Source organism: Gossypium hirsutum, chromosome D01, assembly GCF_007990345.1.
Source record: "Gossypium hirsutum isolate 1008001.06 chromosome D01, Gossypium_hirsutum_v2.1, whole genome shotgun sequence".
NCBI lineage: Eukaryota > Viridiplantae > Streptophyta > Magnoliopsida > Malvales > Malvaceae > Gossypium > Gossypium hirsutum.
In genome coordinates this window covers 6,672,667-6,816,517 of record NC_053437.1, presented here as the reverse complement: position 1 = coordinate 6,816,517, position 143,851 = coordinate 6,672,667, and the positions used below count along the sequence as shown (strand labels likewise).

The following is a 143,851-nucleotide window of genomic DNA, read 5'->3' as shown; positions in this document are numbered from 1 at the left end:
AAATTGACACCACCAAAATCTGGTTTTGGTGATGTCAATCTCTTTGCCACTATCAAAAGTTTTTTAAATTTCTCAAGAAATACATGTAAATACATGTATCTTTAGGGTATTTTTATAGAAATGACGCCAAATAGATTGACACCACTCAAAAAATTAATTTTTTAATTTTAATAGTCCATGATTGGTTGACGTGACAAGTGAGTGACGCTAATCTTTTTGGTACCACCCATTTTGACTATTCATTTTAGGTCATTTATTTACATAATAAAAAAAGTGAGTCATTTTTGTAAATAATAAAAAATTTGGGTTATTTTTATAAAAAAACCATTTTAACTGTATTAGCAACTAGTTCTGAAATTTTAAATTTGAAAAGTAAATGGATTAATTTCCTAAAACTAAAGTATTATGATTAAATTGAAAATATATAAATAATATAGAGGCTTGGAGCATATTTTAACCTTTAAAATTGTACCTTATAATTTAGTCCAAAAAATTAATTCATCTATAATTTGGTTCAAAAAATTAATTCATCCAACGCTCAACCTTCCGAGACCATGCTAATCCATTGATAATGGTTGGGTTTGTTTATAATTAAAGTAGTGTAAGGCTTAACATCTTTGTAAGTAATAATGAGAATATTTATAGTGAAATTCTAGTTGAAGAGTTGCTTATCAATTTCGCCATTGATGAATAAACCTTTTTTTTTTCTTTTTTCTTGAACAATATTCTAATTATATCTGGTTTTTTTTTTTCTTTTACATAATACCTATAACTACCAATAGCTCCTCTCCAATCCATAATTAGGAGGATAATGTGCTTCAACGCACTCGAATTCACATCCTCCTGCATTAACAACAATACACATACTAATCGAGTTAAGACTCAATCGACCAAATCGATTTGTTATTGAAACTTAAGAAACCTGAGCTTTTAAAATTCAAGTCGTAATATGCGTAAATTATATGTAATTTCTCTTTTAATTTATTTTAATTTAAGTATTAAATCTCCGATTCTCAAACGCCCACTTTAATTCAGGGGTGCATTTAGGGGGCTGGCAGGGCCCAGACTCCCTAAAATGGGAAATTTTATATTTAAGTTCTTTAAAATTTTTAAAAGTTTAAATTAATAAAGGTAAAATTATACTTTGGTCCCTCTAAAATGATAAAAAATTAATTCAATAAAAAAATATAAGCTATTCAAGTAGTGAAATTACGTTTTTACTATCGTAAAAATTACAATTTAATTTTGATCCCTAAAAGAAATTTTTGGATTCGTCTTTACTTTAATTATCGGTAAAATTGTATATACAATTACTAGCTTTATAGGCTTATAGTAATCTGAAACAAAATGGATGATTTAATTTGATGGATCAATTACATGATTTGTGAAGATATATAAAGCCTGAGATGGTTTAGACAATGGCACATGATGGTTTGCTCCTTTTACAGACATGAAAGTCAATGAATCTCCGAACTTGTACAGCCACCCTCCTTCCTGCAGTTTCATTATTAATCATCGTTACTTTTATATTATATTTATTAGAAAAATAATAATTAAATTTGACAAATAAACTAATAATTAAACCAATTAATGACCTTGTTTTCATGATTCCAAGCTTCATTTTTGGTCAAATTAAAGTTCATATCGTTGGCTAACTTTTTAACATGTCTTAAGGTTCCAATCATAGGCACTGCTCCATCATCTTCTCCGCTGTAAAAAAGTAGGCCACAAAATTTCACCACTGTAAATCAATTTCTACTAAATTAAACATAGTTCATGTCGAAACCAAAACCCAACCTGAATATGGTAATAGGAACGGATTGTTCGAGAATTTGCTTCAATATGGGAAGCATGTCAATATGTTTGTCAGCTAAGCTGTAATTGAGGCCACTTTTCCTAGTAAATTATCAACCATTGTAACAAAAATTTCAGTATAGCCCTTATAGAAACCTTTTATACAATTTCACACACATATATATAGATGTATGAATGTTACTTACTCGAAGCATCCCGTATACTGATAGCTCAAGTTGGTTCGATTTCCATGGAAAGCTTTTTGAACTTCTGGAAGGGTGAAATAGAAATCTGCCCTTAAAGGAATGCACATATCTACTTCATTGATAATCTTAGTAACCTGTGGCACCAAATAAGGCAAACTTAATTAACACGTAATCAAGATTCTTCATGTAATTATTTCTAAGATTTAGCATTCTGTACCTCTTTTCCAGAGTATAGATCTTCAAATTTTCCATCACATGGTGTTCGAAAAAGATCAAATTGCCTTTGCTTAGCTTCTACAACTGAACTTACGTTAAAAGCAATCATTTCGGCCTTATTCATGGCCTGTTGGAATGCTTCGGACCATTGTGTGGGATTATCGTAATAGTTGTCTTCATCGTTTCCATTGAAATGTTTCAAGATCTGTTTATACAATTTTTTAGGAATCATCCCTTTGGATGCATACAATTCATATTCTGCAAGAATGTCTAGCTTATACCGAAGAAGGGGATCGCCCAACTGTCATTAAACATTCAAAAAAGTTAATCTAAAGTTGCTAGATTGTCGACTGAACTACAAATGGAAAGAAGTAACAATCAATTGTGTTGTACTTACTACCACTCCTTTAACATTAAACCTCAAACTCTTTGATTCAGTGTTGCATTGAAGTAAAGTGTTAGCCAAATTAGGTACGAAGTGTCCTGAGAAAATAATAAATGTCATAAATAAAAATATACTTTAGGTAGAGATTGGTCCAAATTTGTTTCAAACATGTACATGCAACGAACCTGCATAGCTTGTTCCACCAAGATATAAGTCTCTAAACTTGAAAATCGGATACTTTTGGAACCACTTCAGTATGAATACAACCAAGTCATCATCTGTAAGAAATTAATAATAAAGAAAAATTTTAAGAATTGCAACATTTTTTTTAATATAAGAAATAAGAAAATAGAGTTTCGAGTTTCAACGTGTAATCTTACTTGTGCTAACATCTCCAGCTTGATAATCACTGTTTGTGTTTGAATATGACCATCCGGATCCAATTGGTGAATCGATAAACAGCATATTTGACACTAAAATTTGTTTACCAAAATTTTAAATAAAGTCAACAAAAATGGATGAAAATTATATATATTATATTATGCATGTCTGTTTTACGATTCATGTTCAGGGTTCGTGGCTGCTCCTCCAATAATGTTGTATGTTCTCCCTTTGAAAATATAATGTGCCTTACCATTACACTCAATTATTTATTGGCAAAATTATATATTATTATTACAGGCAATTTGTAAGGAAAAAAAAGTAACCTTTGGTCCATGCATATGGATTTCTCTTGAGGCCACGAGCATTGTTTGTAGTAGTGAAAGGACCAATACCAACAAAGCTATCTCCAACTGAACTACAACCTGGTCCTGAGAATATCATCAATTTTAAGAGAAAGAAGAATGCGAGAGGGATTTAATTGGGTTAAGATTCGGATTTCAGTATCTACAATCACTTTGATAAAGAAAAATTTGAAAAGCAAGCTGACCTCCTGTTAACCAAATGGTGAGGGGTAGACTCAACGGATCATTCTCGGCTTCAACGAAATAATAGAAAAGACTTCTACCAGCATTTGGATCAACATCGATATACCCAGAAAATTGCCTGAAATTTACATTAGGTTGTCCCGGCAATGTTCCTATTTGATCAGACAGATGGTATCCTATAATACCACCGAATATGAAAGTATAAATGATATTAAAGAATGCCCCGACTCCCATTGACATTATGATAGAAGTCTTAGAATACTACAAGAAAGTTGGATTATTTTGATGGATTTTTTTTACGATTATGCACTGAGTTCATATAGTGGAATTTTAGTGTGTTTTTTTTTGTTTTAATTGAACAAAATATTGTTGGGACAATGCTTATAGACAAGTAAGATTAAAGTTATGATAGCTTATTTAAGTGTCAATTAATTACTTTCGTTACATTGGCAAGACAATACTCTCCCCCAGTCACAAATTTCAATTCCTATCCATCTTCAACGAATCAAACCATTGTGTGTTAGAACAACAATTCATTTGTTCTAAATTAATTTGTTTAAGATAACCACTGGTTATGATGGTGTTTTTGCTCTCGAACTTTTTTTTAAGAATTATGTGACATAAATAATGATGTGGCATTCTTGTCACGTGTCACTTGGTGATTGGACCATGTCATCATTGACTATAATTGACTGACAAATGCTGAAAAAAATAGTTTAGCTACCTGTTATATATATATAAAAAAAAGTTTAGGAAATTGATTGTATTTTTAAAATGCATTCTTTTATAAAAACTGATTGTATTTTTTAATTATATACAATTTTTATATCAAATTTTTAATATTTTAAATGTGACTAGAAATGGCATACTTTATTCAATTTTTAATAATTCTTAATAAGTTGTCTACAATCTTTTACAAATCTTATAACTTCTTTATAATATTTATTATTTTTACAATTTTTTTAAAAAATTCTAACATATTTATATTTTTTTATTTTTTAGTTTTTATAATTTTTATATTTTAGAAATTTTTTTATTTTTTCGAATGATGATGTCATTCTAATATTAGTACATGACATGTGGTAGTTTATGATTAATTGAATATTTCAACTTTTCTTTTCTTTCTTTACAGAGTACTGAACCAAAAACGTTTGATAAAATTAAGGACAGAATTAGAAAAGTTTGGTAATATTAAAAACTGAAGTAGACAAAAAAAAAGCTTTAAAGATGAAATTGAGAAAAACAATATACATTAATTACGAAAGTGTGTATTAAGCCTAATTTTAATATACAGCGGGAGTCTTCACAATCATGATGTTTTGGCATTAAATCTTTAAAAATATAAAACAAAATTAATAGTTAGAATACGATAAATAAAGAGTTCATGCCACATATGCAAATGGACCTAAATTATTAAAACCTTAGTGACGTTCCAAATATGCAATCGAAATTTTATAATTGTTTTAGTTCAAAAAAAAATTATTAATTTTTAAATAAAAAAATTCAAAGCTTATTATAGTAAAATCTTGTGTATTGACTTGATGATTAAGACTGTTCATCGCTCTAAATGTGATCTAGATTCGAGTCACGCCAGTCATTATTTATAATTCACAAAAAAAAATCATTATAACGATGTCGTAATTATTTTTGAGAAGGAAGCGAGGTACTAATGTTTCATGTAATTTTTCCACAAGACAAGCAATAAGTAGACCTTCCAAGAAAGCGCAGATAAGAAAAGTTCAACCTTGAGACAAGAAGATGAACAGAAAATTGATGCTCAAATTAAACATAAAATTTTCCTTAGAGATCATGTCGAAGATAAGAAAAGGAAATTCGACTCAAGGGGAAATATTCAACTTAGGGAAGCTACTGATTTTCATTGGAACGACATTCGGTTTGGGGGATTGTTTCTTGTTGGTGCCTTATGACTGTTTTGAATTCAGTCAAGTGATGGTTAATTTTGCAACATGTTTCTGCATTTGCTTGCTTAGTTCATTCATATGTTTATATGTTACAGAGAAGTACTTTATTGCCTCGGGTTTTGTCAAAAATGTCAAAGAGAGAATGTTGGTGCACAAGTTGCGATGCACGTGTTGGAAGTGTTTTACTACGATTATACTTCTTATTTGAACAAATAATTCGACAACAAAATGCATGATAATTCATAGAAACAAGTGTTTAGTTTTACAAGGGATATATTTTGACATTTATCATAGTCAATATATTTGAATGGTTTGGTGCGACAAGGCATCAATAAATGCTCGGTGATGATTCGTTGAAGATGCTTCAGAGAAGCATTGTGGGTAGGTCAAAAGGATTTTACAGTACGGATTAGTTGCAGCGAAACTTTTTTCTTATGTGATTTGCTGATTTGAATGTCATCTAGTTTGAGGGTGGTTTAACGAATGGCTCGTTTATAATCAACCATGGTCTGAAAATTTTAAGGTCAAGTCTCGGTTGGTTTGGATACTCTCTTATGGGATACCGGTTCAAGCTCGGTGCTCAGAAACTTTTCAAAACATTGCGAACCTATGGGTCCCTTCTCCAGCTCCTTGAAAAAACAAATCGTGAAATAGATTGTTGATGAGTGCTAAAAATAACATATTTTAACATCATTCTTAATGCGTTTTTGGATGATTATTTGATGTTAATGGTGAATTTTATACCTCTAATCCTTTAAATTCATATTTTAATGCTTAATAGAGTAGTTGGGAACAAAAAAAGTGAAAAACAAATGAAAATCGAAAAATCAGAGCAAGCTACAGGAGTTACACAGGTTAAACCATTCCACGCGGGCATATCACATGACCGTGTGACTCACACGGGCATGTGGTAGGCCGTGTCGATTTCACAGAATTTCACACCAGACAGCGGAAAATCGCAATTTTTAGGTTTTTGGGGCATTCTAAGACGCATATATATGACAAAAATAAGAAGATAATAGTGAGCCGTAACAGAATATTCAAGAAAATAACTCGAAAAATACTATTGAGGCCGATTCTGGAGTAGATTTCTATCAAGATTGAAGATTCTCAATTGATTTCTTTGTTTCTTTCGATCATACTGTGTCTTGAATGTTTGTATTTTCATGCATAAACTAATTTTCTAAATACCTAAGGAGATGAACTTTATGATGGATTCTATCGTTTGATTTTTATTTTACGCAATAAATACTTAGTTTCTTGTTCTTGATTATGTGTGCTTAATTCTTGATTTGATATTTCTATATTATAAATTCATATTTGATGTGCTTAAATTGGAGTTTGAATATACCCTATTTAAGAGTAGGTATTGCGTAATTGAGTGAAGTTGCATGTAATCTTAAAAATAAGATTAAATAAATCTACCGGATTAGAGTCAAATCTAATAGCAGAATTCATAGCACAAATTAATTCTATAATAAGGGTTTTAATTATAAAGAAATTTCAATTAATCAACCTAGAGTCAGTTGTTCTTATACTTCAAATAGATATTTGCATAATTTAGTGATTTTTACGTTCAATATACTAAGTAAAAAGTTTGTGTAATTTAGATTGGTAGTGACAGACGAAATCTAGGTGAATTATTTCCTAGGTATTGTTTCGCTTCTTGATTATTATTTGATTATTTTCTTGATTTATTCTTTGTCATGCTCGTTAGTTAATTAATTTAGTTAATTTTATTTTTTAATTAATCACTCGAATTATTTGATCAAATAATAAAAAGACGACAGTAATTACTAGTACTTTTAATCTTCGTGGAAACGATATCTTTACTCACCATAACTATACTATTATCGTATTTGTTTTAGTAAAAATTTTAGTTAATTTTGTGACACAATTGTAGTAGAAGGTTGTATTATTAAGCACTAATATAATGTAAAAGATTTCAGAATCTGTTTCAGTTTGCCTTAAGGATTCAACCTTCAATGTGCAGGTTGAAGAATTTGATCCCTTCTTGCTCGATGGTCCAGGTATGAGGTTTTTTACTAAGGAATTGAATTCTGTAGTGGAGCCTGATTGTCCCCAGAACCAGGTTTATTCTAACTCGACAAATAAACTTGAAGATGAATAGAACACCAGAGATCTCCTACTGGTAGTGGAACTTGAAGATGAAGAGACCTCCGAAGACTGGAAGGTCCGCTGGACCTTGAGAAGCATCAGAAGATGCATTTTCAAGATCCCTATTCCCTAAACTCACCCGCAACTCTTCCCATCTACATGGGGAAACCACACAACCTATGAATCAGGGAAAGGATTACAATGAGAAAAGGTGATATGTAGAATCTCAAGTTGATGATGTCGAGTCTAGTGAGAAGTACTTTGTGGGGCGATTGATGTGCGATTCAGAGGCTCATTATATTGATCTTGATGATGATGTGATTATGGTAAAAGAGAATTCAGTAGAGCAAAGGCTTCGTGTTAATAAAAGGAAGACAAGAAGAACGTCGACTAGCCAGTTTGAGAGGAGAGGAAAGAAATTGAAAAATAAATTTCCTAAGCTTACTTCGCCAGATGGTAAGTTGTTGGGGTGTATTAAGAAACACTTTGAATTATAGAAAACAACAATACAAGGCTACTAGAAAGATTGTTAACTCTTTATACCTTTACAGAACGTAAACCCTACTATTTATAATACATTTATTAACAATCGTAACTAGCATCCTTAACTACTAACTATCATAACTACCTGCATACCCTAATATGCCACCAACTTCCTCGACTTCTGCTAAGAACATCTTCTAAGCAGAATGTTTTTGAACTACCTTAAGACAGGACCTGAACTTAGTAAACAGAGAAGCTGTCAAAGGTTTAGTAAACACATCAGCGATTTGTTCGTGTGCTGGAATGTGCCCTACAACAAGTTTTCCATCTGTGACTTTCTCTCGAACAAAGAAAAGGTCCAATTCCACATGTTTAAACTTTGAATGTAGTACTGGATTTGCAGATACAGCAACAGCCCCTGAGCTATCACACCATATAGTGGGTTTCCTCAAGGATGCAACATGCAGTTCTGACAAAGGCGATTCTAGCCAAACCACTTCTGTAACCGTGTGAGCCAGCCCCCAATATTCTGCCTCCGCTGTGGACCTGGAGACAGTTGGCTACTTCTTTAACCCCCTATGCAACCGGATTACCACCAAGAAAAACACAAAAACCTGTAGTAAACCTCCGGTCATCGACATCAGACCCCCAATTTGCGTCTGAGTAGCCAACCACATCCAATGCATGAGCCTTTGTGAATCGAAGACCATAGTCAATAGTACCTTGAAGATACCGAAGAATATGCTTGACTGCTTGAAAATATTGATCAAGGGGGCGATGCATAAATTGACACACTTGTTTACGGCAAACGTAATATCTAACCTGGTTATAACCACATACTGAAGTGCTCCTACAATACTTCGACATTCAGCTTCATTCTCAATAGCACAACCACTGGACTGAGACAACTTCGAAGTGGAAACCATTGGAGTGGGAGAACTGTTCGCTCGATCCATCTTGGCTTTCTTTAGTAAGTCAAAAATATACTTGGACTGACTTAAATATAAACCATCAGTAGTAGAGGTCACCTCAACACTAAGGAAATAACCAAGAGACCCCAAATCTTTTAAAGCAAACTGAACGTCTAACGTTGCCACAAAGCTATCGATACTTTATTGATGGTTCCCAGTGATTATTATATCATCGACATACACGAGCACGTACAAAAGCACTCATTCCACCTTCTTCACAAAAAGGGAAGCATCAGACTTAGTAAGGGCAAACTGTGAGTCAAGCAAAAACTCAAGTAGCTTAGAAAACCATGCTCTTGGAGCCTGCTTGAGGCCGTATAGAGCTTTCTTTAACCTGCATACTAACACTCCACCATCACCACGGGTCTGCTAAAAACCAGGTGGTTGTGTCATATAAATCGCTTCAGCCAAATCCCCATTGAGAAAGGCGTTGTTAATATCAACTTGTCGAAGTTGCCACCCAAATGCAACAGCCAATGTCAACACAACCCGAATAGTAGTCGGCTTGACAACTGGACTGAAAGTATCTTGAAAATCAATTCCTGCCTCTTGAAGGTAGCCCTTGACAACCAGACGACCTTTGTAACGAGTGATGGCCCCATTTGATTTCTTTTTGAGTTTGAAAATCCACTTGCAACCCACAACCTTTCTGTCGGCAGGTAAAGTAACTAAATCTCATGTGTTATTTTTCAACAATGCATCATACTCCTGTTGAGCTGCGATAGTCCATTCTTTGCTAGTAAAGGCATGTTCTATTGTAACAGGTTTTACTTCTATTAGTTCTGCTGAAAAGACTCTGGGTCTAAAAATCTCGCTCTTAGATCGCGTCTGCATAGGATGAGAGTTTACAAAAGGAACCCGAGTAGGCTCACCAGGAAAACATCGAGTATGGTCAGATGAAGAGCTGGATGATGCTGTGGATTGACAGGGAACATCTGAAGAAGAATTATTTGAACCTACTTGCATGGGAGAACAACTCACACGAGGGCTGACTTGTAAACCATCACATCTTGGCATACTGTGAGAAGTTCTCTGAGCAGATAAAACCTCAGCTGAAGGTGAGTGTCTTGCTGGTCCTGGAGAGGATACTATGACAAGAACCACAGGTTGCTAATGTTGAAATGTATTGGAGTCATGTACAGTTAATGAAACTCCTGTAAAATCAGAATCAGTTTTAAAAGGAAAACATCCTTCATCAAAAACCACAAGTCTGGATACAAACACTTTCTGATTTTTGTCAAGGCACTTGTAGCCTTTATGAGCCATACTGTAGCCAAGAAATACACAGGGCTGAGACCTGAACTGTAGCTTGTGAGCATGAAACAGCCTGAGATAAGGACAGCATCGACATCCAAAAACCTTTAGATGCTGGTAACTAGGAACAGTTTGATGCAGAACTTCATGAGGTGACCTTCCCTTGAGAACTGGTGTTGGGAGTCTATTTATAAGGTACACTGCACTAACAAATGCATGAGACCAAAAAGATATGGGCATATTCGCTTGAGCAAGTAAAGTCAAGCTAGTGTTTACAACATGACGATGCTTCCTTTCCACCAACCCATTCTGTTCTGAAGTATGTGGACAAGAAATCCTGTGTTGAATCCCAAGCTGACACAACATTTTTTGAAACGGACGATACTCTCCTCCCCAATCAGTTTGGAGAGCCCGTATCTTACCACCAAATTGCACCTCAACAAGTTTTTGAAACTGAAGAAACTTGGCCAAAGCTTCAGACTTATTCCTAATCAAATACAACCAGGTGAACCGAGAGTGAGCATCAACAAAGGAAATGTAATAGAGACAGCCGTCAGAGATTACAGGGGCAGGTCCCCAGAGATCCGAAACAACAAGTTGAAAAAGAGCTGAATACACAGTGTTTGAGGGAGAAAAAAGGAAATTTATGTAACTTTCCAAGTTGACAAGCAGAGCAAACTGAGCTCAGTTTACATTTCTTTGAATCAACATTACAATTATGAAGAATTTTAGTAACTGTCCTATGACAAGGATGCCTAAGTCGCCTATGCCATAGCTCAAACACTTCATTACTAGAATAAGAGACTCCCGACTGTGCTGTATATGATGCAGTTGTGTTACCAACAGGATCAACATTCTTTGATGTGCCCGGATGCTGAGTGTCTGAAAGGTTAAACTGATATAACCCATTATGTATGTGCCCCACCAGTAATATGGCCCCTGTCTTGATGTCCTTCACAAAACAATGAAGAGGATGAAATTCAAAATACACAGAGTTGTCAGTAGCAAATTGAGCAACAGACATTAGACTCTTGCATATTTAAGGGACATGAAGTACATTCTTCAAGTGAAACACTCTGCTGGAGAGAACAAAAGAGGAGGAACCAGTATTATCTACTGGTACAGACAGACCGTTTCCCATAAACAATTTTTGTTTACCAGTATTATCGTGTTTAGGAAACTGATGAATTTTGCACGAAGAAGCATAACCAGGATCAGGAGAAGAAGAAGCTATAGGTATTGTCGTGTGAACGGACGAATGACCACCATCGTTACCGAAAACTGCATCTGTATCCATAGTCAAAGAAAAAATTATTATGGCTCTGATACCATATTAAGAAACACTTTGAATCATAGAAAACAACAATACAAGACTACTGGAAAGATTGTTAATTCTTCATGCCTTTACAGAACGTAAACCCTACTATTTATAATACATTTATTAACAACTGTAACTACCATCCTTAACTACTAACTATCATAACTACCTGCATACCCTAATAGGGTGGAAGGCTAATGGTCATGAGGACAAAATCATTGAAGAGTTGGCTCAGATTGAAGCTAGGAAATTGAGAGCTTAGATCGAAGATTGATTTTATGTATTGTGACGTTGATGGAGCTTTTCGTGATAGTGTCATTTGGAAGACTGTCGGAGTGTTCTTTTGCTCTATTTTATTGATTTGGGTGCTTCTTTTACTTGCCCTTTCTTATATTAATTATGCTCGTTCAGGTTAATTACGGCTTTGTGTTAAGGATGATTTTGCTATGATATGCTGTTTATAGGAGGGGGATTAAGTGCTTAATTTATTTTTATTGAAAATTTTGATATTTCAAGTTTCGTACGTGCATTTTTTTTTAAAAATTTATTTTGATTTAAGGTTAAAAAGGACATTATAAATAATTGTGCTAAGTGAATATACACGAATATTTCAAATTTTCATTATAAATTATTGATGTACAAAAATTTATAAAAATAAAAAATACCTTAAGGCTATTATGATATATGGCTACATATAAAACTACAAAGAACACAAAAACCAGATGGGCTTATGAATAGTAAATCGGACACACAATGACAGATTTAATCTGATTGCTCAACTACATGATTTTCGAAGATATATAAAGATTGAGATGGTTTAGACAATGGCACATGATGATTTGCTCCTTTTACAGACATGAAAGTCAACAAATCTCCGAACTTGTACAGCCGTCCTCCTTCCTGCAGTTTAACCATTAATCATCATTAGATTTAAATCATATTTGTTAGAAATAATAATAATTAAATTTGATAAATAAATAAAAAATTTTAAAAAAGGGGATAAAAACCAATTAATGACCTTGTTTTCACTATTCCAAGCTTCATCTTTGGTCAAAGTAAAGTTCATTTCGCTGGCTAACTTTTTAACATGTCGTAAGGTTCCAATCATAGGCACTGCTCCATCATCTTCTCCACTGTAAAAAAGTTAGCCACAAATTTTCACCACTGTAAGTAAATTTCTATTAAATTAAACATAGTTCATGTCGAAAGCATAGCCCAACCTGAATATGGTAATAGGAACAGAATGTTCGAGAATTTCCTTCAATATCGGAAGCATGTCAACATGTTGGTCAGCTATGCTGTAATTGAGACCACTATTCCTACATTAAAACACAAATTACCGTAAAAATTGCTTAGCATTGTGACCTTTTATACAATTTCACAAATATAGAGAGATTTATGAATGTAACTTACTGGAAGCATCCCGAGTATTTATACCCCAAGTGGGTTCGATTTCCATGAAAAGCTTGTTGAACTTCCGGCATGCCAAAATAGAAATCTACTCTATTAGGAATGCACATATCTATTCCACCAACAACCATGGTAATCTGTGACACGAATTCAATCAAAGCTTCATCGAAATTATTCATATAAGCATTTTATAACATTAAGATCCGGATTTGTACCTCTTTTCCGGCGATTAGATCTTCAATTCTTCCATCACAAGGGTTACGAACGATATCAAATCGCATTTTATTAGCTTCTCTAACTGAACTTACGTTAAAAGCAGTCATTAGGGCTTTATTCATGACATGTTCGCATGATTCAGACCATTCTGGGGAATCGTTGGAATAGTTGTCCTCATCTGTTTCATTGCATTGCTTCAAGATTTTATGGTACATTTTATGAGAAATCATCCCTTTTGATGCATACAATTCATATTGTGCAATAACGTCTAGCTTATACCGAAGAACGGGACTTCCCAACTGTTATTAAACATTGGAAACCAATAAATATAAAATCGTTAGGAAAATTAATAAAGAAAAGGATTGTGTTTTTCTTACTGCCAATCCTTTAAGGTTAAACCTTGTACTCTTTGTTTCATTGTTGAAATGCAGTAAACTGTTAGCCAAGAGAGTTACGAAGTGTCCTGAGAAAATAATAAATTTCCTAAATATGTATATGGTCTTTAATTGAGGTTGGTCCATACTTGTTTCAATTAAGTAGATTGAACGAACCTGCATAACTTATTCCACAAATATATAAATCTCTAAACTTGAAAATCGGATACTTTTCGAACCATTTCACAAAGAATGTAAGTAGGTCTTTATCTGTAAGAGAAAGAAATTTTAGAATTTAATATAGAAAATAAGAAAATTAATATCGAGTTTCAAATTTCGAATTTCAATATGATCTTACTTGTGCTAAAATCTCCAGTTTGATAATCACTGCTTGTATTTGAGTACGACCATCCAGATCCAATAGGCGTATCAATAAACAGCATATTTGACACTAAAATTTGTACACCAAAATTTTAAATAAAGTCAACAAAATGGAATAATACTATATAATTTTAAATAAGGTCAGGCAATTTTCAAAGGAAAAAAGTCAACCTTTGTTCCAGGCATATGGATTTATCTTGAGGGCGTGAGCATTGTTTGTAGTAGTGAAAGGACCAATACCAACAAAGCTATCTGCAACTGAACTGCAGCCTGGTCCTGAACACATCATCAATTTTCGATTCAATCGATTTGTAAATTTTTTTTTTGACCAAGGAAAAAGAAAATTGAAAGGAAGCTAACCTCCGGTTAACCAAATGGTGAGGGGTAGATCCAACGGGTCCTTCTCGGCTTCAACGAAATAATAGAAAAGACTTCTGCCAGCATCTGGGTCAATATCAATATACCCAGAAAATTGCCTGAATTCAATTTCAGGTTGTCCGGGCAATGTTATTTGATCATACAGATGGTATCCAAGAATACCACCAAATAAGAAAGCATAAAGGCTGTTAAAGAATGCCCCGATCCCCATTTACAATTTGATAGAAACCTTAGAATACTACAAGAGAAGTTTGATTGTTTTGATGGATTGAGTTACGATTATGCAGTGAATTTATATAGTGTAATTTAGATTTTAGCTGCTTCTTTTTTGGTTTAATTCAACAAAATATTGTTGGAACGATGCTTATAGACAGGAAAATTTAAAGTTAGGATAGCTTATTTAAGTGTTAATTAATTAATTTTGTTACAACAACAATCTATTTGTTGTAAATGACGAACAAAAAATTGTTGTGCAACTTGGTTTTTTTTTTTTTTGTAATTCACAATTTAACTTCTAAAATATACTTATTTTTTTATTTTGGTTTTTTATTTTTTTTGTCCTAATTTAATACCTAAAGTATCAATTTCCTCTATTTTTTATCGATTTTATAAAGGACGTTTAAAAAAGTTGTTAGACAATTTTAGCCAATGAAAAGTGTCACATAGCATGTTTTGGCAAATGAAAAAATTACCACGTGTCAATTTAGTTTTTTTTTAAATAAAAACAATAAATAGTTAAACAATTATAATTTGTTGGAATAGGTATATTCCTATTCTAGCTGCAAATTAACTTGTTCATCGGCGCTACTAAAGTTAATCATAGTCTATTTAGTCTAAATCTAATCCTTAATTTTCTATTTTAAAACAAATCAAGATTATCAAATTAATACAACTTGGTAGCCAGACAAGCAGATTAAATAGGTACAAGACTGATAAATAATTAGCAAAGATCGAAACAATCGAAGAGAAACTAAATTAATTAACTAAGAAACAGGATTCATCATTGTTCCAAGAAAATAGAGTTCAGTTCATAATGAGTTGAGAAAACCATACAAAAAGAGATTCAAAACAAACTTGCATCAATAAAAGTATAAAAAGAAATAATCTAGAGAGAAAATAGTTGAAGAATTTATGTCGAGTGCTCCAAATCTATTTTTCTTCTCGTCTTTGTAAGCTTAAAGTTTCCCTTGGTAGGAGAGAGGTGTACTTTAGCCTCCAAATGATTTCTTGTTCTTTTTTATTTTTTTCCTCTTAAATCTTGTCACTCTTTGTTTTATGGTTTATATTTGCGCCACTCCACCGCACACAAAAATTGCAGTGGAGTAAATTGCTTACTACCAATTTTTTTGCTCTATACTCCAAGTTTTCCAAAACAAAACAATTCATTAAGGCATCTAAAGTTTATATTTGAAGCATAGTATAAGAGTTGTTATTTATTTAAGTCTTTATGTATTGATTAGATAAATCATAACTTTTAAATTCTAAATTTGCCTTTGTTAAGTATGACTCCTATTTTCAGTCAAATTTGAAAAATAATCTTTTAGTTAAACTCTGTTTATTTATTTCAGTCAAACACTGATTAGTTTAGATTATTTTTTTATTATTTGACATATGAATTTAGCCTATAAATAGGCTCTTTTACAACCTTAGAAAATACACCCATTAGATTAGAACTCATAACACATTCAGAGAATTTTGTGTTTACGTTTTTTGGGTTCTTTGTTTTTCAGATTTTCGGGGTTTAGTTTTATCTCCATCTTTTGTACTCTTCATTCTTTTGTCATTATAGTAAAATTATCTTTGCCCGTGGTTTTTTATCCTCTTTGGAGGGGTTTTTCTACGTTAAATTTGTGTGTTCATCTTCTCAATTTCTTCCGCTATTTTTACTTGTTTGTTGCTTAATCGGGTCGATCCCTAACAAGTGGTATCAGAGCTAGTTCAATTTTCATAGATCAACCCATTCAGATATGGCAACAACAAGATTTGAAATTGAGAAGTTCGATGGTGAGACAAATTCCAATCTGTGGCAAGTTCGGATGATGGCAATTCTAGTTCAATCCGGTTTGAAAAAGGTAGTTACTGGGAAAAAGCTTGAGAATCTAAATAAAACAGAATGGGAAGAGCTTGATGAAAAGGTCTTGTCTGCAATCCAGTTGTGCCTCGCGAATACGATATTGCATGAGGTATTGATGGAGAAGACCTCATCCGTCTTGTGGAAAAGGTTAGAAAATCTTTATGCGACTAAGTCTTTGGCTAACTGTTTAGTGTTGAAACAACGTCTATTTACGCTTCGCATGAACGAATGTGAGCTTCTTAGAGATCACATCAGTCAATTCATTACTCTTTTAAATGATTTAAAGAATGTTGAGGTTCATATTGATGATGAAGATCAAGCTATACTATTATTGTGCTATTACCCCCTTCATACAAGTCTTTTAGGGAGACCCTGATCTATGGCAGAGACAAAATCTCGTTCGAAGATGTGAATGGTCATTTGATGAGTAGAGACAAACTCGACAATGAGCTTCATTTGGATAGCAAGAAACGAGACAAAATGTGTCGCTATTGTAAAAAGTTAGGTCACGTCAAAGCAGATTGTTATAAACTACGAAATAAAAGAGCTGCTGAGAGTAACGAGGAAGATGTAGCTGATGCTAATTTGATCGATGAAAGTGGTGATGATTTCTTGTTAGTGTCAACGAGCGATAACTCCAAGCTCACGTTCGAGTGGATCCTAGATTCGGGATGTTCTTTCCACATGTGTCCCAATAGAGAATGGTTCTCTACATACAGTTTGGTTGAAGGTGGAGTTGTTCGCATGGGAAACAATTCATCGAGTAAGGTAATTGGTATTGGTACTGTTAAAATTAGGATACACGATGGGACGATTAGGACACTCTCAGATGTCAGGTATGTACCTAGTTTACGAAAGAATCTCATCTCCTCAAGTATTTTAGACTTGAAAGGATGCAGGATCAACATTGAGTCAAGCGGTATTAAAGTATCTCGTGGAGCTCTCGTTTTGTTAAAAGGTAAAAGAACTAGCAGTCTTTATATTCTGGAAGGTTCTACAGTGACCGGTGAAATTGGACGTCCCTCGTCCGTTACAGAGTCGAAGTCAACTCATTTGGAGCGGAGGCAACTTGGTCATAGGAGAGAAAAATGTATGACCGTTTCGTTGAAGAGAGGTTCTCTTTTGGATACAGGTTTTGAAAAGTTGGGGCACTGTGTTCGTGAAAATCAGACCCGGGTTAGTTTTGATTTGCCAGTGCACAAGTCGAAGGCTAGAAGTCTTCCAGCTTCTAAGCATAGATTCGACTCAGTTAATTCCCTGCATAGTTCAAGATAGGCTTGTGGCGGGCTTTGGCAAAGATGGCGTTGTGGAAATATGAGTCAAGGTGGAGATTTGTTAAGTATGACTCCTATTTTCAGTCAAATTTGAAAAATAATCTTTTAGTTAAACTCTGTTTATTTATTTCAGTCAAACACTGATTAGTTTAGATTTTTTTTTTATTTGACATATGAATTTAGCCTATAAATAGGCTCTTTTACAACCTTAGAAAATACACCTATTAGATTAAAACTCATAACACATTCAGAGAATTTTGTGTTTACGTTTTTTGGGTTCTTTGTTTTTCGGGTTTTCGGGGTTTAGTTTTATCTCCATCTTTTGTACTCTTCATTCTTTTGCCATTATAGTAAAATTATCTTTGCCCGTGGTTTTTTATCCTCTTTGGAGGGGTTTTTCCACATTAAATTTGTGTGTTCATCTTCTCAATTTCTTCCGCTATTTTTACTTGTTTGTTGCTTAATCAGGACGATCCTTAACAACCTTCAATGAAAAAGGATAAAAAAAATTTTAAATTATTATTTTCAAACTATTAAAGAAAGAAAAATGCGTTATTTCCTTAAAATTCACAACCAAATAAATCAATAAAATGAGATATCCATGTTATTTGTTTTTTGAAAACATGTTTTATTCTATTATCTTAGTTGGAGGAGTAATTTCGTTAGAGTTACAATCAAAATGCGTTGATTTTTTAATATTAAATCTTGTTAAGGGAAGGTTGACTTCTTTTAGAGAAGTCTTTAAAGTGTTATTTGTTGAGAGCCAACAAACCCTTCAACTAGTCGGTATTATCCCCAATCAATATTTTGTCTCCTAATTCTGTGAAGAGCTTGGGTGCTTGAGGCGGGATTCGACAGAGGAATAACACATTATCGGATCATACCATGCACAGGGCACAGCCACCTTCCAAAGGGAACTGAGCATTCGAGCCTAGTATGGTTTGAGCACATGCCCTTAAATAACATCAATGGACAAGTATGCTACCACTTAACAGCGATCATTTCTCTCAAAAGAGTTAGTCTCTCCTTAAGAAATTTATTGTTTGACTTTTTAAATTGTTTCAGTTCCCATTTTTTTATCTTTATAATTTCTTTTAGAACTTTTAAGATTTCTTGGATTTTTTAAAGATTTTTTAGAATTTGTCATAATTTCTTTATAATTTTTAAATAATTCATACTTAGCTTTAATTCTAATAAATTTTATAGAAACTGCCTCATCTACCACATCATCATTTTCTACATCTAACACTTAATGAGCCTTTAAAAATTTCAATGACAAAGTTAATTTCAATAGTTTAATTTATTGCTAGTTTCTATTAACACCTCAAGTATAGTTTTCAAGTTTAATTAACTTTTTAATTATTTTAAGAGATTTTTTTAAAACATTTAAGTTTTTAAAAATTAATATTTTTTTATAAACTTAGGTCAAGAGTAATATAGAATCATTGATCTGCTTTGGCAAAAACAGGTTTATCAATATCTTATCTTTTTAAAGTCTCGTGGTGAATTGGATAAATACTCTCTTATACTTGTTGTGCGGTGGTTTTTGTATCTAGATGTTAGTTGTACTCCTGTTGTTCTTGAAAGAGTTGGTAGTTTGAATGTCTTTCTTGAAATATTTCTTCGACAGAGAAAAGAAAATCTGTTTAACATCCTTGGAGTTAATCAAGTTTGTAATTTGTTGTTTCTAGCTATAGATTCTTTAATTTATTCATTCTCTATATTGTGTGCAAATGATGATTGGATTCCAATTGGTCGGCTAGGATGTATGTCAACTATCACATTGTTGTGTGAGATTCCATCATCCAAATATTATTACGTAAGAAAATGCATATGAATTTACCAATAGTACATGCCTTTATACCAATTAAACAAAAATTCTGGTTTCCCTATCCACATCTTCTGAAATCTCAATTTTAATCCATTTTCTACTCAAAGTTATAAGGAGGAGCGCACCAGCTTGGCAGGACAGACCACATATTAAGCCTATCCACAAACCCTGAATAAAAATAAACCATTAATTAATAGCCAATTAAGGACTTTCACATGTACTCAGTTTTAGATCAATAGTAAGTACAAATGTAGAAAACTAAAAAGACAAGATTCTGGGGATTTATCTCTTTCCTTATATAAAATAATACTTTATAAAAGGATGATATTTTCATGAACTGATATCTAATTAACTCGTAACACTAATTCAATTAGAGATTGTATAATAAGAGTACCTATATCTATTACCTTAGCATAAAGCTTGAACTTAAATCCAAGGAGGCATGCAAGTGGCATTCCAATGAAATAGAAAGTCCCCATGTTAACCCACATCGCCAATAGCTGCCAACCACTTCCTCTAGCCACCCCTGCAACGTTTTTATATAAACGAAAACTAATCACCATCTTTTGACTTCAAAAACTCGAATATATTATCTCAAAATTTAATAAAATTGAAATAAGATGACAAAATCTAATATACAACTATAATACCTGATAAGACGCCTTGAAAGGAATCGATTGTTATGGAGATCAAAAGAAGGGGTGTCATTGACGCAAACTGGTTTATAATTGAAGGGCTGTTACTAAAGAAAGCAGCCCAAATGTTATGACCAAATGCCAAAGCGAGGACAACTGCAAGTGCTTGAAGGATTGAAAGCCTGAGGGTGACACCCATCGCGTTCTTCGCCCGAATTGGATGCCCAGCTCCTAGCTCATTTGAAACTCTTGTGCTGTGCGTCATATAATTTAATTTTTTTTAAACAAAAAGGGTCAAATTTTATAAAAGGTCCCTGTACTATGTGTTGTTTACAGATTTAGTCCCTCTACTATAACTGTAGTCCTCTGCTTTTGGAAACGAGTATTTCAGTCACTGTATTTTTTAAAAAGCTTGTAATGATGTGATATTTTTTTAAAAATGTGTAATATTTATCTAATTATAAAAAAGAAAACAAGTGAAAGTGTTTGGGTGGTCCCTTTATTATTTATTATGAAATAGATTAATTTAGTCCTTATACTATTAAAAGGAATAAAATAATATTAAATTTTAATAGAATTAATATTTACTACTTAAAAATATATATATCATTTATTATTTAACAGAATTAATATTTTAAAATTTTTATGGGTCTACAAATAAAATATTTTATTTTAAAATTGAAGGACTAATTAATTCATTTAATGATAAAGGGACTAATTTGATCCGATTTGTATAATGGAGGGACCTCTCAAGTACTTTCACCTAAGTAAGTATATATCACATCATTACACACACATATATATATAAATCCCATCAAATTATTTAACGAAATTAATGAAAAAAAAAGTTCAGCTCAATACTAAAATTATAAATTCGGCAAAAATACATAAAAACAAGGGACCTTTAGACAGTTTTGCCCAAAAAAAATGAATATCAATATTCGAAAGACTAATTAACTTACCTTGCTGCAGCACTAAGGCCATAAGTAATCATGTAGGCAATTGCTTCTGTATTCACACTTTCCAAAAAATAGAAAGAAAAAAAAAAGGTTTCCACCATGTCAAAAGCTTCAAAAATTCTAAAATAAGATGAAGTAAGATTGCATCAAACATTCAATATAATATTTTATTTTTTATTAAACCCATCTATTCCATCAACCCATCATTGAAATTCACTGGCAAACAAGTTGACCAATTTGATATTTTGATACAGAAATTTATCTCAATGACATATTTTGCTGAATTTTTTTCAGAGTAGTTGATAGAATGAATGAGAATTAAAACATGTTTCGACAGAATTTGCATTTGGTAGATTATATAATAGAATATTAAAAGCTTACCACATAGCAATCAATGAGGTATTTACTTCCGAATTAGGCATCAACCCTGCAAGCAGCACAAGAAGCTCGAAAGCCCAGTATTCCAAACTGGCCAAGAAAAAAAAATCAATTTAGCAAGGTTTCAATTTCACATTTGATTCCTCTACATTTATCAAATTAAAAATTAATCATTAAGATTATGGTTTTGTTGCACAAATTTTGGATTTAATCTATAATATCAGTTAGTCTAAATAATTAGTATTTTAACTATGCTGATTAAAATACTTTTTGTGCTCGAAAAGGTGTTTTTATTTAAAAAATCCATGTAAGATTTAATCAGAATAATTAATCGTATTAATTATTTGGACTAAATGATGACATTATAAAATTAGAGGATGAAATTATCAACTCAATCACAAATTTAAACATAGTAGAGGGACCAAAACCAGAATTTGACCAAGTTAAACTAGCTCACCAAACCATTGCTGCAGAAGGGAGGGCCAACTTCAAGTTTGTAGGAACGTGACGAAACGATTCGAACGATAATCCATCCCATGTTTGCTTAAATTCCTCAGCGAAAAACACATAAACCGATAACAAAAGGAACGAAATCCACAGCGAAATCGAAGCCGCTAACGGAGCTCCTTTGAAACCCATTTCAGTGCAATAGACCAAAGCGTAGGCAATGCCCAAATGAATGCCCATCGGAAGGACCGAGAACCAAACCAGCGGCATCAAAATGCTTTGGGTCTGAAGAAACCTGAGAATGTTTTGAACGAAACCGTACGCGAATAAACCCGGGATGAGGTACTTAATGTAGAGTGCAGCGGCTGCTGAAATCTGGGCATCTTGTTGAAGCAAAATAAGGATTGGCTCGGTGTAGAACCATAAGATCGATATGATGATCGAGAAAAAGCAAGAGATTATGCAGGATGATTGGAGATAAATTCCTAACGTTCTGTAAAGTTTTGCACCAAATCCTTGACCGCAAAGTGTTTCTAGAGCTCCACTTAGCCCCGTCTGAAACCATTATGGAAGAAGATCAAATTTTTAATTTGTAAGTTAATGGAGTAAATGGACACTGAAACAAAGTTGATCAAATTAAGATGATTTTTTTTCTATAAATTAAGATGCAAAAATTGAAATTTTCAAAGGAGTTTGTAAAATGATTTTTTTTTTTAAATGAGTAAATTAGTTTTTCTTTTTTAAATTCATTCATTTCTATTAAAAATTGATCATATATACTTAAAACGAGGTACACTGGTATACCTGAATGTTTAAAATTAACTATAACCTCTTCCCAATCTATAAATAGTAGGATAATACGTTTCGACGTAATTAAGCCCATTTCTCCGACTCCATTTTCTAACTAATAGTTACTTTTTATTTACTAATATTGGGATTTGTTAATATAATAAACCTGAGAATACTGGTTTTGAAATAAAATCATAACATGAAATTTGAAATGAAATAGAATCGAACTTAATTACCATGAAAGCCAAGCCAGTGACAGTGGCCCAAGAATTAGCAAGCGTAGCAGCAGCAAGCTGAAGCTCCCCAAGGTGACCAGCGAACATGACTGAGACCATAGTTATGGACAAGAACGAAACACTAGAAACAATCATGGGAAGCGAGAACACCACTTGGTTCTTAGCCTCTTCCATGTCCAAAACACGCTTCCGCTGTTGATCATCATCATCGTCATGGTGATTAACCTCCGACAAGAGGGATTCAGCTGACGCGAAATAACTTTCCTTTGGTGACATCTCTACGATCTTCTTCTTGGATAGCTCTATGATGGGGTAAAAATGAAAGAAAGAAAATGGTGTTAAGTTGGATAGTGGCTCTTTTAATTATGATGTATAGTTTCTTTTTTATGAAATACGGTTGAAGAATGAAATGGGAATGCATTAAGTGATTCACGTGATGATGCAACCATTTCAAGACATGGAAGACATGGAAGGAAGGGGGAGAAGACTACTGGTAAAACGAAAATATTAGGAGTATACCATTAATAAATAGGGGTGTATAAAGTAAAAATTAATGGTGCATTCGCTCTCCACCTGCCACTTCACAGTGAGGTGAAAATTTAATGTTATAAATGGAAAGATCAAGAACATAGCATATAAATTCCATTTTTTTAATTAAAATAATTTAATTTAATGAAATTCAAATACAAAATAGTTTTAATTAAAAAAGATAATATTGTTTGAAATTTCTGGCATATAAACCAATTTTTATATCACTATTATTTTGGCAGATTTCAAAATGGTATTTTTGCTCTTTTAAGAAATTTTGAATTTATTATGCAAAGAAGCAGGATAACCTGCCACATTAACACCGTACTATTTACAGTATTTTTCAATATGGAATCAAATATCAATATTGGTAATAAGATTTAATGTAAAGTAAAATTCGATTTAATTTAAAAAATTTTGAAAAAAGAAATTGAATTTTGAATTAATTGAATTGAGTTATTCGATTTTTTTTCGAGTTAATTTGAATAAGTAATTCGAATTTCGAGTTGAATTTTACAATTCGAATAATAGATTTGTGTAGATACCCCTTTAGTCTCTGTCAATTTTGAAATTGAGCAAATTGATCTCTCTCAAAAAGATAAAATTCAAAATATTTATAAAAATTTCAAAATTTATATTTTTTTTAAATTATAAAAAATCTAAAGAATAAATAAATAAAGTTAAAATTTTATAAATGTTCTAAAATAATAATTTTGGGACCAAAATTAATTAATTAATGATTTAAGATTATCATGCTAAAGTATCTTTTTTTCCTATTTTGTTTTGAAAAAGTTTTAAAATATATATGATTTCAAATTTATGTATTATAAGATAGAATTAGTTATACAGTAATAAGGTTTTAATTTGACATGTTTAATTTTTAATTTAACTCGAACAATTTCACTCAATTTGACTTGTCACACTCGACTCGATCTGAAAAATTCAAATAGAGTTAGAATGATAAAATAAGACTCATCAACTCAATTAATTTAAAATTTTTGACTCGATTCTACCGAATGCTCGCCCCTACTAAGTTCCGTTGAAATAGGAAAAGAAACAAACAATTTAAAACTAACCTAGCTTGTTTATGGAGATTATAAGTTCCCATGTTTACTAATCATATTTATTGTAATCCTCGCCCGTTCTGGTTAGATTTATACAAGAGTTAATTAAATTTGATTAGATTTATCTCACAATTTAAAATATAAATTTATGATTTCAAGATTCAAGTTTTAAGATGAACCCAAACTCATTCGATTCCTTTTTCTTCCAATTTCATAATATCTTATTCTTTTTTATTTACATATGTTAGGTGGTTTATTTCATATTAAAACTATGTTGTAAAATTTTAAAATTATGTCAAATTACTTAAATTTACAAATATAAATAAAGTAAATTACGTAAAATTATTAAAACAGGCCCTAATCACCTTCCTCTTGTCCAATCACGATTTCTCTAGTAGGCACCACCTCACCAACCATAAGCTTTATGGAGGGGTATATCTATAGCATGTGGAACTTTCTGAATTTCTTTGACTTTAACTTAAAAAAATGTAAAACATGAGCTTTTATCAAATTTATGTCAAATCGTTTATCTAAAAAGCTACTTTGCATAACATAAAAGATAAGGGCAAGGGTACCATCTACCCATCATTCTTTCTAGGAGGATTTTTTTTTCTTTCAAAAACAAAGAATTTACTTAAATAAAAAAAGTTAGGTTGCTTTTAGATATGGTGTAAATAAACACAACATTTGATGACCTGTTTGTGAACTGTTCATATAACATTCGTTTATTAAACTAAATAGATGAGTATGAACAAAATTTTTATGTCCGTTTAATCAACAAACAAACACGAATAGAGGTATGTCCGGTTCGTTTATGTTCACGAACAAGCTCATTTATTTATTAATAATATTTTCTTATAAAAATTCTATTTGTATATATTAATAAAATTATCTTGATTTGTATTTTTTTCATTTATAATATAATTATTAATATTTATATTTGATTGTTTTATATCTAAACATTATATCTGTGTGTATTTATTGTTTGCTTGTTTGTTTATTATTTATTAACATTGTTCGTGAACATAATTAATTATATGTTCATGAACATATTCAATTAAGTTAAATGAACATGTTCGTAAACATTAAATAAATGAACATGAACAAAAATTTGAAATTATTAACAAACACAAACTGAACATGAGCAGAGGTTTGTTTGTTCATGTTCGGTTCATTTACAGTCCTACTTTTAGATGGGCATTGGTCCTGATGTAGTGACATTTTTTACTTCACATTTATAGTAACTAATTTTATTGTTACTATTGTTTTTAATCTTATCTAGGGGCGTAACCAGAAAATTTTTTTAGGGGAGATCGAAACTAAATTATAATTTTTACGATAATAAAATTATAGTTTTACCATTTTAATAGCTTATATTTTTATAATTTTAAAAAGATTAAATTAAACTTCTATATTTTGAGAGAGAACCAAAATGTAATTTTACCTTTACTAATACTTAAATGAAAAAAAATAATTTTAAGGCACGATACGTTGCCAGCCCCCTAATTTTAATATTTTAATTTTTTTTTGAAAAATATTTTAATATTTTTAAAAAGAGCATATGTGGACTTTTAAATCTTGTTTATAAAATTAAAAATTTTCAATCATAAAACATCAAAGAGTTTTCATTAGATACAAATTAATGAATATTTAGGTGCGAACCCTTAGTAGAGACCTTTTGATTATTATTCTATGGTCTAATTTCAGTTTTGTCCCTCTCAAATTTTAAATTTAATTTTATACTTTTTTTTTCTTCCTCCCTCCTGTCCAAATTAATTACAAACATTTTTTTTCTTTTAAATTTTAAATGAATGGTCCAATTTCAATTTTGGTCTCTATAATCTGTTCAAATTTTAAATTTAATTTTTATACATTAATTTTATTTCAACTTTATAATATCATAGTTAGTCTAAATACTTCATCTGGATTAAAATGTTGATATACACATGTCCAACATTTACCTTCTTTTTCTTTTCTTTATTTTTTTTGAGATTATATAATAATGGTCAAATTTTAGTTTCGTTCCTATATTATGCTCAAATTTTAAATTTACTCCCTATACTTTAATTTTTTACATAATTTAGTACCTCAACTTTTATAATGTCATTGTTAGTCTAAATACTTCATTCTGATTAAAATGTTGATGTACACATATCTAAATACATAGCCTCTTACTCTCTTTTTTTAAAGATTATATAGCAATGGCCAATTTTCAATTTTAGTTCCTATACTACGCTCAAATTTGAAATTTAATTTTTATACTTTAGTTTTTGACATAATTTAGTAGTCCTGTAACACCCCTAAAATCGTTATGTTATAAAAGTAGTATTAAGTGAGAATCATACAAAATGGATTCCTCGATATAGTAAAATAAGGAATATAATTGAGAAAAGAGAAGTTTGATGGATGCCAAACACTACACCAAAACAGGTCTTTAGCGGCGTTTTTTTAGGCCTTTAGCGGCGCTTTTTAACGCCACTAAATGTATTTGCGGCGCTTCCACAAGCGCCGCAAAAAAGGCCGTTAACGAAAACGTCGCAAACGTTTGCAGCGTTTACAAACAAAAACGCCACTAAAGAACATGTTCTTTAGCAGCATTTTTTTACAAAAAGGCCACTATTTTAGGGATTTTTTATATTAAATTTTTCATTTTTTCAGCCCTCCTGTAGCAACAAATCAAAAGCAACCAGATCTAAACCAGCCAAAAGCAATAAATTTATATAATATTTCAAATTAAACGAATAAAATAATATTAATATCAATAAATAAAAGTGAATTCATATTACTTTTGCAAAAATGTTAAATGTTAAAATGATAAAAATATGTATGCCATACACTATGATGGTGGAAGTTGCGACTGAAACATCTTCATCATAATCTGAAGCTGCTGCTGGAGTTCGTCGTACTTTTTGCTTTGTTCTGCTTCTCTCGCTGCTTCCTCCACAGCCGTTGCTTCCCTCGCTGCCGCCTCTTCTTTAAGTTGTAGCTGGAGTTCTTCATATTTCATTTGAACCTCAACTGTGGTCGCTTGCATCTGAGCCATCTGGTCTTTTAACCTTTGAACTTCAGCTTGAGCCTGACTCCCTGAAGCCATGTATTGGCGCGAGCTGGATCCAAAATATTGGGTTGGGCTAACAAAAGATCCTTGAAATCGAACCCGACCATACCTTTCAGCACCCAAAACTTCAGTAATAATCCGGTTATCAATGTCTTCAAGATGAACAGAACTATCACTAGAAGCAATCGCTTCGTACTCCGCCTTTTTATCCTTTAGTTTTTCCTAATACATAAATCACATAGTTAGGAACGCAATATTATATATTAAAAAACATATGCAACATAACAATAGTCGCATTACAAGCAATGAATTAAACCATTAGAAAATAAACACTATAAATAACTAAAACAAGTCAAATCGTATTAAGTAAACCTACCATTATTTCAGCAGCTTCAAGAGTCATGGGAGATCCATCTTTCTTCCTATGTGTAATTTCAAAAAGTTGAAGGCATCCAACTTTTTGACCGGACGACAGTTCCTACAATATAGTAGTAAAAATATTATTTAATAGAAATTTATACATATTTGACAATATTAAAAAATTAAAAATACCTCCGCCTCAGCTACACATGCAAAACTTCTCGACTCGGCTGTTGACGACCCGCCTCAGCTACCAATTTTTGTTTCTGCCTGCTGCTTTTTCCAACTTGTTCACGATCCTACGTTATGCAATTTTTAGTACGTAAATAGAAAATACTATAAACCAAAATAATTACAATAGTTTAGAAGTACGTTATACATCGCCTTTCTTCGAATGCCAAAATCTAACCGCATCTTCCCATTGGTACCTCAACATACCCGGCGGGACATTTTGCAATTTCTCATCGAGGGTTGTTTTTGTCTTATAATAATTTTTCTTCAAAGTACTTTTATTGTCTCTCCATGTTTTTCCCAATACCTTCTTTACATAAGCATTCGAGACCTCTAAAGCAAACCTCGCCTACAAAAAACAAAAAACACAAGTTAATAAAGTAAATATAAATGAAACTACTTCCCAAGCATTACAGATAACATTAACATTTTGTGTTACCTTAATATTATTGAGGGCTTGGTTTTTGTTACTATCGGGCATTTGATGCCATGACTCATAGTTGATAGGCAACATATTCGGATTTCGTACTAAAATGCCCATGTATCCTGCTAAAAGTCGAGCTTCTGATCCAACAGGCTGATCAAAACTGTTTCGTCCAACTTTGACACGCTCGACTGGATCTAACTCGTATAACTCTCTAAGTAGCGTACGTCCTCGACCTCTACGCGTCCCACCATTTTCAGCTACAAATGGTATATTATAATATAAGAATTTGAAAAATAAATCAACTATAAGTCAACACGCATGTAAATTAAATGTAAAATTACTTTGAACTTCTGTCGGATCCTCAACTGTAATCAGAACATTCGAAGATCCAATTGCTGTCTGTTGTTCAGTACTTTTTGTTTCTGTCGAGTTTGGATCATTTTGAACAATGCTTCCCCTTAGAATTTTTCTTCTACGCATTTTATCTGCAATACCCATAAAATAGTTCACAACTTAATAACTAATTACAACAATAACAGCACATATAAAACAGCTGAAATATATAATAAGACCAAGATTTAAATTATGATATTACATATAATTAAACAATCGTAAAATCTTACTACATCATTATTCGTAAATATCATCGGTATCCTGACGAACCCATTGAAATTATGCACTAGTACTAGGGATATTATCGTTTAAGTTTTGTTCTAGAAAGGGCAAAGTTTCTGATCTGTCGTCAATGTTATCTCTACTTTCACTGCCCATGTCAAACAAGTCTCTAGGGATTTTACGGAGCACAACGTACCAACCCTCATCAGTTGGATCTTTTGAGTAAAAAACTTGTTTAACTTGAGATGAGAATACATACGGTTCATCTATCAGTTGTTGTCCTGTGTGAATCAATCGGTCAAAGTTCACCATTGTAAAACCTAATTGATCTTGCTTAATTCCACGAGCTGTATTAACATCGGCCCAATCACCTCGAAATAAGACAACTTTCCATTTGCCGTAGTAATCCAACTCAATTATGTCAATAAGATGTCCAAAATATTCCACATTTCCCTCGACAGGATTATTGTCCCTAGCACTAGCATAACTTGTAATTGCAGAATTGACAACTATTCCACAATTTTGCGTCCTCCTCAACCTCTCACGATATTTTGTATGAAATCTGAATCCGTTGATGAGGAACGCACTATATCTTTTAATTACTCGATTTGGACCTTGGGAAAGCCATTTAACTTCGTCGTTTATATTCTTCCCACTCCAAACCTATTGAATGGAAAGTAAACTGAGTAATTAAAAATGTTATGAGAAAGCATTATTATTTGTAAGCGGAAGCTCCAATTGCATACCGTTTGGCTTAACCATTCATAAAAAGATTCTGTAAACAACTTATTGATATCTCGATGTTGTGTTCTTCGGAAGCGCGAATGAGATCTTAATATTTGTTTGTACTCACTATGTTAAAAAAATGTTCACTTTCTTAGAAGATAAACAATTTTTAGTTTGATAAATATTTATAAAATTTGTAGAACTTACTTCCGTAAAGGTTCCAATGATTCGTGGTGAAACAGAACATATCGATATGCTTGTACCCACGATAAATGATCTAATTCTGCAATTTCAACTTTGCCGATTGGTTCTCCAAAACTTTGGAACAAATAAGTATCGGCTAAGTTATAGTCCGTGAGTCCAGCATTCCTATTTGGTCTGTTCAACCTTGTTTCGACATCTTCCAAATATCTTGAGCGGAAGGTCATACATTCCTCTGCCAAGTAGCCTTTAGTAATCGATCCTTCTGGATATCGCTTGTTGCGGCAGTAAGACTTTAATTTGGATAGGAACCTAAACACAATATACAATATTATCAAAAGTTGTAACTAAAGGCATAGAGGTGAATGAAGGAAAATTTAAAAATTTTAATTAACACATTTCTATGGGATACATCCATCGATAGAAAACGGGTCCGCCAAGAATTGCTTCCTGCGGGAGATGGATTATCAAGTGAACCATAATGGTGAAGAAGGAATGTGGGAAGATTTTCTCCATGCTGCATAAAGTCAAAGCGGCTCGATCCTGTACCTTCAGAAGTTCTTGAACATCCAAAACTTTGCCACAAATGGCTTTCATTATGTTGGATAGTTCAATGATACAAGACGTCACCTTCTTCGGTATACAACATCGTAGAGCAACTGGCAGTAAATCTTGCATCAAGATGTGATAGTCATGTGATTTTAGTGAATATAATCTTCGATCTTTAACACTAACACATAGAGATATATTTGATGCATACGCATCTGGAACCTTCATATCCTTCAGCACCATACAAAACAGTTCTTTCTCCGTCTTGGACATTGAGAAAATAGAAGGCGGCAACCGATATTTCCCATTCGGAATTGGATTGGGATGAAGATCAGGCCGAATTCCCATTTGGACTAAATCAAGTAGACTCTGAAGATTGTCTTTTGATTTTCCGTCGACATTCAAAATTGTACCCACAATGTTCTCACAGACATTTTTCTCAATGTGCATAACATCAAGATTGTGTCGTAAAAGGTGATGCTCCCAATAAGGCAACTCAAAAAAATACTTTTTTTTTCCACAAGTCCGCCTCATTAGGATCGTCCTCTTCGTCGGAGTCTTCATCAGCTTCATCATTTGATCTTCTGTTTCTTTGCGTGTTTGGCGGTTGGTTCATCTTCCCATAAATGAAATTCATATCTTCCAACATCAACAAGATTTCAGAGCCACTGGTCTGGGAAGGAGCTTCTCTGAACTGTTCAGTGCCGTCAAATACAGAACTCTGAAATCTAAATCTATGATTTTTCGATAACCACCGACGATGCCCTATGTAAGAAAACTTCTTCCCATTGTACAACCATTGCGAACATGTTTGTGCAGCACAACAAGGACATGCATAACGACCCTTGGTACTCCAACTGGATAAATTGGCATAAGCCGGAAAGTCATTAATGGTCCACATCAAATCCGCACGTAAATTAAAGTTCTCCTTCCTCAGCACATTGTATGTCTCGACATCAGCCCATAATTGTTTTAACTCTTCAATAAGTGGCTGTAAATAAATATCAATATCATTCCCGGGCCCTTTCTCACCAGGGATAATCATAGATAAGATAAGGGAAGATTGCTTCATACAAATCCACGGAGGCAGATTTTAAAGAACAAGCACTACTGGCCAAGTACTGTACACAGTGCTCATGATCTTGAAAGGATTAAATCCATCAGATGCTAGCCCAAGCCTCACACTCCTAAGATCGCTTGCAAAGCCTGAAAATTTATTGTCAAATGATTTCCAAGCTAAATAATCTGCTAGATGCCTTAATAATCCATCATCGGTTCGTCCATCATGGTGCCACGTCATAGACTCCGCTGTCTTCGACGACATGAAAAGCCTTTGAAGTCTCGGTATCAACAGAAAATACCGCAAAATCTTGACTGGCTTCTTTCTCGATTGTGCATCATTTTTATCGTCCTTCTCATCTTTTGTGTTTCTACTAACCCAACGGGATTGGCCGCATACATGACATCACTGTTGGTTTTTTTGATCGCCCCAATACAACATAAAGTCATTTGGGAAACTATGGATTTTGTTGTACCCAAGGCCTAAATCTTTTATCATTTTCTTCATATCTTTGCATGACTGAGGGATTTTTGCAAACGGAAATATTTCTCTTAAAAACTCTAACAGCATTGTCAACGAGTTCTCGGTCCACCCTCCCAAACATTTTAACTGAAAAAGACGAACACAAAAAGACATTTTTGAAAATTTTGATCCTTCATACAATTCTTCATTCATGTCATTAAGTAGCGCGTAGAACTTCACCGCTTCTTCATTCGGCTCTTCATGAGGTACACTACTTCCCGGTTCGGTAAAAGCATTTCTCCCAATATTACAATCATCAGAAGGCACAAAGTTCGCTGGGAACGACTGGACACCATGATTGTGCATATTAAATGCATCCCGCAACATACCTTCCATGTCATCCCCTCTATCAGACTGATGGTAAACAGTACCAGAATAAGATACATCCATCGTTGAAGAGGAAGTACTAGGCGGGCATTCTCCATGAAATAACCATTGTTTATAACCCCGAACAAACCCATCAACAATTAGATGCTCGTATACAACCTCACGATAATGCCAGTTTATGTTGACACACTTCTTACAGGGGCAAAGAATCATGTTCTCTTGGCTTGCATATTGAAATGCAAAATTTAGAAAACACTGTACTCCATTTCGATAATCGTTGCTAACCCTTGACAAATTCATCCAAGACCGGTCCATTTCTTAATTCTTGAAGTCTGACGTTGACAATAATTTGCACGGGCAAGTTAAAACGCCAGTTATAACCATAAATGAATTACGGAAATTTGTGATATGATATATTTTTATGTATTATGTAAGTTATGTATTATGTAAGTACTGTAAGTAATGTAAGTTATGTAAGAAAGTTATTATGTAAGTTGTGTATAATATTAATTATGTGAGTCGTGTATAATGTAAGTTAAGAAGGTTATGTATAATGTAAGTTATGTAAGTAATTTAATTTATGTAAGTTATGTAAGTTATTTAATTTATGTCAGTTTCTATATATGTTTATATATTATGTAAGCTATGTACGTGTATAACCCATGTAAGTTATTTAAGTGGTGTATTAAGTTATGGAAGTTATTATGTAAGTTATGCAAGATTATAATATAAGTTATGTATTATGTTATTATGTATTATGTAATGTATTATCAGATTATATATAAGTTATGAAAGTTATTATGTAAGTTATACAAGCTTATATATAAGTTATGTATTATGTTATTATGTATTATGTAATTTATTATGTTATTATATATACGTTATGGAAGTTATTATGTAAGTTATGCTTATATACCAATTATGCATTGTGTTATTATGTATTAAGTAAGCAAATGATTGTCAAAGAGTTATGTATGCTGTAAAATTATTTATAAGTTATCGTATGATTGTTAAATTGGAGTTATTTTGGTTATGTATATTAAAACAATATATATCTTATAGAAATAAAATATTTAAATTTAAAAAAAATATATAATTATTTACAAAACGTGTAAAATTGATACTTATAAATTTTATTAATAATAAATCTAGAACACTTTTTTAGAAAACTTATAAATTTAATACTACTAAATTTTTATACTAATAAATTTAGAATAATTATTTACAAAACTTATAAATTTAGAAAACTTATATAGAAAATAAAACAATACTTATGATTATTGGTTTTAATAGAAAATTTAAAATGTTATTATTATGTCAAAATTTAAATACAGGTTACATGTCCATATTAATATATGTAATATGTAAAAAGAATATAAATTATCGTATTTATGATATATATATTTCCGTCCAAATTTTTTTGCGTTACTTGCACAAATGATTGCGTTTTTTGCACGAACATATTACATATTCCTTTCTAAGTTGCTGCTAGAAAATATTAACATGGAAAATAAAACCTAACACATGAGGTACATCTTGCGATTTAAGCAAACTGTAAACGGACTGATTATGAATCAGCTTACAAACCATAAATCAAAAGTTTAAAAACGGAATTACTAGTTTACAAACCACAAAATGAAACTGTAACCCAACATTATATTCTAACACACATTATTAAATTAATAAATAGTCATAGTAAGTAACTGAGAAAAACATATGAAAATAGACAATTAAGTAAAATATTAAAATCATATTAGAGGTTGGATTTAATCCATATGAAAATTAAGATAAAAAAACCGTCATAATCACTCAAAACAATAATTCAAAATTATGTGTTCCATGCTGGCCTAATTTTGAAATTGAACATGTTAAATCAACACAATGGGATACAATACCATAGCAACATAGTATGGATGGATTACAATTTAAAACAAGAATAGGTAGTAAATCATAACACTGATTCTAGAACAGAATATATATTTTCATTCGGCAAATTAAACTATACTTAGAGAGAAATGGGTATTATCTTTACTAATGTATCACTTTGATATTATCTCATTTCGTCACTTATATATATATGTATATATATGTATAAGAAGGTAAATGACAGTTCCCAATCCAATGTACTTTATATATATATATATATTCCAACAGTACATTAAGAAAATGGATGAAACACAAGTATAACAAACAAACAGAAACTGTTGTACATGGAACACTACTGTTTCATCATACTAAATAACAACATGGCCTAAAAAAATTTAACAATATATATCCAAATTATTACCTGGGAATGTAATCGGCTGCATCACATTTAACAGAACAATTTTATAAATTATTAAAGTAAACCCTAAAGTAGACATCAAAATTTCATACTAAAAAAATAGCACCAAATTATTTCACCGAAACCAACAGAGAAGAAATGGAATATTGACATTTAGTCCAACCCATTTAACCCGTTACACTGATAATGAAAGCATCTCAAATAAAAAAAACCATGAGTTCTGTACCTTCAGCAGGATGAAGAAAAGTGAAACCGTTGAAGACCGATGAAACCAATGAAACCGTTCACACCAGATCTAAACAATCGAAGCAGTAATGTACCTCCAGAAAGATGAACGAAACAGTCGAAGACCGAAAGCCCTAAACACGAAAAATACAATTTTTTAAATTCCAGTATCCCCAAACAATAAAAATGCAAAATAAAAGTAAAAAATAAGACAAAACCCAATGTATAAAGACCACAATCAAACATTCGAACCTTAAATGATGTTCCTCCACGTTCTCCCTCCTCTTTGCCGCAAATAATGTTAAATGATTTCAACAAATACGATGTAATGACCCTTTTTAATGGTTTTTTTTTGCTAGGAATCGAAACTTAATAACAGAAGTGTGAAAGAGATGAAGAAAGGATGAGGGGAAATCGGAAAGGATGAGGGGAAATCGCAGAAAGACTTAGGGATTTAGCTGAAAAGGGATTTGGGGCTGGCTGCGGGGGTATACCCCAAATCTGATATCCCCTCAAAACGACACCGTTTTAATTAATTTTTTTTGTGGCGCTTAAAAAAACGCCACTAATATTACTGGTTTGCGGCGCGTTGAGCAAAAACGCCACTGAACCTTAAACGCGTCAGTGAAAAGGACACGTGTCGTTCAATAATTAATTACCGTTTGCGGCATTTTAGTTAAAAACGCCACTAAATATTCACCTTATTTTTAACCATTTTGAATTTTAATTGATTTTTAAATTAGTTAAATGTTTGGGCATTCTTTTAAATTGAAACATTAATATGAAATTATTAATTTTTTTCAATACTATTATTTTAAAATATGGCACAGATTTAATACATGTTTTTCAATTATACATATTTAATAAATATTCAAATTTATAAATACTCTTAATTTAAATACTATCAATATTGAAATTGATAAATAAGTTTGCAGTGTTTTATCAGAAAATGCCAGTAAAGGAATATAATTAAAGCAGAACGAAGCCGTTTTGCAAATTTATTTGCGGCGTTTCTAAAATAAACGCCGCTAAAGTCTACCTATTGCGTCGTTTTGAGTGAAAACGCCACTAATTACTCAATTTTAATAATATTTTATATGTCTATATTTATAACTATTTCTTCTTTTAATGGATTTTAAAATTGGATAAATGTTATGACATTTTTTTTAAATTGATGCATTAATATGAAATTATTAATTTCATTTCAATTAAAATAGTTTAAAATTATGACTCAAATTTAACATATTCTTTTTTTTGTACAAATTTAAAAAAAAATTCCATTTTATATATGTAAGTATATATGTATGATTTAAATACTATCAACATTCCAATTTATAAATTATTGACACCATTCCAATAATGTCTTACAATTTTAATTTTATGCTCTCAGTTATGGAAATCTTGATAACGTACGCTACCTCGTACACAATATTAAACTGTTTCATCATACATGATATCGTGCCATGCATATATATATGTTTCCCTAAACCATGTCGGTTCTGAACCTAATAATGACATAATAAGAAGTAAAAAACATGGTATTCGAATTTTTTTTCACTTTTGTATCAAAATAGTAAAAAACCCTACAACCGCCACAACATTAAACCCTAAACTGTAAATCATACAAACCCTAAATCTGAAACGCAATAATCAACATCATAACCCATAAATAATTAACGCTAAATCATAAACCATAAACATGAAGCCCTAAAACATTAAATTTCATTATCTTATAAGCCGAAAATTGCCTAACCTGATATTAACACTGAAATGTAAACTCTAAACCTTGAACACAAATCCCCAAGCTGTAAACCTAAACTCTAAACCCATATCGTCAAAACTGTAATCCTAAAATAATAAACATTGTGTAACGAACCCTAAAACCCCAAACCACATACAATTATTTATAAATATTAATACGGAAATAGCAATATATTATTTCTTTTTTGCGGCGCTTTTTCAAAAACGCCGCTAATACCACTAGATCCAATCAAAAGCGGTGTCGTTTTGTCGTCGTATTGCAGACATATTTGCGGCGTTTTATCAGAAAACGCCAGTAAAGGAATATAGTGAAAGCAGAACGAAGCCGTTTTGCAAATTTATTTGCGGCGTTTTTAAAAGAAACGCCACTAAAGCCTACCTATTGCGGCGTTTTGTGTTGAAACGCCACTAGTTATTCAATTTTAATAATATTTTATATGTCTATATTTATAACTATTTCTTTTTTAGTGGATTTTCAAATTGGATAAATGTTATGAAATTATTTTAAATGGATGCATTAATATGAAATTATTAATTTCATTTCAATTAAAATAGTTTAAAATTATGACACAGATCTAACATTTTTTTGTACAAATCTTAAAAAAAAATTACACTTTATATATGTAAGTATATATGTATTATTTAACTACTATAGGCATTCCAATTTATAAATTATTGACACTATTCCAATAATGTCTTACAATTTTAATTTTATGCTCTAAGTTATACATAGAAAAATTTTAGTACCCTTGAGATGTCTGGAAATCAATACATTACTAATTATGCATTGTTTTTACTTTGAATGTTATAAATCCGAATTCAATATCCAATCGATCCTGAAATTTTTCGAATATTAAACCAAATTTTAAAACTCAAAAATATAAATTATAACTTTATAGTCGAAGAAAAAGGCAAATTGCATTTACTCAGGTTTGAAAGGGCGTTTCAACGGAAAGAATGATAAACGACATTGTATCCATTGATTTTAGCAACAATCACCTTAATTATTAATTTTAATGTTGAAATATTGTCTCCTGCAGTTGAAATTTAGTGAAATTGAATTTCATGCGCCTGCTTCTTTTAAACTATGATCAAATAGAGAATAGTAGTGATAGCGCATATATATATATTAAACTCGTATAAACCATAAACCCGAAACGCTAAAACTTTGCATCGTAACCCGTTAAATAATTAACGCTAAACCGTATACGATAAAACTTAAATATTAAACCGTAAAACCTAAAATTTTAATTGGCTATTTTTTCGGCGGTTTTACCAAAAACGCCACTAATACCAATACAGAAAATCAAAAGTGGCGTCGTTTTAACGAACATTCCACCACACAAGAAAAGCATCTTGCCGAAATATTTGCGGCGTTTACTTCCAAGCGCCACTAAAGCAATATAATGAAACAAAACGAAGCCGTTTTGCTTATTTTTGTTCCGGCGTTTATAAAGGAAACGCCGCAAATTAGTTACTTATAATTAACAACAGCCACGAAATCCATATCTTTTGTGGCGTTTTTTACTGAGCGCCACTAAAGAAATAATAGGAAAAAATAAAACGGTACAGTTTTGCTGAAATTTTTTCCTCAGATTACTTACCTCTACCGGCGTTTCTCTCAAAATGCCGCTATATCCCAATATTGTGCGGTGTTTTTTAATAAGCGCCACTAACTCTAATCTACCTCAAGACCAAACGGTGCGTTTTGGTTAAGATATTTGCGGCACTTTTTGTAATACGCCGCTAATACTGTTCTTTAGCGGCGTTTTCTCGTAAACGCCACTAATACTTATATACCTCAAAACCAAACGCAGCGTTTTGGTTAAGGTATTTTGCGGCGCTTACATATAAACACCACTAATGATGTTCTTTTACGGTGTTTTTTAAAAAACGCCACTAAATGTTCAGGTTTTTGCGGTGTTTTAGGATTAGCGCCGCTAATGGTCGATTTTTAGCAGCGTTTGTTTATCAAACACCACAAAAGATGCCGCTAAAAGCCTGTTTTGGAGTAGTGAAAGAAAGTTTAATTAAGAAGCATGTAGTGATAAAATTAATTTAAAGTAGGGACTAAATTGTAAAGAAGTGAAAAGTCTTGTGACTCAAGTGTACATATTTGAAATTTGAGGGGTTGAAATGTAAATATGAGAAGTTAAAGGACCAAAAGTAAAAATAACCCAATTTCTTGTGACACAAAATTGGTAATCATGGATCAAATTGAATAAGTGGATAGTGATTCAAGGATGAAATTGTAGAGAATCATTAATGGCAAAATGGTCATTTCTCAAATTAGATAATTATCAAGTATAATAATTTTGGATGAAAAGTGTTGAGAAATGATTGGTTGGATTATAAATAATATTATTTTAGTATTATATTATATTATATTATATTATATTATATTAATTAAATAAATAAAGGAATAGATATTTTAAAAGAAGTGTTTAGAGAATTCTCCATTCTCGTTCTCTCCATCTCACGTCCACCATGAATGAATGAATGAAAGTGTTTTTTTTCTTTGCAATTTGGCTTTTTTTCCATTAAAATTCATCATTTTTACCTAGAAATAAAAGAATTTTTCATAGCCATCAAGAGGGGAAAATGATAATAAGACTATGGTGAATATAAATATCAACTTGGATTTAAGAAAAGTAGAAGTTTGAGGAGAGAGAAAATCAAGCTATAGCTTGAAATCAAGAGAACAAGGTATGGATATCAAGGTTTTATTATGTTTTCAAGTTTAATCTTGCTAGATAAATATGGAAGTGATGTTAAAGTAGAGATTTCTCATGAAAAATTTTATGTTTTTGACATGATATTGAAGAGAGAGATAGAGGAAGTGATTCAAGTGGCAAAGAAAAGAGAAAAACAAGTGATTAAGGGTTGAAGAAGGTAAGTACCCTTGAATTTTCTTATTACCTAAGGACTAAAATGTAAACTTTATGAAGTTTGTGGTAAACTAGTAAAATAAAGTGTAAAATAATTTTGATATGTGAAATAAAGCATTATGATAGAAAGCTTAATTCAAGTGTGAAATGGTAATGAATTAAACATAAAGAGATATTAAAGTGATATTATAGTAAATTTTAAATTTTCATGATGATAAGGGTTAGATTGTGAACTTTGTGAAATCCATAATTGAGTTAAGAGAAGTAAAGAGTTACATGGAAAGGAATTGATTTAAATTGACTAAGTAGTGATATTGAATTTTGTGGTAAAAAAGACTAAATTGAAAAGTATATGAAAGTTTACATGATATTGTTAGGTAAATGAAAATTATCTAGAAAATATGAAATATATGATAAACTATGGACTAAGGATTTAGTGAATAATATCTTGTGATTGTTGTAATTGAAACTACAGATATATTTAGTGAATAATATCTTGTGATTGTTGTAATTGAAATTATAGATATTCTTTAAATTGTGAAAATGAGGACTAAATTGAATAAGTGAGAAGCATAACTATATTGTGAAAATCGTGAAAATAAACACCGGTATAAATAAATGTCATGGTTATTCTTGAAGTGGAAGTATAAAGAAAATGCTCTTGAAAGTTTTAATGTCGAAATTATATGTTCAGGTAATCTTAAATAGTAAACCTGAATGAAAGAAATGTGGAAAAGTAATGAAATTATGAAATTTGCGGAATAAAGTATTTGTGATTAGTTATTGTAAATTCAGTGATACTTGAGAGCCCATGTAAACTAGCATTGAACTTCATGGATATAATTGGCATGCCATAGAAATTCTATAACGTGTTTCTGTATTGAACACTTTGGTGCTCCTATGTTTAGCACTCTGGTACTCCCGTATTTAGCACTTCGACGTTCCTAAATTTGGCATTTTTGTGCTTTTGTTTCGTGAATTATTTCGTGTATCCATCTGGTTCAAATATGTCTAGCATGGGCTAAGTAACTAAGGTAAGCAAATTCTTATAACAACTTCTGATAAATTGTGAAGTGATAATATAATGATTCATAGTATTGGAGAAATGAGGTATGGTAAGTGACTTTAAAGTATGAATAAGTGTAAACATAAGTGATGACAAGTGAATATCATAAGTACGTAAGAAATGAAAATTTAACGTCTAAGTGTGTTAGAATTGTGTGACCCAAATTCTAAGAAATTGCTTGCAAGTCAAGTTAAACAAAAATATATTTTCTTTCTAGAAGATTTAGTATTTATTAGTATAATATATTTTGCATTTATTAGTATAGTTTATTTGACTTACTAATTTAGCCTATAAATAGGCTCTTTTACAATCTTAGAAATAAGACACACCCATTAGATTAGAACTCATAACACATTCAGAGAATTTTGTGTTTACGTTTTCGGGTTCTTTGTTTTTCGGGTTTTCGGGTTTAGTTTTTATCTCCATCTTTTGTACTCTTCATTCTTTTGCCATTATAATAAAATTATCTTTGCCCGTGGTTTTTTATCCTCTTTAGAGGGGTTTTTCCACGTTAAATTTATGTGTTCATCTTCTCAATTTCTTCTGCTATTTTTACTTGTTTGTTGCTTAATCGGGACAATCCTAACAAAGTGAACTTGAAAATGAATATGAAAATGGTAAATGTTAAGTGAAGCTAAAGGAATGGTTATAAAATAATTAGTTAGTGGACTTAAATGAAAGTGTTATATGGTAGTAAATAATCTCTTGAAAATAATGACACGTTCATGAAATTATATTAATAGTATTGTTACTATTAAATAAATTTAAAAAATTGTAAGATTTAAATTCATGGGTATTTACTAAGCTTTCACGAGCTTAACGCGTTGTTTTAAAAGCGTAGGTAAAGATCGGGAGAAGATAACTTTTGAAGTGGCCAACCTCATCCTCATCTCATCATCAAGTAAGGATTTGAAGAGTATGGAACTTAAATTTTGGAAATAAAGTGGCATGTACATAAGATTTGAATCATATGAAATTTGGTTGTAAGTAACTTAGTGGTTCTAAAACTATGGTCTTGCATGTCTCTTAACATTTTTGTATTTTAGGATATACTTATGAGTTATATGAAATTTTTGAATGTTAGTTTGATATATTTTGAGTACTAAATTGTTTACAAATGATATGGAATGACTTTTGATAGTTTAAACTTATTTTTAAATGTTTTTAGACATGTTCCGGGTAGTCTGACCCCAGTGTTGCGACATCAGAAATTAGTGTCGCGACATTGAACATAAAGTAGGGTAATCTATTTTTTGTGTCGTGACATCAACACGGAGTTGCAACACTATGTTACAATTTTAAGCATGTTGTTCTTCGTGTCGAAACACTCACTTCCTAGTGTCGCGACATCCGTAAATGTCGTGACACCCACTTTCCAGTGTTGTGACATTGACCTTGTTTATCCCATTTTGACTCGAATAATCCCTAAATAGGTCTCATTTGAAACCAAACTTTAAAGATATCTTAGAAATAACTTAAATAACTTCAAAGGAGTCTATTTATATTGAAACAAATTCTTGAAATCGATGTCTGTGTTAAGTAACATCAGTGTTCAATTGTGACATCCTTTGCCCGTGATGTACCGGTTCATCCGAGGCAAGGGATGTTACTAGTCCAAATTTTTAAATGTCATTAGTTAGTCTAAATATCTTATTATAATTAAAATGTTGATGTAAATTTTTAGAATTGCCAACACTATTAAAATTCTCTGTTAAATTGAAGTTATTATATTGTCTTTTTTTTTTGTTACATGGTTATCAAATTAGCTTTTTTATATAATTTTAATATGTTACACCAGCAAAATTAACAAATGAATTTTAATGATTGTACAAGCCCAATTTAGCCCAAGACCAAACCAAATAAATAAAATAATAGTCCAATTTACAAATCAGAATAACCCATTACAAGCCCAACAGGCCCAACTGTCTAAACCTAGCCCAAAAAAAAATCAAATCAGAAACAACAATGTCAAACGCTAGGTGCACCGCACCTAGGGGTTCCTAGCTTCTGGAGCCGCCTTCTGCCACCGCCACCTCTGACGCCGCGCCACCCGTCAATCACCTACTCCATCAACGTCAACACCTACAAACAAGAGAAAAAGCAATAGCAAATAATAGCAAAAATATTGTAAAAAATGGCTATAAAGCCATAACAACCATTGTAAACGGCCCCCCTTCTTTTTCAAAAACATTCAAGAAATAAAAAGCAAAAAAACAGATTCAAAAGGTGTTTTTTTTTCTACTCTTTTATTTTTTCTGCTCTTTACTTTACTTTTCTTTTATTTTTTTTGCATCTCAAAAAAAATGGAAAATAAATATGAAATAAAAAAGAGAGAGGCCAGATCTTACCTTTTCGAGCGTTTACGCTATTGTGGGGGGGCCGAGGTTGTCATCTCCGATGAAAGATGGCATTTTTGACTCGGGGAAGTCGAAAAGCCAAAAAAATCACCTTTTTCGATTTCTCCGGCCACTATGGCCTCCGGCGCTGCCCCCGGTCGGTGGTGACTCGCCAGAACCTCCGTCGGATTCGGAGCTAAAAGAGAGAGCTTGAGAGCATTTTCAAAAAAAATTTTGGAGAAAAGAGGGGAAAATAATTTTTTTTAGAAAATTTTTAACTTATATAGGGGTGATAAAACGACGTCATTTTGGTTGGCGCTCAGAAGCCCCAAAACGGCGTCGTTTCGAGGCTGACCCGAGAACCGACCCTCGCGGTGACCCGACCCTGGGGGAGGATCCGCGTGTTTTCTTAAAAAGGGATATTTGCGCACGCGGTCCTTCCGCTTTTGCAACGCGTTGCAATTTGCCACTTTTTTTTCTTTTCTTTTATTTCAATTTAGCCGCATAATTTTATTTTTATTTCATTTTAGTCCTGCGTAAAGTGATGCGTTTTGAAGGGCGAGATATTTCCTTTTAGGTCCTCCTCCTTTCGCGCGCATCACAAATTAATCCTTTGCCTTATTTTATTTTTGATCTCTCCCCTGGGATTTTGTTTTATTTTCAATTTAGTCCCGTTGTTGTTATTTTTTTATTAAACTAATTAGTTTTATTATTATTATTATTATTATTATTATTTACCCATTTATACCGTTTTTAGATTTTGTTATATATATACATACTTACATATTTTTAATTTTTATATATGTATGTACTTATATTTTTTTATATATACTTTATACATATATTTTTAATATATTTTTAAATATATATATACATTACCATTATTTACTTGTTTATATATATATATTTAAACTTTGTTGAATTTATACACATATATTTTTATATTTTTATACTTTTATTTATTTTCATTATTGCTTTTATTTTTTTACTCGACATTATTTATTTATTTATATGTCTATTATTATCATCATTTTTTTTTGCTTTAGTTTTTATTTGTTTATTACTTGTTATTGTGTATACATGATTGATTTTTTATATATATTTGTATTCTTATTTATTTATCTTTTTGTTTTTGCCCATATTATTTTTACTTACATTATCATAATTGTTATTCCATTACATCAATTTTTATCCAGATTTATAAAAAAGAAAATTTTGAAAATAAAAGCAATACTCAGTATTTGGGATCTTCGAGAGGATTGGGCCCTAACGCATTGGGTTCCAATTTTCTTCGTTGAATCTAAATAATCGAGAATGCTCTTTAATCAAAAAACATAAATAAAAGCTTATTATCGGGAATTCAATACATTGTGTCCTAACGCATTGGATATGACACATTATTTTCTCGATACGAGGATTTTTCTAAAAAATAAATAAAGGCAATGTTCAATGTTTAGAATTCTAAAAAATTGTGCCCTAACGTATTGGGCTGCAATTTCTTCATCTGACTTAAACAATTGAATATCTTTTTAAATTTTATTGCACGAGTTTTCAGACAAAGCTCATTTTTTAGGAGGTGAAAAATCATGCCCTAACTCATTGGGTATGATATTTGCTCTCTCTAAAAGGAGAGGGTCTTAAGTGGCTAATTTGATTTATCCAAGTTTTTTAATACAAGGATCGTATTTTAAAATCTTTGCACATTTTTTATATTAAGACACCAATTAATCAACTAAGTATCAATTTTGGGCGTTACGAATGTGCTAATCCTTCCTCGTACGTAACCGACTCCTGAACCTATTTTTCTGATTTCGCAGGCCAAAAGCATTACTTTAATAAATCTAAATCGTTTATTAAAAACAACCGTTTTACAAGGTGACCCGATCACACCTCATCAAAAAAGATTGGTGACGACTCCCACTTTTGTTTTTATTTTTCAAAACCCAAGTCGACCCCAGTTTTATCAAAAAAATGGTGTCAACAATGATGTTAACAATTAGACCTAAATTTTTAAATTTAAAAAGTAAAGAGACTAAATTCCTAAAAAAAAATTGAGATTAAATTTAAAATGTATGAAAAGCCTAGACTTGGAACATATTTTTATTTTCAAATTTTTGCTTTATAATTTATTTAAAAAAAATTAATTGACCCAACACAAAGTGTGGTGGAATCCATACTAGTTGATAAAGAAAGTTAACATTAAAATTAAATTTTAAAAAATACAACTTCCAATAAGTGTTGAATATAGTGGTAAAATAGATTGCATTTTTAAAGGGAGATGCAGGTTTGAACTTTGGAGATAACATTATTGGGAAGGTTAGCCACGAGTCTCGAACATGAACAGTAAAACTTACATGAAAAAAAAAAAAGAAAAGAGACGACTTCCCTAAATTCAACTTTTCAATTGTCTATGGTTAGGTATCTGATTTTAGCATACGGTGAAAGATCAAGTCCCTTGTGCTTTGATAATTAAGGTTATCCACTTTGAATCCTAGATCACTGCCAAGCCACATAGCTTTTGCAAAAGAACAAAAGAGAAATAGAATGTCAATAGCTTCTTCCATCTTTTTGCATAATGAACAGATCGATGGAGTGAATTCGTTTGGTATTCTCCTTTCTACATGGTACATTGTTAGTACAGAACTTCTAGAGAGAAGAGTAATTTTATCAGGCACCTTCGAAGACTAAAGACTTTACCAAGTTGATCGACCACTAGTGATGGTGTTATCTATGGGTATAATGACTTTTTTGGTCCTGCAACTTTATAAAAAAAAATCATTTTTGCCTTTCATTTAATTTTTCATCTCTTTTAATCCTTAAACTTGTATTTTTTGTCAAATCACCTCAAAGTCGCATATCGAATCCCAAGTATTTGCTTAGAGTTTTGTTAACATTTACTACAAGAATTTCTCTAAACATCCTCATAAATTTAGGATAGCAGTTTGGACTTACAGTCAACTCTGATTTGTCAAAATTTATAAGCTGACCTGAATACTTGCAATACTCTCCAAGAATATAGTTCATAGCAGCACATATTTCATGATTTGAACTAAAAAAATATAAATTTGTCATATACAAATAAGAGATGAAAGATAGGAATGCTCTCCTTGCTAACTTTAATACCATGAATGGATTTGCACCCTTCAGCTTTAAGAACTGCTGCGCGAACATTGTGACGTCAGATAAAGATATAAGGCGAGGTGGGAAGTGAGGTGAAAAACTCAAATTGGAGAAAAGGTGGATGGAGTCATCCTTGGCCCCTAACTGATTCTGAGGAACCAAGCATCTAGATGAGAGTCGTAACACATGCCGAAAGACTGACTTGAAAGGCCAATTGCAGGATCTCAAATGGATGTCATTGTCACGATACCAACCATTGGAAAGCTTCATGGCCCTTGTAAGGGCTCTGTTGCACTATCATCTCTCTGGATAGCTGGATGATTTGTTGACTTCATTGAAAACTCTTGATCTTATTACAACCCAGATTATTATTTATCTTTCTATTGCAATAGCTGTTCAAATTAGGAAACTTTCTTTAAAAAAACACTTCTAAAAGGAAAACTTGTTAAATTAGTCCAACAAATCATAATCTTTATTTAAATGACTGGAAATGAATTCTTGCACAAAAGAATTCAACTTAATCTTTAATTGTTATTAACCCATTAAGATTCTTCAGAGTCATTAGCAACAAAGATAAACTCCTAGAGAAGTTTATAATTAGTCCATTAGTCCCTTGTTTTTTATCCCCCTAATTGATCAAGACTACAAACTGATATATTGATGAAGTTTTCATTGAGGTCCTAATTTTGCCCATGAAATGATGGCTATAAATCAAGAAAGCATTAACGTTAGGTCGTGTGGGTCAGACTGACAATCTTCTTACATAATCTTTGTTCACCTCTTCACATGCTTTTGTTTTTTCTTTTTCTTTTTCTCGTCATTTTTGGGTTACAATTCTTATGATGACTTATTACTGCTGTTGTTTTCTATGATTTTTTTTTAAAGTTTCTTGTAGGTTTTTCAATTGAAAAAAAAAAAGCTGAACTTTGGGGGAATATTGACATTTACCGACAAGAAATGTATGCTAATGAGTTCAGCCATTGCTCTAAACTGTCTTAAAAACATACACAACTCCAGCTTAGAAATAAAGGAATTGAGCTCCAACAATTCAGGAGAAAGAGATTAAAAACCTAATGAATGTTTGAATTCTTCAATGCCGCTGGATAGAAATTCCTTAGTAAATGAATTCGATCCTACGTTACGGAAAATACCAATCAAAATCCCACATTACGATGCTAAAACGTTAAAGGTAGAACATGAAAACTGAAACTTGGAGATTAATGTAAGACCCCCATGAATTTTATCATCAAATTCCTCAGTAAATGTAGATATACAAGCAGATCTGGCTGTTCTTTCAAGTACATCTCATAAAATCAGAACAAACCAGAGCCGTCGATATCTATACCATCAAGCAACATTTGCAGAACATAAATGACATCAAAATACAAAGACAAAACATAATCGAAATGTCAAGTTTATTATCAGTACAAGCAAATAATACTACAATAACCAAGACAAGGCAGCATTTTTCATTCAAACAAAAGTTACATACAATTTACTTGAGCAGCAGTGAAGAATATATTGTAAGTAAATCATCATTTTCACTCAGCCTTCGCTTCCTTCTCTTTTTCAGCCTTCACTTCCTTTTTTGTCTCAGCCTTATCATCCTTCATCTTTGGTTTCCCTTTCTTAGGCTTCATGAAGCAGAAACAAGAACAGCAAGGACACTGAAACAAGAACTTCATGCCTGTCTTTCTTTTCTTTTTCTTGGTTCCAAAATATGTCCTAAAAGTCCTTTTAATTATAGAGAAAGAAAAAAGTTGGGAGCTTTTTCTATCTTGGTTTTCTGTCTAATAATGAAGTTTATATTTTTTTTCCAAGATCTTATTGGATTCCAATTCAATCACTTTCAATAATGAAGCTGCCTAATAATGACAACTTTAGGGTTAGGGAAGGATGGTGGCCCCCAGGTGTGTATGGGGGACTATTAGCCATGATCAAAGGATGAAGTTCACAGTTCCCCTGATAAGAGTTAGGGATTTCCTCCATGTGGGTCACCTCGTCCGTCATCTATTAGAGAAAAAGGGAGGGTCTACTTTGAATTTCCTTGCCTTACACTAAAGGTTCCTAAGCTGGCAAGCACTATATGGGACACATGCATTTGCATTATTACCAGGAGCTTGAAGTATAAATACACAATCATCCATAACAAAATTAAGATCTTAATCTTGATTCATAACCAAGTGTACCATAAAGGTATGAGATTTTGTTAGTTTTTTGGAGACAAAATGTAGTTTAGTCTATTGTAAGAGTGATGTTTCTCAAGAATTCTAATCCAATTTTTGCTTTGTTTTTTTCTATTAATTACTATTGATTCAATTGGCATCTGATAGCTGTATGACATTTATTTTAGGATAAAAGGTAGCCACTATGTCAATCAACTGAACTTGTTGTTGGCTGCAAATTAAGCCCACTTGAAGGAAAGTACTGTACAACATGCAGTGACTTTAATGAGGTAAGCTACCAATTAATGCTTTGCCCAAACAGAGCACCAAGCACTAAAGTGATATAATCTTTTACATGCACTCCTACATGAGTTTTAGATACCGGTATATATTTAAATTTTTTTATGTATTTAGAGAATTTTTTAAAGATCAGACAACATCTAAAATGTAGTTCACAAGGGGATTTTAACAGTTTCATCAGGGAAATTTTATTACAAATTTTTACCTGAAAATTTCCTGCATGTTTCTGTAGCATTCCTTATTTGATAGACGCATGGTATATCCTTTACTGCACCACTATGCCACCCCTGATTCTTAATTTTCTAAAGCATAAGTTTCCCAATTGAAGAGTCCCCATCTTATTCTCCCAATCATACTTTAAGAAGAAAGGGAATCAATGGAAACAGTCAAGAAAAAAGAAAGAAGGTACATATATTTCCATACCCCTTCATTCCAGAAACTTGTACTGACAAGTTCTCAATATGACTTACGAGCCTTATTTAGGCACTGCTTTTGGTATTCATTATCCATGAAACAAGATATATTCAGAGTCGGGGAGATGCCTTCATAGGTTCAGACCCCTTACGGTAGTCATATACCCCGACGCCACATTTTCTCCCAACACGACCTGCATCGACATACCGCACAAGAAGAGGGCAAGGGGCATATTTGCTGTCTCCTAGACCAGCATGTAGAACTTTCATTATCGATAAACACACATCGAGTCCAATGAAATCAGCAAGCTCCAAGGGACCGATTGGATGATTTGTTCCTAACTTCATCGCTGTATCAATATCTTCCTTGGTGGCCACCCCAGTATATAGTGTGAAAAATGCTTCATTTATCATTGGCATAAGGATTCGATTCACGATAAAGCCCGAATAGTCCTGGGAGCATATTATCGTCTTATGAAACCTGTGAATTCATGGGCCAGTTAAAATGGCAGTCAAATAATTGGAACAGAGGAGACAATGCTAGCTAGCTAACACATGGATAAGCCAATAGAGCTAGTTAAAAGAAGTTTTAATGGTTTTTTTTGCATGCGTTCTTTAATCAGACATTACCTCTCCGCCAATAGAGCCAATAAAAGAAGTTTTAATGGTTCTTTTTGCATGCGTTCTTTAATCAGACATTACCTCTCCGCCAATGCCTTTGTCGCATGAAATGTTTCATCCGATGTGTCTGCACCTCGAACAATCTCAACCAACTTCATTATTGGAGGAGGATTCATGAAATGCATTCCAATGACCTGCAAAAAAAAAATCACAGGTTTGCTTCAATCTCAACAAAATATGATGTGATTTTGCAGGTGATCGTCAATTATTTCAAAATATCCCAAACATGGCTCCATGTCAAAACAAAGATGCACTGAATATAACCTGGCATGGTCTGCTAGTTGCAGATGCTAATCGAGTAATGGAGATGGAACTTGTATTAGATGCTAAAATGGCTGAACTCTTAGTGATCTTATCGAGTTCGATGAACAACTTTTTCTTCACATCTTCTGATTCTACAATTGCTTCAACAATGAAATCTGCAGATCGGAGCTCGTCTATATTTGAAGTATATTCCAGACGCCTCAAAGCTTCAGTACAAGCAGCCTGCCAAGTGAAATAATGAACTAATGAAAACTAAGGTGTTCTTGATGTTAAGCCTTATCTATGCAATACCTTTTGACATAAAATATGTAACACAAACTTAAATTTTCACTATTTTAGTCAAGAACCTTCAGTGCTATTGTTCATCTAAGGTAATACCCCCGATTTGTGTTTCTTCATATATATATATATAAAACATGTAAACTAAAAGGAAAAAACCATATTGTTTCAACTCATCATTTTTCTTGAAGTACTCATATCCTACACTGGAATTTGAACACATTTTCATACATAGGTATGGGAATATGACCTACTGTTCATCTAAGATAATACCCCCAGTTTGTTTCCCTTCAAATATATAATGGTGATTTTTATGGCAAAGTTCCGACTTTAACACCATGTTGCCAAATAAAGTACCAATACCAGACCGAAAGCATTTGTTAGCCAGACCTTCTGCAACCATTTCATTTAAACCTCTAACAACTTCAATTAATACCAGTCACAAAGGCAGCCTCTTCCTCTCCAAAATTACACTGAAATGAACCATGTTATACCCCATTGAGCGCCCAGATGGCCAAGTCTCCGAGCGGTACGAACAAATCCTCTAATGGGACTCCTCATGAGAACCCCGGCTCGTAACTTGATTGACAAGTGGACTCACTTAATAACCACCACATCAAGTCTCATCTACCACATCCCATCTGAAATGACACAAGCCACATCAAAGCAACACTCTACTTACTCTACTTAAGCCCATGACACCAGACTACTTGCCCCTGACCTGTCAATAGAAACTTGACACATGGCATCGAGACAGGAGATGGCAAGTATATAAGGCTCCTCCCAACCAACCTCAAACCTGATCCTCTCCGTCCCTACTACTCTCCTACTCCGACCACCTTATCCGGCAGCTCACTGCCGTGTCCTAAACAGGGTGAATCACTCATCTTCACAGTGGCAAATATTAGGACTAAGTTTTGGAGGGCCTAACTAAAGTTTTCATAAACTTTAGAAGTTTAATAAGATTACTTCATAAAAACTGAGATCTAATTAAAATTTTTAAAAATTTTGAGAGATTAATGAGAACTTCAAAAACAAAATTAAAAGGCATAATGAAAATTTCCAGGAATTTTCAAAAAATAGGGGGGCCAAGGCCCCTTGTCCTCCATTAAGGTCCGCCTGTGCATCTTCACCAACTACACATTCTCATATCAACAAACCAAATCAGAAAAATAATAACCATATCATCAAAAAGTTCAACCACTCAAACCTTCCATCAACTACTAGACCTACAAACTTCTCAAAATTCCCAGAAAATCTTCACTCTTTAGCTCCAATCCAAAGTCCAAACATAAGCTCAATCCAAGATCAACCCTTTTTATCTATCTTGCCAACTTTTCAACCTGTTTTAACTCAAACCCAATCTAAGTTTCAATCAGATTAAAAGACTGAAACAAAATTTTAGCACAACAATTTATTCATTTAACTTTTTGATCATCTTTTTTTTCTTTTTCTTTGTGAAGTTATATAACACAAAGCTAAAGGAAACTAGTTCAGCTGCTCATCAACATATGTAAACATATAATATAACTTCAAACCCCATATAAGAAAGATGAAAGATCGAGTTTACCTGTGAGATTTGGCCTTTGGAAACAAAACGTTGAAGGGAAGAAGAGATGGATTTGTTGGCTCTGTAAAGTGCGGTAGGGTCCGTATCGAGGAGCCAAACATGGAGACCATGCATGGCACCCAGCTGAGCAATGCCTGAACCCATTTGCCCACTGCCAACCACCCCCAAATTCTTTGCCTCAGCCATTTTTCGCCGGTGGAGGAACTACCAGAATCTCCTTCAGTGGCCCATTTGGAGACACGTACTAAAAATAACTTGTCCTTATCGTCCTTAGCTCTCTAACAGTCTAACTTCAACAATTAAACTTATCTTTCGACGACCCCAAAAGAAAAAAAAAATTCTCTGAGGGTCTAATTCTGCTCTCAATCTCTGAACTCTTCACATATTTTCAATTTAATATCTATACTTTTAATCTCCTGAAATTAATTCATCTACTACTTTAACTTAATAATTAAAATCCAATTAATAACACTATCATCAAATTTGATTATATAGCATTTTAAAAATAGAAAATTGATCACGTGTGACCAAAATACTAAAATTGGAATTGTAAGAATTATGAATCACCAATTGTAAGATTTCTTATTATTGTTATAGAAAAGCAAAGTAAATTTTTTATATTTTTTTCTGTACTTGTGACTTTAAATTCTTCGTAAGGAAAAAATATTATATAATCTAATTTAACTGAAGTCCTTTAATGTATTCTCAATTAAGCTTCAATTAGTTAATTAAAAGGGTAGGATAAGTAGATTCTTAAAATTAAAAAATAAAAAGACTAAATTATAAATATGTAACAAGTACAATGACTAAGAGTAGAATTAAACCTTCTCTAACTAATAAAAATCCTTTTAATAGTAAGTATGTCATTCACGGTTGTCTGGTCGAAATTTGTAGTATGGTATTTTTTTTTAATTATACAATATAATTATTTATGAAAATGACCCAATAAAAAATCTCGTATGAGAATAAAAAGTCTTGTACGAGAATCTCTTAAAATCTACAATGTCCCTCAATGTTGTCAAGCTCACCGGCTGTACCGCCCCATAATGATGGACCAATTATTTTTTTTTAAATCATTTTGTTGGGTGTCGTCACTGTGACAAGCAACAGCAGTATGTATTTTTTAAAATACTCGTATTTTTTATAAGTATTTAGGGAGGGAAAAAAAATATTTTTTTAACAGGTGTCGTCGATCTCTCAGGCGACACTAGAGAAATTTTAAAAAAATCAAATTGAAAAAGAAATTGTCAAATCTTTTTTAATGTTGTCGGGTTGTTTGGCAGCAGCGATGTCGGCAAGTAAAAAAGTAATTTTTTTGTGTCGTCATGCTGCCTAGCAGCATCGATGTCAGATAGTTAAAAAAGTTAAACTTTTTTTTGGTGTCACTGTGTTGTCTGGTGGCACTAAAAGCATATATATACCCATCGCCAGCGCAAAATTTGTATATATATATATTTGGAAGAGAAGAAACATAGGGAGAATTTATTGTGATTAGAAGTAAGGAGAGAAAATGGGAAAATTCAATGTTCCAAACAATGGCCAAGCAAAAATATTTTTTTTTTCTGTTTTACCAAGAGAATATGTGATAGTTTTAAGGTATATTTGATTTAACAGTGATCCAGCGACATTCAGACACCCACAAATTTTATTTGCATTTTGGGGAGTGTATTATCACATTAAAAGATGTTGCATTGCAACTCAAACTCCCAGTTAATAGTTATGCGGTCACAGGTTCAAGTATAAATAGGGTTTCCAGTTGACAGTGGTTATTTGGTAACGGGCTTAAGTTGTTTATGTTATCAAAGGAGCCCAGTTTCATGCCACGAGCAAAGGATGTTTTATAAACCCCATATCCAGTTTAATTGTCTAAAACATGTATTAGTGGTTGGGGCGGGAAAACTCTTTAGGCGAGGTGCCAATTACGATGGGCAAAAATTGAAACGCGAGTCGGTGCCGATTACGAAAGGCTGACGAGTACTCTTGTCTTACTAAAAGCACTTTTATCTCATGGAACTCTTGATGGAGCCAAATCAAGCAAAGTTGAGTATCACAAGATTACTACATTAGCAATTGTGTAATGTGATTAATCAAATTGTAGTGAGTATTATTATCATACAATTTTATCATACAATTTAAAATGATAGCCGAGATTAATAAGAGGTCAATACATTATTCATATAACTAAAAGTACGATAAATAAAATGAAATGTTGTTCAATTCACTTCAAAAAGAGTGATCGTTGTTAAGCTCCCAAAAATTATCCGTATAAGCACCAATATGGAATAACGATGCTGACAACGTTTTCTTTTAAAAAGTTAACGTAAGTAAATAAATTCTAAATATCTTTGACGTGAACTAAGTGATCAACCTTACTATCATAGTTGAATGTGTCACTTCAACCATGAATGTGGGAAAAAATTAAAAACTAGAAGGAAAAAAATGAAACGAGGATAAAAAAATGGAAACAATAAGAAGAAAAAGAATTTTGGGCTTGTAAAAAATACGGAAGAAAAAAGGGGCACTTAGCCGTGACGGTTCGATAAAGAAAAATGAATCCTTGAAAGAGGGGGGAAAAAGAAACGAGAAGATTAAAACAAACTGAAAAAAGAAGGAAAGAAAAATAGGATGATTAAAACAAACCGGGGAAAAAGACAGAAAGAAAAAACAAAAAAAAGAAAGGGAAAGGTCGTGACTGACAGGTCATGTTGGTGCAGGATGTCAACCCAATGTCGCCTACCAGCCAATTGCACCCATCTCCACATATTTCTGATATGTCCACAGTTAGTCCTTTATATAAATGCGACTCGAACCCGCCAATTGCACCCTTCTCCAGACCTCTAACTATAACAACCCGATAGTCAGGGGTGACGAAAAGTGAGGTTCGAGACTCTATTTCAATGAAACGAACCCGTAAATATTTAATAATATTTACGAGATTAATTTAGCGAATTAAATTTTGGATAGGTAATTTGCTTGAATTAGAAGCTATTATGGTACAATGACTAAATTGTGTTAAAGTTAAAAGTTGAATTATAAATTGAAATAAACTAAAAGAGCTAAAGTAGCAATTATACCATTTAATAAATGGTTGTGTGTAGGTGGCCGATCATGGGTTAAATGATATGTATGTGTATATTATATATATGTTATATGTTAAGTTAACTAATAAGAATAATTAAAAATGAAAGCATAACAAAAGAAAAAGAAATGAAAGTGGAAAGGGAGGATTGCATGCAAAATTAGAAAAGAAAGAAAGAAAAGAATAGAGAAACGCATGGCCATACGGTTTTAAGCATTCAAACTTCAAATTGGTTAGTCAATTTTCTTGTAATTTTTACGTTTTTGGAATCCAGATACTTAGAGCTACCCGACCCATGTTGCAATTTTTAATATTGTTCAAGATTGAGTATGTTACTATTGTTAATTAGTTAGAGCTTTAAAGATTAAATTGATATATTTTTAAGTTAGAAGTGAAAAAGGACTAAATAGTAAAGTTAATTATTGATTTTGAGCAATAGGGACTAAATTGAGAAAAAAATCAAAATTAAGGGGTAGAATTGAAAATAGGGAGCTAAATTTAACTTAGAGTGAAATTAGTATAAAAATATAAAGTTAAATGTGGAGATTTAAATTAGTCTCGATTTAGGGACTAAATTGAGGATTAAGCAAAATATGGTGTAACATTTGAAATTTAATGAAAATTAAGTTATGTATTAATTAATCGTAATTATTTTATTCCGTAGTAAACGTCGTTTCAAAATCCTTGAGTAAGAAGGGGAAAGACAAGGTCGACGTCGAGTAACTCGAAATATACGGTTTGTGTTTCTATAATCCGAATTAAGTTATAAGCTATTGCATATTACATTGTTATGTATGGTAAGCATTTGAGGTGAGTACTCTTGTATTTTGGGATTAAATTGAATCCATAGTTGATTGGAATGGACTAATTTTGTATATTATGAAATATGTTGCTTATGTGAATATTGAATTGAATATATGTGATAATGTATATATATGAGATTAGGACATTTGATGTATTGAAAAGTGAAATGAAACCCTATTAACTGTATCGGGCTAAGTTGGATATAGATGGCATGCCATAGGATAGGAAAAGTTTAAGGATTTCTTCGACCTCGAGTCGATGAGGCACTGGGTGCCAATTTGTTTTTATTTAACTGATGAGACACTAGGTGCCAACTTATATAGCGCTGGGCGCAGTTATTACTTCGGATTTATCCGACGAGGCACTGGGTGCCAAACTGGTGTGTTGGTTGGATCCGTGTATCCGTCCGAGTCCAAGTCGTGTTAATAAGGGAAATTAAATAATAAATTTATGTGTTTGAAATTGATATGGCAAAGTTGAGAAATGAATATGAAATGAGAAATGAAATATGAAATGATGAAATGAGATGTAAATTTTGAAATGAATTCAAAGATTGATCAAAAAGATGAATCATGTCATTCCATGAGTGGAATTACCAAATGCTATATATATATGAAATACCATTGATATGTGCTTGAACATGTAGAATTTAGTGGATGTGAATAAAGAATGAGTAAATTTGTATAATTGATATGAAACAAATGTGCATAACATTTATTGTTGCATTCTTACATTTTGATTACTCATATCAAGTTAAATTGTTCGGATTATAGAAATATCACTGAGTTATACTCAACGTGCGGTTTTGTTTTCCATGCACAGGTTAGGTACTTTTCAGCTTACCGTCAACTTAGCATCCAACAATGATCCCTTACTCAAGTGTGGTGGTGTTCTAAATTGTAATGGCATGTACCTAGGAAGTCTTTGGTTGATAATTGGTTTGTTAATGTCATGTTATTTTGATTTAAAGTGAAATAATGGTTACTTGTGTATATATGGTTATAATTGAGGTAATGTTGGTATGATAACTTAGCCTAATGTTTGGTATGTGTTTAGCTTAAAATTTGGTAACCTAATGAGTTGAAAGTTAGTTCTATTATGACAAATTTGGTATGAATAGAAGTTTTAAATGGTTGATGATTTGTTGATATATTTGAACATATAAAATGCGGTACCAATGAGGGTACATTGGTTAGGCATATTAGATGATGGTTTTGGTATATTTTGAGCATGTTAAGTTGTGTTTTGGATAGGTTAAATGGTTGATAATTGAGTTACTTAGTGTCCAAGCAAGTATAATTTGGTAAACTTGAGTTTTAAAGTACATTTAGGTGCACACGACCTGAGACACGATCTGTCACAAGGTTGTGTGTCACACACGGGCAACATACACTAGCGTGTGCCCTGAGCGTGTTAAAAAATAATATAGGTGTAGTTTTCACATGAATTGACACACGGCCGTGTGACCCAAGTTAATAAGTTACACAGTTAGAGACACAGGCTGGGACACGGCCATGTGTCCTAACTTCGAAAGTCATATAGTCTGAAGCGTTTCCAACAACCTGGCCATACGGTCATGTGTCCCTTATTTCTAGGTATTTTTGAAATTGCCCTAAAACCTTCATAATTGTTCCCAATTAGTCCATGTTTATTTGTAGGCTATTTTTAGAGATATATTGACTCAAATTAAAGCTTGTAAGAGTATTTTTAGTCTGATTTGGAATGAAATAGCAAACCTAAGCTAGATGAAGTAGGTCATTCTACTAATATCATCGAAGGTGGTAGTAGTAGCCAGAGTATGGTTCAATACTCTGATACTAATAATTGGAATAGTCTTGTTATGTAACCAATTTCTAGCTTTCAAGAAAGGATAAATAGTGATAAGAGTATAGACAATGGAAGACCAAGTTTAGCATTGCATAGCATGATTCATTATTCGATTGTATAAGATATTCATAAGGTAGTATTAGTTTGGCATAACCTTTCCTCTGTATGATATAATGTTAATAGTTAGCCTGCACCGTTGATTATGATGTAATTAAATGTTGTGATTGATTAGTAATGCTCGTGACCCTAATTTGACGACAGAAAAAGGGGTTAAGGGTGTTATACTAACATTCCCCAACATATAATGTCAGTGTAGACTTTGCGACTTTGTAGTCTCCTGACATCTTCATGTTATACCATTTTATGCAAATACATAGTCCTCATTGTTCGCAAATTGTTGCGCTACAAACAACTCTTCCAATTCAGAATATGCCATCGATCGGTGAACAGGTATTATGTCTAGGTACTTAGGGAACTCGAATGCAATTGTCGCATCGGGGTCTACTTGTGGGCTCCAAGGTCATTTCATATAACCAAGCCACAACTTAGGTGCCTGATAGAAGGGGATATACACCTTCAACCTCCTCCGTGTCTTCATCATCGATATCTTTCAGGATCTCATCCAGATAAAGGTCACTAAATCTTCACAATCATGATAAGAATGATTATTATTGGGCCTTTTTTACCATCTTCATCGATGCCCATCAGCTTTCGATGTATCTCTAAATAGGAACTCGAAATAGGTTTGCTATATGCACTCCTACCATAGTGAGGATTTCAGCCCACGTCGATGTCCCTTCCTAACCTAATTTTTCTACCCATCCGATATTAAGATCAAATTCAAACGCGCATTGTTGACTTATTGGAGTGATATTTTCAACGGGTGCTCTACATTAGCTAACTCCGCAAACTACTCAATTGGTTCAATGTTGACGTTCCCAGTTGAGCGATAAATTGCAACCATAGTGCCCAAGTCATCATCGTCTACAACTTCTATCTCCTCATATTTGCACAGATTTGAGGAAACTAGAAATTTATGGAATAGTCTAGACATTCACCTTCTACAATGAAAAGCTATTCGGGCACTAATATTTTATTTAATTTCTTTGACCTTTACATTCTTATTAAATATCGTCCTAACTTTTTGACGAGCTTCAAATGCAGCACCAACTACTGTTTGTAAAATTACTCCCTCGAATTTAACGTATACTAAGAATTGGTTATTCATCTTCGATAAAATCTCTCTTCTCCTACTAAACACAAATCTTTCCTTTTTTTCACTATTTAACATATTAAGAAAACTTAAACAAAAACCAAAATTATTACATATTTGGCTGGACTGGTGGGGGTATGTATATTGTGTCTAGAAGCGGTGCCTCCAGACAGCACAATGACACCAAAAAAAAATTTAACTTTTTTAACTACCTGACATCGATGCCACCAGACAGTATGGCGAGACAAAAAAATAACTTTTTTAATTAATCGATACTGGTGCCACCAGACAACACGGTGGCATAAAAAAAATACTTTTTTTACTTGCTGACACCAAAAAAATTCTTGACAATTTTTTTCAATCTAACAAAATAATTTTTTTTTAAATTTATATGGTGCTACCTAATAAGAGATCAACGACACCTATAAAAAAAATCCCTCCCTGAATACTCTTAAAGAAATACGAATATTTTAAAATATATATTTAATTTAATAGATTTTTCTTAAAATTGGATTAACTACCTATTTATTTTTTTAAAAGGTTATAATTACATTATTGCTAATAGTCTTGCAATTGCACTCCTTGAACCAAAAATGTCCAAGAATAATTGTTTTTTTTTATAATCTATAATTATAATTTTTAAATTTATGATAGACATTTTAATAGTCGAACAAAATGATTTTTTTCGTGGGTGGTATAGAGAATGCCGGTGGTTAGCCTTTAAGTAACCATCCAAAAAGTATAAGGCAGAAGGTCATCTGTGTGTATTCACAAATGTCTTTTCAATAGCTTCTCAAGTTGTCACGTGCTCAAGTCGAGGTAGAGGTATACAGTTACAAAAACAATAAAACACTTTGGCTTTTCTTAGTTTGGTGGAAAGAAAATTAAAAAGATAGATAATTAAAGGGATAGAAAAATAGAAAGATGAAAAATATATTTTTACCGTATATAGGTATGTTTTGTTGGTAGATAAATTTTAAAAAAAAAATAATTTTCTTTCATTCCATTCCTTGATAAAGTTGAAAATTGAAATGAAATGAAAAAAAATTAAAGCATTTGAAAAATGCATAATTTTAAATTAACATACACATTTTTTTTCTCTCCTCTCATAATTTCAATTTGGTATAATTTATTTTTATGCACTAAGATGAATAAATATTGTATTTTAAAAATACTTTTATTAAAAATTATATTACTTTTTAATAATTTTCATTCTTTAAAATAAAAATGACCCCATATCATGGGTTATAAATTATAATCTCTCTCTTTCGGGCTTTAAGGGTTTGTTGTTCAATTGAAAGTGGTTATTTGGGAATCAAACTCCAAACCCTAAACATTAATTGATAGGCCCTAATAGGCTTGTCCATGGGTCGGACCACTCAGCCTAGCCTGAATGTCTACTCGAAAAATAAGAGGGTTTAAGTAAAAATATAGGTTCGAAAAGTGAGATTGGGTAAAAAAATAAAGTCCGTTTAGAAAATGAGCCGGGCCTCAAGTAATATTTTTTCCCGAGGCCTGATTCGGCCCAAATATACAAAATAAAAAAACTTCAAAAAACTTTCTTGCTTTTTTGTTGTTTTTTTTAATTATTTTGTTGCTATTTTTTTTTGTTTTTTTTAATTATTTTGTTGCTATTTTTTTTTTCACTGTTTTGCTACAATTTCACAATTATATTGCTACTATTTTGTTATTATTAGTTGGATATTGTATAACTCTTGTTTTTATTGTTAATTTTATTACTATTTTAGAAGCATGTGCTTGTTAAATTGCACATATCTTAGTGTTATTTAAGTATACATATATATATATATTTTATAAATTTATTTTCAATTTGTTGAGAAATATTTATCTTAGTCTTTTTAGTATTTTTAATGTATTATATTTTTTGTAAAAAAATTAATACGGGCGGGTTGAGCCCGAATTTTAACATTTTTTTCTAGGCCAGCGTTGGACAAAATTTTAGGCCTATTTTTCAGGCTGGACGCAGACCTAGCAAATGGGCCTAAAATTTTGGTTGGACTCGACCCATAAATACCTCTCAAACGATAAATGTATTTATTCATATTTTTAAAAAATAAATAATAATTAATTATAATTAGATCGTGATTATGAATTAACCAATGTTTTTAGTATATGAAATCAGACAACATTATTTTATGAATAAATATTTATTAAAACAAAATTAGATAAATTATGACCAATTCTTAGGGAACTTTGGTTCGTCGAATATTAGATCATAATTTATAATAGGATTACAGAAATGTAAAATTATCTTATTTGATTCATTTGATTGAAATGTAAGATTCAGGTATTTGAATGACGGAATGTAAGGTTATCTAAGAGTAAATTTTACTTATAAAATATAAACTTATTAATCAAACAATTAAGTCAGTTACTGGGAGGATGCTAAACAACTCAACAAATATGAAACCTAATTACTTTAATAAAATATTGTAAATGTTTATATTTAAATTATAAAATTAAAAGAAACATATAAAATAATTAAATAGAAAGCACTAATTTTTATTTAAAAAATACGATAAGAGTATCTTTTAAATTTTATTTTATAGTTAAATTATTTTTTAATTTAGTTTTATAAAATTAAAAGTTTACATCTAAGTCAATGACTAAATCGAATATCATTTAAATTTTGGAGGGTTAAAAAAGAATTTCAAACTTTGAATTAAGGGCTAAATTTAATTTTTATTTTAAATTTTGGGGTCAAAATTATATTCTTAAATTTTATAGGGGATTAAACTAAATTATTTTATTTTGATTTAAATTAATTTTGATGAAAAAATATTATATTGTTTTGGGTCTAATTGAGATTTCCTTTTTAACTAATGGTCGTTTTTAGCCTGTCATATTTCCAAGTTCAGTTGCGGTTCAGGCCTAAAGCCGAATCCAGTCAGGAAAGAGTCAAAGGTCATGGTCCAGTGGGCTAAATGTGCACGGCTCGAAGCCCAGTTCCGGCTTAAGCCGAATTTCAAAAATAATTCAGTATAGTCCAAGTTCAATTTTGAGCCCAACACCGGAGGCCCATTTTTGTTTACGATTTTTTAATATCACTAATATAAATACCACACATTTCTAGGTGTAATACGAGCATAAACATAGGTTCGACCAATTATAATATCAAATCAAATCGATAAAAAATATAATGAATGAATAACAGATAAAATTCACATATGAAATACATATAAGGCGGGACTACAGATCCACACAAACACAATTGTATATAGTGAAACTCGAACCTAGGTGCTTAATACCCAGACCTCAACCTATAATTTATATTTTGAAAAAGTACCAATTTTATTTTAAAAATGTTAAAGAATTTGGGTTCTAGCTACCAAACAAATTTAAACTAACAAAGGGTTTATACTTTGTTAAAAAATATATTTTTTTGATACATGTACGTTACATTTTTAAGTAGAGAATAATAGTTCGAACTAAAAAAAAAAATCTTTATTCCAGCTATCATATACGGGTTTCATCGTGAAGATCAAAAAACTTTGGGTTCTTTAGAGTCCTAAAATGTGGATTCAAAATTAGAAAGAGAGAAAAGGGAGAGGATTTTATTTTATTTTAATTTTTTTGGAAATTTATAAACGGAGAAAATGGTGAATTTGCAAAAGGGTCTATCTGTGTTCTAGACTTTCTTTTCTAAGGGATTCCACTTTTTGAAATAATAATATCAGTCCCTCATAGTTTTAAATTTTATTCATATTTCGAAATTTTGATTTTTAAATTTGCAAGTTAGGACCTCTGTGTTTTTACTTTATTTTTAAAGGGTTTTCGCTTTTTTTTAAATTGTCCACTCAATCCCTCTGTTTCTGTATTCATTAAAATTTTGAAATTTTACTTTTTAAATTATTTAATTAACACTTTAATTTTTATTTTGATTCGTTAAAGTTCATTTTCCCTCTTAAGAGTGCTATTATTATTTCTTTGACTTTTGTGGTAATTGATTAATTTACATGAAATGGGTTAGATAGATACAACATGCTTAAAGGTTTACTTTTGTGCATGAGTTGGTAATTAATGACTAGGTTAAATGAGTTTTAACTTTTTTCTATGCTAATCCATGTTACTTTTATTAATTGGCATGTAAAGTGATTTTTTTTTTCTAATATGAAAGAAGGCAACAAACGACCTTTAGATCAAATAACTCTTTCATGTGATGCCCAAGTTTATCTTCTAACAACAATTTCCTAACAAGAAAATTAGGAAACTAAAAAATAATAAGTCCAATATCATCAATCGAGCCTGAATTAGCAAACCAATTTGCTACCATATTACTCTCTCTCGGAACAAATTAGAATTTAACTTCTTATAACTGTATACTAACCTCATTAATCCTTCATACGAGGGCCATTGAAAGAGTATCCACAGAACTTTCCAATATCATCTCAACAGTATCCATGCAGTCACTTTCAACAATAACCTTACTATAATTCCTTAATCGAGTCACTTTTAGTTCACTTAAAATAACCCATAACTCGAATGAAAATGACCTAATTGTAAATGGGCTTACCTTGTTAAAATTTAATAATTAACTTTAATATGTTAAGTTAGTTTTAATGTGCGAATTAATTTAAGTAATCTATTTGAGATTGTAAATTTTGATTTCTCAAGCTTTTAATATAATAATATTTAAAGTATATTTTATTATCAAATCTTTTAGTATTTAAATATTTTTCAAAAACTTACAAATTACTTAAAACATGTTTTAAATGAGTTCCGTACTCAACTAAATGTTTTTGAATCGTTTCTATAGTGTTTTTTAGTCTTGTAATAGCTATAAATGGATACTCTTATGAGAGGCATCAATACACCATTGGTGAGTATCGAGACCTGAATACTAGAAACACTTTCTCAGCTTGAAATTAATACATGCAATGGCTCTAACTCATCCAACAACCCCAAACAATTAGATTTCGTTCCCTTGATATAAATACAAGTTAAAGACACATCGAGACACAATAAAAACACATCTGAGCATCAAAAACAAGAGAATCAAAACAAGTTTTTCATAATCTCCATTCTCTTGTAATTAGTCTCGAAGTTCTTATTTGTAAAATTTGTTATCATTATTATTTTCATTCTTTAGTGAGCCAAAATCTTGTAAACACCCATCTTTCTAGAGGGTTCTAGTCGAGTAACAAAATATTTTTCTCCCTTTCTATTTTATTTTAGAAAAGTTTATAAAGGTTTTCAAAATCCTAATTCACCCCCTATTAGTAATTTCGGGCATAATAAATATTAATATTAATTAGCTGATTTATAAACACTGTAAATAAATTGATGGATTTAGTACATTATGAAGTCATTAATTTAATATAATTAAGTGTTAAAAGACCTTAGTAAAATGTCATAAGTTAAGATTGTACTGTTTAGAATAGATGTGCTAATCCTTCCCTTCATATAACCATGCTCTTAAACCTAGACTTGGTCAAGATTTAGAGTTTATTCTTTTATGCTTTCCTTAAGTTTTGTCTAGACTAATCACATATGGCCTAAAACTGATAAATTGTAATGATCAAACTTTTAGAAGTTCGATTTTAGACTATATTAATTCTTAAATTAAGTTGTTTCGAGAAATTAAACCGAAAATTTTTTACGAATGAGTATGATGGTAAATCATAATTAGATTTAGATATTAATCGAGCTAACTATTTAAACACCCCTAATATGTTTTTTTATAAACTTATTATAATACCCCATTTATTTGTAATTAACTTTTTAAGTTAAGATAAATTAGTAATGTTGGTCTAAACATTAATATAAATTTAAAAATTGACCTACATAATCCCTGAAAATTACTATAAATGCTAGAATATTTTCCACTTAACAGCCAAGAATCAACACATTGAAATTAAAAATCAAATGTCAACCACATAAAAAGCAAAAAAAAAAAAAAAAACCCATCAAATGGCTATCATTGCTATGCTTGTCGTGGGTAATGCCATCAATGAAGGATAAAAAAGAAAAAGTTCTCTCTTTTTTTTCTTTCATGCTTATGCAAGAAGCTTAATTATGAGTCATTTTTTTCTAAAGGTTTCAAAGAGCTGCCAAAGTAGCATTATGGGGCATCTCTCTTTTCACCATTTTTTACCATTCTTTAATTTTTGCTATAAAGTTGACAAAATATTTTGACCTTAGCCCGTAAATCATATACATACCTTCCTTAACCAAAACTCCAAAACCTACGTTTTTTTTTTATAACTTTTATCACCAATCAAATCCCATATTCAAATATGCGTTAAAACGTATTATTCTCTTATTTAATATTCAAATCAATTTCGGATTTGATTTTCAAGCAACCCTTAACCTTATTCTTTATAAAAAAAATGATGGCCACAAAACTCTTACTTTTCCTTTGATGAAACTAATCCAAATTCAAGATTAGGTAAAATTGATACATGTTTCTTAGTGATATTTTTCTCCTTGGAATTTTGTGCCTTGGAATCTTGTTGTAATTAAACTAGTTTACATAATTTAACCGTGTTTGGCAAATAAATAGTTACTATTATTGGTGGGATTTTTGTTGAAATTTAGTTGGTTCTTTTATTAGCTTTATTGAGCAAAAAAAAATCCAAGCATTTCTTGCTTTAGCTAGCTCTACCTACCATGAGTAAGGTCATATGTTGTCTGGATCGCAACTGTTCACGACAACCTATGAACAAATTTCCACCCATCAATCTTTATGTCTGTTGGATCAATTATTAGGTTTTTTTTTTTGGTAGATTTTCATTATCCATCTTTACAGTGTTCTTTTTTGAATTATCTTTTTGTTTGTTTTTCAAATTCTAGTGTTTTAGGCATCTCGTGGACCAACGTTATATTATATATATGAATTGAAGCAAAATGTTGCATTATAAAAAAGAAATTTGTTGCTTCGTTCTTCATGATCACTGTTTCAATTCCCTAAAGTGAAAAAGAAAATTGATTCAGTTGCACATGCAGGTAACAGTTATGGAAGAAGAAAACAACAAGTGGGGGATATAAAATTGGTGCATGAAATGAATGAATACAGTATGGTTTTGATGATAGAGTTGGTAGCTTAGCGATGATGGTGGGTGAAAATAGTTGAGGCCATCGGTTCTCTGAGTTCCATGATGGAACCACAATGGTAGTACCACCCTCCTAATTACACCTCTTCTCTCCACCTACACCTGCTGCTTTATATTTAACTACATTTTCAACTACGTTATTTGTCTATACTCAAATGCGTCGTTTTTGTTAGAATAATTAGTATAAATTTAAATTAGAAATTAAAAAAAATTAGTGATAACTCTTATATTTTATTTCTAAAATAAGCGAAAATTTTTACAATAAATCATGCGAATGACTAAACATTATTGATTGAATTAGCTTATTGTTATTTCATATACTAAAACATGTGTAAAAAATAATATTCCTACAAAACGTGGCATAAATGTTTTATTGAGTTAGTATCACAGGTTAACTAGACACCAATTTAATTATAAAATTACTAAAATACCTCATCGTTACAAATTAAATCATATTATTATGAGTGTTTTTATCTTATATATAATAATAAATTAATTATAACAAGATTTAAACTCAAACTTTATACATGAAAAATAACTAACTTTGGTAATCAAATTATCAAATAATTTTTATGTGAATTTTTAATAAATATATTTATTAAATATTTTTTTAGGTGTGACATAAACCTAACTTGAGTTAAATGTTTGAATATTTGAAATTTGATTTATTCGATAATTTGAATTTTTAGCTTAGTATTGCTAGAATCGAATTTGAACTCTCTTTTTTCAAATCAGATTTAAATATACGTCGCGTTTGCACTCTAAAATAATTTTATATAATATTTATCGATTAAAAAAAATACTCATCAATAAACTCTAAAATTAGAAATACATCATTCAATTAAACCAAAGTTAATAAGGAAGAAGAAATTGAAGGATATATGAGTGAGGTTTTCTTTATAAAGGATGCTAAAAGGTGAGTAGGGATTTTTTCTCTAATAATTGGGTGAGTGGGCTTTTATTTATTTATTGTATTCTAGTTTTTATATTTTAAATGTGGAAGTATGTCTCAAGAAAAAAAAATAAAAGTTTAAAAGCCATTTTTTATTGATTAGTACATTCTAATTAAATCTTTAGCATAACAAAAAATAGTCAAAATTTTTATATTTTTAATATTATTGAAGCACTGCTTGGTGCACCATGTTCCGATCGTTGTGATTGGAATTGGCCGAAACAAGCCAAAGGGATCAATACGGATTGAAACTGAACCAACTATCGTGATTAATAGCATACATAATTGTCCAATGTTGACCTAACCCAAAATATGTGCCTTAAAATTTGTCAAACTTGTCCGTGTTTTGTAAATTATTAATTCGAGCTTCTTTAGGACCGCCTACTTTTTAATTTATTTAGAAAATATATATTATTTTATTTGATATTCAATAATTTTTTTATATATTTTGGAAATTTTCACATGCGTATGCATGTAGAAATAACGTATTTAGCACACAAAGGTGTGTTTAAAAATAGCACAATAAAAAATGAAACGTATGGTTCAAAACTAATTAATGATAAAATATGAAATATGTACGATATTAAAATAAAAAATAAAATTATAAGTAAAATAAAATTTAAACACACACAAAAAACATTAATTAAAAATACTAAATGAATACAATTATTTATCATGATGTTGTCATCAGTGCTATGTGGGTTTCATACAATTGATGGGGTAATAAAATGTATAAAAAAATTAACATAAATATTCTATCAAGACATCAATTAAAATGTTGTCATCAAACTTAGACTACACCTAGAGCAGTGAACACCCTTAAATATTAAGATATCACATTGAGTTCGAACTTAGATAAATATTCTAATCCTTAAATAAATCTAACTAATATTTATTATTTTAGATAGAAATATTGAAGTTTTATTTTTTTTAAAAAAAAAAGTTGCATGTAGGTCGAATCAAATACATAAAAGTGAAATACAAAATTTTCCCCAATAAATTAATAAATGTTGAAAGAAAAATAAATGAAATTGTTGAAAAAAATAAAGGAAGAGAAAGAAAAAAAAAAGAGGTAGGTTTGGTGAGCTTCACATGAGAAAGTTGACCATACAAAAAGGAAAGGAAAGCTTGAGCAATATCTTCTTCAAATTTTCAGTATTTTATTTAATTAAATAATGACTTTTCATTGAATAGATTCACTTAACTTATTTACTTAGATCACGGCATCTGCTCTGCCAGCCACCCCGTGACGTCCGCCTTCCGCCGCTCTTTTTTTCCACCGGCTATTCCCGGTCAACATTTTTCTCCTTCTTTCCCTCTTTTGCTTCCTTCTCGTCTTGATTATACTACACTCCTCACCCACGTGCTTATCACTCTCCTAGTAGAAAATAAATAAAACTCGATGATTAATTAATTTATTTTAAAATTATGCTAACCAATAAAAATATTATAGTAATTAGAAAATATAATATGACAACTTATAAAGAAAAAAATATTTTTTTAAAGGAAAAATCAGTTCAACTATTAAAATGTTAACGTCACAAACGTGACAACTTATATGACAAGTACTTCATTTTTTACATGGATAAATTTTTTATAAAATTTTTATGAAGTAAATGTGAACTGTAATTTTAGCTACTGCATTAATACCATTAAAATTTTAATAGTTTAGTCAATTTTTCTATCCAAAAGAAATCAGGTAAAGTGACAAAAATTAGAGCTCATTAAATTGTATGGAAGGTTCTATATTATTATTTTTAGATTTAGTCTTTTTATTATATTTAATTATCTCTAGCCATTTATTTTTTGAAATGTATATTTTCAATCTTGAGATAATTTTTTTTCCTGTTTTTAAAGTACAAAAAATTTATCTAATAAATTATGTTCAATTATTTTTAAAAAAATAGTCTTAAGATTAAAAATAAAAATTTGGATAAAATTTTAAAAATACAAAATTATATTAAAAAAATCTAGAAAAGAACCCATAATAACCAACTGTATATCGAATTTGACCGAAAGAATAAAGCTTCGGCACCTTATTAATTTTTCATTTTATCTACATCTTCAACGTGAATACAATCATACAAGTTTCTAAAATGAAAAACATGATAAAAAAAGTTTCTGTAAAAGTACAATAAATAATAATAATTTAATATCTATGTGGTCCAGATAAAAATGCATTGTAATAATCGAATGTATTTTAATTTGATTCACATCGATATTATTGTCAATATAAAAAAATATTGATTCGATATTATTGTAATAAAAGCACATTATACTCTTAATTTGATATAATAAAAATAATTTAAACTAAACTAAATTTAAAAAATTATATATAATGGGACTATAAGCAGTGCGGTTTACGCGCTGGAAACAAAAAGTGGGGGAAGCATCTAGGTTGAAGGTCCAAGTTAGACCGCACCCACAAAAACTGTCCAACCTATCATCATTATTATTTTTATTATTAATAATATTTTCGAGACAAGCGAAAAGATTAAGAAACAGACAAATGTAGGTATTGACAATCAGGGAAAAAAAACATTTTTAAAAATAAAAATAAAAATTCACATTTATTAATTTTTTTCGGGTTTCAAAAGTCAGCCCTGATGTCTTCACATTTCAAATCACTCTCCCAAGTGTACCTTTGTTGCTTCTTTGTTTTTGTTTGTCCAATAAAATACAGATTCTCTCTCTCTAAGCAAACAAATTAAAGAACTTTCCTTTTTCTTTTTTTTTTCATGTTTTTTTGATTTGAAATGTCTTCTCTCTTAAGATTCTGTCCTATTCTTTTGCTTTGAAAATCAAAGGGGGGTTTTTGAAATTAGAGTTTGTAAGTATGACCCCTTTTGTAGAAAAAATGAAGTTGGATTGGTCAGTGTTGAATTATTAATTTCTTCTTTTCTGAGTGTTGGGTTCTTGGGAAACTATTGCTTCAACAACAAGTGAAGCTATACAAAAGAGTCATAGCATATATATTAGATTCGTAGCAAGTTTTAGGACCCTTTTTCTTTATTGCTGTTTTTTTTTTTGTGTTGGGATCTGATTTTTTCCTCTTCTTTTCAGTTTAAAAGATTCAATCTTGGGTACTATTTAAGTTACTGATTTACTTGGAAGTTGATTCTCAGAAGTGGGTTTTCACATCTCTCTCATTTATCCTCTAAAAAGGTGTTGCCTTTGTTCAACAATTTAAGCTTCTGGTAAGTGTTTATTGCTTTGTTTACAAGTTATTTGTTTTCTGTAGTAAACAGTGTATTTCGAGATGTGAGTAAAGTTGCTTCATTTAGGAGTTTTCCTTTTCCTTTTTTTTATTTTCCCCTTTCTGTAAGAAGGTAGTCTTTTAATGGATACTATTTCATGTGTGAACTTAAATTCAGGAGTTCTTGATCTATGGTCTTGGGATTTGATTTTTTTTGCAGGTGGGGATTGTTAATTGTAGATTCCAATATATATTTTTCACTGTTAGCTTCATTTCCCAGTTACCAAGTTGAAACTTTTCTTTTGGAATGTGAGCAAGTAAGTTACTCTATCTGGGTTATATGAAAAAAGCGATGAACATTGTAAATTATGCTTGAATGACTTTGTTAATTTAGGATTTTTTCCCCCTTTTTTTTTTTTTTACAGAAATGTTGGTGATGGGGTTTATTCCAATGGCTTTCCTTAATTGGGTATTCTTGGCTCTTTCTATTTGTTCTTCGCTGAGCCTTGAAACCGTAGGCCAACCCTGTGATCCAAATGATTTGTTGGCATTGGAAGAATTTGCTGGGAACCTCACTGAAGGGTCCATTATCACTTCATGGTCTAATGTATCTAATTGCTGCCAATGGGATGGTGTTGTTTGTGGGAGTAAGAGCAATAATGTCTCAGTTTCTAATAAAGTTACCAGCTTGATTCTACCTAAAAGGGGCCTCAAAGGGAAAATTTCAATTTCTTTGACCAAATTAGATCAGCTGAAAAAGCTTGATCTTTCTTGTAATCACCTGATGGGTGTTTTGCCTTTAGAGCTTTCAAATTTGAAGCAGCTTGTGTTTCTTGATTTGAGCTACAACTTGCTCTCAGGACCTGTTTCTAAACCAGTTTCCGGTTTGACATTGATTCAATGGCTGAATATTTCAAGCAATTTGTTCAAGGGGGAGCTTTCCGAGTTTGGACGGTTTCCGGATGTTGCTGTGTTCAACTTGAGCAACAATTCCTTTACCGGTCAAGTCAGTTCTCAAATCTGCAGCTACTCGAAACAGATTCAGGTTCTTGATTTGTCAATGAATCACTTGGTAGGGAGTCTTGAAGGCCTAAGCAATTGCAGTGTATCTCTACACCAGTTGCATTTGGACTATAATTCGCTATCGGGCGATCTACCTGACTCTTTGTACTCGATGTCGTCGTTGGAGCGGTTCTCGATCTTGGGGAACAATTTCTCTGGACAATTGAGCAACAAATTGAGTAAGCTCTCAAGCCTTAAATACTTGGTTATTTCTGGAAACCACTTTTCTGGTAGAATTCCTGATGTTTTTGGGAATCTTGCACAATTGGAGCTGTTTTGTGCACACTCAAATTTCTTTTCGGGTCCATTGCCATCGTCCTTGTCACTCTGCTCAAAGCTTCGTGTTCTTGATCTCCGGAACAATTCATTAAGTGGTCCTCTTGATCTCAATTTCACTGGAATGCCTAATCTTTCTGCACTCGATCTTGCTACTAACCATTTATCTGGTTCCCTTCCTGCTTCGCTGTCCGATTGTAAAGAGCTGCAAGTTTTGAGTCTGGCGAAGAATGAATTTGGTGGCCGAATCCCCAAGAGCTTTGCCAATCTCAGATCACTTGTGTTTCTCTCACTGTCGAATAATAGTTTTGTTGATTTATCCGGGGCTCTATCCGTGCTTCAGCAATGCAAAAACCTTACAATTCTTATCCTCACGAAGAATTTGTATGGAGATGAAATTCCCAGAAATGTGAGTGGGTTCGAGAGCTTAACAGTCTTAGCACTCGGAAATTGTGCTCTGAAAGGCCAAATACCTGATTGGTTGTCCGGTTGCAAGAAGCTCGAAGTTTTAGACCTTTCATGGAATCACTTAAATGGCAGTATCCCGACTTGGATTGGTCAGATGGAGAGTTTGTTTTACTTGGACTTCTCAAATAACTCTCTCACCGGAGAAATCCCGAAGAGCTTGACACAGCTAAAGAGCCTCATTTCTTCCAATTCCAGCTTAGCCACGTTCTCGTCTTCTGCTGGGATCCCCCTGTACGTAAAGCGAAATCAAAGTTCTAGTGGACTTCAATACAACCAGCTTTCAAGCTTTCCCCCTTCATTATACTTGAGCAATAATCGATTGAATGGGACAATTTTTCCTGAAATTGGGCTATTGAAGCAGCTCCATGTCTTGGATTTAAGCCGGAATAACATCACTGGTGTCATCCCTGCTTCCATTTCCGACATGAAGAACTTGGAAATTTTGGATTTGTCGTACAATGACTTGCATGGGTCAATTCCGCTGTCATTTGCCGAGCTCACATTTTTGTCAAAATTTAGTGTGGCATATAATCACTTGCAGGGTGTGATTCCAACTGGCGGACAATTTTATAGCTTTTCTAGCTCAAGCTTTGAGGGGAACCCTGGACTTTGTGGGAAAATCGTATCTCCTTGTCATGTTATGGACGGTATGCTCAAACCAGCTATTCCGTCTGGCTCAAACAATAAATTCGGTCGAAGCAGCATTCTTGGAATAACGATCAGTATAGGAGTTGGGATAGTTTTGCTTCTTGCTATTGTTCTTCTTCGCATGTCAAAAAGGGATGTGGGCAGTACAGTTGACAATTTGGATGAGGAACTCAGCAGGTCACACCGGTTATCTGAAGCTCTCGGTTCATCGAAATTGGTTCTCTTTCAAAGTTCAAACTGCAAGGAGCTCACGGTTACAGACTTATTAAAATCTACCAACAATTTCAACCAAGCAAACATAATTGGTTGTGGTGGCTTCGGACTGGTTTACAAAGCCTACCTTCCAGATGGTACAAACGCCGCGGTCAAGAGACTTTCCGGTGATTGCGGTCAGATGGAACGTGAATTCCGTGCTGAAGTTGAAGCTCTTTCGAGAGCTCAGCACAAGAACCTTGTTTCTCTTCAAGGTTATTGTAAGCACGGTAATGACAGATTATTGATTTACTCTTATATGGAGAATGGAAGCTTGGATTATTGGTTGCATGAGAGTGTTGATGGGTCGTCAGTTCTCAAATGGGACGTGAGACTCAAGATAGCTCAAGGAGCAGCTTGTGGGTTGGCGTATTTGCACAAGGTTTGCGAACCACACATAGTTCATAGAGACGTAAAATCTAGCAACATACTTTTGGATGAAAAATTCGAAGCACATTTAGCAGATTTTGGTCTCTCGAGGCTACTTCGCCCGTACGATACCCATGTCACAACAGACTTGGTCGGAACATTGGGTTATATTCCTCCAGAGTACAGCCAGACACTAACCGCAACCTGCAGAGGAGATGTTTACAGTTTCGGAGTCGTTCTTCTCGAGCTTCTTACTGGTAGAAGACCCGTGGAAGTATGCAAAGGAAAAAATTGCCGGGATTTGGTGTCGTGGGTGTTCCAAATGAAATTCGAGAAACGAGAGTCCGAGATTATAGATTCATCACTATGGGACAAGGAACTAGAAAAGCAGCTGTTAGACATGCTTGAAATCGCCTGCAGATGTTTAGACCAGGATCCAAGGCGAAGACCCTTAATCGATGAAGTTGTTTCATGGCTGAATAGTATTGGAAACGAGGTCGTTCGACAATGAACATCCATCAATTTGAAAGATCTTAGCTGGGAGGGTATACCTGTAAAGCAGACACCGTCAAAGTTTCGATAAGTTCCGAAGGATTACTGACCGAATCACTTAGAACAAAGCATTGCACATGGTGTACTAACGTTTGAGAGTTTGTATGCTTAGGCTCTTTAAGCTATTTTCTTCTGTCTGAAATAAGCAAATTATAGAATATCTAATTACCGGTGTTAGAAAAAAATTTTGCTGTCCAGTTTTGATTCTCCTGTCTGAAATTCAGGTTTAATAATAGAAAAATTTATAATTAAGGACAAATAGGGTGAAACATTTTCAAACACATCTTTTAAGATGATGTTGATATTTCAAGACACCCTTAAAAACAGCAATGCAAACCTTTTATCTTTGGGGTTCAAAACAGGTAAGCTATAGAGACATGTTCAGTGGCATTAAGTCAAAAGAGTGGTTGCCAAAATTAACTGTAACTCAACATTTATTACATTCCAACATTTTGATTCAACAATTATTTCAAGTTATTTAATGACATGGTTTGTAAGACTACATGGTTTTCCTATAGCAATATCTAGCTGCTTTTTTTTTTAATATTAATCTTATTATACGTTATTATCATATCTGTTCTTTATTATATAATACATAAAATTATTCATAACTCTTCCTTAACCTTTAAATAGAAAGATAATATGTTTTAACATATTCGAATTCAAATCCTCCTCTACTGGTCGAGCTAAGATTTAAGTGTATTTTAGACTATTGTATGGTCACTTTTGTTGTGTCCTAAACCAATCAATTAATAGCTGTCATTGTACTCATTTCAACACTTGCTTTGGGGGGTTTTATAGTGGGAAATCTTTTTCCAATTTTTTAATTGAAAATTGACATTAGCTTTGGACCCCTCCTGTTTTTTTTTGTTTTTTTTGTGTTAATGATTGTTTAAGAGACAATGGAGATGTCTTATTCACAAAAAATGTAAATGTTCCAATGATCCCTATGACATTAAACAATAGGAAATTGAATGTCTATATGGTATAGATGGTGGTAGGTCAATTTGGTCCTATTTTTGGTCATTTCTTTCTTGGCAAAGTCTAGTTTTTGGAAAATATTTCCATTTATCTTGCTTTTATTCTACAAATTAGGTCATCTTCCATACAAATTTCAAATACCAAGAGTCATGTTTTTAATATGGAAGTTTATTTTATTTTAAATAATTAAAAAGTTTATAGCAAATGTGAATTAACTTTTTTATTCGAATTATTTTGGATTTTTTTGAGTCTTTGTATTATGTATAAGTTGTGGCTTTAATACCTACCGGGAGTGTAACTAGGAGGTGGTAGGGGCTCCAGTCCCCCCCTAAAATAGAAAATTTTTCATTTAGGTCTTTTAAAATTTTAAATTAATAAAGGTAAAATTATACTTTAGCACCTACCCTAAAAATGATAAAAAAATTTGATTTAATCCTTTAAAAATTATAAATATATAGGTTATTAAAATGGTGAAATTGTATTTTACTATTGTAAAAATCATAATTTAATTTCGGCCCCCTTAAAAAAAATTCTGCCTTCGCCCCTGGTACATGCAGTTAATGATTATTATTATAAGTTCTTATCATATCTGCTTTTTGTGATACAATGCTTAGAACTATCCATAGTCCCTCCCTACCATTAAATAGGAAGACAATGCACTTTAATGTACTTAAACCCACGTCTTCTTGTATTGACAACAATATTGATACCAATCCAGTTAAAACTCAATCAGATCACCTATTTATAAGTACATAATTAATCAAATTAAAATATTAGTACAAAAGAGATATAGAAATGAAGTTGAATGGATTGAATGTAGTTTCAATGCTTATCCATACAGATACATCCCAGTTCTTTGTAGGATTGGTGTAAAGGGAATAAGCTTTATTTTATGGTAAACGAAAGAGACCGGCGATTTTTTATTTTTTATTTTTGTGAATTATGTAATTTTAAATGTTTTATAGTCAAATTTCAACGAGGAAACTATGATTATGCTCATGAAAGAAAAGAAAAAAGGGGAAACACTTTGTTTCTTTCACGTTTTTCCTTTCTCTTTGCCTTTTCCTTTTTCCTATACACCATATAATAACTCTTTTTTAATATTATTACATCCTTCCATATCCCGATTAGAGTTGTTCATAGGCTGAACAAAATTTTAGGCCCAATTGATAGGTTCGAGTCCGGATCGACCTAAAAAATAGACTTGAATTTTTGTCCAAACTTGGTCCAGATAAAATGCTAAAACCTAAGTTCAGTTCGGTCCGCCTGTATTAATTTTTTAATTTTTATTTTTATATAAAAAAATTTAAAATAATATAATACACCAAATACACTAAAAATATTAAAATAAATGTTTCTCAACAAATTGAAAATAAATTTAAAAAAGTTTTTATACTTAAATAACACTAAGATAAATGCAACTTTACAAGCAAATATCTCTAAAATAGTAATAAAATTAACAATAAAATAAGTGTTATACAATATCCAAACATTAACAACAAAATAGTAGCAACACAATAGTTAAATGGTAGCAAAACAATGACAAAAAGTGGGAAAACAACAGCAAAACAACAGAGTTTTTTTATTGCAAATTCAGGCGGGCCGGGGCAAAAAAAACATTATCCGAGGCTCAATCCATTTTCTAAAAGGGCCTTATTTTTGCTTAAGCCCATTTTTTGAACCTATATTTTTATCCAAACATTCCCATTTTTCAGACGGGCCTTTGAGCCGGATCGGGTGACCTGGCTCATGGGCAACTCTAATCCCGATAATTATATTAGGTTTGATTAATTTCAAAATCGAATCAGGTGGAACCTTAAAACGAAGGATAAATCTTTCTCAATGCTATTTTCTTTATCTACAAATTTAAGCTCAAATTTTTTCTTATGAAATATTGAACTTCTTACTACTCGATCTACTTTATTAAACAAAAATATTTAATTTAACTAAATTTGAAGTGGACTCAATTTTAAAGCATTGCTTAATAGACGTTAAACTCTTTTTACCATTAAATCCAATGAATGTTAAGTGGGATTCAAATTTATTTTCTTCTAAATTAAAAGTGTATATAGAAAGTTTATTATGAATCTTATGAAGAAATGAATGATGCTTCTTACAACTTCAAAATGTGATGACCTATAGAGTTCAGTAAATTTGACACTTCTTAAAAAAAAACCCTAATTAGGAGTTTATTTTTTTATTTTATGAAAATTAAATATTAGTTTATCTATGTGCTATTTTACAAAATAAAATAGTTAGACAAATTAGGGAACTGTGGTAAAGTTAAATTGTTAGATGTATTATATGTAAAGCAATTGAACAAATGATACCAATAAATTAGTGAAGACCAAGTGTTGAACAATTGAAGGAGTTCTGATAAATTCTAAAAGTTGGAAGTAGAGGAATTAAAGTTACAATTAAACCTAAAAGAAGGCAAAGATTAGGGTTGCATTGAGAGTGTAGAAAATGTTATGGCATGGGCCTCAATAAATCCATAACGAAACTATCCAACCCTAAAGCCTCAATCATGGACCTATAGTTGATGCTCTCCAATGCCCCCTTAAATAAATATAAGTCACCAGTACCACCCTAATGGATCAGCACCACCGCTGCTACTAAAACCTTAAAAAAGACCAGTCCCCCAAAAAAATGAGTCATCCCCAGCTTGTCTTCAAAACGACCAAAACGTGTCCTATTCTTCCCACGTGTCACTCTTTTAACACGACAAATTTCCCATTCTTCTTTTTTGACACCGAATATAATTAGGAACCCAAAGAGGAGGGTGTAGTGTGTGAAAAATATTAACAATGGAAGCAACGTTTTTGGCCAAGCGAGCTTTGTTCAACATCCCAAAGTTCTTGTCTCAGGGTCCTCCTCCTATCCAATCTGCTAGAAGACTCACCAGGGCTTGCTTATCCTCTGCTTATGAACGTGCTGAAGTATGAATTATGTTTTTTTTAAACAATAATTTTTCATTTTTTTGATGAATTTAAGGAAATGGTTTTTTTTTTTTCATAGGGAAGTAATGCGGTAGCTGAAGCGGAAGGGTCATCGGCAGATGATGCACCGAGAGACAGTATGTACGAGACAAAACACCCCTCGTTTGTCACCGGAGAAGGGCGGCCTCCAGGTAGCGCGACGAGCTTCGCGGCGGATACGGCGAAAGATGGGATAAAGAAGGCAGTGGGGATGGCGGAGAATGTGGGGGAGACGGCTAAAAAGACCCTGGATGGAGCTTGGAGAGCAGCCAGAGATGGTGCACAAGGTATTAAAGAACGTGTAGTGAACCAAAACGATGAGGACGACGAGGATGATGATGAGATCGAAGAAGATGTAGCAGTGGATGAAATAAGGAAAGTGGATCAGCTTCTTGATACACAAGAATATAGGAGTATTGAGGAGTCGAAGAAGATGCAAGCTTGAAATTATATGTGGGATGTTTTCGTAGATCATCTTTCACTTTTTAATTCGCTTTGAATGTTTTCGAAGGATCATGCAATGCAAAATGAAGTAAAATAAAAAAAATGTTCTAATTTTTCTTTGGTATTTGGGTTAGGCCAATTTTGATTTCTGGTTAACTTGAATTAATAATAATTAAATTTGATTTGATAACTATTCAAATTTTCATTTCATCAATTCATTAGAATTTACAAAATAAAATGCGAGAATTAATTATTGGATTTAATTTGATTAAAAAGCTAGAATTAGTAATTATGCACAAAATTAATAAAATTGTTAATTCAATTATTTAAAACAACAAATTAATTAAAACCAAAGGTTGAAGTGCATGTCTTGATGTAAGTAGACTTAACTTTTTCAGTTTTTACAAATTCTGGTAATTAGCTCTTCAATTATAGGTTTTAATTTCATTATTAGAATATATCTCTAGCCCCTTGATGAAAGCCCGTAAGTTCTTGGAGTTGGATAAGTATGAAACAATACAATGGTTTTAAGGTAATTTTCTTTTTATCATCAATGAAATTGTTTTCGTGGCAAAATAAGTAGGCTTAAGATTCCTATTAAGCACAACATTATGCTTAAATAGATGTAGTCGAATCTCCTCTTGTGTTATTTGCTTTTCCAACATTAATGAATTTCTTCTCTTTTGCCCGTAATTTTTTTTCGAAAGGGTTTTCATGTAGAATCTGTGTGTTTATTTTCTTTTCTTATTTGCTTTACGATTGTTCTACCGTCATTATCGACGTTTATTATAATAATGGTGGTGGTGGTGAGATTTGTCCATTGAACTCACTTTGAATAATATTATTGCCAAATTTAATCATAAAAAACTAATTTTTCAGGAATTTTAGACAAAGCTTCTGATAAACTTTGATTTTCGGCTAACCCAACACTAACCCGATATATTTCTTACTGGAAGTATCCTTGATCCCATTAATAACGAGTGGGACCAAATTATTCGATGGGAGTAGTTGTTGAATCATACCACATAGTTCCGGCAACAACAAAAGCTACAAAAAAGACAGCAACTATACTACTAGAAAGGACGGTTTCAATATTTTCAATACGTAATCCTTTGTATAAACGTTGAGGTTAGTGGACACTAAGATAGAATAAGAAATGATTATTAAGGACGTTAAATTAGAAATGCTATATAATAAAAGTTGTAAATTATTTTATTTTTTAAAATTATTAAAATATGTGAAATTATAATTTTATTTAATAAAATAACATGTATCATAATATTTTTATAAATATTTTAATTATTTTATTTTATAAAACTTTTTAAAAAAATTGTAATTGATTCGTTTCTTTATAATAATGCAATTTCATAAATATTTTTTTCAAATTAATTATTTATTATAATAAATAATAACACCTTCAACGCGTTTTGTCTCTTTTTCACTGCACAAAGGAAGCAATTCCTTTGCATTGCTGGTGTGCGTTAGAGGGAAAAATGGTGTCAACGTGGTCAACGAAGGCAAACCCTAAATCTAAGCCACAAGACAGATTGGATCTCAAATCAGATCATGCATACTGAAACTGGAAATATATTGGGTGGACGACGAATCAATCACTACATTTATTTACAAATTAAAACTTGTGGTCCGAAACTTAGCCATCCTTTTCAGGACAAAACAAAACAACATGAAGGACATTTATCTATTTACTTTTATTATCACTATATAGAAATGGTACTATAACCCATCCTTCTGACGAATTTGCATGCATGGGTTGACGAAGCAAACTTGGGAATCTTATACACATATCTACTATAAAATAATTTAGTCTAGTGCCTTAATATTCATGAAATAAAAGGTTTTCAAAGAAAGAATAGAGTTCGAACTTTAAAAATATGTTATTAAAAGAAATAATCACAAATCTCGAATAAGCATACAGAATGTTGAGGAAACAGCCAATGAATTGATTTTTATTTTTATGCCTTTTATGAAATGGACTCCTTGGTAGGATATTTTTCTAATTAACCTTAAATTTAAATTTTAGGGTTTATTATTAAGTTGTAAATTTCTTTACGATAAAATTATAAGTATAATCATAATTAATCAGTACAAAGTACGGCCAGACTAATAATCAGAATATCCGGAATAAAATCTAAATTAAATAGGGTTTAAATATTCCAATTAAACCAAAACCTCATTATCAACAAAGTCAAATATTTGTTATTTCAATCTCAATTTTTTTTATTTTTGAAGTTTCAACCACACAAAATGTTGGGGGATTTTGTTATCTTACTTTTGTTTATATTTTTCAAAAGAAAAAAAAAGAAGTTGTGGAGAAAGAATTACCAAAATTAAGCAAATTATAAAAAAAAAATCTTGAAATTTCAAAGTAATTGCAAAGCATATGGTTGAGAAAGACGTATAGAGAATATATGTAGGTGTCTCATCAAACAGCTGTATATCCTTTCTTTACATAATGCTTCTCACATCATAAGTTCCAAACTTTCCTTAAATCCTTATGCATATCTAACTATATTCCTCCATTTGTAGCTTCACTTAAAATTCTTTTTATATAATCATTATAAATTATGATTATATCTTCTTCTTTTTTTTTTACATAACGTGCAGGGAAACAGAAAAGGTCGAGGAAAATGTGAAATTAGGTGGTAGGAAATGGGAAATGGGAAATGGGAAATGAACACTGAAATTTGATGAGAATGACGTAAATTTCAGTATTTCTTTTTTCTTTGTGAGTCTAATTAAAGAAACAAAACAATAAGGGGGGAAAAGGGAAAAGAATCTAAGAAGATGGAAATGGACCAAAACCTAACTCAAAACTGAGAATGATGGGGCATTTGATGATGTGCGTGTATATATATACAGTGTTGAAAATTTTGGGGAAAAACTGATGTTGAAATGATAGGGATAGCATTTGAGTTTCATGGAATAAAAGCAATGAAGGAGTGTATGGGGGAGGTGAAAAGTAGACGATATAGCTTGGACAACGACTGAAACCAATGATTTAAAAATAGTTTCAAATGTTAAGTCGATTTAACTTGTGATTAAATAATTTCAACTTCTTGTTTATTAGATTGTATAAATATTGAACATCAATATTTTTTTTAAAATTACGTATAATATAGCACGTGCGCGCATGCATATGTAAATATAAAAGGTGTACTTAGTAAGAAAGAGAAGTGAGAAGAAAAAAAATAGGATGAGAGATTATTTTTCCGGTACATAAAAGGAAAAAATATTTCTCCATATTTATTAGCAAGCAAACTTATCGAAAGAAAAATTACCAAAGAAACCTAAAGTGTGGAGTTGATAATAATATGCACCAATTCTGCAAGTTTTTGGTTGAACAATTTTATCCAGTACTATATACAGTACAATTGCCATGTGAAAACTTGTGTTATGTCAATGTCACCTATTCAATATGCTTTTTTCATTTTTAGGCATCCATTCCTCCCTCAGTTTAAAAAAAACATACATTTAAAGGTGAGTTTTTTTTTTTTTTTTTTTACATTCATCCATGTAATGAAATTCAATGATATACATATTGAAAATAAAAAAGGAACATTGCTTCTTTTTTAAACATCTGGTAAAAGATGACAGAAGTATATATAAAGTTAAGGGATATGGGATAAAGCTTAGGGTACTACTCTGATACGCACTCCTTGTCCAATTCCAACACCCACAATTGGTTTTTGCTTTACAGTCCATTACAGGATTCATTTCAATGACCCCTTTTGATATGTCTCTCTCAAAGTGTCTGTCATCAACATGGGTTTAAATTTTACTTACATGCTCTACATGTTGTTCTCTTTAACTATATAGATTAAAGCCTTAAAAACAAGTGTACCTTTCATCAGATTTCATTTAAATTTTGACACAATAATGTACCAACACTGAATGACTGAAACCAGTATGGTCTCTAATTGAAAACTACCTTGGGAGAAGCAATAATTGAGTTCTTGTGAGAGATTCATTAATGGCAAAAAATTTAGGCCTGAAAAAAAAATCTAGTATTAATTGCATATCTAAAGAATCCAAATTCCTAGCTGCTTCTTTTTTGAACTTCCAATCATTCACCAGAAAACAACTACACTGACACAAGCATACAAAAGGAGAAAATGTTGCTTGTGGTCCTCAACCCCCCCCCCTTTCCTTTTCCTTCTTTCCTCAATATTTCGCTCTCAGTATTTCATCGGCACTCCATTATATATATCTCTTTCTTCTGCTGCGGCAACTGAAGCCATAGGTTTCAGATGAACGAGTAGTTTTGAAAGCAAATATGAATAAGGATTTCATGGCTGAAGATGTTGACAATGACATGGAGGAAGAAGGAGGAGGAGAAGAAGAAGAAGAGGGTGCTGTTTATCATGGTGTTCAAGATGATGAAAAGAAGAAGAAAGCATCTGGAAGGAGAGGGTCTAGTGGCGGTGTTGGTGGGGTGTTGCCACCTTCTTGTCAAGTGGAAAAATGTGGGGTCGATTTATCGGTGGCCAAGAGATACCACCGGCGCCATAAGGTGTGTGAGATTCATGCTAAGGCGCCGGTTGTGGTTGTTGCTGGGATCAGGCAACGATTCTGTCAGCAATGCAGCAGGTTTTTGTTCTACCATTTGATTATATTGCTTTAGTTCTAATTACTTGACCTACAAGTCAACCAGTTTGAACAGTTGTTCAACATGGTATCAGCTTTGATGGTATGGTTTCACAGGTTCCATGAGCTATCAGAGTTTGATGAAGCAAAAAGGAGCTGCCGTAGTCGTTTGGCCGGACACAACGAACGGCGTAGGAAGAGCTCAGCTGAATCATCCGCAGAAGGATCAAGTCGCAAGGGAACAAGTCCACAGTTAAAAGAGGGTTATTGCAGGCAGGTTGATGATCAAAGAGCCAGAGTTCCAATAACAATCCCTGGAAATTCCTCTTTTAAACGTTCCCATATCAGATAGGGAGCTTAAGCACCAACGCTCCCTCTCTTCTGTCATCCAATGGCTCAAGCCTTGCACTATGTAGTAGTTACTTACAATACTATAATGGAGGATTTAATAACAATGGCTTGTACTGGACTCTATGCTTTCTGTACTGATAACCCTTTTATCTATGGAGTTCTCTATTGTATCAATGATGAACACAACAATCTTTAGGATACATCTGAATCTTCATTTAGTTCATTTAAACAGCTTCAGTACATTTTTGGTTATGTATGAGAAAGCTTCTGATATGACAAAATATGCATAACAAAGGGTGCTTGCACATTATTTGAAAAGCCAATGCCACACTAAAATGTTACAACAATGCAGGAAATGTCATCCGTGCTGTTCCTCTTAACAGCTTCATCGGTTAGGAGCTTTGCTGCGGACCAAGCATCCTTAACGTTCCTGATAGCATCGACCGCTTCTTGGTTCGTCATGACCTGCAATCAGTTTGAAGGAAATAATGCAAACAGTTCTGCAATATGCAGTTTCAACAAAAGATAAATAACATTTAGACAAGGCAATTGTCAACCTTCCATAAGCCATCACTTGCCAATATTAGTAATTCTGTGTCATCGTCGATTATTTCTACGGTGACATCCGGCTCGGAACTAAGATGTTCCTTTAAGCTCTTGTCACCGAATGCCCTCGCCACCGCCAACTGCCCATCAACGCGTGCAACATCCCCTGCAATGATTAGCAAAATTTGCAGCTTGTTATATTGTGATCGAACAGTTAATGCGGTTTTTTATTAAATGATCGTTGGAACTCATTACCTGGAAAGTTCGACACAAAACCACCTCGATTTTCAATGCTTTCCTTTTCTGTAGTGGGCTCGTGATCAACTGAGAGCTGTTTAGCCTCACTATTCTTGCAGATAACAGCCCGAGAATCACCCACATTCGCTATTACTAGCTTCTGGCCGTTGATTAATATTGCTGTGACTGCAGTTGAACCGCCTTGGCCTAAATCAACTGCTTTCTCCAATATGTCCTGATCTGTTATTCGATATCCTTTCCTTATTGCATTCTCCGGTCCGATCCAAAAGTCAGGCTGCTTGTAACACAAGGAACAAAATCTAAGACTATGATACACCAATTTACACATTGATGCTTTAAAAAGATTTGATATTAATTACCTCGTTTAAGATATTATCAAACAAATGTGACTTCAAATAATCAGGAATTACTTGGCTTAGATGACCATCAAATATAGCAAACAAACCAAGCTCGCTATCACCAACATGCTTAAACTCTGCAACAACATAGTCTTCCATGGGATGAAGGGATTTCCCTTCCACTAGATGATAACCATGTTTTATGTTCTTTGACGCCTTACTTTTCCCTTTCCCAGATTCAGCTGTGGCACCTAAGCCAACTTTTTCTTGTACTTTTTCCTGCAGTAAACCGGTATATGAAACTGAGTAAATAGTAAAGATAAAGAACAGAGATGTTAGTGATACTAAGATATACCATGGCATAGCAAAGAAAATAGAGCTGCATACCTTCATCTTATGGAGGATTTCTCTGCCTGAAGCCATAGCTTTCTAAAAGGAAAAGAGCTTGTACGTATATATATAGTGCCAAAGGGAAGGGGGGAAAGTAGAACAAAACCTGGGATAAAGACGGGAAAGATGATGAGGAAGCAAAGGAGATAGTTGTGTAATTAAAAGATGGAGACAGGTGTTGGTTGAAGTAGATCAACTGTTGACACGCTGCGTTCCATGAATGTTCTCCGAGACGTATGTATATATATGTTCATGCAATCTTCTTTTATGTAATTGAAATGGGCTTGTTTTTCTACCTAAATGGAAAAAGAATCCAATAGACTATTTGGCAAAGCCTTAATATGAGTTCAAAACATTAAACTCGGACCAAAATAAGCCCATAGCATGCTTCTGCCTAGTCAAAAAGTTTAGCTCAAGAGTCAGCTAAACCCACTCCTCTAAATCTATGGACCAACAACCATCTACATAGTCTTTAAAGATCTAAGAGTATCAACAAAGGGAACACAAAAGAATTCAGGAAATGGGGTTGCTTGGTTGTGGGGGCAATAAAGTAGAGACCAAACTTAGGCTCAATGCTGGTGGTCCCAAAGGCATGATGACCTCAAATGGACCCCAAAAGTTTCCCTAAAGAAACCCAAATGGGAGACAAAGGAAATTCTTTAAGGAGCTCTTTGTTTTTTCCTCATTTCTAGGAGTGATCCAAAGTGTTTGATGAAATTAAAGAAATTAAAGAAATTAAAAAAATTAAAAAATACTGGGTTTCTTTTAAAAAAAATCTAAGTAGTCCCTACTTAGCCTTTGCTTTCACAAACACAAAGAAAGTTTTGCTTTGTTAATCCCATCATAACCATGGTCTTGAGAGAGCCTAAACAATCAAATTAGTACTTATTAGATTAACTTAACAATTTTTTAGCAATTTGTGTGGGGGGAATTGAGTAGCCAATAACTCAATGTTCCTCCTCTCTATAGTCTAAAAAGCTCTATTTTTTGCTTTATATGGAAGAGTATTTTTGGGAGGCTGTGTCAACTCTTAAAAAACAAAAGCAAGTTGATGAATAAAGGCTAAAGAGAATGCCACCCAATTTGCTCATACTTTGATATCATATAAGCAAAATGGCTATAAATTTTAATATGTTTGACCCAATATCCACCTAAATATTGCCATCTGCTTCTTGCATTTGCTTGTAAGGTATACCGAAGCAATGAATTTGGTTACTATACATATACATATATATATTAAAATACATTGCTTTAACCCAAATACAGTCTCAGCTCAACTGATAAGGATAGGATGAGATTTGGGTTTCAATACTTGATATATTATTTTGGGAGACAAGTTTATAGGATTCATTAGATCAAGGTCGTTGAGATCATTTCACGAGATCTTAAGCTTTGGTCAAGGATGACAGAAAAAAAAAGGGCTTAGTTTGAATCATTTAAGACCCACATTGAGGAAAATCCAACATTGAACAATATTATTACAACACTAAGCTCTCCCCATGTGATAGGGTTAAGCTTGAGTTGGCAAGAATGACTTCATGATTTACACCAACAAAAAAGAAACTCATAAGAATCACCCAACAAGGGGCCCCATAGCTGCCCCCATCTTGACATAACACATGATTCTCTCACCTTGTTCCTAGCTATCATAGTATGATCAATACCATCAACTTAGTTTAAATAGAAGTACACCCTCAAAGTTTCAACACTAAAAGAGAAATTAGTGTAATTGAAGTTCTTCCATGGAAACAGATCGTAGGAAAAGGTCTAGTTCTGGTGAGATATTCTCCTTCCCTAGCACCCCGAACCAAGATCTCGATTCGGAGTTCGAATTCGGGTGTTTTACCCCGGATTCACCTTCTCAAGATCCATGTAGAACCTCACCAGCTGATCATCTTTTCTTCAATGGTCGACTCTTGCCACATGCCTTTCCTTTACAACCTGGAACAACGATTGCAGGAAGTTGTTCTCGTGGGACAAGCAGAACAAGCAGCATCAACAGCAAGGATTCATTGATGTCTTCGAGAAGTAACAGCACCAACAGCAGAAGCAGTTGCAGCAGTGCAAGGACAAGCTCAAGTGACAATTCGGAGAGGAGGTTGTTGTACCATAGCAAAATCCATGCATGTAATAAAGCAAGCAAAATGGTAACAGCTCAGCTGTATGGGGATTCTCAGAGATGGCAGTACATTACACAAGTGCCTGTTCTGAAACGTGAGGTATCGAGGAGGAAAAATAGTGGGGTTGAAGGGAAAGAAGCCTTGAGAGCCAAGAAACAAGGTGAGCATCATCAAAAAAGGAGTAGTAGCGGTAGGGGAAGATCGGGGCCTTGCCTGAAGTTTTTCAGGCTATTTTTGTTTGCCTGCAGAGTGTGTCATGCCATGGAACCTTCCAGGAAACAAGATGTGATGCATGGCAATTTGAAAAATGCTGTATAATTTTTTATGAATGCATATTATCCTCTTTATATATATATATATCCAAACTTTGTCTTGTCGACTTGTGTTGGTTTTCTGCTATGAACACCATCTTGTTTGTAATTTTGACACTATTTTCTTGCAAACTTGAAACAAAAAGAAATACTTTCAAGATATTGATCTTTCTGGTTTCTCCAAGATTTTGGTAATCATTAAAATTTTGTTAAAATTCATTACAAGATCCTAGGAACGGGCCTGCAGCAACTGATATTTTGTTTTTGTTGTTAAAAACAAGATTGGGGAACACCAAAAGTGACCTGTTTCTTGATGAAAGCATACATTACGCACAAATATATATTTATGCCACCAATCTGTTCCAGCATAAGTAGACTCTTATAAGCCTAATTAGGAGAAAGAGAATAGAATGATGTAGATAGGCCTTAATCTTTTAGTTCCAGTCCAACTATGCAAGGCAGATTGAGCCAGTTGGACTTGGATTTCAACTACATGAAAAAACATGTTTGTTTCTTTTTGTTGCTTGTAAAACAAATTTGTGTTTTATGTTTTATTTTCCTTTTGTAAGAAATAAAATACTTATTTGCATAGTGATACATGTAAAAAGTTTATATTAATTTCCTTTCTTTTCTTCCTCTATTATAGTTTATTATTCTGATAAAGAAGGTGAATGGATATGAATTCAAGTTTCATGCAGGGTGCAAGTCAACAATCAGAACTTCCATTGTTTAGACAAAGTCATGAAGATCTTCAATGTATTGTTGGGAAGAATCTAAAGCTTGGAATTGAAGTAACCATTGACTAGGATAACATTGTTTGAAATTGACTTTGCCTTGGATCCATGAAAAATATCTATCTCCCTACAGTGAACTGTAAACTTGAATGTAACTAAATTATTTGATTAATGGCTCTTTCTAAAATTTTATAAAAGCTTGTAAACTTACATTTATAATGGTTATTCTACAAAATAAACTCTTTTACCAATTTGTAGCCATTCATTACATAACATACGCATATTAAAGTAATGTTTAGTATTGAGAAATGGATTTGATCTAGGGTTTAATATTTATTGAGAACTTAAAATTTTAATTTTAATTTTAATATTACAGTTAAACATTAGGGTTAGGGTTTTGTGCTTTCATTTTCTGTTTGTTTAAAATAAGAATAAAAAAATTAATTTGATATTCATGAACGTATTGGATTATTAAAAAAAATGCTTTCTTCATCATTGAATTAAAAAAAAGTTTAGGGTTTAGGGTTTAGGGTTTAAGGTGTAAATTATAAATTTACCCTCTCATTTATATTAATTATAAAAGATAAATATAATTTATATATTTAAATTAAATTTTAAAAATATCTTTTTTGTTAATTATTTAAAAGTATTTAAAATTTACATTTTATATATCACAAGCATTAATCATGGATTATCATAAATTATTTTATTATGTTTGTTGAAACTATTTTTATTTTTGAAAAAAAACAAAAATTAGTTGTCGATGAAAACGGAAGTCACCACCAATCTTTTATTGAGGTGTGATTGGATCGCCTAAAATAACTTTGGTCTACAAGTTTTAGAAGAACAGGTTCGGGAGTCAGTTACGTACAAGGAAGGATTAGCACCCTCGTAACGCCCAAAATTTGGTACTAAGTTAATTAATTCGTGTCTTAATGTCGAGAGTCAATAAATACTATCCTTAGTTAAATTAAATTATTTATTAAGACTTTCTCATTTTGAAAAAAAAAATATCACACCCAATGCGTTAGGGCACAATATTTTATTCTTTTCAAGATGAGTTAGTCCAAAAAAACTCGTGTAATAAAATTTAAGAAAATATTTAATTGTTCAAAATTTATGAAGAAATCGTAGCCCAATACGTTAGGGCACGATTTCTTAAAATCTCAAACATTCAATATTTCCTTTATTTTTTTTAAAAAAATTTTATCTCTAGAAATCAACATGTCACATCCAATACATTAGGACACAACATATTAAATTCCCGATGACAAGTTTTATTTTGTTTGATTAAAGAGCAATTCTCGATTATTAGATTTAACGAAAAAAATTGGAACCCAATACGTTAGGGCTCAATTTTCTTGAAAATCCTAAATACCAGTATTATCTCTATTTTAAAAATTTTCTATTTTTAAATTCGAGTAAAAAGATGACGTAATGTTATATTGAAAGTATGTATAAATGTCACGATAACAAATACAACAATGGCATAGAAATAATAAAAATAAATAAATAAACGAAATTAATATACAAAAAACAATAATCCATGACATGCAAAGTATCAAATAAATGAACAAAATATAAATGAAAACATAAATCAATAAACAAATGAAGGAAATAAAAAATAAAAAATACAAAATATATACATTGAAATTATGAAGAATAAAAGACATACATATGATTTACATATAAAATTTTGGATTATAAATTTATACAAACAAAATACATAATACAATAAAAAAATATATAAATATATACATATAAATTATAAAATATGCATTAAAAATATAAGTATGTATTTAAGCATTTTCAAAATAAAAAAACCATAGATATATATGTATATATATAAATATAAAAATATTCATTAGAAAAAATATATAAATATATACATGTACATATATAAAAAAATTATCTACATATATATAGATTATAAAAAAGATAATTACATATATATAAAAACAAATAATAATAATTACATATATTGAAATTAATTAATTTAGAAAAATATATATAAAAAATTATGAAGAATAATATAAGAAAACATACGTATATACATATTTATCAAAGTAAAAAATATAAAAGTGTATATATATGCATATAAAAGTTAGGAAATAAAAAATGTATATGTATATAAAATGTAAATATATATATGTATATAAAAGTTATGCAAATAGAATAATAATATATATAATATGTGCATGTGTTTATGAAAGTGTTTTTTTAAACAAATGTACGTATATATATTATTGTAAAACAATATGCGTATGTATATATATAGTAATAATAATATTAATAACTTAATAACAAGAAAATCAAATTTAATAAAAATAAATAAATAATAAAAAGACTAAATCGAGCTTTGACGTAAATTTTGGGCCTAAATCCGCAAATAAATGAAGTCGAAAGGACCCTATTGAACACGCCAAAGAAAATAAAAACGCAAGAGAAAGAGAAATTTGAGAGAATACTCTTAAGAATTATTATTACTCCCAACTTCCGTCCCCTCTACAATGAAGGGAGAGGCATCTATTTATAGTTGAGCCTCCCCAAATCCAACGGTACAGATTAATTACATCAACGGCTAAGGTTAAAAGGTATCTACAAATTAAATCTCTAAGATTACAAAATCATATTTTCTAAGATTGCATATCATATCTAAGATTACATATCATATCTAAGATTGCATATCCTTGAAGATTATGTTTCCATATGCATCAAGCTTGTAGATAGACCTTCAACCTTTTCAAGTAATGGGTTATCCCGATCGGGTCAAATGATATAATTTTGGACTTTATTTTATTATTTTGGATTTATTATTTTTTATGAGTCCAGGCTAAATTGGCCAATTACAATGTTTATACTATAGTCTAATAATAATAATAATAATAATAATAATTTGGCATAATTGTAATGATAATAACACATGAAAATAAGAATACTTCACATTTGAGTCAACTATAATTTTTATTATAATTTAAGCTTATATATATTTCATATATCATAATACTAATAAATTTGAGTTTATTTATTACATGTATTTCATATAACATAATATTAATTATTTGATAAATTATATAAATATCAATTTTTCAAAAACAGATTAAAAATTATTAACCTATCCACGATCTTTTCAAAAGAGGTTTAGATAGTCATTTAGTAAATTTTTTTATATTGATTTAGTTTCATCTTCTTATATCAATTTAGTTTCATCGATCCATTAATATTTTATTTTACTTTTTTAATCTTCCGTGCCTAATTTTTTTATCCATATTCAAGGTTTGTGACTATCTTTAAATAAGGTTAATATTCAAGATTCAAACTTGTATTTTTCGCAGTGGATTGCAGTATTTAAAAATAAGAATAAAAGCTTGGGGATAATAAACTACAAAAGATTAGAGAGTTCGTTTTTTAATGGATCAAAGAGACGGTTTCAAAAAGAACATAAAAGCAAAACACAGCAATTCAGCAACTAAACAACACAAATCCCTTTTTTGCGTAAATACAAAATGTCACCCCCTACTCTCCCCTCCCCTCCCCTCTACTACATCCCTAACCCAAACTTCATTTCAAGAAGGTATCCATTGCATCCGCATACATCCCCGCGTCTGCCTGTTGCTGCTGCTGCTGATCTAACAACCCCGAAGATGAAGATGTCGCCATTCTTGCTGGCAATGTAAAGCTCCTCTTGAACTTGTTTTCCATCTTCCTTATATTCTCTGGATGACTATCCAAGCTCAAGAACTCAGTAGGGTTAGCATCGGTATCTGAGTTTCGATTAGAATCTTTTCCTTCGACCATGAGGGGAAGGTGGTTCGGGTCCTGTTTGTTTCCTAAGCTCTCCGGGTTAACTAAAAGCTTGGCGTCTTCATTCCGTCCGGTGAGAGCGTTGAAGAAAGTCAAGCCGTTAGGCCATTTGATGTCGTTTTCGTGTTCGCTCATCATATCTTCCATTCTGGTTTCGGATGAATGAGGCATGAGAAACATGCTGGTCTCGTCTTTGGCCTGTGGGAATCCGAGTCTAGCTGGGTTCTGATAATTAGGTGAAGCAACCATCGGAGTTGCCGGTGGAAGCGGTCTCTGGTTCCAACCAAAGACCGCAGGCGGAGGAGGAGGCCAGGTTGGAATGGCAGACTGCTTCGAAGGAACCGTGGTCGACGAAGAACCGTTTCTGTTCGACGAAAACATCTGAGAGAGATAGAAACTGGATTGATAGCCAAGAGATTCAAAGGTATGCCTCATTCTTAGCACAAAATGGAGATCTTCAGGTATCTGAGGATACATATATACAGCATATACATATACATGAGATCAACACATTATGCATTTCAGCCATAACCACTAATGGAAGACCTGATTTTGATCTCAAAAATCACCCGAAAAATAAACAAGTATATTTACTAAAATTTGATGACTCACAATCTTGCAGGAACCCAACTGGAGAAGTCCATGGCCAGCTTGAATCACAGCTATTGTCTGTTGAATAGAAAATTAAGAAAAACCACGAAAGTCTCAATCACTATACAAATTAGACAAGAATATATGTCGCTAGGACTCTTCATTTTTCCATGGAAATCTTGGACCGAGTTCGAGTCAGATAGACAAAAACAAATCAGCAAAAGACTAGCAACAGTGAAGAAAAAGGTGTTACTGTGCTGACCTGAATCCCTGAGTCAAATTGATCAGTCCATTCAGGAGGAAGCTGCAAATTAAATAACAACAAAAGGGGGAAGGTTACCAACTTACCATCAAATCATAAATATACAGAGCATTTAACCATATAGTATAATTGCCATACACCAACTTTCCCATTGACAGATACTTCAAGAAAAAAAAACGATTTAAACCCCAAAAAATCAATGGGGGAAGATATAAAGGTGGGTTATATAACATACTGCGTCAAAAGAACTCTGCCAATAATTGGATACATTGGGTTCACATTCTGTTGGTTCTTTGAATACCCATTTATGGCACTTATCTGATGCAACTTTTCCCATTAACCTGTTCATAAAATCATATTTTCAACCAATCAAAAAGCACACACCTAGAGAAGGGGAATTTTTTTTTTTTCCATTTTGTTTTTCTTTTTATTATTTTTTTCAAGTCTAAATCTGTTTAAAAATTAATAGCACCTACCCAGTACCCACCCTTCTCCATAATTATATAATTGAATGGATAATTTGCTGAAAGCTTTTTTCACTGGATCTTCTCCATCAATCTCTTCCAAATAATCTGTAACTCTACCACGGCAGAATCCATCTTCCCACATCAACATCCTTCACCAGGAAAAAAACAAAACAAGGGGGTAAAAATCAAATTTTACCACAAAACCAGACATGAATTTGTTGAATTTAGAAGAGGAAGTACCTAAAAATCACAAATTAACAAAAACCCATTTCATAAAATCAATTACTGACTTCAACTTTCACCCCATTTCTCATTAATCAAATTTCCCCTGTTTTCTCCCCTGTTTCTACAAGGAAACATGTAATGCCTAACTTTTATACTGATAAAATGCAAAGAAGTTTGAAAGGAAAATGAAGAAATGAACAAAATAAAAATAAAAGCGAAAGTATTCTTAATATTCAAAAGTTTGTAGCACTTTAAACTATTAGTTCATTTTTTCCTCTGTTTTCTAAGGAGTCAAACAAACACAAAAAAAAAATCCAAAAAGAAAAGAAAAACCCCAGCCATACTTACAAGCTGCCGCTATCGTCTCCAACTTTACAACCATTACCACCCCTCACTCTCCTGCACCAAAACAAAGAAACCCAATTTAATAAAACAGCTGAAAAGAGAACTTGAAGAAAAAAAGATGAAATCTTTAGCAAGTGAAATAAGCAGCTGAAAGCACATAAATACAAAGAAAGAATTTGATAGACAAGAAGGAGAAGAAGAAGAAGATACAGGCGAGGACGGATGGTCCAGAAAACAGAGTAAGTCCAGTCTGAGTTGAGACAGACGCTTCTAAGTGCCTCATGAAGGGCCATCATCCCAACAGCTTCTTTGCTCCTATCTGCTGAACCTGAGCCCACCATCTCTCTCCCTCCCCCTCTCTCTCTCTCTCTTCCCTCTATCTCTCTCTATATATACATACAAGTGTTTATATATTTATATGTAAGAAAAGATGGGTTCTTTTCTTTTTAATTTTGGCTCCCAAAGCAAGCAACTTTCTTTGATACACTGCTGTCTGCTGCTGCCTTTGACACTTCTCTTTGGTTATAAAACTTTGGTAAGCTCAAGCTGGCCTTTACCCTTATTTTATTTTGAGTGTACCTTCTTTTCCATTTAATCTCTCTGTTTTTGTCCTTCTCTCCTTCTCTCTCTCCATCTTTTATCTTTACCCCTAAACTAAATAAGATTGGGGTGCTTGTTATGGTGAGGTAGCCTACTTTTTTTATATTTTGTGTGTTGGGTTTTTTAAAATCATTATCTTTATATTTCTATTATGTTTTTTTTTCAATCATGTAAATATAAAATTTAGCATATAGAAATATTGAGATTTTAAATTAGATATAATAATAAATGAATTCTTAATTCATATTTATTTTTATTTAAGTTTCATTGTAATAGAGCGTTTAGTTCATTAAATTTTAGATTACGTTTCATAATAATATTATGAAAATATAAGATTACGGGTGAAATGTGATATTATCTTACTTGATTCATTTGATTGGAATATATGATTCAATTATTTGGTTGACGGAATGTAAAATTAGGTAGAATTACATTTTACTCATTAATCTTTATTATAAAATTTACTTTTTAAAGAAGTACAGTTTGTTTAATATTTTTTAGTTTCAATTTCCATAAAATTATAATTTATTATTTTTTTACTACAATTTATATATTAATAAGTAAATATGTTGGGTTCAAATAAATTTATAAATCATAATTATAATAATTCATTTAAAATGATTACAACATCAATCATAATTGTAATTATAACCACAATTAATATATTGATAAATAAATAAAATATTATGATTTTAATTGTAACATATAATATCTATTTGTTCACTAAATTTTTTGTAATTAGTCTTAAACTTGATTTAAGAAAAAAAGCCTAAATTAATTAAAATAATAAAAACGAAGGACAAATTCATCCAAAATTTAAGATTGCGCCTACAATTTAAGACTACTTAAAGAATGAGTTGTAATGAGATTGCACCTTATATTACGGGACTTCTGTAATTTGAGATTATGTGATGACTGGAATGTTAAAATTCAAACACTATAATCTAATTCCGTAATGTTACATTTGGCGGACCAAGCACCTCCTAAATGGGAGTTGTTTGGATAAGTTGATATTTAGTGTTTGTACTCTAATTTGGTGGTTAATTTAGTCACTATGCTTTCCGAATTTCAAAATCTCAATCTTGATCCAAACAATAGCAATTAAAATTATTAAAAATTATACGTAAGTTGTGGACTTAGTCTGTGTTCTCTAATTTAATCATTTTTATCTTTTATACTTTTTAAATTTTAAAATTTAAATCCTAACTAAAATGATGACTATTAAATCTATTAACTAAAATTCCATAAATTTGTGCAAGTATTATGTGAAAATAGGGACTTAACATAGCATTTCACATGTAATAAACACGACGAAATTTCATAATTCAAAAATTTAATTTACTAAACCCGACGAAATTGAAGTAGAAGGGCAAATTTCGCAACTTAAAAAATCGTAACATTAATTCTAATTATAATTATTGAAAGGCATATTAAATGTAATTTTCTTTTTATACCATTGTGATTTGAGGAAATCAAATATAGATACATAGTTTATATATTCTTTATAATACATTTACAATCATGATGGGTAAAATTGTAAATCCCTAAATTATATTTTATAAAGATCAACATAAAGGAATGTTTGTAAATTTTTGTTAAATACTTTTTTTGGGGTCAATATTATTGAAAGTTGATGCAAGCTAAGAAAGTTTTGATTAGAAAAATTTTTTTGATATGATTTTTGGAGATAATGTTTTTATCATTGCATAATTAGGCTAATAAAAAGGTGAAGGCAATGATGGAATAAATGGTGAAAAAGTAATTCACATCATGACTTGAATTTTTGGATTCTAATATAAGAAAAATAGTTAATTATGTCAAAAAAATATTGATTTTTTAATTATTGTTTAAAATTTTGTTTTTATTGCATTTAATAATAATATTTTTTTTCTAAAATCTTTTGATATCTTATATTCAGTTTAAATCCGAAATCAAATAGAATTGGACTCTTAAGTGAGAGTAAAGCTTTCTTAATGTTTTTTTCATTATTAATCGATCGAATAGGTGTTTAAACTTTAAAGTTGATATTATTGATAGGAGCAATTGCGGATTTAAACTATAACATTCATTTTTTATAATTAATTATATTTAAAATGTTAAAAAAATAAATTTAATTTAAGTACACCATGATTTAAAAATAAAACCGAATCTTGACTGAATTTAACTTAAATTATAAAATGAAAGATTACAAATTGAATTATAAAGTTAAAGAAAATATATTTATTTATTATTATTTAAACCCAACTGGATTCCTTTATAAGCTAAGAGATCAGAGTGAAGGATATTATTAAATTAAATAAGATTTTATTCAGAGCTTTAAGTAAATATATAAATAAAATAAAAGTGTGAATCAGAGAGTGGGTGGGTGATTAAGGGGTCACGTGTGCACGTGCCGTGGGCAGTGAGTCGGTGCCTCGTTTCTCATAAACAAAACCGAAGCGCACGAATTGCGGAGGTGCTGCGTCCTCCCCCTTCCCACCACCACGCGATATCTTCACTCACGCGCCACTATGAATGAAAAATTCAACGTGAAAAATACATTTTCAGTCCCTCTCAAGATTAATATTCAGCAAATTGATCCCTCTCAAAAGAATCGAAAAAATTTAATCCCTTTCAATTTTAAAAATCAGCAAGTAAGGAGAATTTAATCACAATGTTAATGTTTTCCATCATTGTATATAATTTTAATTTGTATAATAATAAATTTAGCCATCAAAATTTATACATTCTATCAATTTGGTCCTAACTTTATAAATTTAGCCCACAATATTTATAAATATTGAGGCTAAATTTATTGAATTTTTTAGAATTAAAATTAAATTGAAAAGTATATAAACATTGAAGGCTAAGTAAGTTAATACATTATTTATTGAAAAAAAAACTATTGTTTTTAATTAATCCATGGAGGTTAATGGAAATTGTAATTTCTCCTTAAATGAAACTTAATAAATTATTAAAAGTTGGCTATGGTTAGAAACAGCATTTATGAACTTATATGAATAAAAGTTGGTTGATTTTAAGAGGCTGATAACTTTTATTAAAAGAGTAATAATTCTTTAAAAAAAGTGAATAATCATTTTTGTAAAAAAAGTGAATAATTATTAAAACATTTTATAAAAATTAAAGTTTTAAATATCTTTCTATTTTTTATCAATAAAAAATTTTATGTTTATCTTAAATTATACTCAAAATAAAAAAAATAGAGTAATTTATCGATTGAGTTTTATTTTGATTGGCATAGTAATTGTTGCCAATGCAAAAAAATGTGGGTTCAAGTACGCTGAAGTGTATTATTCTCCTATTTATAGGTCGTGGAGGAGCTATGAGTAGTTTTAAGTATTGTGTAAAAAATAATTATACTAATTAAACCTTAATTTAATTGACACATTTATTATTACATAGAAAAGGACCACATAGAACTATTTTAAATTTACGACGGATCAGTCGACCAGGTCTACGAGTCTATTCTAACTATCAACAAATTCCTAGGATTTTCAGTGAGATGGGGATTGTAATTCTTTCTACTTCTCGGGGTATAATGACAAACCAGGAGGCTCGACTAGAAGTAATCGGTGGAGAAATTTTGTGTTATGTATGTCCGGTATACGAATTGTATCCGAAACTCTCCATTTGTGCAAAAGAAAAAAAGAAAAAAGCACAAGTTGTCTAATAGAACTTCTCCTGCCCTTCTGTAGTTGATACATCAAGGAAGTTTTACCTGGAACGAAAGAACAAAAAAAATGGATTCATGAAGGTTTAATTAGTAAATCACTCCCAATCCGGGTTCCTTTGGATAATAAAGATATGATTTTAGGTTATGTTTTGGGAGAGTTTTACCAACGCGGGATAGAGTCAGCAAAAGTGAAGTAAGTGCTTATGATTCAACTAGGAGGCGTATAATTTATAGACTTCACAACAAAAATTCAAATGATTAGGTAGTTTTTTTAACTTCAAGATTTCTTTCGGGGGAATCCAATTCAAATTTCAACAAACTTATTTTTTCTAATTTAACGATTAACTATTTCATGAATCATAAGATATGATTTAATTTCTAAACTCAAATTTAATCTAACCTAATCTGAAAATTCATTTTATTGTTTATATATTAATAAAATATTAAAAATACATCCCTTTATTCATATTTCTAATTTGTTTATAATTAATAATTTTTTGATTTTAATTGAACTCAATAGATGTTGAATTTATATGAAATGAAAAGGTTTTGCTCAAATCTAAATTGGATACAATAAACCATGCAACTTGTGAATAAGTCTATTCAAATTAACAGTTGGTTTAGTTGGTCTTTTAGCTGCTCAAAAAGCGATACTAAACCAATAAGTATTGAGTACAATGATGATATACGTTGTACACTCTAAGGAAAGAACATGAGTTCGACTTTAAAAACAATATTAATAGGAAGGACAACTATAAATCTTCGAAAAGATTAATCTAAACTATAAATACATATGTGTTTTGAAACACATGCAATTTCCTTTGAGCATTTTGGAGAAGTTGATAAAGTTTAGTTGAATTTACAGATACATTTTGATGCCATCCATGCCCAACCTTAAAATCAGGCACTGATATGTGTTGAAAATAGTATTCAAATTGTTGAATATTTTGACCCCAAATTAATTCTTATAAAATCACGAGTTTATATATATATATATAGATATAGATATCCTCTTTTTCATGCTATTGTAAGTCAACGATAGATAACAAAAGGAAAAAATTATATTCTTGAAACAATAAAATTACATGTGACCATTTCTAAAACTTCCCTAAATTCAAAGTTTCCATTAATTTTCTTCTCACACATTGCCGACCCGTTTTACTGAATTAGGCACATTTGAACTCTCAAATGTCTTAACTTGTATTTTCTATATATATATATTTCTAGGAAATTCAATGTACCAATATATATAGTAAGAAAATCAAACTTAATTGCCGACACAGGCTCTTTTTCTTTTTGGATTCTTAGTGTGAGATACTTACAAATTAGACTCCTTGAACACTAATATTATTCATTTTATTCTTTTCTGATAGCAATAATCAATGAATGGGTTTTATGAAAAAAAATGATTCACCAATAAAATTACTATTTATAAAATATATAGTATTTAAAAATTAATGTGTAATTTGTTTTAAATGATGAAGTTTGTTGTATTCGTTTAATCCATGAACCTTAGCTGTATGATGGTAGACCATAATCTTGAGCTTTCGGCCCTTATAATTATTAGGCAAAACAATTGGGAGATAAATTTATGTCAACTTTCATGTGAAATTATTGCACTAATATCTACAAAAAATTAACAATCATCAATTTCCCAAAGTGAAGAACACAACATTATAATTACAATATTGTCTTTTTATCTAATTAATGGAATAATAATGTAAATTTTGAACTAAGCCCTCCAAAAACAGTCATGATTAGAATTATATTATTATTAAATTTTCATTTGCTCTTTCCATGATACATCAATCAACAATGTCTAGACTTAAAAGTTTTGAAAATATTGATGAAAGTAAAGAGATTCCTTTGGGGGAAAAAATACTTAATTTATGTTTGTTGGACCACTTTTTTTTTTTTTTTATTTCCCTTTAATTTAGCCTTTGATTTGTTTATTAAGTATAGAAATTTCTCTGAACAAATCACCCTTTTCCAACTTTCACCTATGATAAAGATTCATTCGCATAAAAAGAGGCCATATTTAAATAAAATATCGAGTTTAAATATTGTGAATGGAAAAATAAATTAAGTACAATTATTTCTGTTTAGATATTTAATTCGGTTGAATTTCCATATAATTATTTAAAATATTTTTATATTTTATGAGGCTGTATGATATAATAATTATGTAATTTTTATTTATTTATAAGATTATCCCCCAGCAGAAAATGCTTTATTAGTGAATAAGATTACTTAGAAATCTAAAGAAATGTTAATAATAATTTAAGGATGATTATGTAATTTTCTATAAAAGAATTTATCAAGTAATCAACTTATTTATTTTATAACCTAATCGTAAATTAAGACAACATCTATAATTAGGTAAAAGGTACTTAGAAAATTTGTTATTGAGAAATGGGACATCCTCTTTCTCTGTGGGTAAAAATAAAAAATTTAAAAATTAATTATGGTTTCTTTTAAATTGTATGATAGATAAATCTATTTCCTTCATTGGAATTTTTTATGTTTTAATTAGTTTTTTAAAGAATATTTGTTAGTTTTAAGGATAAATATGTAGGTTTTTTTTAAAGAAAATTTTTAGGTAAGAAGTGAATGTGATTGTTGAAAATAATTGATAACAAGTCAAGTTTTTTTTTTTAAATAATACTAAAAAAATAAAATACGAAAATGGTATGAGAAATAGATTAAATATGAAAAATGAGGACTTTGGATATCACTTCAGACATTGGCCGATGAACTTGTTTTTCCTTTCAAAGAAATAGGACTGACAAGAACAAAAAATCTAAAAAACTGAAAAAAATATTTTTTTTATGTTATGCATGACAAATTGGCGGCATAAATAAATTTTGTAAAAAAGTTCAATAGGAAAAAAAACAGGGTTGAAAGTGTGGTTTCAACACTAAATAATTAATGCTTCATTTTTTCAATGGTCAATTGCAACTCCACAGCACATTCTTAAAATCTCACTCACCTCACTTTTCGCAAAACCATTTCTACTTCCAAGTTTTTAATGCTTATTTCCAGTTTTTTGTATTTAATTATATTAGCGGCACTAATTAAAAAAATAAAATTTTCACTTTTTCAACTTTTTTTTCTTGTTAGATTTTTTTAAAAAGTTCGTCGGTGTTATCAATGTGTTAGGCGACATCTAAAGTTATTGTAAAAAACACTTAATTTTCGTATTTAATCTGTTTCCATATTATTTTTGTATTTAATTATTTTCTAAAAATACCCCAAATTTATTTAAATTTGTTTTTAAGAAAAAAGTAAAATACTTAAATAATCCTATTAATTTATCACTTTTTGTTTTTTAAGAATAAAAAACTAGTATTTAAAATATTAATTAATACTGATTTCACAATTGATACTGGACAAATCTCTACCCATCCCCATAAAAATGAATTATGGCAGGACCAAGTTAAGTCATTGGGCATTGTTGAGCCACGTCAATGATATAAGTGGGCCGTCCTGTCTCGGCCCAGTTCAGTGTAAAAGACATATTAAGAACAAATAAAAGCAGACAAAAAGATACGGGCTCATTTCATAGTATACAAACAAAACAAAAGGCAGCGTTTTAATTCATCCTCGATTTTTACCCGTAATACCAAGGAAGGAAAAATACGAAACAGAGAATTTCCATTAACAAACAAATTTTATTTATATTATTTTTATTTTTCGATTTATGTCATAGCTTTGAAAATTCTTCTGTGTCTCTTGACGATTACAGAGAGTGACAAACATCGAAAGAACGAAAGAGAAACATCTGCCATAACCCAACAGGTAAAAATCAAAACGAAACAATAATTTTTTTGAAAGATCTTTTTTGTAAGACACGTAGGGGTGTTGTGATTTCACTATCGAGAGTGTTTGTGAAATTTGTAATGGGTAGTTGTTAAATTTGTTTGTAAGAATTCTTCTCGTTTTTGTTCGGCTGTCACTTCAACATATCCATTCTATCACCTAACAGGAAAGGAAATTTTATTGTTATGTGTTTTTCGGGGGGTTTTTATGTTTTGCTTTCATTGTAAGAGCTAATGGGCATTCTCTGATTTCAAAAGTTTTTTTTGGGGGTAAAATAGGGGTTATTTTAATTGGGTTTTTAGATCTTAAAATGTGGGATTTACTTTGGTTATGCTTTGTTTTTTTTTGTTTTTTGTTTTGTTATTTATAGTTGTGTTTTTTATTTGAGGATATTAATAGGATTGCTTCTAAATTTCATGTTCCAGGGATTGGGTTTTTGAGGCTGGTTTTGGGAATTAGGAAGTGGGCATCAAGTTCTCACTGAAGCATGCGTGGAATGTGAATGTTTGAGAGGGTTGGATTTGGGGTGCATTTGCTCTTTGGTGTCCAAAGGGTTTGTATGCAGAAATGGCTGATATAGCAGGTCTACCAGAAGCAGCAGGGTCTAGGTTTAGTCAGTCGGAGTTGATTGGCAGAGGATCCTTTGGCGATGTCTACAAAGCGTATGTCTATTGTTTTTCCATTTCATTCTTCATTACACCGCTTGAGTGCATTGAATTGTTTATTTACATTTTTGTCACAAGGAAAGAACTGAAAGTGAATGTGACAGTGTGACTTGTGATTGTATGTATTATGCTGCACGTTGTAGGATTTTGTTAGTTACTGGTGTTTGATAGGAGTAGATTAGTGGATTAGTCATAATTGATACTGATGCTATTGTCGAATTGAAATATTTTAGAGTCCAAGTTAAAATACTTCATGCCCTTGAGAGCTGAATTTCTTTTTAATATTTAAATATAGAAAAAGAAATTCTTCCTGTGGGTGAAGGAAAAAGGAGCTTCAAAGGTTGCCGGGTATTGATCGACTAAGTCATATTAACTTTAAATTGTGCACTTTAATTTGGAGTTTATGGAGACATCTGAGAACTGTGTGAGCATTATAATAACTTTTTTTTATCTTTTTTTTTTCATTAATAGTGATTTGATTCTGCAAAGTTTGACCTGTTAGATAATCCTGAGATAGTTACATCTATGGTAGGTCTTACTGAATTTTAGTTATGTTTTGATTTAAACCAGTGCAAAATGTCTACATTTACTTCTCCCTCCAAAACGGGAGGGGGGGGGGGAAGGACAGAGAATAAAATAAGAGTAAGTTTTTGTCATGTGATGGAATCATTGAAGTTAATAGTTAAGGATTAAATGGTTGTGGTCCCTCTGATCCTGTTTCTTAAAAAGGCAGAAAAGAATAAATTTAACTGATAATCTATAACTGAAATGAAACCCATCCTTTACTAACCTATATATATGATCTCAAGATTGAAAAATACATTTTAACTTATCATAGATGCTATGTTTTGATTTAGAATTCTTGTTTATCATGTAAAGAAGTTGACTGAAATTGTAATAGCAAAAATTGGAATTTTTTTTATTGTTGTCTATGTTTTACTCGTGAATTGTGATTGCAATGGTTTACCTTCCTTTGGTGTAAAATCTACTTGGCCAATTGGAATGTTCAATGATTTATTTAGCCCTTGTACGCAGCAACATTACTTCTTACTAATGCACAGTAAAGAGAAGTTTGAAGACTTGGAATTTTATAGGAATTTATTATGGAAGTTTTATTTAATTTCTAGGTTTTCTTAGGGTTACATGTGTTTTCTGTTTATCTCACGTTTTATGGTGTAGCTTATAAGTACTTCTATTATTTCTGATTTTTGGTAGCTTTGGATCAAGAAATTATTGAAATTTGGAGTTTTGAACTTGAAATTTCCTAACCCTTGGTTCTCTCTGGTTTCTCCTTTTTCTCTTCAAATTTCATTTGTTCTATTACCCTTTTCTACCAAATTTCTCTTTGACCTTTTTATTCTCTCTCTATTTTGCTTAGCCTGGATGCAGCACTTTTAAGTGGTAAATAAATACTTACATTTTGAGTTATTAAGGTGTGCATGCATAGTTTGACAATCTTTTTGTGAAATTCAGCAAAAATATACATTAGCCTAATTTTTCTTGGTCTATTTTGTATATTATTGTCTTTTTATAGGTAGTGACATCTTTTTATTCCTTTAGTAGTTGTTTGACTTCTTGTATCCTTTTAGAGGCGGAATAGATGTGCATACGAGTGAAAAATGCAAACTTGTTCTTTTTGAGTTTACTAGATTAGACTGATATTTTCGAAAATGGGTACTGCTGGACGGGTAATCTCTTTAATTGGACCCCCACTTTTTAACTTACCCTCTTATTTATTTATTTTATCTTTTTAATTGTTAACATGTAAAAGGAGTCTAAATTACCTGGGAACACTTTATGAAAATGGCTGTATATTAGTTATTTTAATCATGTAATATTTCAATACTTGTTTATTGATAATTGGTATAGACCAAAATTGATTCTTTTAGAACGAGTTCATCTTATTTGACTGTATGACTGCTAATTGTACTGCACCACATCTATATGCCCATTTCTTACCTGTAATCATGTTGCATATGCTGTGGCTTTTTAAATCGTGAATCATGATTAATGAAAATGAGATGGATAGCTGATGCCTTTCCTGATTTGCAGGTTTGACAAGGAACTGAACAAGGAAGTTGCTATTAAAGTTATTGATTTAGAAGAATCGTAAGTAGATACCTTTGTTATATTTTCCTTGATTTATTCCTCATTAAAGTGTCTCGTAGCAGGTGCTTGCTATGAGCAACAAAGTCTTGTATATGATATTCACTTGTTAAGGATTAACTTGCTCATTTGTTCCTCATCTTCCTCTCGTTTTCTATGTATGTGCGTGGGGTTTTATGGTGACAAAACCACCCTTGCTTTATAAATAAATTAATTGCACCATTAGTCTGTGCATTATCAGCAAAGCAAATTTTATTCCCTTTATCAACTTCGTCCCTCAATGTGCTTAGTCAGCAACTTGCATGTGCCTTTATGCAGGATCAAGTAGATGGGGCAAGTAACAATTTCTTCCATAGTGTTTTTCCTTTTTCTATTTATCTGTTTCTTATGCTTGCCTTTGTTTTGTACTCTGCAGTGAGGATGAAATCGAGGATATTCAAAAGGTATTACCTCACTTTCTTGTATGCTAGTATCCTTAGTCTTCAATGAGTTCATTACCAGGTTTTTCATATGTTTCCTTTTTGTTCCAGGAAATTTCTGTTTTGTCACAATGCCGTTGTCCATACATCACAGAGTACTATGGTTCCTATCTTCACCAAACTAAACTATGGATAATAATGGAATACATGGCTGGTGGTTCAGTTGCTGACCTAGTAGGTTACTTCCGTTACTTTCTTCTAGTTCCAGATTGCTAAATGTCAAATAAAGTATGTTTGCAAAATATTGAAGGCATTTCTGCCATCTTTTTTGTACTAGTGCTTTTAGCTCCAATTTCAAGCCATGTTCATGTAGACCTTTGTGGTCACCCCCCCCCCCCGGGTTCTAGTGTCAGTACACAATCTCTGGTTTGAAAACCTTGGGGTGCCAACTGCCCATTTTGTTGTATCATGCCGGTTGCATATGAAATAGTCTTTGTCTGCTTATATTTGTCTCAGCAAACTTGTTTATCATCTGATCTGATGCACTATTGCTCCTGGACAACATTTAGTTTTTCTGGAAAGCTAACGGAGATTCTTTATCTACAGCTCCAATCTGGCCCTCCATTAGATGAAATGTCAATTGCATGTATTTCACGAGATTTGCTGCATGCAATTGAATATTTACATAATGAAGGAAAGATTCATAGAGATATCAAAGGTTGTTTTCTTCCCTCTCTTGATCCATTTATAATTTATAAATACAGTTGTCATTTAAATAGAAGAAAAATTCTACATTTGGTTTTGGACTTGAAGAGGTTTCTTCAGATTATGTTTCATTTGTTTTTAGCCTTCATTTAATTTCTTTATATGTTTGGTTTTATTGAGTTATTCTTTGTTCCTCAACATTTTGCTATCACTTTTGCAGCGGCAAACATTTTATTGACTGAGAATGGTGATGTTAAGGTACTTTCCTTCCTCTCAAATTGGCTTACGTCAATGAGTATATGCATAAAATGTGTGGAGGTCTGTGTTTTGCTGTTGGAAGTTAAATTTATGCCCCTGTAACAGGTTGCAGATTTTGGTGTTTCAGCACAACTAACAAGGACGATATCACGGAGGAAGGTACTTTATTTTTTTGGTTAAGATACGCCATTTTCCCTATAAGCATGAATTTCCTTCCAGGCTTTGACTGTTGCATTCTTTTTACTGTTAATTTTTTGTCCATATTTGTTTCTTTTATAGAAAAGCAAAGTGGAAAAGTCTTTGATAAGTTATAATTCTTTTCTATTCTCCTAGTATATTCTCTTTATTCGCTAAATTAGTCAGCATTCCATTTAACCCACAGTTCATTATCTTTCTGATGACTGAATGGTGTCATTGTCATATGATCGTCAATGAACTAATATGGTTGACAATGTTAGACTTTTGTAGGAACGCCATTCTGGATGGCACCGGAAGTGATTCAGAATTCAGAAGGATACAACGAGAAGGTACTTCGAAAAGCTGTGTTTTGGAGTTTTTTCCCAAGTTTTCTGGCATATTTTTCTGCTTTTACCTGCCATCCATCTGCACATTCTCTTGCTTACTTGCACACAGCCTGCAATATCTGTCTGCTAGCCCTTGTTGAGTAATGAGCATTCTGTCACTGGGACTCTTTGCTGATACAGGCTGATATATGGTCTTTGGGCATAACGGTAATTGAAATGGCTAAAGGAGAACCTCCACTGTCAGACCTGCACCCTATGAGAGTTCTTTTTATAATACCTCGAGAAAATCCACCTCAGGTAATGTCAATAGTTTTTTGTTATATTTATGAAGTTTATAATTATTTATTCCATGTTTCTCATTCTTGATGGAATTCTTGTGCTTCTCTGTTTAAATATATTCAAAAATTTCTATCCTGCAGTTGGATGAGCATTTTTCACGCCCTATGAAAGAATTTGTTTCCTTATGTTTAAAGAAAGTGCCTGCTGAGGTATGGAGTTATGCTTGTGAATGTTTATTTGTTTAGCTTTTCTAGTTTACCCTGAACTCTGTAAACTTCCAATTAAAGTGCAATGTTATCGACGATGTATTAGTTTTCAAAACTATTCTGAAGGGTATAAGATGAGCGACCTTGGCTTGATTGTCTTTACTTTTTCTGATGCTGTAAAGTGCCTTGTGCTTTTCTTTACTCTGTTTATTTCAGAGGCCTAGTGCCAGAGAACTTCTCAAGCATCGCTTTATCAGGAATGCTAGGAAGAGTCAGAAGCTTCTTGAGAGAATTAGGTGCCCACCTCGTACTCAGTGTTTAATAATCTACATGTTGGAACTTGTATCTGACAGTTTGAGGCGTCAATGCACCCTTGAAACTAAATTATGCATATGGTTTTAGTTATGTTTCTGAAATACCATGACAAGGGGATGTTAAGTTCAAGTACATTCTTCCATTGGCTATTGTAGCTAAGATGCTTTTTGTGTTTTTAGAGAGCGCCCAAAGTACCAATTAAAGGAAGATGCAGAAACCCCCAGAACTGGCCCCAAAGCTGTAGGAGAGTCAACTGACACTGTGAAGGTGAAAAGAGATATAAGAGGTGAAGAAACTGTTCGAGCTAGGTGGGTTAATCTTGTTAACCAGAAGTACTCTCTTGATTTTGATGGGATTTTTGCTGACTTGTTCTTATCAGCAGTAATCAGGGAAAAACATTTAAAAATGCTGGATGGGACTTCAGCATTGGTGGACCAAACAGTACGGGTACTGTCCGAAGTGCTGTGCGACCACCACAGGTTAGAGAAAGGAAAGTAGAAGTTGCTAATAATCAAGCTATACCAAGAACTCAAGAGAGTGGTAATGCGCCTGATGAATTCCCAGAAAATTCCTCTGGAAAAGCCACTAGAGATTCATACTACAATAAAAATCAAGATAATAACTATGATGTAAGATTCTCTCTCTCTCTCTCTCTCTCTCTCTCTCTCTCATACAAATAGGGTGGAAACAGAACTTGAAGCAATGGCAAAATTATTCTGCAGCATGGCTTTTGGCATCAAAACCTAATCCAATGGGATGATCTATATGCGCTTCAAAGACTTGTTTTTCTGAAATTAACAGAGTCAAATTAAGCGTATGGCTAAATTCACTTGCAATTTAATAACGTGTATACTTTTCTGAGAACTCTTTTTCTGTATGTTGGTGATGGGGTCTAGAAATTAAATTTTCTTGGCTGGATTCACCAATCATTTCTGTTAAGCTAGAGCCAGTTTTATATAATCTGTTGTTTGTATGCCTCTTTACCCTTAACTATATGTTCCTTTTACTCTCAGATCTTGTCATATTGTTTTTGTTGCTTTATTCTCAGGATGAAATGTCTGTCAGTGGGTCAGGAACAGTTGTCATAAGGTCTCCTAGAGGATCTCAATCATCTGCATTGTTAAATGACCCAAGCTCTCTTGTAAGCTTCCTTCACTTCTTTCACAGTATCTACGCAAAACTTTTAAGTAAATAAAGTCTCTGTTCCCATGCCAGCCATTGATTTTATTAGATTTCAATGTGCTGTGTAGTCTAGCAGCACATATGCTTCTACTGAAGATGCTTCTACCTTTGGAACCGTTGTTATGCGTGGCCAACACGATGAATCTGATTCTCCTCGAACTCCAAGATCCAGGCTAGGATTTCAAGAGAGAACTTCAAGTGCATCAGTTGAAGATAGTGCATCAAATCTGGCAGAGGTTGTTTTTGTTTTTCATCTTTCTTGATCGGTTTTTTCATGTTGTAAACCATTTTAGGTACTTCTTATTTGGTTGTGAATCTCTATCAAAGGGCTGTAGAGTGCATGTTTCATTGATTATATTGATATGTTTTGTGATATTTGTATTACTTGTTCTGACTTTTTACTATCATATACGTCTAACAAACTTTTTTGATAATTTTATGTTTTTCTTGTTCTAGATTCTGCCTACAATCAAATATATAATTGTCTAGCTGGAATTTTCCTAAAACCTTTTATTGTATATCATATTTTTAATTGGATACCCAAATTCATCCTGTAGAAATATGAATTCGCCATGGAACTTGAATTATAGATTCAGTGTATGATCGTGGCCTCTGTTGAAAAACTCATCTTCTAAATGTCAATTCAGGCGAAAGCTGCAATTCAGGCAGGGTTGAGGAAAGGAAATGCAAGGGATAGGTCTGGACTGAGCAAGATCAATACCCCTGGGCAGGAAAATAGAAGAAGAGATCAAGTGAGCAACAGTTCTGATTCTTCCAGGTAAGCCTGATAAAGAGCTAACTTTCAATGTTTTCAATGTTGAGAATTTTATATGGCTTCAGTTATGATTTGGTTGTGTTACTATCTCCAAGTATTATTTTTTTTCCAGAAGTTCTCGTGACTATTTTGATGCACAAAGATTCTTTCCACGATCACGTCAACCAAGTGATGATGAAGAAAATGCCAAGATAATATCATCATCTGTGTCACTATCCATGTTGCTTATCCCTTCCCTAAAAGAGGTGCGTGCTACTTGATGTTTATTTTGCATTTCCCTGCCAGTTAGTGCGACAGAAGTAACTTTGAAATATTCTTCATATTTTAGCATCTTTACCTTAGAGGCTGTATCAAGATGCTTTTAATGATACAGATTTGTCTATGTTGAGTAAGCAGTACATATGATGGGTGATTCATATATTGATGAGAGGGGAGTGAAACAATACCCCGTACAACTTCAATGAGTAGATAATAAATAAAAATATTTTTCGAAAGGTAGAATATGGAATAATCCGGATAGGTTATTGAAAATGGTTTTGACTAGTAGATCTACAGTTGTTTTGAAGTAGAGGAGCAACTTAAAACGCTTTAAAATCTGGAGGAAGCCGGAAAATTTCTAAGCTGTGTCCTAGATAGAGTGGACTTGGCAAAACTATGCATATTTCTAAGCTTGATTGTGTGCATTTATGCTTTTACTCGATCCCATCATCCGAACATGGTTGCATTTTGAAGTTACTTGCTGTGATGCTTACTTACATTTCTCTTAACGTGTACAAAATAGGTCATTCCTGATGATTCGGAAGTATCAGTTGTACGTGCAGTTACTAATTCCCTCACGAAAATGGAGGGTGCAAAGCCTGGATCTTGTGAAGCTCTTGTTCGCAGGTTGCTCGAGCGACTGGCAAGGTTAAAAATTTCTTATCTCACGGTATCATCCCTTTTGTATAACTGGTCTTGGTCCTTTAACTTGAAGCCTAAAACAGAGGTAAACTTTTGCAGCTCAAGGGAATCGTCTATGAAAGATATGCAGGAACTAGCAGTCCGCTTGTTCAATAAGGGCAAGACAACTTCTGAAGATACACAAACTCCAAACATGGAAATCGACAGTAGAAGAAAACAGCAACTTAATTCAAATTCCAACTTGAGCCCTCTCGCGAGATTTCTACTTTCCAGGTTGGTTAAAAAATATTGCTCCCTTAACAAAATGATCCTTGTTTTAGGAGATTAAATCCAACTCACACTCTGCTATTTTAATGGCACAAAACTGTTCATATAATGCAGGTGGCAAAGCCAAACATCACGCGATCTCAACCCATCATGAAGGAAAAAACCAGAGATGGATTATATCTGTTTTTGTAGTGTGTTTACAGTTCTGCACTTTTTTTGATTTTGATGTACATAACATTGTGAGAAATTATGTATTTTTGCATCCATTATGATTAAATCATCTATTTTTACATTTTTGTTATGGGGACAACATTGATGTATAATTAGATTTTGCAATTATCACGTTACAAGATGTAGTCTCACAAACATTAATCATTCATTAAAAATAATCTCTTTGTATAATCTTTGCACAATGAGTTTTCTTAGAGTTTACACTTTTCCACTGTTCAATTTTCATGAATGAAAAAGCAGGCAATCATTTGCCCTTTATTCAATTATTTCATTGTTTAATTGGATAGTTTGATGTCAATTACCATAATTTTGAATTGAAAACATGCATCCAGAAAGCAGGCACAATGAAGGATTATTCAGGTGGTCCACGAATTTTACATGTTCCTCCAGTTAAGGTCACCGATAAGATTCGTTTAGATACCCAATCTTTTGGCCAATTCTGATGGTTTGTAATTAAACTATCCTGTTATTATTACCAAAAAAGAAAAAAGAATCTCAAATAATTAAATTATTTATATTGTGTTCATGTTTTACTTGTATGATCATATTGTATATAAAACTATCAAGTCCGTGCAGGAAAAAGAAAAAAAAAAAGCAACTATCCCCAGAAAGGTACATCTAATATTTAAGCAAGTGAGCTAAAATATTACAATGACAACGATGCGACCATAACATACTGCCATCAATTACTTCAATTCTTCTAACAAGCTATGGGTGCTGCACTAGAGATGAATCATAAATCATTAGGTCCATTATCATAATTTAGTCTTCTACAACTATCAATAGCATTGCAATAGCAGCCAAAATTGTAGTTAACTGCTGCAGTTCTCGGGTCATCCAAATCAATCCAATAGGTAACAGCGAAGCTCAGCGCTTGAGTTGTCTCCTAGCCAAAGCAGGGGCACGCTTCGGAATATAGACCTGGTAACTCACCTGCAAAAAGGAAAAAATAAAATAAAATAAATTCAACAATATTATGATCGACACTTAAGAGATTGATAAATTGATACTACCGGGTTAAAACCTAACCTGTACCATTTCCCCACCCCGCATTACAGACATTGTCTTTTGTTGAAATTGTGAACCATCCTTGGTCTCATCTTCCAGTTTATCTGAGCTAATGTTTCCAGAAGAAGTTGGCTTATTGCATGTATCGTTAACTTTACTGCCCGGATTGCCACATTCATGGGGGTTCACACTTTGGGAACTACTATCATTCACGCTACTCTCAGTTACCGACTTACCTTGAGAAGATTCTAGTGCAGCAGAATCTTGTTTTTGGGTGCTATAAGTATTAGGTGGCTCCTGTCCTGCTCGCAATTTAACAGATTTTGGCCTATTAGAAACAGAAGCTGCATTCTCCTCGGAGGGTTTTATGGTTTGGGTGGTTTCTAAACCACCCTCATCCACATTACTATCGGTTACCAACTTGGCTTGACAAGGTTCTTGGGTGGCAGCTTCTTGTTTCCACGTAGTGTGAGTGTTAGGTGCTTCAAGACCAGTTTGTGAGATAACCAACTTCGGCTTATTAGTAGGAACAGAAGTGGAAACCACCCGAGCCAATGGGGGAGCAAGATCACTCCCGACGGTCTCGGAATATCTTCCATCACTCATATGTGGAGTGTTCCTATCATTCTTAGGAAGGGTGGATGAGTCTCTTCTAACCGGAGACTGTCTAATCTGTTGGCTCACTTGGCTCGTTATCACCATTCTACCATCATCTGCCTTAGGGGCTTTAATCTGAAACGAGTCAGTGTTTACAGAAGACAGTGTTTTAACATCAGCAGCACTATTATCATTTGGAGTAATTGGAGGATTAATGTTTTTCTGGAGCCGACCACGAAACTTTTTCAAGTTCTCCAGTGCATGCTGTCTTAAAATCAATTCAATATCATCACCAATTAAACCATCAGTTGCATTCGAAACATTAATTTCCTCGATGCTGCTCATTCTGACATTAGAAACTTCTACTTGCTCATCATCTGGAGGCCTTTTCGTCTCAGATATAGCATGGGGATATTGCTGTAACTCCCTCGGATTACAGCCATCATTGCTATCATTGCTCCTACAGGATGGGTAATCATCGTAATCATATACATCTTCTTTAGGCTCATCAGCAATCAATTCTCTGCTGCTTTCATTTTCTCGCTTAACAACAGTAATAACCGATTTCAGCCGCCTCGTGTTGCTCTCTTCCATTACTCTCTCCCCAATTGAATGATCAGATCCTTCATTATATCTACTACAAGAAGAACAACTCCTTGATCGGCCCTTACTCCTTTTGCTTCCTCCTTTAACCTTCTCCGACCTACCATATTTCTCCCTCCTTTCTGATCTGCCCTTTCTCTTCTCATATCCACTCTCGTCGCTGTCACTCGGACAAGTTGAGCAACTCAAGGACCTACTACTACTACTACGAGAACTCATAATCACATCTCTTGTAGACTTTTTCCTCTTACTGGTTCTCTTCCTTGATCCTCCACGTTTCTTTATGCAAGGAGAATTCCCACTACTTTCCCTACCGGAGGACCGCCTTCTAGCTCTCTTCTTTTTACCTTTCATGTCCTTCCTATTACGAGACTGGGACCTTCGACTTTTATAATCATCCTCGGAACTAGAGGATGAAATAGATGCGGTACTTGTCGAATCAGTATCATCTGAATAAGAAACAGAATCATCTTGCCGATGTCGAAGCTTCTTGGACTTGCTTTTCTTGCCCTTAACCTTATTTCTCTTCCTCATTCGCAACTAAAATGAAGAATGCACATACATACATACATTCATACATACATAGGAAAAGAAATTAAGAACCCGTTTTTACCCTAACTTTTCATTTAAACATTAATAAATGCTAACTTTACTTACTAAAACAAGGATTATCTAATAACTAATTAAAATCACCATATTAAGTACAAACTAAACCAAAGTTAAAACTTTTGATTTTATAGGAAGAAAATACCAGAAGTACCCGTCCAAATTTCTCAACTTTCAATTTCCTGGATTAGAAACAGTTCAAAAATTTCCAATCTTTCTAAGGGAAAAAAAACCAAAATACAATGAACCTAAAGATTTCTTTCATGTTCCTACACATCCAAACAATGGGTAAATCTTTAAACCACTAAACTACAAATTGCAGGTCATAATTGACCAAAAATTTAACCCCAAAAAAGGAAATTTGATTCACATTTAAGAAGAGGGAAAGGAAAAGAAATTACCTGAGATGACCTTTTGGAACGTTTTTTCTTCAAAGAAGATGATTTTCCCATCTTTGATTCTTGTTTACTTTCCTTTCTTTCTACCGTTTATCTGCAAGAAAAAAAAACACACACACAAAAAAAAAAGTAGGAAAGAAATGAAAAGAGCAAAGGTTAATTTATGAAAAAATTAAAGGGAAAAACAAAAGAAGAAGAAGAACAGAAAACGCTTTTTTTTTCTTAAAAAATATTATTTTTTGGAAGAGTTCGCCTTTGCCTGGCAACCTTAATAGACGGATAAAAAGTTGGCTCTTGACATGATCAAACCGGCTTGTCGTTTTAAAGGTTCTCATAAACCGTTTTACCTAAAGTAATTCATAAGTAAATGACAAACTTCTCTTTTGTTTTTGTTTTTCATGATTTAATTAATTAAATATAAAATTGTTATCTTTTATAGATTCGTTAGTTTAATAAAATAACTTAATTTCAAAAGCTAAGTAAAAAAAAAAAGTAAAGGCAACCTCACTAAATTAATGCTTAACATTCTTTTTTGTTATTTTGGCTTTTTTTTTTAATTCTTTTCGGATAACTTTTAAATTTTAATTAAATTATTTTTATATTGAAAGAAAAAATTTATTGAATTATTAAAATTCTATTGACATCGATATAAAAATTTACATTAAAAATTTACATAACATATCGCATGTACATAGTTATAGATATGAAAAAAAATTTATGAACATCTTAGAATTTTTTATTTTTTATTAATTTATATATATATTAGAATTTTATGAAGTACAATGCTATTGTCTTTAGAATTTTAAATAATGTAATTTTTAATAATTTTCAAACGTATTTTTCATTTATAGTTAATATTGTATAAAATAGGTTATAGCTCATAAAAAAGAAGAATGAAAAATGGTTTTGAAAACTTAAAATTCCAAACTTTGATTGCAAACATGTGGTTAATAAAGGAAATGGTCTCAACTAAAAAAAGGAACTTCGATAAAGCCTGAATCTTGAGTTATATGCATGCCCAACAGAACATAAGAATGTTTGTACCAGACACATCATGGAACTAACATACAAGTACTTTGTCAGATGGATCAAGTTGCAAACACCAAATCTTCCACGCCAATTTCTTACATTATTTCCTTGCATATATGTATGTACATACATTACACCTGCTGCTACTATATTATATTTCTAGATCTAGCTCAGAAACAGTGGTTTACATCCTACGCGTCTTCGCCATCGCTCATACTAGGACGGGTATCAATGTATACTTCCGACGAGAAGTCAATTTCATCCACGATCCTTCCCCTGTCCGATGCAAAAGAACGGACTAACCTATATGATGTTTCCATTGTTAAGAAGAAATGAAGGAACCAAAAGGCTAAAGAAAAACGTTTTACCTCTCAAGAACAAACTTTCCTTCTTTGTACTTTTGACTCTTCTCATGTGCAGCCTCCTTCAAAGTAAAGATAAAAGTTAGTTAGATTCGATTATGGATACAGTCTTCAGGTGCTAGATTTTCAGTCAATCTTGAATTATCCGAATAAATGTGTGTGTGTGTGTGTGTGTGTGTGTGTGTGTGTTTAAGACAGGGGAATTACGTATTTCCAGCCAACAATCTGTCCACAACAGCAGCAAAATATATCAGCCACAGTATGCATTCCAGATAGCATCACCCTCTCTTCCAAGGCTCCAACTGTTATGTTCACCCTGGAGAATGGAATTCTAAACAATAAACTATTCAAAGCTTCAAATGTCGCGCAGTTACGAGACTTTGAAGATTCATTGCTTTTGTAAAGATCGTGACGATGTAATATGAAAATTTCAGTATTGCACAGCCAAGAGTTAAGGTATGAGATCCGGATAACCAAATGAACATTCCATTAAAGAAAAAGGGAAAAGAAATCAGTCAAGCAATCATCAAAGAAACCATGAGATCTTACGCATTATTGAAGAGGTAGGCTTTCCCCCGGCGACAATGGAAAGACTGAACAAATGGAGAAAATTCGAAAGAAGTTGTTAGCATGGAGTACAACTATGCATTGCATACTGTTAATATCAAAATTTAACGACACATAATTGATACATCAAACTACAGCTAATTGGAAAAGCAAATAAACCTTCAGGTTTAGCAATTTTAAAAACATAAAGGCTCTTAGCTAAGGCATAAAAGATTGCATCAACCCAAGAAATTTCCCAATCTTAAAAGAGGATGAGGCCTTTTGGTGAAACTCTTGTTATGTCCATGAGTTCCACATTTGTGATTATAAATCAACAGAGACAAATCAAGTTCCTAATTGACAAGTAAATGGAATCCTAACCTTTACTGAAATTTCACATTTCCCCCAATTCCCCAAAATCCTAAACTGTGAGGTTCTCCTATTTAATCTTCCCTTAAATGCCAACTACATTTGCACAAAACACACATATTCATTTCACAAACTATCATCAACAACCCATCATAAAACCAATAGTACTGTTATTGATCATGTTTCTAGTGTTACCTAGCTAAAGACAACAGGATCCAAACATCAAAAGTTGTCAACTTTAAGCTTTCTTTCATCAATAATAACTAAAAGAACCAACTTTTACTACCAAAACATCATTTTTAGATGATAACTGCAAAACAAATGGCTCAGAAATGAAAAACCCAGAAACACAAAGGAGATAAAGAGAAGAAAATGAAAGTTGGTACCCTGGAAACAAGATCATCAGGGAGAGCCAAGTGAGTTCTACAAAACTTGCATCTATAAGACCTTCCATCAAGCTCAACCACAAATATCCTTCCCATTTTTCCTCTTTATATATATATATTTTCTTTTCTTTTTTCTTTTTGTTCTTTACACTGCTATGGCAAAATCTTGGATTCTAGTTTCTACGATGGAGAAAAGGAGTAAAAAGAAATTTTGGAGGTGTGGGGATTAGATGACATAGTAGGGGTGGTGATGATAAAATTATAAAAGGAGATTTTTGGTGGTGATAATGATTGTGGGAGTTTTGAGGTAAAGCCCATGAAAGGGTTCAACTGTGGTTAAGTACTTAAGTTGAATTGGGCTTTTGTCAATCAAGCTTAATTCTAGATCCATGACTAAGAATCAAACAAAAAGGGTAATAAGTCCATCTCTAGTAAGAGATTAAATTTTCAAAAACAACTTGCTATAAGTGTAAAATTTTTGGCATTTTTCATTCAAAGTTCTTTTCTTTTATGATTTAGTTTCCCTTTTTTTGGTGAATTTATTTTAATAGAATCTGGGTTGGAAGTTTTGGTGAAAATTTTGATGGTGGAGTTAAATTTTTTTAATTAAAATGTTTTAAAAACTCATATAAATTAATTCGTAATATTAATATTCGATATACTAATATATAATATGACTTAATGTAAAACCAATCATATTATTTTTTTCATTAAAGTTTTTGAGGTCAACATGCAACAAGTTCGAGTGTTGGAGTGGACTTCTTTCTCAAGTATTTGGATCAAGTTCGAATTTTGATGATAGCATTGTTAGGAAGCTTTACTTGAATACCATTCTCGGCACAAAAAAACTAATCTCAGATCGTAAAATAAATGAGAACTCCTACAATTATATTAGAGAATAAGCTTTTATGATGCCAACATATAACTAGTAGTTTTTTTCATAAAAATAAAAGTTAGTTGAGTGCTTTTTTGGTACCATGATAATGCAATATATCAAACACAATATGAACACAAATACAAGATTGACGACAATCACACTAGCTAACGATAATTTTTAGAGAAAAGTGCTATTTTTAATCAATATTCAATAAATTTAATATTAAAAAATAACCGATCCTAATCTTTTTTTAAAGATTTGTATTAATCAATCTTTAAAAACTAATGTTAATAATATTACTCAAAATATTAAAAAACCATCATAATAATAAAACAAAGCCATAATATTATAAAAATTAATCAACAAAGTTCTTTTTAAAAAAAAAAAAGAATACACATTAGTATGTTATCTTTGATTTACTTTAAATTCTAAAGTTAAGGTATAAAATTATAGTATTATGTTCAAGTTTCACAATAATATAATTTATTTTAAAAAAAGTATTTTTTAATCTTCCATAGTATATGTTAAAAGTATAATCGAATTCAAATTTAATTGTAAAATTATTAAAAATTTATTATTTAAAAAGGAATAAATATTACTTTAAAAATATTTTTATTTTTTATATAAATGAGATTTAAATACAAAATATTATAATATTATCTCTCTCAAATTATTTTATTAATAAACCGAAAAACATCAATTCATTCAAAAGTTTTATAGGTCAGACAGCTGGACAGTTGAATAAAGCCGCTGTTATGTGAGGTCAACGGCAGTGACTATTTAGCACTACTCTCGAATCCTGAGCCGCCGGAGCCGAAGTGCCGCCCAACGTGTCGCACAACAGCATCCCCAAACATAGTAAGCCCAGGTCCCCACTACATGGATGTGCCGGCTTAACTGTCACTCACCTTCGGACATGCCACCCCCAGGCCTTTGTTTTAATGTTTTTGTTTTTCCTTAGCCGCCCCTACAGACAACCATAGGGAAGTTCACGCGAAGAGAAACAGGTGGCGAATGATGAATGGGTAAAGGTCGAGTTTTTAACGTTAGAGAGTGTGGAGAATTAAATCAAAGAAAACGCAAAGACTGGGTCCCACCCCAAAAGCGGCCGCCGCGGCTACCACTTTGAAGACTATTTCACGTGCGGACAATAAACCCAACCATTTGATCAAAACACTGCCTAGTGGGATCAGATGTAATGGATGGCTCTGATCACGAGAAGGTATTTTTTATTAGACGCGGCCGAGTCTTATTATTATTATTATTAGTTTTTAAGATTTAAATTGGGAAGTGGATTCCATTTTTCTATTATCAACAAAGTGCGGTTTCCGTACGAAATGGGACCCATTAGGTAGCGCATCATCAAAACACTCGTCGAATTTCCCGCTTAACTATGAAAGCTGAGGTGTCGCCTCCCTTGGTAGCTGACCCCCGAAATAATAAAATTACATTCTCATTTAATTTCCTTACCAGCCTTGTGTAAACATAACCTAACCAACAAGGTCCAGAAGAGCCACTAAATTACATTTTCTTTAAAACTATTTAAAACAATTATTTTTTTTATATTTATATGAAGTATTGATTTAATACAATTTAAAAAACAACTATTATTTAATGAGTTGGTTTTCAAACTTTAAACATTCTAATTACATTACTAAATTATTAGTGTATATCAATCAAATCTATCCATTATTAGTAAAATGTTGACGCATAACTTTTTAAATTAAAAACTAAAAATAAAGAGAAACTGAAAAAAGAAAGAGTAAATAATAATTTTTGTACAAGCTTTAAATGCCTTAAAACTAAGATATTTATGGCATTTATTTTTATAATATTTACTTTTTTAAAAAAAAAATTTATTTTAAATTATGTCATGTATATCTCGTTTAATGATTAAATTAATAATTTTATCAATAAAATAATATTATTGATATAACATTGACAATTTGAAAATATAATTATAAGGAAATTGAAAATTTTAACTTAATGAATTTTGATATCCATTCATTTCCGTTGAAAAGATGAAAGAAGAAGAGGAAGAGGGAAAAAGAAAAGGAAATACTTCAATTATAAGTAAGTAGAAACAACATTGAGGAAATTCGAAATTTCCTCAAGTTGCTAAAAATAGGTCCCTAGAAGAGTTACATTTCTTTTATACACGTTACATGTCAGCTTTTACCATAAAAGAGGAAAGCAAAAAACGCAGAAAACCGAAGCTTAAAACGACATCCGGTACAAACGGGGAAAAGAATTCAGATCATCTCAGCAGGCAACTGATTAAGATCAAATTCAAACACTCTCGGTTGCACCCCTCGTTCAAAATCAACAACCGAGGACGAGGAATCTGAATCGCTCTGGGCTCCGCCGGCATCGGAGAGACGCTTACCGGCGGAAGCAAAGACATCAACGAAAAACACCGGATGATTCGCCGTCATGGGGAGCGAAATAGATCCGCTAGCGAGTGTGAGGTCCAACGGCGGCGGAGAAGAGGACTCCACGGTGCTGCTCTGGCTGGGGCTTAGCGTGAAGTCATTGATGTTAGTGTAGGTGAAATTTGTTTTAGCCTTGGCGCCACGGAATTCTCGTGCCGCCGCGTCGTAAGCACGCGCTGCTTCCTCGGCAGTGTCGAAGGTACCGAGCCAGACTCGGGCCTTTTTTCTCGGGTTCCGGATCTCAGCTGCGTAACGGCCCCATGGACGCTTTCTGACTCCGCGGTAACGGATCTCGTTCATAGTCGTGTTGGGATTTGGGTTGACCGGTTGTGATTTCGGAGCCATGTTCTTTTTCCTCCCTTGAGCTGCAAATGAATGGGTTAAGGAAGATGGAAAGGAGAGGGATGTGGTTATATAGTGGAGGATAAGCTCAAAACGCACCGTTTGGCTCTTCATTATGTTCAGTCAAAGGCGGATCTGTGGGAGTTGATTTTTTGTTGCATGAACCACTTCAGTTCAATCTCGGCTTCCAATTATTACGCGACGCGTTTCTTTAATTTTATCTGTCTATGATCAATTTAGGCAGTCAAATCGGAAAACGAACCATTCACAAATATATATATAATGATTTATTAAGGATCATTGATTATTTTCAGGAGAAAATATTTTTGGCATTAAAAAATAGGCCAAGTAATTTTACGAGTATAAATTAAAAAATAGGCTTATTTAGGTAAAAAAAATACTATAAGAACTAATTTAAATCTTTTTTAATATTTATTTAAAAATTACTACATTATTTAAAAGAATTAAATAAATATATTGTAAAAAAAATTTAAATGGCTCTTCCAAGAAGAACCTTGGATGTAGCCGAATACCGCGTTATCATTTTAAACATTATAATAAAAAATGGGACCCACACGCACCTGAGAAGCACACGTTGCACATGTGAAAAGATGGACTACGTTCCACAATTAATTGTTAATGATCGCCTGCACCAGATTATACTGACTTAGCCAGCAAAGTCTTTGACTGCATATTATATTATGTTATGGTGTCGTGTAATAATTTAATACATTATATGTTTAAATAAATATTTTTATATTAAATCATATGGGTATATGTTAATAGTTTAATATTTTTGTTATCGTGTAAATAGCTCATCCAAAGCCAAAATATTAAAGAAATAGGATTTATTAATAAAATATATAATTTATCCGAACTCGTAGCCGCCATGCCGCAACAAAGAAACACAATGTGTTCCGCTGTAATAAGTTCCAAAAAATCCACGTGTTGAGAAGCAGCAAAGAGTCAAAAGAGGGTGGCGTTTGCTAACAGCGGTTGAAACGGCGATTTGGCCGTTGCTTTGTTTGGTGGATGTCCGTATTAACGGAAAAGGTACTCAACAGTGACGGCGAATATTTATTTGTTGAATGTTTGGTCGGTATCACTAGGAGAGGTGTTTCGGTCTCAATCACCTCATGCCGCGTGGGATGGATCTCGTACGCTCTTGAAATATATTTATTTCCCTATTTTAATCTTGGCATAATTATCGAAAATACCCTCACTGTTTATGGGTTTTTGGGTTTGAGCCCTTAATTTTTTTTTTAGATTGGCACCATCAACGTTACGATTTTTTCAAAAATCAATCAAATTTAATAGTAAACTTGAGTTGATTGTTAATCAAACTACAAGTCGTAGATGACGTCATCTATAAAAATAATTTTTTTTTTCATTTTGTTTCAATCTTCTTTGTTCTTCTCTTCTTTCTCCCTTCCCCTCTTGTTGCTATTACTATTTTGTCCAACCCCCACCGTCGCTGCCTTCCCTCTCACTCATCACTGTCCCAACCCCCACCACTGCTCCCTTCCCTTTCACTTCTCACTGTCGATCTCACCACAAACGTACCAAAAAGAGGAATAAAAGTTATTGGATAAGAAATGTTGGTTCTTGGTTCTCTAGGGTTCGACATTGTCATTTTGGTGTCCCTACTTGTTGTCTTTTTGATAATCCAACATAAATTGAGGAATGCAACGGCAAGGAAAGAGGAAGTTACGAGGTTACAATAGATGGTCTCTCATGAAACTGCCTATGTGGAAGCTCAAGCCGCCGTGGAGTACAATTACTATTCCAAGCTCTAATTTTTTGTTTGCTTTGCCCCTACCACCACCCGTTCTCAGTGCAAATTTGTTCATTACTGGTTCGTTTCTATTTTTCCCCTATTATAGATAGATTTAATTTTTGACCTAATTCATGCAAATAAAATTAATTTGGGGGGTTCTTTATGGTGGTCGTTAGAGAGTAGGAGCAACTGAATTAGTTTTGAGAATTTATGGGTCTGTTTGTTTGCCAGTAAAATGTTTCCCGTAAAATGATTTCTGGAAAATGATTTACTTTTCTAGAAAATGATTTACTGAAAATATTTTCTGGTGTTTGGATGAATCTGTGTAAAATATTTTCTGCTGTTTGGCAGATTTCCTAAAAATATTTTCTAGAAAAGTTGTTTTACATATATTAATATATATTAATAAATTTTTATATTTTAATTTTTTTACATATATTGCAATGATTTATTTATAAATAAATAAATCAAATGAAATATATAATAATACTCAATTATTAAGCTACAATATTAACCGTCATAAATTGAAAATAACCAAAGTCAAATAAATTATTTGTAATTGTGTTAAAAAATAAAAAAAAGATTGAATAATTATAAATTAGCTTTCAAACCACAATTAAACAACAAAATTATCAACAAAATTATTTTAAAAAATCTATAAAATGAAAGTTTAATAAAAACACACATAAAGTTGTGTTTGTGAAGCTTTTAGAAATTGTCTTTTATTTTTCTTTAATTTGTTTGTTATATAAATTATTTATTAATTGTCTACTTTAAATTTCATGACAATCCTTCAACAGCTGAAAGCGATTAGTGTTTTAAATAGGTAGATAAATTAGTTAATTAGGCCTTGCTGCAGGTATGAATAAATTCATAGCTAAAACACATAAGCACAATCAAAACTGTCCAAATAAATATCGTAATGAGATCTGAATACAATTGTTGCGGTACATAGGATTTTATATGAAGTAATATATAACCCACCCTTCTCAAGAATAGGTTATAAGTAAAGCTTTCAAAGTACAATCATATCTTGTAAACAGGTGTGATTCCCAGGAGATTGAAGCATTTTCTCATAACCACTGCGGTTGCTTCACATAATAGTAGTCTACTTGTTTCCTTATCTGACCCTATAACCTGCTCATTTCATCAATATATACATATCATCTTAAAGTATTGCAACATCTTTTACCTAGAATTCACTCCGCCATTAGAACTTTCCTAGTTTCAAAACTAGGTGAACGGCCTTGTGAAGGCAGGGTGACAAGCAATAACAAGGTTTATTTTACCAAGAAACCATATAATTAGATCATTGATCATACCTTGCACTCAGGGCTGTTGTAAAATTTGGAGAAGATTTCGGATAAATTATTGGGGTAGTCACCCATAACATTCGGTAACAAATTGGTACAAGCCTCCTCAACAACCTGAAAGCAAGATAAAAATTTGTCAGACCGAGCCTGAGTCAAGAAACAATAAATAGATTGTTCTTTTTTTCCTTAAGTTCTTACCTCAGCAAATTGCAGCAAATGGAGCCCCAAATCGCGCTCATCCTTATGCTCCAATACTAATGTCCCCTTAGCCTAATAACATCATACTAATGTCAGTACATAAAAAGGCAACTAAAAGATACTAATGTCACTAACTTACAAATAGCTAGCAATTGCCAAACAACCATCAAACCAAAGGCATAATGGAAAAAAAAGCTCCAAATCCCATCTCATTTTAAACCGAAGCCATTAGAACTCATAAAGAAAAGCTAGATATTTCAGAACCAAATAGGTAAATAAAGATTCCATAGCAATAAGTCTGTATATAATAACATCTACACAATCAGACAGTAAGTCTACTTTCAACTGCTAAAAACAGTAAGCTAGAACTTGCCTTCACACAGTTGACAACATCAAGCGCTTGTGCCACCAGTTTGGTGAAGCATAGCATCGATCTCATCACCATCCTCTATTTCCAACTGAAACAAAAGAGAAAATATGCATTAGAACACATTCCCCCTCCGCAATGTGCACATTAGCACGAGTGGTCACTCATCTAACAGAGAAAATGGAATGATACCTCATTAGGAGTTTGCTCGCCTCACAGGCGGCGGCCATCGAACAAGAAGGAAATCGAGTTGAAATCCACAGATTGTCGATCACAATATGCATTCATTAGCTTCTTCAGTTGAGTGCTTCTTTTGATCCTAAAGAAAACTTCATTCCCATCCTAGGCTCATCATATAAAATTACAAATTTAGTCCAAAATAAAATAGGAAGCCTTACTCCAAAAGGCCAATTATAAATCTTAAATCCACTACGACAATATGAACAACTCTCCAAATATATATATCATTTAACGGTAAACTAACAAAGTGTTGAACCAGAACCGCTTACCAACAAAAAAATTAACAGTTTCCATGAATAGATAAGTCAAAACAAAAGTGTGTCACGGTTACAACAAGAATTTATACCAAATTTGCAGTTCTCTATCATCCCAAAAGTACTAAAACTATTTCAACCTTCAAATTTTCTACGCCCTACAACCTGAATTAACTTCCCATTATTCATATATCTCTCTCTTATATCTCTCACTCCTAACCTGAACTTATTGGAATTAACAGTTCAAATTATTCCTACTAACATACGGAAAAAGATACACTTAGTGTTGACACCATTTTTTGGATAAAACGGGGTCGACTTGGGTTTTGAAAAATGAAATCAAATGTGGGAGTCGCCACCAATCCTTTTTGAGGTGTGATTGGATCATCTTGAAAAGTGGTTGTTTTTAATAAACGATTTAATTTTATTAAAACAACGATTTTGGTCCACAAAATTCAAAAAAACGGGTTCGGGAGTTGGTTACGCACGAGGAAGGATTAGCACCCTCGATACGCCCAAAATTGGTACCTAGTTGATTATTTAATGTCTTAATGTCAAAAAGCTGAAAACTTTAAAGAAATTTAAAATACGATCCTTAAAAAAACTCGAATGGCATGGATTAAAATTCAAGAGAATATTTTGGCAATTTGTTTAAATGAGAAAAATCGACACCCAGCACCTTAGGGCACGTTCCTCGAATTTCCAAACGCAAAACATTGCCTTATTTTGAAATTTAAAAAAAAAGATATTTAGCCGTTTGGTTGAATGAGAAAAATCGACACCCAGCACCTTAGGGCATGTTTTCTCGAATTTCCCAAATGCTAAATATTGCCTCATTTAGAAAAATTTCTTTTTGAAGTATGGTGTTAATATGCATAACTAAGCAAATATAAATATGATAATGTAAATATGAATAATATGAACAATCATAAAAAATGAAACAAATAAATATAAGAGACAAATCAATCATATAATTGCAAATAAATAAACAAATAGAATTGAAAACATTCTTTCAAAACAAATAATGGAAATGTAAGTAAAGAAATAAACAAAAAAAAACTATAGAAATGTAAAAGATATATATATGCATATATACATAAAATTATGGAGATATATGAAAGCATGTATATCTAAAAGTATGTATATATATGTATACGTTATATATTTATATAAAAAAAGAACTATGTACGTATAATATATTATGTAAAGATATTCACGTGTATATATATAATATAAAATATAAAACCATATGTACATATTTTAAAATTATTATATAAAATATATATAAATAAGTATATACATATATACGTATGTAAATTAAAATATGAAAAGTATATACATATAGGTATATATATATGAATCATAAAATACATATATAAAATACATGTTTTAAAAAGTATAAAGAATATATATATTTATAAAAATAAAATACAGATATAGACATGTATATGGGCATGTATAAAATTACGAAATATAAAAATATATAAGGGTACGTGTGTATATATATATATAGATAGATCATAAAAAATATAGATATTATATATATAATATGAAAACGCATATATGTATATATATATAACAAAGATTCCAAATTAAAAAAATAAATGAACAAGAAGATCACAACTTAATAATAACAGGAATAATAATTTTTATAAAAAATAAAAAAATAAAATAAACAATAACAAAAGGACTAAATTAAACATTGAAACAAGATCCCGGGTTTAAAATCGCAAAAACATAAAATGGGTTTATAAGGGACCGAAATAAAACGCAATTAAAGTGTGAGGGGCTTACGAGGAAATATTCCCCAGTCCTGAAACGCTGCGTTTCAATCAGGGAGCAGCAAATGGTCTAAGGACCAAATCGAAAAAAGAAGCGAAATTCACAGGCCGAAATCAGGAAAAAACAAAAGACCGCATTGAAGCAAAATGCAAAGGCAGAGGGATCTATTGCGCAAATAGACCATTAAGCGAAAAGCGCGGATCCTCCCCTCCGGGTCGGGTCACCGTGCGGGTCAGAGGAGCCTTAAACGGCGCCGTTTTGAAAATCATTAAAAATAAAAATAAAAAAAACTTTCAAAGCATCAATTTTCTGCTGAAATATACAAAAAAGAGAGAAGTTTCTCTCATTTGAGTCATCAGAACTCCGACCCTTGAAGTTCCTCGGCCCCTGTCGCGCCATTCACGCACCCGCAGTACCGCCATCGTCTCCGATGGCCGACGAAGCACTAGAAAGGCTTTCAAAGCCCCATCACAGGTGAGTTTCCCTCTTTTTTATTTTCGTTTAAGAAATACAAATAAAAAATAAAAGCAACAAAAAAAAGGAAAAAGGAAAGATTGAAATCGAAAAAAAACCGAAAATCACCTTAAAGCTTGATTTTTTTATTGTTCTATTGATATTTGTTCTTTTTTTTGTTACAATTGTCGAGAAAAATAAAAAAGGAAAGTACCCCCTTTTTACATTTGTTTGATTCGGCTTTTATAGTCGTTTACATTGCGATTTTCTGCTGTTCTTTTGCTTTCGTTTCTGCCATCATCCCTGTTGCTCTTCCACTTTTGTCTTCTGTTTGCAGGTACATGGCAAGGTCAACTTGCCGTTTTGGTGCAAAGGAGGCTACCTCGGGCGGTGGGTATGCTGACACCGCACATGGGGCACCGGCGCAAAGAAACACTAGGGTTTCTTCTTTTACTGAAATTTGTTTAGGTTTTGGGCCTGTTGGGCCCTGGGTCTTTAGGTTTAGGTTGCTAGGCTTTTGTTTAGTACTTGGGCCCCGGGTAAAAATAGGCCCTTACAGCTGCCGCTCTTTGCTCATTGTCGTGTAACGGGAATAGAGCAAAGACTTCGGAAGGGCCAATTTTGCCTGGTCTTACCGAGTCTTGACTTCTTTTGACGCTTCTCCTCTTCAAGTAGTTTTATCCCAGTCCGCTTCGACCCACTTCATTGCAGTTCAGAAAGATCTGACTTGTAGCTTCAATCTTCTTCGCAACAACTTCAGGGGATGAGGTTTGTGGTTTTAGTCTACTTCACTGCAACTTCAGGGAGATAAGACTGGATGCGATCTGCTCTACTACAACTTCAGAGGGATAAGATCTATGGTTTTAATCCGCTCCAATGCAACTTCAGGGAGATAGGATTGGTTTATTCTGTCTGCTCCACTACTGCTTAGGGAGATAGGACTGGTGGCTTAAATCTGCTTCACTACTGCTTAGGAATATAAGATTTGCCATCTTCGATCTACTCCACTACTGCTTAGGGAGATAAGATCTACCATCTTTAACCTGCTCCATTACTGCTTAGGGAGATAGAACTGGTGGCTTAAATCTGTTTCACTACTGCTTAGGAAGATAAGATTCGCCGTCTTCGATCTGCTCCACTACTGCTTAGGGAGATAAGATCTACCACCTTTGACCTGCTCCACTACTGCTTAGGGAGATAAGATCTACCATCTTTGACCTGCTCCACTACTGCTTAGAAAGATAGGATCTACCATCTTCGACCTGCTCCACTACTGCTTAGGGAGATAAGACTGGTGGCTTAAATCTGCTTCACTATTGCTTAAAGAGATAAGATTTGCCGTCTTTAATCTGCTCCACTACTGCTTAGGGAGGTAAGATCAACCATCTTTGACCTGCTCCACTATTGCTTAGGGAGATAAAACTTGATGTGATCTACTCTACTACTGCTTAGGGAGATAAGATCTGTTTCTTTCGTCTGCTCCACTACTGTTTAGGGAGATAAAACTTGATGTGATCTACTCCACTACTACTTAGGGAGAAAAGATATGTTTCTTTCGTCTGCTCCGCTACTGCTTAGGGAGATAAGACTTGATGTGATCTACTCCACTACTGCTTAGGGAGATAAGATCTTCTACTCTACTGTAACTTCAGATAGATAAGATCTTTTATTTTAATCCACTCCACTGTAACTTTAGAGAGTTAGGATTACTAGCTTCAATCTACTCCGTTATAATCTCAGGGAGATAAGATCTCTGGCTTCAATCTGCTCCACTGTAACCTCAGGGAGATAAGATCTGAAATTCTTCGTTCTACTCCACTGTAACCTCAGGGAGATAAGACCTGATGCAATCCACTCTACTGTAACTTCAGAGAGATAAGATCCTTTATTTTAATCCACTCCACTGTAATCTCAGGGAGATAGGGTTATCAACTTCAATCTGCTCCGCTGTAATTTCAGAGAGATAAGACCGGATACGATCTACTCTACTGTAACTTCAGAGAGATAAGATCTGTTACTTTAACCCACTCCACTATAATCTCAAGGAGATAGGATTATCTGCTTCAATCTGCTCCGCTGTAATCTCAGGGAGATAAGACCGGATACGATCTACTCTACTGTAACTTCAGAGAGATAAGATCTGTTACTTTAATCCGCTTCACTGTAATCTAAGGGAGATAGGATAGTGTCTTAGATCTGCTCCGCTGTAATTTCAAGGAGATAAGATCTCTGGCTTCAATCTGCTCCACTGTAACCTCAGGGAGATAAGATCTGAAATTCTTCGATCTACTCCACTGTAACCTCAGGGAGATAAGACCTGATGCGATCTACTCTGCTGTAACTTCAGAGAGATAAGATCCTTTATTTTAATCCGCTCCACTGTAATCTCAGGGAGATAGGTTACTAGCTTCAATCTGCTCTGCTGTAATATTAGGGAGATAATATCTGAAATTCTTCGGTCTACTCCACTATAACCTCAGGGAGATAATACCTGATGCGATCAACTCTGCTGTAACTTCAGATAGATAAGATCCTTTATTTTAATCCGCTCCACTGTAATCTCAGGGAGATGGATTACTAGCTTCAATCTGCTCCGCTGTAATCTCAGGGAGATAAGATCTAAAATTCTTCGGTCTATTTCCTGGGGAACACGACCTGTATAATGAACCTAATTATGCATAATGATTAGGATGGCATGATCAAAATGAATCAAATGCTCCTAACTAGACATGTGTGAATGGTGTTTGCATGAATGCAGAATTTTATTTTTAGTGAATGATCTCACTTAGGTTATCATTACTCGAAGTTTATTAAGGCTTTGTCATCGAAGTGCTATAACACCTTCCTTCTGGACTGGCGTTTTCTGAAGAAACATTTAGCCAGGCTGCCCCCACTATAAACCTCAAAGTTATATCCACTAGGACGCCAAAATCTGTACCATCATTCTTCCGCTGTAATCCAAGGGTATAAATATGGCTTTTCCCTAATCCTCTCTTATCCAATTCAGGGATACATGATCTACATTGTTCTGGTCCCTTACACCATTCCCAGGGTGTCGTACCAAAGACTCATGCACAAATAAGGGTTCTCTTCTCTGAGGCAACCTCTTCTTCTTACCTGGTGATCATTGCTTGCTTATTTACTTAACCTTTGTCACCAATGTAGCGCCTTGTCAATCAACGCATTTGAAAACATAAATCCAAAGAGAAAGTCTAAATTTAGACTATTCCTTCTCAAATTTCCAACCTTTAAAATTGGTGTGTTCTAAACAATAATCCTGCTTCAGGCTCCTATATTATTTAGAAACTTTTCAGAGTAATATGCAAAACTTCCTTTGTGAAAGTTTCATTAGTCCATTAATCATTATTCCAATGCAACATGCTTGTAAAAAGGGTCATAACAATGGATAAGAATAAAGTTGGTTCTGAGCATAGCTCGAAAGAACAAGTTATCCAAAAATAGTAAAGAAGGATGACAAAGAAGTTGATTGGGAATATATATCTTGGAAAAGAAAAAAAGTATTCCAAGAACAACAAATAATATGAGAATTGGGTGCCTCAGATATCGTAGCTTGAACTTCTCTGTACAAACTTTCTGAAGACCATTTTGAGTTTGACATGTGTTTAGGAGATTTACAGTGCTTTGTCGATGCCCCAAGATGTCGCCTATCTTTTCCTGTTGATTCAGGCATAGCAAGATTACCACATGCCCCAATATGATCAAAATTCAAATCGCTCTGATCGCCTCATGCCCCATTCTGAACAAATATTTGAGCCATCATTTTCGGGTTTTCAACTCAAATCCCCTTTGGCCTAATACGCCTTTTCCGGGTTTTCCCCTTAGCCTCTTCATTTTTCTTTTTCATTTTTCATTCTCATTTTTCATTTTTTTGACTCAGAGTGCCCTTTGCGGGTTTTCACCTTGGTCTTTTCTCCTTCTTTAAACGAAGTATTTCTTGACTGGATCCGAGTTTATAAGACTAGCAATCTCACTCAGGATCAGTGCTCTTCTGAAGAATGTCTTCTTTACAACGTAGGGACATTCCTGGTTTGGCATTCATTTTCTCCTAGAATCCTTTTGGAGAGGAATGATCTTTTTCGACATCCAACCCTCTCGTGGAATTCTCTGAGATGACACTGTTCATTATGGACTCGTATCATTTGTTTCTGGTACATCCGACCCTGAAGGATAGCTTTTAACCTTTTTCCTAGGTTCAACTGATCGCATCGCGATTAGATCCATTTTGCTTTATCCAATTCTAGCTCAACTAATACCCGGAGAGAAAGGATTTCAATAGGTAAAACTACCTAAACCCCTCAAACCAAAGAGAAAGGTATTGCCCCGGTACAGGTGTTCGACAAGCAAGGAAGGCAAATAGTAATTTCTTATGCCAATCCTTGTAAGTCTCAGTCATTTTCCTTCAATTTTCGATATTCAACTCTAGGCAATTCAGTGACGAATCGTGGTGTCTACTTCTGAGTTAATTTGAGACCTCAGCGATCGTGCTATTGTTTAAGGTCAATGCATTCTCCAATACCCTATTCTCTGAAATTCTGTATCGGTATACGATGACTTTGGCTCATGAAGTAGCCTCTCAAAATGAAGCAATGCCTATTAGAAGTCTTCGATAATGGTGATGTCCATGCCTCATTGTGCTCGAAATTTAAGTCGCCGTTTTCGAGTTTTCAACTCAAAACTCATTTGGTCACAAAGCGCCCTTTGCGGGTTTTCGCTTTGGCCTCTCCTTTTCTTTTTCTTTTCTTTTTCATTCTGACTTTTTCATCTAGATTTCTCTTTTTTCATTCTTCTTTCTTTTTCTCATTTTCATTTTAATCTTGATTTTGATTTTTCCTTTTTTCTTGTTTTTGTTTTTTTATTTTGATTTTTGATTTTTGATTTTTTTCATTTTCATTTTCATTTTCATTTTGACTTTGATTTTGATTTTTCTTTTTCTTCCCTTTTTTGATCTGAGCCTTTTGGGGCGCAACTACGACAGAAAACTTTGGATCTTCCTCTTTAATCAGGATGGACCCAACAACAACTTGAAGAGGTAGAAATTTGACTTCAAATAGGCAAAGCTATGCTGACTCCACGAGAAAGGCATTGCCCGGGCAAAGAATTACATCGTTCATACTGCAAATTTCTAACATCGTACTGTTGTGCATATTTCATTATTGGCGTTTAACCCGGAGCATATCCTGGTATGATCATACGAAGACATCTTTGAACCCTAGAGGTCACTCAATAAGGTATTGCTTCGTCTTTGCGGTCAGGTCAATTCTAATCTTTACCATGCTCACAATTTCTAATGATTCTTTGTGAGGTAGGATCTGTCTATCCTCTTATTCAACCATCCTTAACAAGTCAGGAGATAAACTACAATCTTTGTCATTTTCAAAGCCCTGAGATCCCTCTGAACACATGCCTCGCTCAAAAGGAAAATCTGGGTCTGTAGCAGAGTCGTTCACGTCATTGATATCCAGGGACTCATAATAAGTACCAAAGAATATACAAAAGAAAGTATAAATTTATAAATAATTATTTATACAATATGATTATGAATGAATGATGTGGAAGAAAATCTAAAAGAATGAAATAATCAGAAATAATTATTCAAAAAGAATGAAAGAATATTGGCTCAAAAAGGAATGCAAAGATGTATTTTATTAGAATAATGACGTTCAGACATTAGCCTATTTCACAAAAGAATTTCTATCGCTTTAGGCTAAAAACAACAAAAATATTCTGAACATTACTCTAAATAAGCCCTGATAACTACAGGGATTTCTTCTGCAGTCTAATTGTTTAGAATACTCCAGAATTCATAAGGGCTGACATCTAACAAGGTCCCTTCCCAATTGTGTCTTCAGACATGTCATTGATATGAACAATTCCCAACACTTCTTTGTACATCCATTCGCCTCGTCATTAATATGATTGGGCAGTGTATTTTCTGTACTAGAGAAATCATCAAATTTAACAACGCCCATACTGATAAGCCTTTCAGTCAGTTTTTTAAAGGCAATGCAATTCTTTACTGAGTGCCCTAAAATTCCCGCATGATAATCACATTGCGCGTTCATATCGTACCATTTGGGATAAGGAGGTTGTAAAGGGGTTAAGTAACGAGGAGCAACAACATGCGCATCGAACAAACTTTGGTACAGCTCCTTATATGACATCGAAATTGGTGTGAACTGGAGCTTCTCAGTAGCTGGTTTCACTACAGATTCTTGCTTTAAAGGGCTCTGATGACTGGTGGTCTTCGTCTTTGGCCTGCCCACAGTGATTGGTTTTGAGTGGCCCTTGTTATATCCGCCTACATTATCCCTTTTATTCCCTTTCTTCCTTGGGTCTTTTATAGTATCTGAGTACTTTACCCTCATCTGCTTTATTTCGGCTAGATTAGTAATAGGATTAGCTAAATTGTTCCTCAAATTGGATCCTAAGCCAGTCAGGCAATTCACTAGTGTCGATGTACCAGTCTGATAATATCGAGATCCGATAGTAAAAAGTGCTCCTTGTGGGCGCCCATCTGGCTGGACTTGGACACTTGTCGGAGTACAATCTAAGGAATAGACAAGATCCACATTATCAACGCCAAAGTAAACCCTCGGGTCTTTCACTTCTTTTGACTTTCCAGCTAGCAATCGGTTGAACTGGTTTATCATAGTTCTCCGTATTTCTAGCATCTGATCTCTCATCTCCTGTTGAAATTCAGTCAATTGCTCCTGCATCTTAATCTGCATTCGCTCTAATTTTTCTAACCTTCGTTCCATTTCTCTAGTCTTTGCTTGGATATCGTAAGGGTGTTTGGTTGGTTGGTTTTCCAGGTTAGCTGAAATAAATTTACTCGTTTAGACTCTTTCAATAGATTTTAATACATGTAATGCAATGTAATGCAAATGCATGAAATGAATGCCTAAAGAGACGTTGATTCTGATTCAATTACATTTAGGAAACTTTTCTAGAAAGCAAATTCCCTTACATAAAACGGATACATGTACGGCCTCACCCTCATATTCCAAGAAACAACATCGGTCTTTTTCTTCATCCGCATGTTTGAGGTAATCTCGCCAATAGATGCCATTGCTAGCTCCTTCTTTTGATCTTGGTCGCGATCCATCATCTGCCCATCTTCATAAGGCTCGTCAGCTTCTTGGAACGTCGAAGGCTCTTAGACAACCGCCTTGAATCTTTAAGCCACGAAGCAGGGTGACGGACTCTTCCATCGCCCTTCTTGCGTTCCTCAGAATATATTCGCGAAGTCGTATTATTTTCCACTTTATCAAGGAATTCGTATTCCATGACAAGCTTTCTAATTTAGTAATCGAACTTGAATCCATATCTCGTTCCTGAGATGCAAATGCAATGCAATGCAATCATAATCAAAACACAACAAGAGGGGTTAGTACAAAACATAAGCAAGCACAGAAAACAAAAAGTACCTAATCAGGTAGATACTAGGGGTTTGGAGTGGCTCTACCTAGGTTAAGTTCCTAAGTCTACTATATGAGGGTTGGTTCTAAAGTCAAGGTACCCGAACCAGCAGATTCCTCGATCTTCACCCATTATAGGCTCATACAGACCGAGTTCGGTTCAGGAGAATATATTTGCCTATGGCTGCACGGAGATGAAAATCTCACGAAGACATAGGTACAGATGTATTCCGGAAGCGATCCACTATCCTGCACGGAGGTGAAAACCTCACGAAGGACTAGTTTCTCACTCCCACTTAAAAGGTGTGACCAACGGTCATGCAATGCAATGTGCAGAAAGATATAAAAATTTAAAATGCAAAACTTGATGAAAACTATAATTCAAAACAAATGAAATGCAATGAAAGGATCGTAAATTTAAACCAAGTTTTTAATTTTCGACAAAAAGACAAAAAATAATCAACTCATGGCTTGACTCTCTTATTTAAAATACCCACACTACACCAAAACAGGCTTTTAGCGACATTTTTTGTGGCGTTTGATAAACAAACGATACTAAAAATCGAGCATTAGCGGCGCTAACCCTAAAACGCCGCAAAAACCAGAACAACTAGTGGCGTTTCTAAAAAAACGCCGTAAAAGAACATAATTAGTGGCGTTTATTTTAAACGCCGCAAAATACCTTAACCAAAACGCAGCGTTTGGTTCAATTGTATATTAGAATTAGTGGCGTTTTCGATAAAACGCCACTAAAGAATAGTATTAGCGGCGTCTTACAAAAAGCACCGCAAATATCTTAACGAAAACGCAGCGTTTGGTCTCGAGGTAGATTAGTATTAGTGGCGTTTTTAAACAAACGCCGTAAAAGAACATCATTAGTGGCGTTTATTTGTAAGCGTCGCAAAATACCTTAACCAAAACGTAGCGTTTGGTTTTGAGGTATATTAGAATTAGTGGCGTTTACGATAAAACGCCGCAAATATCTTAACGAAAACACACCGTTTGGTCTTGAGGTAGATTAGTGTTAGTGGCGTTTTTAAAAAAACGCCGTAAAAGAACATAATTAGTGGCGTTTACTCTTAAGCACCGCAAAATACCTTAACCAAAACGCAGCGTTTGGATCAATTGTATATCAGAATTAGTGGCGTTTTCTATAAAACGCCGCTAAAGAATAGTATTAGCGGCGTATCACAAGAAGCGCCGCAAATATCTTAACCAGAGGTAGATTAATATTAGTGCCCTTTTTAAACAAACGCCGTAAAAGAACATCATTAGTGGCGTTTATTTGTTAGCGCCGCAAAATACCTTAACCAAAACGCAGCGTTTGGTTTTAAGGTATATTAGAATTAGTGGCGTTTACGATAAAACGCCGCAAATATCTTAACGAAAACGCACCGTTTGGTTTGAGGTAGATTAGTTTTAGTGGCGTTATTAAAAAAACGCCGTAAAAGAACATAATTAGTGGCGTTTATTTGTAAGCGCCGCAAAATACCTTAACCAAAACGCAGCGTTTGGTTTTGAGGTATATTAGAATTTGTGGCGTTTATGGTGAAACGCCGCTAAAGAATAGTATTAGCGGCGTTTTTGGGAAAGCGCCGCAAAACTACTTCAGCCCAACGACGCCGTTTTTTAGCTTTTGGGGATTTAGTGGCGTTTTTATGAAGCGCCACTAATACTCAGGTATTTAAAATAATTTAAAATATTTGTTAAGAATGGATAAATTAAAATACTATTGATTTTTAATTTATGTACTAAATTATTTCAAATATAATTGTAAGAGATAAGATAGTATTATTTTAAAATATTTAATTTAATTATCATTATAGTTTAGGGTTTAATAAATATGGTTAGGGTATATATATGGTTAATTTAAATTTAAGACCGGTTTAGGAGTTACAATTTTAAGTTTTATAGATTATGGAATTAGAGATTATGGATTAGGGATTCTGGTTTAAGGGTTAATATGATTTAAGGTTTATAGATTAGTGGTTATGGGTTATGGGTTAGGGGTTAGGGGTTAGATGTTAAGAGTTAGGGATTTAGGGTTTATAAAATCGGTGTTAGGTTAGAGTTTCAGGTTTAGATTAATTAGTGTGTTTTAAGTATATATTAAATAAGGTTTAGGGGTTAGGGGTAGAGGTTATGATTTAAGGGTTTAGGGTTAAGGGTTAGGGGTTAGGGATTGGGTTATGGTTTAAGGTTTAGATTAATTAGTGTTTTTTAATTTATATATTAAATAAAGTTTAGGGGTTAGGGGTTAGGGGTTATGGATTTGGAGTCGGGTTAGGGATTAAGATTTGGATTAATTAGTACTTTTTAATTAACATATTAAATAAGTTCTTTATATAATTGTAAAGGAGATAATAATATATTATAAAGATTATTAATTTAAAATTGATATGCAATATATAATAATTTGAATATAATAATTTAAAATTGTAAAAATTGTAAAAAATTGTCAAAATTACAAAAAAAATGAAAATAAAAAATAAAAAAGAAATAAAAAAACTAAAATTTTTATTTTTACCTAATTTTTATAAATATTACTTAAAAAACTGAGATTGATAATTTTATCTAATTTTTTTAAATATTACCGAAATTAACAAAACTATTCATTAAAATTTGGCAAAACGGCGCCGTTTCAATAGAAAATTTAATGTATTAGTGGTGTTTTTATTAAAAACGCCGCTATAAACTAGACATTAGCGGCGTTTTATAACAAACGCCGCAAAATATTCTTAATATTGGAGATAAAACGGTGCCGTTTTTGGCTGAGATTCATAACATTTGATAAAAAAACTGCGCCGTTTTATTATTTGCTTTTAGTGGCGCTTTAAAAAAATGCCGCAAATTAATGTAACTATGTTTTAAGATTTACGCAAACGCTGCCGTTTTATCTATATTATTAGTGGCGATTGGGCTAAAACGCCAGGAGTTCGAGTTAATTTGGCCTAATATTTAGTGGCGCTTATGTATAAATGCCGCAATTTACAGAAATTGTTTAGGCAAACGGCTCCGTTTTCTTATTTAACTTTAGTGGCGCTTTTAGTAAACGCCACAAAATGGTTTTAATTTTTATGGAGACGATGCCGTTTTCTCTAAAATGCCATGAGTTTTAGTTAACTAATCGGGAAACGACAGCGTTTGATCATATTACTAGTGGCACTGGTATATAAACGCCACAAATTACAGAAATTGTTTAGGAAAACGGCTTCGTTTTCTTATTTACTTTTAGTGGCGTTTTTAGTAAACGCCGCAAAATTTTTTTAATTTTTTGGAGATGATGCCGTTTTCTCTAAAACGCAATGACTTTGAGTTAACTGATCGGGAAACGACAGCGTTTGATCATATTACTAGTGGCGCTTGTATATAAACGCCGCAAATAGGTTAATTATTTTGATGAAAACGACGTCGTTTTTTTCCCATCGTTTTGACTGAAGCTAAAACCCGATTCTCCATCCCCAACCTCTCATTCTCCCAAACCCCTAAAATTTCCCTAATCCCTTACTGCATCACAACCTCTCATTCTCCCAAACCGTCTGCTTCACTGCATCAACGCCTCCATCCGTGTCTGGTGCCGCAACCGTTCGGTAAGTTCAACTACTTCCTTCATCTTCTTCATGCGCGAAAGTTTCTGGAATAAAACGGCATTTGAACAAATATTGAGTTGGTGCGTACAGTAAAATGGGTCTTTCGAATATATCTAGAATTTGGGGCTTTTGAGCATTTGGATTTTCTCATTTCAAATTGAATCATTTACTGCTGTTCTGTCAAAAATTAGTTTCCATTGCTACCATGTTGAATCATTTACTGCTGTTCTGTCGAAAATTGCAAAATTGTTCAAAACCTATTGAATGATATCTATACATATTTGCTATGGCAGGGCTACTATACTACTATTAGAAAAAATCCAATAGTGGCAAGGAACTGAACACTATAGCACTGTTCAAAACTTGTAACACTACAGCACTATTCAAAACTTGTAAGTTCAAATTGTCTTTCTGAGCAAAGTAATATTTCTGTTTGAAAGCTGAGATTCAATCTTTTTTTTATTTCTTTATTTTATAATATATTTAAAATTTATATACATTTTTAATATATAATATATATAGTTTTAATTGCTACCATGTTGAATCATTTACTGCATGCTGTTCTGTCGAAAATTGCAAAACTGTTCAAAACCTATTGAATGATATCTATTAATATTTGCTATGGCAGGGCTACTATAGTACTATTAGAAAAAATCCAATAGTGGCAAGGAACTGAACACTACAGCACTGTTCAAAACTTGTAAGTTCAAACTTCTAAACAGCAAAGTAATATTTTTGGTTATCGAAATGGGAGATTCATTTATAATATACTTAAAATTTATATACATTTCTAATATATAATATATATAGTATGAGGATATCTAGTTTAAAATGGATATAAATTTATATACATTTTTTGATTCAATCTCTTTATTATATATAGTTTTCTTTTTCTTTATTTAGGAACAGAAACTATAAATTGTTTCATAATTAAATTTAGACTTTGCTTAAATCATCAAATGTATTTATTTGTTCGGATTTCTTTCATGCAAATCAATTATAATGCTTGGTAACAAATCTTGCAGCTTTGAAAGGAATATGGACACAGAAATTTCTGTTTCTCTAGCATGTTATGTTTCCGTACCATTTTTATGTTTCTTTATTTTATGTTTTTTGTTTTATATTTTTCTGTTTTTTGTTTTCTATTTTCTATTTTTTTCTGTTTTGCTATTTTCTGTTGACTGAAGTGTTTATCAAGTGGAAACAAAAACCGAGTGGTTCCCCCACTGCTCCATCTTGAGGAGGTTGTCCAGTTTAGATTAATTTGTATCAGCAGTTTGCTAAACATTGAGAAAAATATTATTTGTCAAAATCATCAATTAAAGTTTTTCTTTTGATGTGGTTCTGAGTTTTGTGATGACAAAAGGATGTTAGAGAGGATTGGTTCAATTTGATGATTCTATCGATCAAGTAACAACATTATGAATCTCAACTTGTATAGTACTGTGTGCTGTAACGGAAATAGCAAACATAATACATAGGCAACAATGATTTTGACACATTTTAGTTTTTATTTAACTTATTAATATTAAAAAAATATATATGTTAATATTTTTACAATTTAATTTAACTTATTACTAATACATATATTGTTCGAATATAATTTTTTAAAATTTATATATTACATTACTTAAATAAATATTTTTAAGTATATTTTAGATGTCTTACAATATTAATAAATAAAACATATTTTTTACTAAATTTGACTCTTAATATATTACTTGAATATATTACTTAAATAAGTTACTTAAATACATTACTTAAATACATTACTTACTAAAATTTCGTTAAATTTTTTACTTAAATATGTTACTCAGATATATTAATTACTAAAATTTGGTTAAATTTTTTACTTAAATATGTTACTTAAATACATTACCCGCTATAAATTTAAGTATATATTACATTACTTAAGTAAATATTTTTAAGTATATTTTAGATGTCTTACAATATTAATAAATAAAACATATTTTTTACTAAATTTTACTCTTAATATATTACTTTAATATATTACTTAAATAAGTTACTTAAATACATTACTTACTAAAATTTCGTTAAATTTTTTACTTAAATATGTTACTCAGATACATTAATTACTAAAATTTGGTTAAATTTTTTACTTAAGTATGTTACTTAAATACATTACCCGCTATAAATTTAAGTATATATTACATTACTTACAGAACTTGTTAAAATATATTATAGTTTTAAATCGGTTATAAATTAGATACGTAATACTGATATACTTACATCATACAAATCTTACATAACCAAAATTTGTATGTACAAGAACTTACATAATTTACACAACTTACATAACCTACATAACTTACATAATACAAAGCTTACATAACTGAAATAGCTTACACAACTTACATAACTTACATAACTTACAGAAGTTATATAATACATAATAACTTACAACTTACATAACATACATTGCTTTGATAACTTACATAAGTTACATAATACACAACTTACATAGTTTACTTAATACAAAACTTAAATAACTTATACACGTACATTACTTACATAATTTACTTAATACATAAATATATATTATATGATATACTTACATAACTCATTTATACTTACCACTGAACAACTTACCCTTGTAATTTCTGGTGACAATCAGACTTCAAGAAATAATAAATGGACCGGTCTTGGATGAATTTGTCAAGGGTAAGCGACGGTTATCAAAATGGAGTACAGACTTTTCTAAATTTTGCATTTCAATATGCAAGCCAAGAGAACATGATTCTTTGCCCGTGTAAGAAGTGTGTCAACATAAACTGGCATTATCGTGAAGTTGTATACGAGCATCTAATTGTTGATGGGTTTGTTCGGGGTTATAAACAATGGTTATTTCATGAAGAATGCCCGCCTAGTACCTCCACTTCGAGGATGGATGTATCTTATGATAGTACTGCTTACCATCGGTCCGTTAGAGGGGATGACATGGAAGGGATGTTGCAGGAAGCATTTAATATTCACAATCATGGTTTGGAGTCGTTCCCAGCCGACTTTGTGGCATCTGATGATTGTAATCTCGGTGGAAATGCTTTTACCGAACCCGAAAGAAGTGTATATCATGAAGAGCCGAATGGAGAAGCGGCGACGTTTTACTAGCTACTTACTGACATGAATGAAGATCTGTATGATGGATCAAAATTCTAAAAATTGTCTTTCTGTATTCATTTTTTTTAGTTAAAATTTTTGGGAGGGTGGACCGGGAACTCTTTGACCATGCTGTTAGAGTTTTTGAGAGAGATGTTTCCGTTTGCAAAAATCCCTCAATCATGCAAAGATATGAAAAAAATGATAAAAGATTTAGGTATTGGGTACACCAAAATCCATAGTTGCCCGAATGACTGCATGTTGTATTAGGGCGATCGGAGAAACCAACAGTGCTGTCACGTATGCGGCCAATCACATTGGATAAATAGAAACACAGAAGATGGGAACGACGATGAAAATGATGCACAGCCTAGAAAGAAGCCGGTCAAGATTTTACGGTATTTTCCGCTGATTCCAAGGCTTCAAAAACTTTTCATGTCGTCGAAGACAGTGGAGTTTATGACGTGGCACCATGATGGACGAACCGATGATGGGAAGATGAGGCATCCGACAGATTCTTTAGCTTGGAAATCATTTGACAATAAATTTCCAAGCTTTGCAAGCGATTCTAGGAGTGTAAGGCTTGGCTTAGCATCTGATAGATTTAATCCGTACAAGATCATGAGTACTGCGTACAGTACTTGGCCAGTAGTGCTTGTTCCATACAATCTGCCTCCGTGGATTTGCATGAAGCAATCTTCCCTTATCTTATCTATGATTATCCCTGGAGAGAAAGGGCCTGGAAATGATATCGAGATTTACTTACAGCCACTTATTGAAGAGTTAAAACAATTGTGGGCTGGTGTCGAGACATACGATGTGCTGAGAAATGAGAACTGTAATTTACGTGCAGCTTTGATGTGGACCATTAATGAATTTCTCGCTTATGCCAATTTATCCGGTTGGAGTACCAAGGGTTGCTATGCGTGTCCTTGTTGTACTGCAAAAACATGCTCGCAATGGTTGTACAATAGGAAGAAGTTCTCTTACATGAGGCATCGTCGGTGGTTACCGAAAAATCATAGATTTAGATTTCAGAGTACTGTATTTGACGGCACTAAAGAGTTCAGAGAAGATCCTTCCCAGACCAGTGGCTCTGAAATCTTGTTCATGTTGGAATATATGAATTTCATTTATGGGAAGATGAACCAACCGCCAAACACGCAGAGAAACAGAAGATCAAATGATGAAGCTGAGGAAAGCTCCGACGAAGAGGACGATCCTAATGAGGCGGACTTGTGGAAAAAAAGAAGTATTTTTTTTGAGTTGCCTTATTGGGAGCATCACCTTTTACGACACAATCTTGATGTTATGCACATTGAGAAAAATGTCTGCGAGAACATTGTGGGTACAATTTTGAACGTCGACGGAAAATCAAAAGACAATCTTCAGAGTCGACTTGATTTAGTCCAAATGAAAATTCGGCCTGATCTTCATCCCAATCCACTTTCGAATGGGAAATATCGGTTGCCGCCTTCTATTTTCTCAATGTCCAAGACGGAGAAAGAACTGTTTTGCATGGTGTTGAATGATATAAAGATTCCGGATGCGTATGCATCAAATATATCTCGATCTGTTAGTGTTAAAGATCGAAGATTATATTCTCTAAAATCACATGACTATTACATCTTGATGCAAGATTTAATGCCAATTGCTCTACGATGTTGTATGTCCAAGAAGGTGACGTCTTGTATCATTGAACTATCCAACATAATGAAAGCCATTTGTGGTAAAGTTTTGGATGTTCAAGAACTTCAGAAGGAACAGGATGGAGCCGCTTTGACTTTATGCAACATGGAGAAAATCTTCCCACCTTCCTTTTTCACCATTATGGTTCACTTGATAATTCATCTCCTGTACGAAGCAATTCTTGGCGGACCCGTTTTCTATCGATTGATGTATCCCATAAAAATGTGTTAAAGAGTATTTTTAAAATTTTCCTTCATTCACCTCTATGCCTTTAGTTACAACTCTTGATAATGTTGTATATTGTATTTAGGTTTCTATCCAAATTAAAGTCTTACTGCCACAACAAGTGATATCCAGAAGGATCAATTGCTGAAGGCTACTTGGCAGAGGAATGTATGACCTTCTGCTCAAGATATTTGGAAGATGTCGATACAAGGTTTAACAGACTAAACAGGAATGCTGGACTCACTATAACGCTGCCACCTATACTTTTGCCGATGTCAACCCTTTCACGAAAACTAGAAAGGAATTATATATAATAAAAATATTTCAATCATTAACATCGAAGCTTTGAACTATACCGAAGCCACAACTATCAGATAGATTAAAAACCATAATGCCATAATAGAACTGACGTTCCAACCGTATAGATAGAACAATACTTCAACATCAATAACGCACTCCAAAATAGATGAAGAAGACCGAAGTAGTCCCAATAACAACCAGTGCAGTAATACAACTTCTATAATCTGAAAATCATATCACCGGGTTCCCATGATCAAACCAAGATTTATAACAGTAATAAATATAATTACCACTGGCCAATGAATATCTTGTACGGATGAAAATTCGTTTTAAAAATTACTTAGCTTATCTTACTAATTCGTGGCATAAAAATTCGTTTTAAAAATTAATTTCACTGTTTACAGTAATCTGTCCAATCGCGCAGCAGTTACTAAATTGATTATAACTCGAGCTACGGAACTCCAAATTTAATTTCGTAAATTTTTCCTGAAACTAGACTCATATATCTTTCTACCATAAAATTTTCAGAATTCTTGGTTTGACCAATTAATACAGTTTATTAGTTAAATTCTCTTATTTCGATTTCCAATTCACACATCAATTCACAACTTCACTTTTTCGTTTCTTCCCATAGCTCAATCAATCACATTTATTCAATTTTCTCATTTCAATTATTTACCCCTATTAACAAGACTCGGACCTTGGCGGATACACGGATCCAACCAAACACACCAGAATGGCACCCAGTGCCTCTTCGGATAGTTCGAAGCAATAGTTGACACCCAGTGTCTCATCGGCCAAGCCGAAGTAAGTTGGTACCCAGTACCTCATCGAATCTATCCGAAGTAATAGTATGACACCCAGTGTCTCATCGACTCAAGGTCGAAGTATCCCTGAACTCTTCCAATCCTATGGCATGCCAACTATATCCGACTCAGCCCGACTAGTTAATAGGGTTTCCGAATCACATTTCAATTCAATCACTTTCTCATACTTTCAATTCAAATCATTCCCATTTAATCACCATTTGTTTCAATACATTTTTCTATTTCAAATTCACTTTCGATTTAATCGCAATTCAACTCAGATTCACTTCGCACTTTCAAATC

At 32.5% G+C, this 143,851-nt stretch overlaps 13 protein-coding genes and 1 long non-coding RNA gene across 26 annotated transcripts; 5 read left to right on the top strand and 9 right to left on the bottom strand.

Moving 5' to 3' along the window:
- Positions 1-12,241: 12,241 nt before the first annotated feature.
- Positions 12,242-14,603, bottom strand: LOC107952669 (serine carboxypeptidase-like 44). Its single transcript, XM_016887849.2, has 10 exons — positions 14,338-14,603; positions 14,149-14,253; positions 13,955-14,047; positions 13,774-13,866; positions 13,600-13,685; positions 13,222-13,521; positions 13,010-13,143; positions 12,817-12,915; positions 12,615-12,729; positions 12,242-12,496 (listed from the first exon to the last, which is right to left on the bottom strand). Exons 1-10 carry the CDS (start codon positions 14,564-14,566, stop codon positions 12,359-12,361), a joined length of 1,392 nt encoding a protein of 463 aa, XP_016743338.1. The 5' UTR covers positions 14,567-14,603; the 3' UTR covers positions 12,242-12,358.
- Positions 14,604-19,470: 4,867 nt separating this feature from the next.
- LOC107952097 (protein DETOXIFICATION 18) lies at positions 19,471-23,553 on the bottom strand. The gene is made up of 7 exons (XM_016887351.2): positions 22,979-23,553; positions 21,964-22,508; positions 21,510-21,596; positions 21,132-21,188; positions 20,185-20,423; positions 19,942-20,060; positions 19,471-19,702 (listed from the first exon to the last, which is right to left on the bottom strand). The coding sequence occupies exons 1-7, from the start codon at positions 23,252-23,254 to the stop codon at positions 19,571-19,573; spliced, it is 1,455 nt and encodes a 484-aa protein (XP_016742840.2). The 5' UTR covers positions 23,255-23,553; the 3' UTR covers positions 19,471-19,570.
- A 4,241-nt stretch (positions 23,554-27,794) lies between these two features.
- Positions 27,795-28,222, bottom strand: LOC121213790 (uncharacterized). Its single transcript, XR_005909235.1, has 3 exons — positions 28,181-28,222; positions 28,005-28,106; positions 27,795-27,850 (listed from the first exon to the last, which is right to left on the bottom strand). It is a non-coding gene; the product is annotated as an uncharacterized lncRNA (long non-coding RNA).
- A 19,502-nt stretch (positions 28,223-47,724) lies between these two features.
- On the bottom strand, positions 47,725-52,375 carry LOC107952096 (3-hydroxybutyryl-CoA dehydrogenase). The gene is made up of 4 exons (XM_016887349.2): positions 51,999-52,375; positions 50,150-50,371; positions 49,907-50,019; positions 47,725-49,685 (listed from the first exon to the last, which is right to left on the bottom strand). The coding sequence occupies exons 1-4, from the start codon at positions 52,182-52,184 to the stop codon at positions 49,316-49,318; spliced, it is 891 nt and encodes a 296-aa protein (XP_016742838.2). The 5' UTR covers positions 52,185-52,375; the 3' UTR covers positions 47,725-49,315.
- Positions 52,376-69,473: 17,098 nt separating this feature from the next.
- On the top strand, positions 69,474-73,934 carry LOC107952094 (phytosulfokine receptor 2). 3 transcript variants are annotated; one of them, XM_016887348.2, is made up of 4 exons: positions 69,556-69,776; positions 70,010-70,143; positions 70,363-70,459; positions 70,568-73,934. In XM_016887348.2, exon 4 carries the CDS (start codon positions 70,570-70,572, stop codon positions 73,726-73,728), a length of 3,159 nt encoding a protein of 1,052 aa, XP_016742837.2. In that variant the 5' UTR covers positions 69,556-69,776; positions 70,010-70,143; positions 70,363-70,459; positions 70,568-70,569; the 3' UTR covers positions 73,729-73,934. The 3 variants fall into 3 exon arrangements, with proteins under 3 accessions (XP_016742835.2, XP_016742837.2, XP_016742836.2); XM_016887347.2 differs by having other exon boundaries at positions 69,556-69,817; XM_016887346.2 differs by having other exon boundaries at positions 69,474-70,143.
- A 3,438-nt stretch (positions 73,935-77,372) lies between these two features.
- Positions 77,373-78,296, top strand: LOC107952093 (uncharacterized). The gene is made up of 2 exons (XM_016887345.2): positions 77,373-77,689; positions 77,769-78,296. Exons 1-2 carry the CDS (start codon positions 77,558-77,560, stop codon positions 78,171-78,173), a joined length of 537 nt encoding a protein of 178 aa, XP_016742834.1. The 5' UTR covers positions 77,373-77,557; the 3' UTR covers positions 78,174-78,296.
- Positions 78,297-82,322: 4,026 nt separating this feature from the next.
- On the top strand, positions 82,323-83,302 carry LOC107952092 (squamosa promoter-binding protein 1). Its single transcript, XM_016887344.2, has 2 exons — positions 82,323-82,780; positions 82,895-83,302. Exons 1-2 carry the CDS (start codon positions 82,467-82,469, stop codon positions 83,127-83,129), a joined length of 549 nt encoding a protein of 182 aa, XP_016742833.2. The 5' UTR covers positions 82,323-82,466; the 3' UTR covers positions 83,130-83,302.
- Positions 83,303-83,319: 17 nt separating this feature from the next.
- LOC107952091 (probable protein phosphatase 2C 39) lies at positions 83,320-84,871 on the bottom strand. Of its 2 annotated transcripts, none has more exons than XM_016887343.2 (5): positions 84,658-84,871; positions 84,292-84,549; positions 83,930-84,206; positions 83,686-83,840; positions 83,320-83,593 (listed from the first exon to the last, which is right to left on the bottom strand). In XM_016887343.2, the coding sequence occupies exons 1-5, from the start codon at positions 84,691-84,693 to the stop codon at positions 83,459-83,461; spliced, it is 861 nt and encodes a 286-aa protein (XP_016742832.2). In that variant the 5' UTR covers positions 84,694-84,871; the 3' UTR covers positions 83,320-83,458. The 2 variants fall into 2 exon arrangements, with proteins under 2 accessions (XP_016742832.2, XP_040942837.1); XM_041086903.1 differs by having other exon boundaries at positions 84,343-84,549; positions 84,658-84,809.
- A 1,394-nt stretch (positions 84,872-86,265) lies between these two features.
- Positions 86,266-87,251, top strand: LOC107952668 (uncharacterized). Its single transcript, XM_016887848.2, has one exon. It carries the CDS (start codon positions 86,403-86,405, stop codon positions 87,096-87,098), a length of 696 nt encoding a protein of 231 aa, XP_016743337.1. The 5' UTR covers positions 86,266-86,402; the 3' UTR covers positions 87,099-87,251.
- Positions 87,252-91,208: 3,957 nt separating this feature from the next.
- Positions 91,209-94,194, bottom strand: LOC107952090 (protein RICE SALT SENSITIVE 3). 2 transcript variants are annotated; one of them, XM_016887342.2, is made up of 7 exons: positions 93,730-94,194; positions 93,523-93,573; positions 92,970-93,098; positions 92,718-92,823; positions 92,483-92,524; positions 92,242-92,298; positions 91,209-92,094 (listed from the first exon to the last, which is right to left on the bottom strand). In XM_016887342.2, exons 1-7 carry the CDS (start codon positions 93,858-93,860, stop codon positions 91,387-91,389), a joined length of 1,224 nt encoding a protein of 407 aa, XP_016742831.2. In that variant the 5' UTR covers positions 93,861-94,194; the 3' UTR covers positions 91,209-91,386. The 2 variants fall into 2 exon arrangements, with proteins under 2 accessions (XP_016742831.2, XP_040942836.1); XM_041086902.1 differs by lacking the exons at positions 93,523-93,573; positions 93,730-94,194 and having other exon boundaries at positions 92,959-93,098.
- Positions 94,195-101,342: 7,148 nt separating this feature from the next.
- LOC107952087 (serine/threonine-protein kinase 26) lies at positions 101,343-110,504 on the top strand. 6 transcript variants are annotated; one of them, XM_016887337.2, is made up of 21 exons: positions 101,343-101,590; positions 102,037-102,273; positions 104,329-104,385; positions 104,798-104,825; positions 104,913-105,035; positions 105,408-105,519; positions 105,727-105,764; positions 105,870-105,923; positions 106,223-106,291; positions 106,469-106,585; positions 106,708-106,776; positions 106,990-107,069; positions 107,268-107,396; positions 107,471-107,717; positions 108,137-108,229; positions 108,339-108,506; positions 108,918-109,048; positions 109,158-109,290; positions 109,827-109,951; positions 110,045-110,218; positions 110,327-110,504. In XM_016887337.2, exons 2-21 carry the CDS (start codon positions 102,179-102,181, stop codon positions 110,364-110,366), a joined length of 2,082 nt encoding a protein of 693 aa, XP_016742826.2. In that variant the 5' UTR covers positions 101,343-101,590; positions 102,037-102,178; the 3' UTR covers positions 110,367-110,504. The 6 variants fall into 6 exon arrangements, with proteins under 6 accessions (XP_016742826.2, XP_016742823.2, XP_016742827.2 ...); XM_016887334.2 differs by having other exon boundaries at positions 107,468-107,717; XM_016887338.2 differs by having other exon boundaries at positions 101,371-101,590; positions 107,468-107,717; positions 109,161-109,290.
- Positions 110,505-111,042: 538 nt separating this feature from the next.
- On the bottom strand, positions 111,043-113,951 carry LOC107952089 (serine/arginine repetitive matrix protein 2). The gene is made up of 3 exons (XM_016887341.2): positions 113,659-113,951; positions 111,473-113,191; positions 111,043-111,376 (listed from the first exon to the last, which is right to left on the bottom strand). The coding sequence occupies exons 1-3, from the start codon at positions 113,707-113,709 to the stop codon at positions 111,311-111,313; spliced, it is 1,836 nt and encodes a 611-aa protein (XP_016742830.2). The 5' UTR covers positions 113,710-113,951; the 3' UTR covers positions 111,043-111,310.
- Positions 113,952-114,620: 669 nt separating this feature from the next.
- Positions 114,621-116,656, bottom strand: LOC107952086 (protein yippee-like At5g53940). Of its 4 annotated transcripts, none has more exons than XM_016887330.2 (5): positions 116,348-116,656; positions 115,596-115,639; positions 115,254-115,377; positions 115,053-115,108; positions 114,621-114,987 (listed from the first exon to the last, which is right to left on the bottom strand). In XM_016887330.2, exons 1-5 carry the CDS (start codon positions 116,441-116,443, stop codon positions 114,876-114,878), a joined length of 432 nt encoding a protein of 143 aa, XP_016742819.1. In that variant the 5' UTR covers positions 116,444-116,656; the 3' UTR covers positions 114,621-114,875. The 4 variants fall into 4 exon arrangements, with proteins under 4 accessions (XP_016742819.1, XP_016742820.1, XP_016742822.1 ...); XM_016887331.2 differs by having other exon boundaries at positions 115,254-115,362; XM_016887333.2 differs by having other exon boundaries at positions 114,621-114,960; positions 115,254-115,362.
- A 2,611-nt stretch (positions 116,657-119,267) lies between these two features.
- Positions 119,268-120,326, bottom strand: LOC107952085 (ethylene-responsive transcription factor 4). Its single transcript, XM_016887329.2, has one exon. It carries the CDS (start codon positions 120,110-120,112, stop codon positions 119,477-119,479), a length of 636 nt encoding a protein of 211 aa, XP_016742818.2. The 5' UTR covers positions 120,113-120,326; the 3' UTR covers positions 119,268-119,476.
- Between the last annotated feature and the right edge of the window lie 23,525 nt (positions 120,327-143,851).

Coding starts and splice junctions, on each gene's coding strand:
- LOC107952669 (XM_016887849.2), bottom strand. CDS start 14,566: ATGGGGATCGGGGCATTCTTTAACAGCCTTTATGCTTTCTTATTTGGT. Junction 12,916..13,009: donor AAATACTCGGGATGCTTCCA/GTAAGTTACATT, acceptor GTTTTAATGTAG/GAATAGTGGTCTCAATTACA. Junction 12,730..12,816: donor GTTCCTATTACCATATTCAG/GTTGGGCTATGC, acceptor ACTTTTTTACAG/TGGAGAAGATGATGGAGCAG.
- LOC107952097 (XM_016887351.2), bottom strand. CDS start 23,254: ATGTCACCAAAGGAAAGTTATTTCGCGTCAGCTGAATCCCTCTTGTCG. Junction 22,509..22,978: donor TCACTGGCTTGGCTTTCATG/GTAATTAAGTTC, acceptor TAATGGTTTCAG/ACGGGGCTAAGTGGAGCTCT. Junction 21,189..21,509: donor ACCTCATTGATTGCTATGTG/GTAAGCTTTTAA, acceptor TTTTTTGGAAAG/TGTGAATACAGAAGCAATTG.
- LOC107952096 (XM_016887349.2), bottom strand. CDS start 52,184: ATGGCTGAGGCAAAGAATTTGGGGGTGGTTGGCAGTGGGCAAATGGGT. Junction 50,372..51,998: donor CCAAAGGCCAAATCTCACAG/GTAAACTCGATC, acceptor TTCACTTGGCAG/GCTGCTTGTACTGAAGCTTT. Junction 49,686..49,906: donor ACAAAGGCATTGGCGGAGAG/GTAATGTCTGAT, acceptor ATGAATTCACAG/GTTTCATAAGACGATAATAT.
- LOC107952094 (XM_016887346.2), top strand. CDS start 70,570: ATGTTGGTGATGGGGTTTATTCCAATGGCTTTCCTTAATTGGGTATTC.
- LOC107952093 (XM_016887345.2), top strand. CDS start 77,558: ATGGAAGCAACGTTTTTGGCCAAGCGAGCTTTGTTCAACATCCCAAAG. Junction 77,690..77,768: donor CTGCTTATGAACGTGCTGAA/GTATGAATTATG, acceptor TTTTTTTCATAG/GGAAGTAATGCGGTAGCTGA.
- LOC107952092 (XM_016887344.2), top strand. CDS start 82,467: ATGAATAAGGATTTCATGGCTGAAGATGTTGACAATGACATGGAGGAA. Junction 82,781..82,894: donor TTCTGTCAGCAATGCAGCAG/GTTTTTGTTCTA, acceptor ATGGTTTCACAG/GTTCCATGAGCTATCAGAGT.
- LOC107952091 (XM_016887343.2), bottom strand. CDS start 84,693: ATGGCTTCAGGCAGAGAAATCCTCCATAAGATGAAG. Junction 84,550..84,657: donor AAATCCTCCATAAGATGAAG/GTATGCAGCTCT, acceptor GGTTTACTGCAG/GAAAAAGTACAAGAAAAAGT. Junction 83,594..83,685: donor CAAGTGATGGCTTATGGAAG/GTTGACAATTGC, acceptor AACTGATTGCAG/GTCATGACGAACCAAGAAGC.
- LOC107952668 (XM_016887848.2), top strand. CDS start 86,403: ATGGAAACAGATCGTAGGAAAAGGTCTAGTTCTGGTGAGATATTCTCC.
- LOC107952090 (XM_016887342.2), bottom strand. CDS start 93,860: ATGGTGGGCTCAGGTTCAGCAGATAGGAGCAAAGAAGCTGTTGGGATG. Junction 92,525..92,717: donor GGCAGAGTTCTTTTGACGCA/GTATGTTATATA, acceptor TTTAATTTGCAG/CTTCCTCCTGAATGGACTGA. Junction 92,299..92,482: donor AATTTGACTCAGGGATTCAG/GTCAGCACAGTA, acceptor TCTATTCAACAG/ACAATAGCTGTGATTCAAGC.
- LOC107952087 (XM_016887334.2), top strand. CDS start 102,179: ATGGCTGATATAGCAGGTCTACCAGAAGCAGCAGGGTCTAGGTTTAGT. Junction 106,292..106,468: donor CAGAAGGATACAACGAGAAG/GTACTTCGAAAA, acceptor TTGCTGATACAG/GCTGATATATGGTCTTTGGG. Junction 107,070..107,267: donor AAGCTTCTTGAGAGAATTAG/GTGCCCACCTCG, acceptor TTGTGTTTTTAG/AGAGCGCCCAAAGTACCAAT.
- LOC107952089 (XM_016887341.2), bottom strand. CDS start 113,709: ATGGGAAAATCATCTTCTTTGAAGAAAAAACGTTCCAAAAGGTCATCT. Junction 113,192..113,658: donor GTTCCAAAAGGTCATCTCAG/GTAATTTCTTTT, acceptor TCTTCATTTTAG/TTGCGAATGAGGAAGAGAAA. Junction 111,377..111,472: donor GGGGTGGGGAAATGGTACAG/GTTAGGTTTTAA, acceptor TCCTTTTTGCAG/GTGAGTTACCAGGTCTATAT.
- LOC107952086 (XM_016887330.2), bottom strand. CDS start 116,443: ATGGGAAGGATATTTGTGGTTGAGCTTGATGGAAGGTCTTATAGATGC. Junction 115,109..115,253: donor AGATTGTTGGCTGGAAATAC/GTAATTCCCCTG, acceptor TTTACTTTGAAG/GAGGCTGCACATGAGAAGAG. Junction 114,988..115,052: donor GGAAAGTTTGTTCTTGAGAG/GTAAAACGTTTT, acceptor AACATCATATAG/GTTAGTCCGTTCTTTTGCAT.
- LOC107952085 (XM_016887329.2), bottom strand. CDS start 120,112: ATGAAGAGCCAAACGGTGCGTTTTGAGCTTATCCTCCACTATATAACC.